At 38.0% G+C, this 135274-nt stretch overlaps 3 protein-coding genes across 25 annotated transcripts; all 3 read left to right on the top strand.

Annotated features, from left to right (window-relative positions):
- Positions 1-5355: 5355 nt before the first annotated feature.
- LOC124108976 (melanoma antigen preferentially expressed in tumors-like) lies at positions 5356-8243 on the top strand. Its single transcript, XM_046467498.1, has 3 exons — positions 5356-5654; positions 6030-6638; positions 7667-8243. The coding sequence occupies exons 1-3, from the start codon at positions 5362-5364 to the stop codon at positions 8241-8243; spliced, it is 1479 nt and encodes a 492-aa protein (XP_046323454.1). The 5' UTR covers positions 5356-5361.
- A 43578-nt stretch (positions 8244-51821) lies between these two features.
- On the top strand, positions 51822-53517 carry LOC124108956 (zinc finger protein 280A-like). The gene is given in 2 exon segments (XM_046467489.1): positions 51822-53338; positions 53340-53517. Coding segments are annotated over 2 exon segments (1695 nt in total).
- Positions 53518-58381: 4864 nt separating this feature from the next.
- Znf280b (zinc finger protein 280B) lies at positions 58382-126740 on the top strand. 23 transcript variants are annotated; one of them, XM_058586474.1, is made up of 9 exons: positions 58389-58590; positions 59369-59426; positions 62980-63026; positions 64585-64679; positions 64781-69888; positions 70267-70349; positions 73823-73921; positions 74524-74589; positions 76409-82955. In XM_058586474.1, the coding sequence occupies exon 9, from the start codon at positions 76474-76476 to the stop codon at positions 78106-78108; it is 1635 nt and encodes a 544-aa protein (XP_058442457.1). In that variant the 5' UTR covers positions 58389-58590; positions 59369-59426; positions 62980-63026; positions 64585-64679; positions 64781-69888; positions 70267-70349; positions 73823-73921; positions 74524-74589; positions 76409-76473; the 3' UTR covers positions 78109-82955. The 23 variants fall into 23 exon arrangements, 11 of the variants coding, with proteins under 11 accessions (XP_058442458.1, XP_058442459.1, XP_046323450.1 ...); XM_058586472.1 differs by having other exon boundaries at positions 64776-69888; XR_006856847.2 differs by lacking the exons at positions 62980-63026; positions 64585-64679; positions 64781-69888; ... (2 more) ...; positions 74524-74589; positions 76409-82955 and adding exons at positions 83106-83166; positions 108235-108281; positions 116223-116337; ... (1 more) ...; positions 124269-124338; positions 125256-126740 and having other exon boundaries at positions 58382-58590.
- Positions 126741-135274: the final 8534 nt, after the last annotated feature.

Here is a 135274-nt window from a genome sequence, read left to right as displayed (position 1 = left end):
GCCACTCAGATCCAGGCTAATACTCCCCAACTTCCCATAGAAGCAGAATGAAGAAAATTGACAGGAAGTATGTGTCCTGAAGAAAATGACTGTGGGGAATCTCATGTTGAAAACACAATCATTGTAATGGTTATGGAACAGTCATAATTTAGCTTCAAATTTTATTAGGGAAAAGGTATTGGTCATGACATTGGCAGTATGAAGGATAATATGCTAGAAGCTGGTCCAAACTTAATAGGGCATAAAAAAGATGATTTCTCTGTATTAAAAGTTCTGCACCAAGAAAATAAGCATTATTTATACTAATCTTGATAAGGTCTTTACAAAGAAACAAAACTTTAATTCTCAATATTTATTTATTCTCAATATTCTCATTATTTCAAATCATTGTACTTAACAAATTTGAAGTTTATATATATTGTTTTTCTATACATTTATAACTAATAGTAGCAATTCTTAATGTTTTGAAAAAATTATAATGACTATAGAAAAATCATAATTTTGCCTGAGCAAAGTGAAGATGACTGCGCAGTTTCAGTTTGTGTGGTCATTTTTATGGCCTTGCTCTGGGAGTTCCTCCCTCTCTCAGAATAACACTTAGTGTCATCTTCTAAGGACTCAATAAACCTTTTTTTAATTTTTATTTATTCTTTTATTGGTTATTTTTAATTATACATGATAGTTTATTTTGACATAATTATAAAAGTGTGGAACATAATTTGTTCTAATTCAGTTTTCATTACTTCCTCTTCCCCTCCCTTCTTTCACCCCTTATCCTTTCCTCTACTCTAAAAGATCAGTAAGTCTCCTTGAGTAAGTCAAAGAAAGGGGATCCATTGTGCCAGAGACTTTGCAGGGAACATGTGCACAGGGCCAGCCTGCCCCGGGGCTTCATTCCAGCCCTCACCATGGAATGTGGAGAATTTTTTCCAATTAAATGAGAGGCCATTGCCCTGGTATCCCAAGTACCATTGCTTCCCGCTTTTTTGAGGGGTGGGGTGTGCTGGGGATTGAACCCAGGGCCTTGTGCATGTGAGGCAAGCACTCTACCTACTGAGCTACATCCCCAGCCCATTTGCTCTCCTTGTTCGAGAGAAAATGCTACACAGCCTAGGGTACTCTGGTTTTACTCCCATCGCCATGGGGCTGAAATTTGGTAAATTTGGATGACCCATACTAGAATCCTCTCTTAAGCTTTACAGAGATGTACATTCTTCACAGTCCAGTTAGCTATGATGAGTCAGGAGGATGAAGTACAAACATCCCAAAGAGCATACTACTCTGGGCTGAATGTCAAGCCTGGGGACCCCCTGCCCTTTCTGCATATCTTCTCTCTCATCTTTGCATCCAGGATCTCTCTCTCTCTCCCCAGACTCTCTAGTTCTAGTGTCCTGACTTGGGCCCTTGGGATAAGGGTAGGCAGAGAATAACCATTAACGCTGTTACTTCAACCAGGCTAGGCCCAACAAAGCCAGACCTTAACACACTTCACCCAGGCCTATGTTGTTGCTGATTTGTCTTAAGATAAAGCTTCCAACCTTTAAGGATCCCTGCTCTTTGAGAGCCAGACCTGGCCTCCTCGTCTCCTGTAGTTTCTCCTTCCCCATCGTTCACTGACCTGTACCAACTCCTCTGCAGTCTGTGTCCCTATTCCTGTTCCAGTTCCATGAGTCATTCAGACACACCACACACAAACATTACCACCACCACACTATGCCTCTGGAAGCACATCCCTTGAAATTAACTAAATGGACCCAGGATGACCTTGCCAGCAAGCAGGTCCCTATTGACAAAAAAGAAAGGGACAATCTCTGTTTAGATGTAGATAGTATTCAGTCAGAAGTGAAACCAGATGCTATTAAGAACTGGAGGCCACCAGAAGGGCCAATGGAAACGTTTGAATTATTTGTTTTCTGAGGCAAATGTCTTATTGTATAACCTGTACCATTGTTGAAATTGCCTGGTTTGTTGTTTTGAGACCTTTGTTTTGGGTTTTTCCCCCTCAGTATTGTGGATTAAACCCAATAGTGCTTTATCATAGAGCTGCATTCCCTAATCATTTTTTATTTTGAAATGATCTTGCTGTATTACCCAAGCCAGCCTTGAATTTGTTATCCTCCTGCCTTGGCCTCCTGAGTTGCTGGGATTAAAACCATATATCACAGCATCTGGCTCCTAAATGCTTATAACAAGCAGCCCTAGTTAGAAAACCATGGATTTTGATGGTTTTCTCTTGAGCAGTGAAGAGAACATCTGGCCCTAAACAGAAAGTCTGGTAGTTTCTGAAAACGCCAATGATATGTGCATTTGGACCATGTGTATTTCTCTCCCTGACTCCAAGATCCAAAGAACATACAGTTGTCACTTCTCAGTGGCTTTCAGACTTAAAAAAAAGTTGCAGTCCCAGGTTTAGTCTTTAAGTATGTTATCCTCTATTCCCTCCCCAGACCACATTTCTAGATTCAGTTTTCTCAAGACAGTTTTCTGAGTCCTGAAACTCCTCTGGGAAGAAACACCTTTTTACCTCTAGGGAGTAAGGAAGATTGGTTCTACCTTCTGCCTCAGTGATTATCTTGAATAATTTTTTGAGACAGGGTCTTGCTATGTTGCCCAGGCTTATGTTGAACCCTGGATTCAGTGGATCCTCCTGCCTTAGCCTCCCAAATAGTTGGGATGTAGGCCACTGCACCAAGTTTATCCTTCTTTTAATCTGTCAGTTTCATCCAGGCAGAAGTCTCGAAGTTTTCATGGGTAATCAACTCCTTCCCATCTCCATCCTTCCCAGGCCCCTACCCTTACTCCTATTTGTAATTTTGATTTAACTTTCTTTGGGGTATCCTTGACCTTCAAAGTCTGGAAGACTAACCACAACTCTGTTGTACCTTTGTACAAACCTGAGTTTTGTACAAACTTGATTTGCATTGTTAGGGGTTATAAATTATAAATTACAGTGTGATACTTGGGAATTCTTAATTTGAAGCTTTTTTTTTTTCCTCCTCTTGAGCTGACATCGTTCTTCATAAAGCTTTTTAACTTGAAATTTTTATGTGGCCACAAATTCTCCCAACGATTATAGTTTCAATTGGTTTTGCTTTTCCTTTCCCTTTTGTGAATGGACATGTGATTCAGTGAGTTGATTCCACAGAAGGTGAAACACCTTATTAGGATACACAGAATGGAGAACCAATATTATAATCAGATTTCATGCATATACTTGTAAGCTTAGAGCTGAAAAGGGGAAGGTGTACCCAGAATGGCCTATGATAGCTTCTGAGGACTGAGTTAATTCTTTGGTCCTCCCTGACTTGGGATACAAGGCTTCCTGCACTGCACCTGGGCCTGATGGGTCAGGAATGTCATCCAGGGTCTTCATAGTCTGGCAGGCTAACTGCATAGAGAGTTTTCCTTTCCTTATGAAAAGATCAGGATTAGGCTTTGCTCTTTCCTCTTAATGCATTTTGCCTTAACTTGGAACATTTTGTTTTCTGCTTTGGATATACCATTTTACATATGCTTAAAATAATTAAACAGATTTTTTGTTTTGGAAATGAAAGACATGACTGGTCAGAATTTTACTTGGTAACATTTAAATAGAGTGTGACCAGTTGTTCTAGTTTTGTCTTTTATAAGTTTTGTGGTTTATTTAGATTTTTTTCTTCATAATTTTTTAAAAGCTTAGAAATATTTCATAGGTGAGGTGCAGAAACATATGCCTATAATCCCAGTTGTCTGGAGGATGAGGCAGGAGGATGGAAAGTTTGAGATCAGCCTCAACAACTGAGACTTTTTCTCAAAAAAATAAGGGATAGAGGAAGTAACCCAGTGATAGAGGGCCCCTGGATTTAATCCATAGTACCCCTATGGGTAAGGCGATTCAAAGGATGTTTTTAAGAGTGAAAGGTTTTTCTTTTTTTTTCCCCTGTTCTTTCTCCCTTTTCATTTTGGGATTGAAAGTTTATTCAAGAGACCTAGGGTATAATATACTAACTACAGTTAGGGAAAATATATACTGGAAAATTGCTAGGGGAGTAGATATTAAAGGTTTTTACCATAATTAGTAAGAGTATGATATAATGCCTGTGAGTTAGCTTGACTTAGGCATTCTATAGTTAATGCATATTTCAAAATAAATGTAAATGGTTTTTGGTACTGGGGATTGAATCCACTCTACCTCTGAGCTATATCCCCATTCTTTTTTAGTTTTCGAGACAGGATTTTGCTAAGTTGCTGAGACTGGCCTCAAATTTGCCACCATCCTGCCTTAGCCTCCAGAGTCTGGGAATACAGGCATGCACCACCACACCTAGCTAGCTATACACCATAAATACATATTTTGTCAGTTAAAGTGTTTTGAATAAAACTGAGGCATTGCTCTGTGAATGATTCATTCCTCTATAGTTCATGTTAGAGTGAAAATCCTAATATCACTGTGTAGTAGAGACACATGTTAAGATGTACCCCTTGAATTTTTTTTAATTATTTCTTCCAAATGTTACGTATTACTATTAAAGTGCTTTTATAGTTTCTTAATTAAAGGTTTTATAAAGGAAAATACAATGGCACCCATTGTGCATGTTTTCCTAATCTGTCCCACCTGGCTTATTGTTGGAGCAGAGAAGGAGTTTATTCTGGGCTATGTGGTATTCCCATTCCCATTGTCTTTGGAAAATACAGGTGAGCATTACTAATCCAAAAATCTGAAATTCAGAATGCTCCAACATCTGAAGCTTTTGAGTGCCAGTGTGATACCATGTGTGGAAAAATCTACATTGTATAACTTTGTTCCATGCACAAAATTATTACAAATGTTACATAAATTTACCTTCAGGCTATAAGGGGCATATAAAACATAATGAATTTTGTGTTAAACATTCGTCCCTTCCCCAAAATATCTTATGTGCAGATATTCCAACGTCTGAAATAATCAGACATCCCAAACACTTCTGGTCCCAAGCATTTCAATAAGGAAATCTCAATTTATAATTTTCAAATTTTATCCCATAAGAGGGCAGAGTCAATTTTCAGGCTCCATAATACTTACTTCCCAGGTGGGCTAGAATTAAATGGAGCTGTGAATGGGTGGATATGAGATGGGGTCAGTGGTCATCATGCCATCTCCTCAGCATTTGACCAAATTCTTGTTCTGGTGCTGGCAGAGACACAAATGTAACTCTATGGCCACTAAGTGCAGAATGGAATCAGAATAAACTGAGAATTTCCTGGCTATTACCAGACAGTGACTTTAGCTCTGAGCTGGTCCCTCTGAAGGGTGGAGAGAATATGGAGTTGCTCATGCTTAACCTGAGAATACTTTCTTTACATATTTCCTCAGGATTCCTTTTAGAACAGAGATTCATCAGGATGAGCATGTGGGCTCCACCAAGGCTCCTGGAACTGGCTGGGCAGAGTCTGTTGAGGAATGAGGCCTTGGCCATTGCTGCTCTGGAGGAGCTTCCCACAGAGCTCTTCCCACCTCTGTTCACGGTGGCCTATGCTGAGCGACGCAGTAAGACTCTGAAGGCAATGGTGCAGTCCTGGCCCTTTGCCTGCCTCCCTCTAGGATCCCTAATGAAGGAGTGGCAGCCTCACCAGGAGAACTTCCAAGCTGCACTCAATGGGCTTGATGTGCTGCTTGCTCAGGAAGTTCGCCCCAGGTGAGGGTAGTCCTGTAGCCTGAAAGGACCCTGGGAGTCAGCAAGACACAGCTGTATTCAAGGAGCATGGAGAGCTAAGATGGTAGGCCAGGGGCTTTTGGTGGTGCTAGTGAGGAAGTTCAGGGAGGCCTGGAGTCTGTTTTTTGGTGTCACTCTGGGAATGGGCTTCTGGATGTAGAAGGCTGATTAATTAAGATGCATTGGTACTCCCTTCAATGTACAATAAGCAGGGCTCAAGAAGGATCTTAGGAGAAGGGATTCCAGAAAAATCCAAAGGAGAAGCAGATTCTCAGTGAAAAAAGAGCAGCTTTGTTTCTTTCCAAGGTTGTATGATTTCTGCTCTTTATTCTGAGTTGATTACCTATTTTCCTACAGGAGATGGAAACTGCAAGTGCTGGATTTACGTAAGAATGCTCATCGGGACTTCTGGACCATATGGTCTGGAAGCAGAGCTAGTGTGTACTCACTGATGGAGCCAGAGGCCACCCAGCCCATGAAGAAGAAGCGAAGAGTGGACGGTTGCAGAATGAGGGGGAAGCAGCCTTTGGCTCCTGTAGAAGTGCTTATAGACCTGTGCCTCAAGGAAGGCAGCCGTGATAAATTGCTTGCTTCCCTCATTGAGAAGGTCAAGCAAAAGAAAGGTTTACTACACCTGTGCTGTAAGAAATTGAAGATTTTTTCAGTGCCCATGCAGAATATTAAGATGATCCTGAAAATGGTGCAGCTGGACTCTGTCCAGGATTTGGAAGTGAATTGTACCTGGAAATTGTCCACCTTAGGGAAGTTTGCTCCTCATCTAGGCCAGATGGGTAATCTGCGCAGGCTCCTCCTGTCCCACATCCACATGTCTTCTTACACTTCCTTGGAGCAGGAGGAGCATTGCGTTAGTCAGTTCACCTCTCAGTTCCTCAGTCTGCATCACCTCCAGGAGCTGTATTTGGACTCTATCTCCTTCCTCAAAGGCCGTCTGAACCAAGTGCTCAGGTGAGGGATAGTAAGATTGCTCTGTAGACCAGAGCAAGCCCTTCTTCATTTTGGTAACAGCAATGGACATCTGCTGTGTATATGCCACAAATAATGCAAGAGTGAACAGGTCACTAGAAGACACCATATTGTCTTATTTCCAAGTATGGTATCACACAACTACCCCAATAAAGGTTAGAGGTTATCTTAGTCTATTTTCTGTTGCTAATAATAATACAGTAGCACAGCCTGTGCTGGGGTTGTGGCTCAGCAATAGAATGCTCACCTAGCATGTGCGAGGCCCTGGGTTCGATCCTCAATACCACATACAAATGAAAAAAAATAAAGGTATTGTGACCAACTACAACTGAAAAATATTTTTAAAAATAATACAACACCACAGACTGAGTTCATTATAAAAAAGTTTATTTTAGCTCAACAGTTTAGTCCAAGTTTGAAGAGCCACATCCAGTGATGGCCTTCTTGCTGGCAGAGCTCCTGAATAGTGTAGGCATTATGGTGAGAGACAAGGAGTACTCATGAGACCTCACCAAACCAGCTTTTATAGCAGACTTACTGTTCAGATAACCCATTACCTATCAGTCACATGATTTTAAAGGTCCCACCTCTTAATATCTTATAATGGGAGTTATATTTCAACATCAGTTTTGGAAAGAAAGCAATTTCAGTTATAAAGTTGATTAGATGCAATTAACAGTGACATATTGCTGCTAGACCACTATTTAATGGATTTATGTCTGGAGAGGGTAGCTTTGGGAAATGATGTCTAAGATAACTAAAAATAGCTAAGTGAGGGGGGCATTAAAGAAGGGAAAGCCCATCAAACCTTAGATTTCAGATTATAGACTGCACTCAACAGCTTTATCAGCATGAACCTCTTTCTCCAAACTTGTCTCAAATATCCTGTCTGTAAAGGGTTGTTTGGATCTCCAATAAGGGAATGTGTGGGAAATAACATGTTTGTTATCCTCATTGTCTGATATCCACTATCACTATTCCCCAGCACTAATTATTCTGTTTTTCCCTAGGTCCCTGAAGAGTCCCTTGGAGACATTATCAATCACTAACTGCCTGCTTTCAGAGTCAGATTTGACACATCTGTCCCAATGCCCCAACATCAGTCAGCTGAAGGATCTGGATTTGAGTGGGGTCAATCTGACCTGTGTAAGTTTTGAGCCCCTCCAAGTTCTATTAGAGAGAACCTCCACCACTCTCCAGGATCTGGACTTAGATGAATGTGGGATCATGGACTCCCAGTTCACTGCTATCCTGCCTGCCTTGAGCCACTGCTCCCAGCTCACAACCTTCAGCTTCTGTGGGAATCCCATCTCCATGGCTATGTTAGAGAACCTCCTGCTCCACACCATTGGGCTGAGCAAGCTAAGTCATGTAATGTATCCTGCCCCACTGGAGAGTTATGAAGATGTTGAGGGTACCCTCCACCTGGGGAGACTTGCCTACCTGCATGCCAAGCTGAAGCAAATGCTGCGCGATTTGGGGCGGCCAGGCATGGTCTGGTTCAGTGCCAACCCCTGTCCTCACTGTGGTGACAGGACCTTCTATGACCCAGAACCCATTCTGTGTCCCTGTTACATGCCTGCTTAGATGAATGCATATATCCACAGCTTTATTTTGGGCACTTGGACACAAAAGCTCAGAAAGTAAGCACATTTAGAAAAAAAGCCAGTTTTGTTTTCAGTTAAGTGGGAAAAAGGTGATGGGAGTGGGGGCAGATGTTTACTTAGAGTTTTTTGTATCTTTGGTGAGATGCATCTTATAAAGTTAGAAGTATGGATCTGAATTTCTAGAAGAGTTTGATTCAGGCTTGAGAGATACATGTGGGAGTTATCCCTGCATGGATAACTGTAAAGAAATGGCCAGAAATAAAGAACCTCAATGCAAACCATTTGGTATACTGTGTGATATTTGAACCTGCTTTCCCTGTGGAGACCTCAAGAACAATCCAGCTACTGATGAAATGAGAAGGCACTAAGCATCCAAGATGCTTACCACACCTGGCTGAATGTTAAACCCCAAGGTCTCATGGCACCATTTATCATTCCTTCCATTTGGTTCTCTCTGGGGTGTATTTTTCCTACTTATTTCTGTGGCTATTTTAGTGAGTGTGTCAGTACACACAAGTTGCATCCTGAGGGCCTAAAACAATGTACAGTAGTGAGTACCACTGGAATAAAGTGTTATTTACATGAGCTGTCACTGCTAACTCCACTGAGATCTTGTACTGTAACTTTTCACTGTTCTCTAGAGGATCCATAAGCCTCAGTCTGACCTTTTGCTGTATACAGGGATTAAATATACACAAGTTAGGCCCTCAATACTGAAAGGGAATGTCTATCCTTCATATGAACTGGAGCTGCCCCTTGAATTTAATTAGTGGCCGGTTAAAAATGTAAATTCACTTTAATAAAATACTTATATTTAATATGTGTATCCATATTAAAAATTTATGACATTCAAGAGGCTGGAGCTGTGGCTTAGTGGTAGAGCGTTTGCCTGTCATGTGTGAGGCCCTGGGTTCAATGCTCATTACCACATATAAATAATTTAAAAGATCCATTGACAACAAAATTAAAAAAAAAAAAAAAAGAATCCATGAGTCTTTATTGTTACTCCAAAACACAGAGCAGTAGGGAAAGCTCTTATTCATTGAAGAATATCAGCTACAGAAAAATAGTATTAGGAAATCACCATTTTACAGTTACTGATGCAGTAATTGATTTAAAAAAGGTCATAAATAGATGTTAACACCTTTGAGAATGATCAAACTCAAATGATTTCAATATATCCCACACATTCTTATTACTTACCAAAGGGAAGCGGTTTCTTTGTTTCTGCAAAATTTGGCAGACTTCAATTTAACCAAAGAATCAAGTTTTTTTTTTTTTTCACATCTTCATATATGTATTTTGTATAATGATGAGAGTCTCCTTTCACTATTCATGCTATTCCCCTTCTCCCTCCCTTTCCCTCCTACCCCTATTCCCTATCTAGAGGTAATCTTCCTCCCTTGCTCTCCCTCCCAACCCCATTTTGAGCCACCCCTCTTATATCAGAGAAGACATTCGGCATTTGTTATTTTGGGATTGGCTAATTTCACTTAGCATAATCTGCTCTAATGCCATCCATTTCCCTGCAAATACCATGATATGTTTTTATTGCTGAGTAATATTCCATTATGTATAAATACCACATTTTTTTTTATCCGTTCATCCACTGAAGGACATCTAGGTTGGCTCCACAGTTTAGCTATTGTGAATTGTGCTGCTATAAACATTGATGTGGCTGTGTCCCTGCAATATGCTGTTTTTAGGTCCTTTGGGTATAGTCCAAGAAGAGGAATATCTGGGTCAAATGGTGGTTCCATTCCCAGTTTTCCAAGGAATCTCCATACTGCTTTCCAATTTGGCTGCACCAATTTGCAGTCCCACCAGCAGTGTATGAGTGTACCTTTTTCCCCCACATCCTCTCCAGCACTTGTTTGTTTTCATAATGGCTGCCACTCTTACTGGAGTGAGATGGTATCTTAGAGTAGTTTTAATTTGCATTTCTCTGATTGCTAGAAATGATGAGCATTTTTTTGTATTTTTACAATAAAATATTTTTTTAAAAAATTATGATAGCAGGGCTGGAGATTTGGCTCAATTGGTAGAGTGCTTGCCTTGTATGCACAAGGCCCTGGGTTCAATCCCCAGTACTATATATATATATATATATATATATATATATATATATATATATATATATATGACATCTTTAGGTGTTCCTATCAATGACAGAATGACTTTCCACCACATGATTCTATCTTTTCTTAAGGAGGTAATAAACCTCCTTGGAACTAGTGAGATACTTTGGATCTGGGGTCTCAGTAGTGTAAAGAAGCCCATGCTAGGTCCTGAGGAGCAGTGAGGTGGAAGCAGGTAAATGGGAGACATGGCAGTTGGGAGTAGGTTGGGCCACTCCACAGGACAATCCAAAAGTAAAGGACTGTGGGGTTGGACACTATAATAATTGGGCATTTGTTTGGCTGACTGCCCAGGGAGCAAGAGGACTGCCTGCCTCCCAGCCACTGTCCCCACCACACCACTGCATTCTGCCCCTGGACTTTGTGACATAAGCCTCCCAGGTAAGCACTTGGGGAGGAGGCCACACACCAAGAAAAAGGGCTAGGGTTCCCTTTGCATATTGCCCTGAGTATGAGCAAGCCCAATACTGTTTATTCTTCAGAAGCCTTGCTTGACCCTCAGGTGCATGCTGCTGTCATTACTGACAATCTTGTTACACAGCAGCTGGCCCTTCTTCATTCTCTTCCCATAGCAGTTACTCTTCCTTTCTTCTGTTATCCCTTCCAGCCTCCTATTCTAAATCCCATAAGAAAGAAATGGGCCCATCAGCTTGTGGAGCATACTTGGCCATGTTCTAGAGAAAACATAACCAATGGTATATCTTAAGAAGGGCTAAGAAAAGGTGCTTTCTTCTTGCTTTTCCTCAGATATACCCTGCCTCAGCATCACTTGCCATAGACCCAAGTTACAGGAAATATTTCCCAGAATGGGAAACCTACATCCAAGTACCAAATGGGTATGAAGAGCAAAGGATGAAGAGCAAAGGAAAGGCATTGAATTACTCCAGCTTTGGGATCATTTACTGAAAGAGCTGGTAATATCTGCATCCTATGATTACCATGATATCCTTTGGGGCTAATTTATGCAAAGCATGTGTCAGAGCACTCAGACATCATGGATGACCCAACACAGGCCATTGATTATTAGCTTCCTGATGCAAGTAGAGAAAGAAAAACAGATGCTGTGTGTCTTTGCTCATTCTTACTGTTATAATGAAATGCTGAAGACTGAGCCATTTATAAACAATGGAAATTTATTTCTCAAAATTTTGAAGGCTGAGAAGTCTAAGATCAAGGCATTGGTAGATTTGGTGTCTTGCAAGGGCATTCTCTCTGCTTCAAAGACAGTATCTTGTTGCTGCATCTTCTGGAGAAGATAAACACTGTCCTCACAGTGGAAGAGCAGAAGGGTGGAAGGGCCTAGGGTGCTTCCCTCAATTTCTTTTATAAAAAGCACTAATCCCATAAGAGCAGCATACTCATGACTTAATCCCTTCTTCTCAGATCCAACTCATTGTATTCAGATAACTCATTGTATTAGCCAGGCAGGGTGGTGCACACCTGTAATACCAGCAACTTGCAAGACCCTGTATCAAAATAAAAAGGCCTGGGGATGTAGCTCAGTAGTGAAGTGCCTTTGGGTTTGATTTTTCAGTATCAAAACAAAAACAAAAAACAAAATCTCATTGTATTGATGTTTCTTGGAATATTTTATTGCCAAAGTCTAAATTCTAAATAATGTCACCAGATTCAATCCTCAAATGAGGTCTCCAGACAAAAGTCCCTACTATAGTAAATCCTGTTTTAAAAGAACTTTTAACACCATCACATTGGGTATGGATAGCAATGTATCAATTTTGAAAGAACACATATATTCAAATCATAGCACTGCATCTTCTTTTTTATTTATTTTTTAGAAGTAGTTGGACGCAATATCTTTATTTTGCTTACTTATTTTTATGTGATGCTGAGAATCAAACCCAGGGCCTCGTACATGCTAGACAATTGCTCTACCACTGAGCCACAATCCCAGCCCCAGCACTGTATCTTCTAAAACAGGATTTACTACAGTAGGGACTTTTGTCTGGAGACCTCATTTGAGGATTGACTCTGGTGACATTATTTAGAATTTAGACTTTGGCAATAAAATATTCCAAGAAACACCAATACAATGAGATTTTGTTTTTTGTTTTTGTTTTGATACTGAAAAATCAAACCAGAGGCACTTCACTACTGAGCTACAACCCAGCCCTTTTTATTTTGATACAGATTCTTGCAAGTTGCTGGTATTACAGGTGTGCACCACCCTGCCTGGCTAATACAATGAGTTATTGAAAAGTCGATTTTGGCTAAAGAGAGACCTTGTCAGTAAGGACAGCCATGCAAAGGGGATGGTAGGTGGTAGCTATCCATAGCAGAAGGACTTGTATATATGAAGGCTTTGTGGGAAGGGGAATCTCCAGATTATTAGGAAGCAAGCAGAGGCAGTATGGCATACACAGTAGGTTGCTTGGTATTAACAATTCACCCTGGCGATGCGTGATCTGTTTAGCAGACAGGCAGGTTGGACTTAACCATAGTTAAGGATACACAAATTACAGGGATGGATCTAAATAGAAATGAGACAGTGGGGTTTAATGCACACTCAGGGACCTGTGTGGAGATGATGAGAAAAAAGGCCTAATGTCTAAACCGAAATAAAAGGTCAAATATCCTTAGGGAAAGGAGTCAGGGAGACCTCAACAATTTTCAAATGCCAGAAAGGACTGCTAAATTAACCCAACATTCAAATTATTTTGAGGAAACCAAATTAATCATCAACTTCTTCTATTACTATTACTGCTACTGAGGGCACATTGTCCTAGTGAGATAGCCCAGATTCTTTATCTGACATGAAGTTGTTAGAGGCAAATTTTCATCATCTGTCCAATTTTATATCTAATTGACAATCTTGTGTCTTGAACCCTGAAGCTTAAAAAGATAAATTGGATAAGCAAAGAGAGGCTTAACAGAATGAGCTGAATTTTGATTCAGATATATCCACTATATCAGAGAGAACATAAGTTTGAGGAATCAACCCAGGAGTCCTCACAAGAGATTGCTGATTCAGGCAATTAAGTGAGCTTTATTATCCCCAAAATAATTTCACCTCTTATTTATCAGTTTTTTCCTTTAGATCTCTTCAAAATAACTTGACCATTTATATATTGAACAGTGCTTCATAGCTGGATTACATTCAGGAAGAAGAGGAAAAGTTTACCTTATATTTAGATAAGTAAAATTTAATGTAAGAGTCAGAACCTTAACAGGTCAGAGAAAAAGTGATTGCTCACAGAACTTTTGTTGGAAATTTTCTTCAATGAATTTCTCCTAATCCCAAGAAATTTGAAACTGAAACCTGGTTCCTTGAAAGTGTATTAAAGGAAAATCAAGACTCTGGGAATATTGTATATTATGGTTTGGATATGAGGTGTTCCCCAAAAGCTCACGTGTCAGACAAAGCAAGAAGGTTCAGAGGAGAAATGATTGTGTTTCTAGAGTCTTAACTTTCTCAGTGGATTGATCCCTGATGGGATTAACTGAGTGGTAACTGGAGACAGTGGGGTATGGTTGGAGGAAGTGGCTAATTGGGGATGTAGCTATGTGGTATATATTTTGTATCTCGAGAGAGGAGTCACCCTCTCTCTCTGCTTTCGGATCATCATGTGAGCTGTTTCCCTCTGCCACATCCTTCTATCCTAATTCCCTGCCTCACCTGGAGCCCTGAGGAATGGAGCCAGCCTTCTGTGGACTAAGACCTCTGAAACCATGAGTCTTCAAATAAACTGTCCTTCCTCTACAATTGTGCCAGTCAGGTCTTTCAATCACAGCACCAAAAAAGCTGACTAAAACACTGTGCAAGAGCTGGTGTATTAGTCCATTTTCTGTTGCTAATAAATACTCCAGACTGGTACTCCAGAAAAGAGGTTTCTTTATTTGCCTTACTGTTCTGGCCCAAGGTTGAGAAGCCACATCTGGTGATGGCCTTCTTGGTAACAGATTCCCAAGGAAGCACAGGGCATCACATGGGAAGAGACAGGAAACATGCATGTATACCCTCTGGTCTCTCTGCCTCTTCTTATAAAGTCACCAGTATTAAATCATGAGGGCTCCACCTGTTGAACTTATATAATTATAATCACCTGCCCCCAAATTGTTGAGAGCCACAGCCAAAGGGGCCCCAACAAACTTTCAGACTGCCAGCTGATGATTGGCTCACAGTGCCCCAGCAACATCTAGCTGATTGGCTCCTCTGTGGTGATGCTCATTGGGCTGTTTCCCCGCCCTTTCAGACCACGGAGCTGCTCATTGGGGGACTTTTTTGGCTCCGCCCACATGACCCAGCCAATCGGCCTCAAGAGCAGGAGGATTGTGGGAGGTGGAGAGGCTTGTGGTGGAGAGAGAGGCTTGTGGGAAGCTGGTGGTGGCAGTTGGGCTCTGAGGGTTTTTCCTGAGGAGCGGTTTTGTTTGGTGTGTGTGGTTCTAAAAATAAAGTTCGTTTCTTTTGACAAGTGGCTCCTGAATTGTGCCCAGCCAGACTGCGGCACCAAATCTACCTCTAAACACCATAATCAGATCAGTTAGAGAGGGAACACAACAAATTCAGACCATAGCAGCCAGGTTTCATGTGAGATATGCACGGGAATCCTTATCTATCTGTCATATATCTGCATTTGCCTTCTTCTCAAGGCCCTTACAACTTTGTAGCTTTACTGTATCCCAAAGATTGTGGTAAGCCATTCTTATAGACCGTGGCCGCCATTAGAAGATGGCGCCAGCTTCCACTGTGGCCTGTGATAACTCCATTTTTGGAGAGTTGGCGCGCAATCCCTTACCACCGTATGAGAGAGATCCACGTGGCAGCTTGGGATTGGTATGCGGGAGGCTTTATTAGGCTGTGCTTGGGCGCTCGGCGGGGAGTTGCTAGAAGATGATACTTGAAACAAGGCCTGAATAAACTGCTGAAAGAAGAATCCTGTGTCGTGTTTTCCCTTGCCGGCGAGGGGTCGCGACAAAAGATATTCAGTTTTATACCTTCTCTTGAAGAGATGGGCCTAATACTTTTATCCCTTTACTCCTGGGTAAAGATTCATAAGCTATACTTGCTTCTTTCTTACTCCTAGGTCAACTCTGTTAACTTTAACTGAGGGATAGAGAAGTATTCCCACATAGGGTTTAAAGGAGCCAAAACAGATTAGGACAAAAATGAATTCTGATTTTCATATCTTTGCAATTACCTGTCAAATATGCTCACTGGATAAGGAGCCTATGCTTTGTAGCTGGCTTTCTAAATAGTTGGTAATAACCCAAAGGAAGTAGAAATATGAATCAGGATGAGAAAGTATCCTAATACAACAGATAAACAAAGACTTGTTAACCATTTTATATGTGCTAGATCCTGTGGAAGATGCTGGGGGTACCTAGAATTTAAGGTAATATGAATGCCTCCTTCCTAGTACTTACAAAGATACAAGAAACTCAGGAATGGATAATATTACACCATGGAGTGTAATTGTGATTCTTCTTAGACTACCCTCCATGCATACACATGAGGTTACCTCACACATATTTTCATTTCCTGGGACCTTCCTATGTCAACTTTTTGAAATGCAATTCATGCAGCAGGGTCTAAGGAATTAGAAGAGAACCCGAAATTATAGCTCACTCTTAGTCCATTTTTGTTGCTATAACAAAATTCCTAAGACTGGGTAATTTACAAAGAACAGAAATTTCTTTGTCATTGTTCTGGTGGTTAAGAAGTCTAAAATTGTGACAGTAGCAGATCTGGTGTCCGGTAAAGGCTTATCTCTGCTTCCAAGATAATGCCTTGTTACTATGTTCTCACATGCCAAAAAGAAATGGGAAAAAGGGCTAAAACTCTGGGCAAAGAGCATTGCTCTATCCTTGAGAACAGAGCCTTCATGGCCTAATAATGTCTAAAATGCCCAGCCTCTTAATACTATCACATTGGGTTTTAAGTTCCAACATAAATTTTGGAGAGACACATTCAAGATTAACTCATTTAATTCCAAGAGCTCACCTGCTTCACTGATGAAGAACAAGACTTAAGAGAAAAAGTATATAGAAGTTTTTTCAAGTAATCTTGGCTGTTCACATCCTATATGCCATCTGTTATGGTTTGGATATGAGGTATTTACCAAAAGCTCATGGTTGTATTATGAAAACTGTAAACTAATCAAAGGGTTAATCCTTTTGATAATTTGTCAGAACTATGGTACTGGGTGTTAACTCTAAGTAGATAGGGTGTGGATAGAGGAAGTAGATCACTGGAGGAATGCCTTTGGGTTTTATATTTTGTCCCTGGAGCCCCTGCTTTTTCTCTTTGCTTCCTGGCTATCATGAGCTGAGTAGCTTTCCTCCACCACCCCTTCTGCCATGGTGTTCTGCCTCAACCTGGGCCCAGAGCAATGAAGTCTGCCAACCAGGGACTGAACCTCTGAAATTGTAGACCCAAAATAAACTTTTCCTCCTCTAAATTCTTCTTTTCAGGTATTTTGGTTACAGTGATGAAAGCTGATGAACACACCTTTTTGAATGATCATCATATTAAATACTCTCTCAGATACCAAGGTACCATGTGTGATAGCACTGCTCAGTATTTTGAATGTTGAGTGTCTCACTTAGATGATGGTGATCCTGACTAGACAGAAATGATTTACAGTTCACTCTTTAGCAGCATTCAACACTAGAAAGTACTTTTGCTCATTCATTGCAACATGAGCCAGTTTGATTCAGTAGGAAATTGTAGTTATCTATTATTACTTTAAAAAAATATTCCAAAACATAGTGACTTAAAACAACAATAAGTCATTATTTCATAGTTTTAGATTTAACCAGATGGTTCTAACTCAAGGGTCTCCATGAGGTTATTCTCAAATGTACTCATTCATCTTTTCTTTTATTCTCTGAAAATGAATAAAATTAAGCATTGGAAGCAGGCAGACTCCTTTTTGATCAAGCTAGATGTATAAGAATTCATTCTTCTTCTTTTTTTTTAAGAGAGAGAGAGAGAGTTTTTAATATTTATTTTTCAGTTTTCAGCGGACACAACTTGTTTGTATGTGGTGCTGAGGATCGAACCTGGGCCGCACACATGCCAAGCGAGCGTGCTACCGCTTGAGCCACATCCCCAGCCCCAAGAATTCATTCTTCTTAAGGAAATGTGATTTATTATTGTAAAAGAAGTGCTTAAATCTTAAAGTAAATAATTAGGCCAGTCACACATAGCTTATATTATTGAATTTTTTCCAGCTAAATACTCTACATTCAATGCTGGTAAAGATGTGTGAAAGGCTAAACAATGCCTACCCAACATGTTCAGATGTTAAGCTGTAACCCCACAGTAGTATCAAAATGTGATTTTATTTACAGACAGGACCTTTAAAAAGGTGATTAATGTAAAATGAGGTCCTATAGGTGAGCCCTAATCCAATATGACTGTTATCCTTTGTAAGAAGAGAAAATTAGGACACAAGAAGAAAGATCATGTAAGAACACAGCAAGGAGATGCCCATACACAAGCCAAGGCCTCAGAAGAAGCCATTGCAATACGTTGACCTTAAATTCTAACCTCCAGAATTATGATAAAATCACTTTTTGTTGTTTAAGATACCCAGTCTATGGTATTATATAACAGTAGCCCTTGAAAATTAATGCATGATATTTACTGGTATCATTCATTTTGTCCCTGGAGTCCCTGCTTTTTCTCTTTGTTTCCTAGCTGTCATGAGCTGAGTAGCTTTCCTCCACCCTTCTTCTGCCTGCCTCAACCTGGGCCCAGAGCGGTGAAGTCTGCCAACCTGGGACTGAATCTCTGAAACTGTAGACCCTGCTGGGCACATTTACCCTTGAAAGCTATCTTAATTCAATAGGAAAATGTAGTTATCTATAATTACATTTAAAAAATTATTCCAAAACATAGTGGCTTAAAACAACAATAAGTCATTATTTTATAGTTTTAGATTTAACCAGGTGGTTCAAACTCAAGGGTCTCCATGAGGTTACTCTCAAAATATTGGCTTACTCATCTGAAGAATTTTAAAAGGCTAGAAGATTCTGTCAGATCAGGCGGGGGAAGCTTTATTGAGATATCACTCCTGAGCGGAACTCGATCAAACCCACAGAGGGGACAGAGGAAGGGTCTGAGGAGAAACCGCGTGGAAGCTCGACCGGACTGGACTTTTATGGGGCTTACAGCAGGAAGGGAAGGGCTTGGGACAGGAAAAGGTGTTTCTAGGGTCCCTTGCCCCCTTGAAGTTGGTCAGGGGAGTTGGCTGAACTCCAGGATTGGCCAGGGGGGTTCTGCTGATTGACAGGCGTTGGTCAGGAGATCTGGCTGATTGACAGGCGTTTCCACCAGCATCTGATTGATGTTCTTTTCCGGTGCGGGCTGCTTTGTTCTAAGTTGCCACTAAGTCACCACCAAGTCGCCGCCACCGACCTAACAGATTCTTTTGCAACTTGGCTGTTGGCAAGAGGCTTCAGTTCCATATTGCTTCTGACACAAGACCTCAAGCCTCAATACGTGGACCTTTTCCTAGGGCTATTCAAGTGTTCTTATGACATGGCAGTAGCTGGCAGAGCAAACAACTCAAGAGAGCAAGACAGAATACCATGTTTAACCTACTCTTGGAAATCACACACCATCATTCCACAATATCATACCCCCTGGCTCACTGTTGGAGGGCACTTTGCAAAAGTGTGAATACCAGGAGACAGGAATCATTACAGACACAAAAACTTTTGCATGCATTACTTAATTTACTAGTCACAACAATTCAAGGATGTAGTTACCATTTACCTCTGTGTTCCAGAACTTGGCATGCCTAATGGATAATAGGCACTTGAGATTTTCTGAAAGAGAGATGCACTTGAGGTATTAAGAATTCAAGGTCTACAGTCATATTATCTAGGTTCAAATCCTGGATACTACTTAGTAGATGACTTTAGGAAAGTTTCTTAACATCTCCATATCTTTTAAACATAGGTGACCATAATTTATCATCTAAGAACTTCCTAGAAATTTGCATGTTACTGATTCCTCTCTGTCCCACTTTTGCATTTAAGATAGGAGATCATTCTTCTCTGGTTTTTTAAACCAGGAACTTAACAGAATTGAGAGCAGAAACAGCTTGAAGTCAAAAGCTCTCCCAAGGGAAGAATACGGGAAAATAACAATTTCAAACTCAATTTTAAAACCAGATCTCCCATGGAAATAAAAGAAGTGACAGAGGCTGGTCACCTTGATTAGTGGCCTCAGAAACAAATGCATATCTCTTAAGAGTCATGTCAACAAGTCAAGTTCACTTTTCACAAAGTTTTTATCTGCATGTGAGGACACACCAGTTCCTCATTCATGTGGCCTTATCTTTTGAGTACAGAGTTTTTACAATATCATAGACAGTTACAATCATCTGCCACAGTCTGGCTTGGCACAAAATAACCAAGCTGCCACACAGCCTTGTAGGTTCAAACAGCAACCTTTATTCCTGAACTCTCACCGGCACCCTACACACACTTGCAGGGAACACACTGCCTCCACCGGGCTCCGCGCACCAATTCTCTCAGAACCCCATGAGAACTCAACAGGAACTCCAAAGTAGCGGGCCACAGAGGCAGCAGGATCCACCCTAATCCCGGAGCCACCCTAATCCCAGAGCAGGGTCACCTTTCAACCATTCCCTCTAGCAAAATGCTAGGCATCATTCTGACTAAACTGTGGCTCTCAAAAATCATCCATGTTGGTAGATAATCCAAATGACCTTTTTTGCAGCCATGGATTCCAGACACAATGTTGGGGTCAAATCAGTCTAATTTCAGTGGATTCATCTCTGATATATAGAAGTGTGTTTGATTTATAGGTGTTGATTTTATGTCCTGTTACTTTGCTGAATTCATTTATTAGTTCTAGAAGTTTTCTGGTGGAATTTTTCAGCTCTTCTAGATATAGAATCATATCATCAGCAAATAGTGATAGTTTGAGTTCTTCTTTACCTGTTTGTATCCCTTTAATTTCTTTCTTCTAATTACTCTGGCTAGAGTTGAATAAAAGTGGTGAAAGAGGGCATCCTTGTCTTGTTCCAGTTTTTAGAGGGAATGTTTTCAATTTTTCTCCATTTAGAATGATGCTGGCCTTGGGTTTAGCATACACAGCTTTTACAATGTTGAGGTATGTTCCTAATATCCCTAGTTTTTCTAGTGTTTTGAACATGAAGGGGTGTTGTATTTTCCCAAATGCTTTTTCTACATCTATTGAGATAATCATATGATGCTTGTTTTTAAATATATTGATATGATGAATCGCATTTATTGATTTCCAAGTATTGAACCAACCCTGTATCCCTGGGATGAACCCCACTTGATCATGGCGCACTATCATGGTGCACAATTTTATATGTGCTTCACTATAATTTTATTGAGAAATTTTGCATCTATGTTCATCAGGGTTTTTGGTCTGAAGTTTTCTTTTCTTGATGTGTCTTTGTCTGGTTTTGGTATGAGGGTGATATTAGCCTCACGGAATGAGTTTGAAAGGATTATCTCCTTTTCTATTGCATGGAATACTTTAAGGAGTATTGTTAATTCTTCTTTGAAGGTCTTATAGAACTTGGCTGAGAATCCCTCTGGACCTGGGCTTTTCTTGCTTGGTAGGTTTTTGATGGCATTTTCTACTTTATTACTTGAAATTGATCTGTTTAAATTGTGTATGACCTCCTCATTCAGTTTGGATAGGTCATATGTCTTTAGAAATTTGGAAATATCTTTGATATTTTTTATTTTATTGGAGTATAAATTTTCAAAATAGTTTCTAATTATCTTCTATATTTCAGAAATGTCCATTGTGATATTTTCTTCTTCATAATATATTTTACTAATTGAATTTACTCTTTATTAGCATGGTTAGGGGTTTATCTATTTTATTTATTTTTTCAAAGAACTAACTTTGCGTTTTATCAGTTTTTTGATTGTTTCTTTCATTTCAGTTTCATTGATTTCAGCTCTGATTTCATTTATTTCCTGTCTTCTACTACTTTTGGTGTTGATTTGTTCTTCTTTTTCTAGGGCTTTGAGATGTAATGTTAAGTCATTTATTTGTTGACTCTGCTTTTTTTTTTTTTTTTTTTGAGGGGGGGGCGGGAGAGGGTTACCAGGGATTGAACTCAGGAGCACTCAACCACTGAGCCACATCTCCAGGCCTATTTTGTATTTTATTTAGAGACAGGGTCTCACTGAGTTGTTTAGTGCCTCACTTTTTTCTGAGTCTGGCTTTGAATTTGGGATTCTCCTGTCTCAGCCTCCCAAGCTGCTGGGATTACAGGTTTGTACCACCATGCAGGGCATGACTCTTTATGCTTTTAATAAATGAGCTCAAAGCAGTAAACTTTCCTCTTAGTACTGCCTTCATAGTATCCCAGAGATTTTGATATGTTGTATCGGTATTCTCATTACCTCTAAGAATTTTTTTTTTATTTCATCCTTGATTTCTTCTACTATCCATTCATCATTTAATCGTATATTATTTAGTCTCCATTTGTTAGATTAGTTTCTAGTTTTTATTTTATCACTGATTTCTAATTTTATTCCATTGTGATCTGATAGAATGCAGGGTATTATCTCTGTTTTTTTGTTTGTTTGTTTTTTTTTTTTTTTTTGTATTTACTAAGAGTTGCTTTGTGGCATAAGATAAGGTCTATATTAGAGAAGGAGTCATGTGCTGCCAAGAATAAAGTATATTTGCTCATTTAGGGGTGAAAAATTTTATATATACCTGTTAAGACTCAATTATTGATTGTAAATGATGGTGGAATATGATGGACGTCACTATCCAAAGTACACATATGAAGACACAAATTGGTGTGAATATACTTTGTATACAACCAGAGATATGAAAAATCTGTGATCTATATGTGTAATATGAATTGTAATACATTCCACTGTCATATATAAATTAAAAAAACTAATTAAAAATAAATAAATTATTGATTGTATTATTTAGTTCTATAATTTATTTATTTAGTTTTTGTTTGGAAGATCTGTCCAATAGTGAGAGAGGTATGTTAAAGTCACCCATAATTATTGTGTTGTGATCTATTTGATTCTTGAAATTGAGAAGGGTTTGATTGATGTACATATATGCTCCATTATTTGGGTCATAAATATTTACAATTGTTATGTCTTGCTGATATATAATTTTCTTAAGTGGTATTAAATGTCCTTCTTTGTCCCTTCTGATTAACTTTGGCTTGAAGTCCATTTTATCTGAAATGAAGATGGAAATTCCTGCTTGTTTATGCAATTCATATGAGTGATATGTTTTTTTCTCATCCTTTCACCTTTGTCTGTGGATCTTTGCCTATGAGGTGAGTCTCTTGGAGACAGCATAGTGTTGGGTCTTGTTTTTTAATCCAATCTGCCAGTCTGTATTTTTGATAGATGAGTTTAGGTCATTAACATTCAAGGTTATTATTGAAATATTTATATTCCCTGTCATTTTGATTTATTTCTGGTTTTTAATTTGACTTATTTTCTCCTTTGGTTGACTATTCTTTTAGTGTAGTTCTTCCCTTTGCTGGTTTTCACTTTTGTTTGTTTGTTTTATTCATCTTCATGGAATATTTTGTTGAGAATGTTCTGTAGTACAGGCTTTCTAGATATGAATTCTTTTAATTTTTGTTTATCATGGAATGCTCTTATTTCATCTTCAAATTGAAACTTAATTTTGCTGGATATAAAATTCTTGGTTGACATCCATTTTCTTTCAGAGCTTGAAATGTATTATTCCAGGACCTCCTATCTTTGAGGGTCTGGGTTGAGAAATCAGTTGAGATCTGAATTGGTTCCCCCTATATGTAATTTAATTTTTTTTTCTCTCACAGCCTTTTAGATTTTATCTTTTTTCTCTGTGTTAGTTATTCTCATTATACTGTGTCTTGGTGTGGGCCTGATGTAATTTTGTACATTTGGGGGGTCCTGTAATCCTCTTGTATTTGATTTTCCATTTCATTCTTTAGGTTAGGAAATTTTCTGATATTATATCATTAAAAAGATTGTGCATTTCTTTGGTTTGTATCTTTTCTCTTTCATCTATTTCAATAACTCTTACATTTGGGCTTTTCATGTTATCCCATAACTCTTGGATGTTCCATCCATGGTTTATTATCATCGTATCTGCATAGTCAAATCTATTTTCCAAGATTATATATTTTGTCTTCATTGCCTGAGGTTCTGTCTTCTAAGTGGTCAAAAAAAAAAATAAAATAAAATAAAATACTTGAAAATCAATCTAACAAAAAAAGGTGAAACACTTCTACAAAAAAAAAAAAAAAACAAAAACAAAACTGCAGAACATTAAAGAAGTTGAAGAAGTCCTTAGAACATAAAAGGATTGCCCATGCTCCTGGATAGGCAGAATGAATATTGTCAAAATGTCCATACTGCCAAAGACATTATTCAATTTGAATGAACTTACTATTAAAATTCTGACATCATACCTCATCAAAATAGAAAAAGCAATCTTGAAATTCATTTGGAAAAATAAGAGACCAAAAATAGCCAAAGCAATCCTTAGCAAGAAAAGTAAAGCAGGAGGCATCACAATACCAGACCTTAAACTATACTACAGAGCTATAATAACAAAAATGACATGGTATTGGCACCAAAACAGACACATAGACCAATGGTACAGAATAGAAGACACAGAGACTAACCTACATAAATACATTTATCTCATACCAGACAAAGGTGCCAAAAACATTCCCAGGAGAAAAGATAGCCTATTCAACAAATGGTGCTGGGGAAAAAATGGAAAACCACATGCAACAAAATGAAGTTAAGCCTCTATTTCTCATGAAACTCGACTTAATGTGGATCAAAGACTTAGGCACTAGAACAGAGACTTTGTGCCTACTTAAAAAAAAAAAAAAGTTGGCCTAGGACATGACTTCCTTAATAAGACCTCTAAAGCACAAGAAGTAAAATCAAGAATCAATAAATGAGATGGATTCAAATTAATAAGCTTCTTCTTAGGGTTGGAGTTGTAGCCCTTGGCTTGCATGTGTGAGGCACTGGGTTCAATTCTCAGCACCACATATAAATAAGTAAATAAAATAAAGGTCCATCAACAACTAAAAAATATTATTAGAAAAAAAAGCTTCTCCTCAGCAAAAAAAACAATCAATAGTATGAATAGAGAGCCTACAGATGGGGAGAAAATCTTTATCACATGCACCTCCAATAAAGCATTAATCTCTAGGAGATATAAAGTACTCAAAAAACTTAACACCAAAAATAAATAACCCAATTAATAAATAGGCTAAGGCACTGAACAGACACTTCACAGAAGAAGAAATACAATTGATCAACAAATATATGAAAAAATGTTCAATATCTCTAGCTAATAGAGAAATATAAATCAAAATGACTCTAAGATTTCATCTGACTCCAGTCAGAATCCAGCTATTAAGAACAGAAATAACAGTAAGTGTTGACAAGGATGTGGGGGGAAACGGCACACTCACACATTGCTGGTGGGACTGCAAAATGATACAGCCAATATGGAAAGCAGTATGGAGATTCCTTGAAAAACTGGGAATAGAACCACCTTTTGACCCAGCTATCCCACTCCTCAGTCTATACCCAAAAGACTTAAAACAGCATACTACAGGGACACAGCCACATCAATGTTTATTGCAGCACAATTCACAATAGCTAAACTGTAGAACAAACCTAGAGGCTCTTCAGTAGATGAATGGATAAAGAAACTGTGGTATATATACACAATAAAATATTACTCAGCATTAAAAGAGAATAAGTGGCTGGGGATATAGCTCAGTTGTGCTTGCCTGCTTGCCTCACATGCACAAGGCCCTGGGTTTGATCCCCAGAACCATAAAGAGAGAAAGAGAGAGAGAGAGAGAGAGAGAGAGAGAGAGAGAGAGAGAGAGAGAGAAAAGAATACAATTATGGCATTTGCAGTTAAATGGATGGAGTTGGAGAATATCATGCTAAGTGAAATAAGCCAATTCCAAAAAAAAAAAGGCTGAATGTTTTCTCTGATATGTGGATGCTAATTCACATCAAGGGGTGGTGCGGGGGGATCACTAGGGAAGAATGGAGTTACCTTAGATTAGTTAGAGAAGAGTGAAGAGAGGGGAGGGAGGGGATATGGGGATAGGAAGTATAGTAAAACAGACATTATTACCTTATGTACATATACAACTACTTGACCAATGTGATTCTACAACATGTACAATCAGAAAAATGAGAAATTATACCCTATCTATGTATAATATATCAAAGTACATAAATGCATTCATTCTACTGTCATGTATAGCTAATTAAAATAAATTTAAAATTTTAACAAACAACAACAACAAAAAGACAGTATACTTGACCACTTCATGTGGCTCTTTTGGCCATAAAACTTCCAGGGTAGCAAGAGAGGGAACCCTAATTTCCTGAGCCTGGCATGTTACCTGGGAGAATCCTCATGTTGATAGGCAGATCTCTGTGGACTTTTCTTAGGGTACAATGGTCATTCGGGATCTGGAAAGGGATTACTCTAAATTATAATCTACTTGGCCTATAATAGAGTGAGCTGAACACTGATGTTTCTAAAAGCTCCTTGAGTAATTCTAATATAACAGGATAAAAGCCATGTTAAACCTCTTAGCTTAGATATGGTGAAAAAACAATACACAGTCGTCTCTCCTGGAACCTTAGGGTATTGGTTCTACAAGCACACCCACTCCACAAGGATACCAAAATCCCAAAATGCTCAAGTTCCTTATATAAAACCTAATATTTGCATATAACCCACATAAATCATCCTATATACATTAAATCATCTCTCTATATTACTTATAATACCTAATATAATGTAAATACTATAAGTAGTCATTATGCTGGGTTTTTTATTATTATTGTTGTTGTTTGTTTGCATGCTTATTTTTGAAGTGCTAGGGATTAAATTTGGGGCCTAATGAATTCTAGACAAGCACTCTACATCCTCAACCATATACTGCAGTATTTGGCGGGGGGGGAATGACAAGAAAAGACATAGGCATTTTTAAAATACAGACACAAAGGCATTTTTAAAATATTTTCAATCCACAGTTGGTGGAATCTGTGGATGCAGAACCTTCAGATCTAGGGGATAACTACATTAAAGCAGTTATGAGCATGGTGGGGAGGGATGGTATTTATAGTAACTCTTAGAGCTGCTACAATCACTAGAGATACTTCTGTATATGGTTAGAGTGTAATAGTAAAAGCAAAAGTGACTCCATTTTTTTATTTTAAAGAGAGAGACAGAGAGAGAGAGAGAGAGAGAATTTTAATATTTATTTTTTAGTTTTCAGTGGAAACAACATCTTTGTTTGTATGTGGTGCTGAGGATCGAACCCGGGCTGCACGCATGCCAGGTGAGCACGCTACCTCTTGAGCCATATCCCCCCTCCATTTTGTTTTGTGATTCCATTTTGTAAAACAACCATGCCAAGTAGAAGGTCCATGACCAGGGCAAGATGTTCTTTTTCCTTTTGCTATAGAAACCTTTTAAGAACACGAAACTACCTAATGGGGCATTGTTTCTGTAATGAAGGTAACAGGGCTGCGTTTCTGTAACTGGGGGTAACTGGGCTAATTATGATTGGCTAAGCTACCTGCTACCTGACTGCTCTCTCCCGCTTCTGTAACCTGGCTTACTTGCATTGGCTAGACCCCCAAACATCCCTTTTGCGGTTTTCAGGCTTATAAGGAGAACCCTTGCAATTGTTCAGGGCTGATCAGGGGAACAGCTTTATGTTCTGGTCAGTCACCACCAATGTGCTTCAATAAAGGCTTGATTTGATTATACGTGAGTGGCCTGGAAGTCAATTTATGAAACCCAGGGACAAAGCTCTAACTATAACAAGGGACCACTTCATTCTGCATGTGCCACTAATTAGAATTTTGGAAACTAGTTCATTATAAAATTCATCTCTGATTAAACCAAAGGTGGCTAACTGGCAACTTACAAGCCAAATAAACAGAAATGCACTTTATTTGGCTTCACTGTATTTTAAAACAGAAAATGTTTACTTTTTAGCACTTTAAAATTGAGAAACAACATGGAGATTCAAATGTTCATTGTTGCTTGGAAATAGATTGGCAACACCAGCATTGCCAGAAGGTAGAAGTCAAATCAAACTAAAAAGTATCTGATACCATTTTAAATGGCCCCTGAGCACTTCCATTTGCCAAAGGCTCCTTTCTCCTTTGACTAATCCACTCATTGCAAATGTGTCTGCTGTTTGGACTTAACAGGATTTTGAGTTTAAGAATCCTGTCCCAACCTTATCACTAACTTACAAGAAAGTTAGACTTAGGACAGATTTTGGCACTTTCTTACAAGAAGAATGATGGGATTTAAACATAAATATAAAATAAAGGAAGATAAAGAATGTCCCATCAATGACACATGACACTATCTTTGAATTGGAAATATATTTTCCAGCTCTTTTTCACTGAAGCAATAACAATTGAGCCCACTTAGGGCCTAGATCTAGTATTTTTTTATTCACTTTAAATTTAACTGAAGCTGGGCATGGTGGCACATGCTTGTAATCTCAGCAATTTGGGAAGCCTGTGGCAGGAGAATTAGAAGTTTGAGACAAGCATCATTAACTTAGCAAGGCCCAATCAACTTAGCGAAAAAGGGAAAAGGATGTAGCTGAATGGCTAAGCACCTCTGGGTTCAATTCCTGGTACATAAAAAAATAATGATAATTTTTTGAAAAATTTTTTAAATCGACAAATGTCAAATTGTACATATTTATGGTGTGCAACCTGTTTTGGTAAATGTGTACCTTGTGGAAAGAGTAAATCAAGCTAATTAACAAATCAATAAAGGTAATTATCAAATCCATCATCTTGCATACTTAACATCTTTGTAATAACATTTAAAAACTACTCTCTCAAATTATGGCATTTGCCAGAAAATAGATGGGGCCAGAGAATAACATGTTAAGTGAAATAAGCCAATCTCAAAACACCAAAGGCCAAATGTTTTCTCTGATGTGTGGATGCTAATTCACAATAAGGGGTGAGCTAGGGAAGAACAGGGTTACTTTAGGTAGAGGGGAATGAAGGGAGGGGACGAGAGGGGATGTGGAGGTAGGAAAGGTATTAGTATAAATCAAACATTATTACCCTTTATTTTTATTATTATCCTTTAAACAGCACCTATTTGTTCCCTACCTTTCTAGTCCCTAGTAACCACTATTCTACTCTCTGTTTCCATGGTTCAACTTTTTGAGATTCCACATGTGAATCTAAAAGACAGTAGGTGTCTTAAAGTGTCTGGCTTATTTCACTAAATATAATGTCCTCCATATACCTATTCTGTTCCGTAGGTATATGTATCTGTTTTGAGCCAGAACCATGCTGTTTTTCTTTTAAAAATATCTCAATTTTATTTTTTCTATTGTTTATTTTTAATTATATATAACATGAAGATTCATTTTGACATAATTTTAAAAATAGGGAATATAACTTTCTCTAATTTAGTTCTTATCACTTCCCACTTTCCCTCTCCTCCTCCCTCCCTCTGTTTTTTTCCTTCTACTTTACTAATCTTTTACTGATCTTTCTGCTATTTGCTTTCATTTGCTTATTTATTTTAGATAGTATATTGTAAATGTACATGATGTTGAGATTCACTGTGGTTTATTCATATATGTACATATGGAAGATAGGTCAGATTCATCCCTCTGTTCTTCACTTATCCCATCCCTTCTCCCTCCTCATCAGTCCTCTTCATCTAGTCCACCATTTTTCTTCTATTTTGATGAAATCTTTTTTCCCTTTTCCTTTCTCTCCCTCTCTCTTTCTCTCCTCCCCCACTTATTTTAGACTAGCTTCTGCATATCAGAGAAAACATTGGACCTTTGGCTTTCTAAGCCTGGCTTATTTCACTGAACATGATGTTCTCCAGTTCCATCTATTTACCAACAAATGCCATAATTTTATTCTTCTTTATGATTGAGTAATACTCCACTGTATGTATGTATGTATGTATTGTGTGTGTGTGTGTGTGTGTATATATATATATATATATATATATATTACATTTTCTTGATCCATTCATCTGTTGAAGGGTACCTTGGTCGGTTCCATAGCTTGTTATTGTGAATTGCGCTGCTATAAACATTGATGTGGCTATATAAATACAGTATTCTGATTTTAGACTTTTGGGTATATACCAAGGAGTGGGATATCTGGGTCATAAGATGATTCTAATTTTAGTTTTTTGAGAAATCTCCATCCTGCTTTCCAGAATGATTGCACTAATTTGCAATCCCACCAAAATGTCTGAGTGTACCTTTTCCCCCACATCCTTGTCAACACTTATTATTTTCTGTATTCTTGATAATTGCCATTCTGACTAGAATGCAATGAAATCTCAATGTGTTTATTATTTGCATCTTCCTTATTGCTAGAGATGTTAACATTTTTTCATATATTTTTTGGCCAATTGTATTTCTTCTTTTGAGAAGTTTGTGTTTAGTTCTTTATATATATATATATATATATATATATATATATATATATATATATATATATATATATATATATATTGTAGTTGTAGTTGGACACAATAACTTTATTTTATTTATTTATTTATTTTATGTGGTGCTGAGGATAGAACCCAGGGCCTTGCACGTGTGAGGGGAGTGCTCTACCGCTGAGCCACAACCCCAGCCCCTCTATTTAGTTATTTTGCCCATTTATTAATTGGCTGCCTCCTCCTCCTCCTTCTTCTTCTCTTATTTTGGTACCAAGTTTTTTGAGGTTTTTTTTTTTAATATATATATTTTGGATATTAATGCCCTATCTGAGGAGCAGGTGGCAAAGATCTTCTCCCTTTCTGTAGCCTCTCTCTTTATATCCTTAAAATTTCCTTTGCTGTGCAGAAGCTTTTTAATGAGATATCATCAGACTTATGAATTTTTTATTTTATTTCTTGTGCTTTAGGAGTTTTAGTTTTTTCATGTGCCAACATATTGGCATGTTGGGCCTACATTTTCTTCTAACAGTTGCAGAAGTTTGTTCTAATTCCTAAGTGTTTGGTCCACTTTAAGTTGACTTTTGTGTAGGGTGAGAGATAGTTTTCTTCTTCTACATATAAATTTCCAGTTTTCCACCACCCTTTGTTAAAAAAGCTATCTTTTATCCAACAAATGTTTTGGCACTTTTTTCTAGTATCAGATAACTGCACTTAAGTGGATTTTTTTCTGTGTCTTCTATTCCATTGTCTTCATGCCTGTATCAAGCTGCTTTTGTTACTATAGCTCTGTATTCTATTTTGAAATCTGATATTATTATTTCTTTAACATCACTCTTTTTCCTAAGGATTGCTTTGGCTATTCTAGTTATCTTATTTTTTCAAATGAATTTAAGAATTGCTTTTTCTAGTTCTGTGAAGAATGTCATTTGTAATTTGATGGGAGTTGCATTGAATCTGTATAATGCTTTTGGTAGTATGCCATTTTAATAATATTGATTCTGCCTCTCTGAAAACATGGGAAGTCATTCTATCTTTTTTAAGATAGAAGAAAGAGAGAGAGAATTTTTTAACGTTTATTTTTCAGTTTTCAGTAGACACAACATCTTTATTTTATTTTTATTTGGTGCTGAGGATCGAACCCAGCGCCCCGTGCATGCCAGGCGAGCGCATGCAAGGCGAGCGCGTTACTGCTTGAGCCACATCCCCAGCCCCATTCTACCTTCTAATGTTTTCAATTTCTTTCTCCAGTGTTCTACAGTCTTTCACTATAGAGGTCATTGACATGTTTTGTTATATTAATTCCCAAAGTTTTATTTCCCTCTGAGGTTTTTGTGAATGAAATAGTTTTCCTATTTTTTTTTTTCAGTAAGTTCTTTGTTGGAGTATAAGAAAGCAACTGATTTATGTGTGTTGATCTTGTATCCTGCTATTTTAATAAAATTGTTTATTAGCCCTAGAAGTCTTCTGGTAGAATTTTTTGGGACTTCTAAATATAGGTTCCTGTCATCAGCAAATAGAGATAATTTGAGCTCTTCTTTTCCTATTTGTATCCCTTTAATTTCCTTCTCTTGCTTGGTTGCTTTGGCTAGAGTTTCAAGGTCTATGTTGTATAGAGGTAGTGAGAGTGGATATAATTGTCTTATTCCTGTTTTTAGAGGAAATGTTTTCAGTTTTTCTCTTTTCAGCATGATGTTAGTCTTCAATTTGTCATATATAGTCTTTATAATGTTGAGCTAAGTTCCTTCTAATCCTAGTTTCTCTAGTATTTTAGACATGAATGGGTGTTGAATTTGTCAGCTGCTTTTTCTGCATCTATTGCAATAATCATGTGATTCTTCTCCTGTGACCTAATTTTATCATACAGATACAGAACACATAAACAATCAATATCAAGTAATGAAATTGAAGTAGCCATCAAAACCCCCTTTGCAGGGGCTGGGGATGTGGCTCAAGTGGTAGTGCGCTCGCCTGGCATGCATGCGGCCTGGGTTCGATCCTCAGCACCACATACAAACAAAGATGTTGTGTCCACCAAAAAAAAACCCTAAAAAATAAATATTAAAAAAAAATTCTCTCTCTCTCTCTCTTTTTTTTTTTTTTTTTTTTTAAAAAAAGCCCTTTGCAAAGAAAAGTCCAGGACTGAAGGGATTCTTAGCCAAGTTCTACCAGACCTTTAAAGAAGAACTTATATCAATCCTTCTCAAATTATTCCATGAAATGGATAAGGAAGGATCACTGCCAAATCCATTCTATGGAACCAGTATCACCCTGATACCAAAAATAGAAAAAGACATATCAAGAAAAGAAAACTTCAAGCCCATGCTGTTTTTGATTACTATAGCTTTGTAGTGTATTTTAAAATCAAGTAGCAAGGCTGAGCATGGGGGTACATGTCTGTAATCCCAGTGGCTCATGAAGCTGAGTTAGAAGGATCATGAGTTCAAAGCCAGCTTCAGCAACTTAGGCCCTAAGTACCTCAGTGAGACCCTGTGTCTAAATAAAATGTAATAAAGGGATGGGGATGTGGCTCAGTGGTTAAACATCCCTGGGTTCAATCCCTGGTACCCTACCACTGAACTACATCCTCAGTCCTCGATATAGTCCTTTTCAATCAAGATTGCTTCAGGGATTTTTGTGGTTCCATGAAGTTTTAGGATTTGTTTTTCTTTATGTAAAAAAAAAAAAAAATGTCATTGGAATTTTAACAAGACAATTTTGGGATGTGAAATGCCATATCACTCACTAAAAGAAACCATGACTCCTTGGTGACATGGCCAATTCCAGGTCTATAACAAGAAAAATATAAGATGTCCTAGGTTATAATGGGGGTTTTATTATTTGGTTAATTGGTTGGCTTTTTTGTTTGTTTTTAATGATACTGGGACTGAACACAAGGGTGCTCAACCACTGAGTTACATCCCTACCTCCCAGCCCCCACAACATTTTTTTGGAGACAGGGTCTCAGGAAGTTGAGGTGGATGACCTTGAACTTGCAATCTTCCTGCTTCAGTCTCCAGAGTCACTGGGATTACAGGAATAAACCACTGTACCCAGTTCATACTATGATATTATGTATCTGGAAAGTGAAGAACTCGATTTCACCTTCTTGATCAACATGATGTGAGCTTCTTCCCTCTGCCACACACTGTGCCATTATATTCAGCCTTACCTAGAGCCCAAGGAATGAAGCTGGCCATCTATGTACTAAGACCTCTGAAACCTTGAGCCCTAAAATAAAGTTTTCCCCTTAATTGTGCTGGTCAGATCCTTTAGTCACAGCAGCAAAATACCTGAGATATATATATTTCATATGTATTAATTAGGAATCGAATCCAGGGATTGTAGCTTTACCACTGAACTAAATTCCCAGTTCTTATTATTTTTTGTTTTGTGACAGGGTCTTGATAAATTGCTGAAAGTGTTACCGCTGTTGACTGGTGACGAGTCCTTGCTTTCCCAATGTTGAAGAATAACACCAGAGAGCACGCCGAGGCAAGGTCAGAGTAGAAATTAGAAGTTTATTAAAGGACAGCAGAAAGACTTCTCCCAGAGGAAGACGGGGACCCAAGAGGTGGAATCCGTGGAAGTGCAGTTGTCTCCCCTTTTTATACTTTTGGTGATGGAATGTAAGGGGGAAGGGTTGGGACACAGGTGGACCAAACAAGTAATCTGGGCAGGAAGGACTTCATTATCACTTCTTTAGGATGGGCTATCTCCAAATCTGTTGGGGGCTGTTTCCTGGGTTCCATTAATATTTCTTTGGGGTGGACTTTGGCCTAGGGCCTTTCTGGGACTTCATTAACATTCCATGAGTTGTCCTGCATTTCCCAGAATCATTATCAGCATGGCCTCCATTTTAGATTTCACTCGATATAATATTAGACCCGATTTACCTAACTACACTGACTACCTAACTTTAAATCTGGCTTCAAAAGTCCCACTAAATTGTTAAGCCTGACCTCAAACTTGTGATCCTCCTGCCTCAGTCTTCTGAGTCATTGGGATTACAGGCATGAGCTGTCATGTCTGGCAAAGCTCAATTATATTTAAATAAATATAAAAACATATAAACCCAATAATATAAAATTTATATTACCTGGCAACTAAAAAAAAAATTATAAGGCAGCTGGGCATGGTTGTGGCTAAGCATCTCTGGATTCAATCCCTGGTACCCTAGCCACCACACCCCCCCCAAAAAATAAAATTTATATATATATATATATATATATATATATATATATATATATATATATATATATATATATATATATATATCAGGCAGGCAAAGAAACAGAAATATAATCTATAATAAGGAGAAAAATCAATAAATTGAGGGGTTGGGGCTGTGGCTAAGCAGTGGTACACTTGCCTGGCATGTGTTCAGCACTGTGTTCGATTCTCAGCACTGCATATAAATAAATAAAATAAACGTTTATCAACAACTAAAAAAAAAATCAATAAATTGAAACATGCCCACATGATAGGATTAATATACAAGGACATCCAAATAATTATTATAACTCTACTTCATATGTTAATAAAAAGTTGAGAATGTGAAGTAGAGACATGAAAAATGTAAAAAAAAAGTCTCAAATCAAATTTCCTACAGATGAAAACTACAATGTTTGAGTGGAAGAACACACTGGATAGGATTAACAGAAAGTTAGATATTACAGAAGAAAAGATTACTGAACAGCAATAGAAATACTCCAAAATTCCCTGTTTGAGGATGATATCCTGAGAGCCTATTTGTCTCTGGTCTCTGCAACATCAGTTCTTAACTGGATTTCCTTGATCTCTATCATGCTGTACAGTCCTTCAAAAATTCCAATCTCCCTGCCCCCACAGTAAGCCAATTTTTAATAAATTCAAAAGTAAGATTAGCATATATTTTATAAAGGATGGGGAAAGGGGTGGCATGGGCAAAATCCTTGTCTATGCTGCTCACCCTAAACAAAGCAGAAGAAACTGGGTGGGGTAGAAAGGAAATCCTGTTTACCTTAGAGGGGATTATATCGGGTACCCTGCTATGATAACAATAATATGAATTCCTTGCCTTATTCTCTAATATTCTTAATTCCTAATGTCTACTGCTTGGACATTAATGTCCCAATTTAGGAAATTTCTTTCTTTTAGATTAGTCTAAATTTATTTTTTTATTGATTTTATTTTTTAAATACATGACAACGGAATGCATTACAATTCTTATTACACATATAAAGCACAATTTTTCATACTTCTGGTTGTATATAAAGTAAGTTCACACCAACTCATGTCTTCATACATGTACTTTGGATAATGATGTCCATCACATTCCACCATCTCTGCTAACCCCCTGCTCTCTAATTCTAGTCCCTAAGCTATAAAGGAAATTCCAGGTTTCTTGCAAACCTTAGATGTTCTCTGGTTTCCATGAGTATTCCATTACCAGTTACCACTGGGTCACCAAAGGGGACTATAGAAATTTAGAGAATAGCAAGAGGCTTAGCCACAGATGGAGATTTGCATCTGAAAATGGCCTAGTGATTCTGAGCGAGGTCTCCAAAGGAACAATTACAGGCTGCTGTCTATTCATCCAGTGGCAAAGCCTGAAAGAGGACTGAAACAGATGGGCTGGCAGCCTGCCAGCTCTCTCAAGGTATAGGTAATTATGCAATTCATTCCATCTCCTTGTAGCTGCAGTTTTTTGGGTTTTGTTTGCTTATTTGTTTTGTCATTATATCTAACTTAGGAACTTTAAGCAGTACTAGGTCGAGCTCTGTCTCTGAGTACACCCACAGCTCCTGGAGTTCACATTTCTTTAGGAACACCTTTGCAAAGTGTTGTGCCTATACATGCTTAGTATTTTGTGGTGAACTTTCCCCTCTACTCCTATGTTCATGTTCTCCCTACCCACTCCCCTTTTCTTTGTGGTATTGGGGATTGATTGAGTCCAGGGTTGTTCTAGCATTGCGCTATATCCCCAGACCTTTTATTTTATTTTGAGATAGGGTCTTGCTAAATGACCCAGACAGGTCTCAATTTCGGATTCTTTCAGTTTCCTGAGTGGTTAGGATTATGGGCATATGCCATTGCTGATAGGGTACAAGTGTTATGCTCGAATTCGGGACCCCCAAAAGACCACCAGAGACCCAAGATCGATGTAAGCAGCAAAGAGGTGTTTATTGCGAGCTAGCTCAGTCCTCCGCGCACACACACAGCAACAGGTGACGCTAAGAGGCCCCGAGCCCAGGTTTTGCAGCAGTTTTATACATTCTTTGGAGAAGGCAGGGACCCCCACATACATCATAGCATCTCCTAGCAAATCATCACACACCGCGGGAAAATCAAATAACAATTCTAAAACATGATTAGCACATTCACTGGCGGGAACAAGTTGGGTAGGAGGGATTGGTCACTACAAGAGGGGGATTCATTTAAACTGATTGGTTTAAACCGTGAGGATGTCGCAAGGGGAGTATGTGCCAAACTGCAGGACTTCTAGTTTAGATATTGGTCACCACACCTAGGTGGAAGCCATCTGGAATTTCAGATATGTGGTTATCTTGGCCTATCTGCGGCTTTTCCAAGAACTGGACGGTTTCCACAGAGCTTTTCTGTAGATTTTTTCTTGACTTTAGGATTACAATAAGTCAGAGGTTAAGTTTCAGAGCAAAATAAGATCCCAAGCAGAATGAAATTGCTTAGGTCTTTCACAGGCAGATGTAGATGATAGGAACACAAGATTAAGGGAATAATTCTATAAAATGGGCCCACTGGGCTGACCCCTGAATGCCTTCTTTTCCAAGAAGAAATTTACCTGCAACACTGCCTGGCTCGAGTGGACAGGATATGTCATATTCCTCAGCAAACTACCTGTTATCTGCAAGAGAAAAGCCCCTGAAATAATGTCAATAAGAGAAACCCAAGTTACCTGAAGAAGAAGACTTTTTGTCTTTTTCACAGACCTGCCGCAGTCTGGCTGGGCACAAAATCACAAGCCACCACACAGCTTGTAGATTCAAACAGCAACTCTTTATTCCCGAACTCACACCAGCCGTCTACAATCACGTTCTGGGGAAATCCACGTTCTCTGCCCAAATCCACCCCCACTGGGATTCTGTCTCCCAAAAAATACTGTCTGAATCCCATGAGAACTCAAGGGGAACTCAGGCAGCAGGATACGCCCTATTCCCAGCAGGAATAACCTTAAACCTGGAATGTCCTAAACCGGGAACGCCCTAAACCCGGAACACCCTAAACCAGGATCCGCCCTGGTCCTTGAGCAAGGTCACCTACATGCAATGTCACTGCAAAATGTCCTATTTCCACGAGTCCTTCCACTAAGCAACATGGGGTATACTGGCAAGGAAATTGTCATACCTACTTGGCTAATGGCTCCCAGCACAGACCAGATCCCATAAAATCTCTAAGAATTTATGGTGAAGAATCCGATTAGAACCAGTCAGAGGGGCTGGGGATGTGGCTCAAGCGGTAGCGCGCTCGCCTGGCATGCGTGCGGCCCGGGTTCGATCCTCAGCACCACATACAAACAAAGATGTTGTGTCCGCCGATGATAACTAAAAAATAAATATTAAAATTCTCTCTCTCTCTCTCTCTCTCTCTCTCTCTTTAAAAAAAAAAAAAAAAAAAAGAACCAGTCAGAATGAGTCAAACTGATCTAGGTTGCCATGGCAGTGGGAACTTGATAGTCTGATGTCATCCTGCTGTCCATCAAAAGTCAAGAGGTGGACCTGGGTGGGACTCTCTGAAAACTTCTCTAGGTTCCCCAATAAAACTGGAATGCAGGAGAGGCACACTATCTCTCTCCTTTCTGAGAAAACCCACTCTCTCTCTTTCAAGGGTGTCCTCTTTTTTCTTTTTCTATCCCTTCAATAAACACATGCCTGTTATTCTGAAAAACATGTCTGAAATCTTTGTCTTGATCAGAAGACTTGAGGGGTGGGGGTGTCTTCAGGCTGCCTCAGTTTCCTTGAAGGCCCCGGCTCTGTAACTGAACCCAGTTCTATGTCTCTGGATGGACTGTATGTGTGTGTGTGTGTGTGTGTGTGTGTGTGTGTGGTTGCTGGGGATCGAGCCCAGTGCCTCAGGCATACTAGGCAAGTGTTCTGCCACTGAGTAAGTGACACCTCAACCAGAACATTATCTTTAATAAATCATGTGGTTTTTGGGGGGGCGGGGGGACTCTTCAAAATTATTTCTTTTTTTTCACCTCTTTCTTTGTTTTTATTTGTTCAAATTAGTTATACATGACAGTAGAATGCATTTTGAAACATTATACATAAATGGAGTATAACTTCTCATTCTTCTGGTTGTACATGATGTATTTACACCTGTAGTATAATCAGATATGCACATAGGGCAATAATGTCAGATTCATTCTACTATCTCTCCTACTTGTATACCCCCCACTTTCACTCCCCTCTGTCTGATCCAAAGTACCTCTATTCTTCCCCAGGCCTTCCCCAACTGTGAATTTGCATCCCCATATCAAAGAAAACATTCAACTTGAGTCTTTGGGATTGGCTTATTTCATTTTGCATTTAGCATAATATTTACTTCATTTCATTTGCTTCACCTATTTTATATATGCTAAAACTACAAATGTGCTAAAATCTCTTATTTGTTGGTGACCCATCTCCTTTTTCTGAAGAGTGGCTTTTTAAAGTTTTCACTGGAGTCTTTGCATCTTTGACCAACTGTTTTGTTTTTGTTTTTGTTTTTTGTTTTGTTTTTTAAGAACAGGTTAATTCTGTCCTGCTAGTTCATAAACTCCAGAAGGTAGGGATTATGAATGTTTTCACTGATGTAGCCCTATAATCTATTTCTGTAACATCTAATAATTTCTGGCAATATAGTTGCTAAAGGAGATATAAGGACTTGTGAAAAATATCACAAGAAAATGCAAAAATACAAAAAATTAAAACACTACATTTTAATTCAGGTGGATTGATTTTAAGGAGAAAGATAATCTGCCTTACATAAACTAATGTAATTGATTTTATCTGAAAATCTTCCTTGGTGGCTTGTTTTTGAACAATGATGGGGCAATACCACAGCAGGTAAAAGTGACAAGGTGGCTTATTGTGGGACTTGCTGCCCTTCAGGTTTCACATTTACTGTGTGTGTGTGTGCTCTTGTGCTCAAGGAAAGTGATAAAATGCTTTACAATTTTATAACAAGTGCTATGTTCACTGTTTTTCTCTGAATCCCCTTTTCCACTAGATTTTGAACTTATTAGTCATGATTTTGCCAACTAAAGCACTTAAATAAATCACTGCTTTAAATGGTGAGGAGTAGCTGTGTATTGTCTAGATATCCTTGTTGCCATCTACCTGGCTCCCAAGTACTTTCCCCTGGTTAGTTAGGTTAACTGTTCTTGTCATTAAATCATGGATTCATTAACAACCTTTTGGGAGAAACAGTTTCCTATAGGCAGGTAACCTTTGTAAGGGTGGTGGAGGAGGGGCAAGTGCTCTGAAGGCATTAGCATTTTAATCCCTCAGAGTCAGTCTACATTTTCCCAGACCCAAATCAGCTTTTCCATCTTTTGGATCCTACCCAAGTATTTATTTAAAAAAAAAAACAAAAACAAACAAACAAAAAAACTGAAAAAAGAGCATTGGGAAGTGTTATATAACTCCAAGAAGCTCAATACTGTGTGAGATTAGAAGGAGAAGTACAGGCAGATGAGCCCTCTCAGTTTCTATAACAAAACACCATAGACTGTGTGGCTTTTTTTTTTTTTTTTTACTGGGGATTGAATACAGGGACGCTTAACCACTGAGTCATATCCCAGCCCTTTTTAGTTTCTATTTTGAGATAGGGTCTCACTAAATTACTTACAGCCTCGCTAAATTACTGAGGCTGGCCTCAACCTGCAATCCTCCTGCTTTCAGTCTCCTAAATTCCTGGGATTACACTTTTGCATCACCACTGGCTAGACTGGGTTGCTTAAGCAATAGAAATTTATTTCTCATGATTCTGATGTCTGGAAGTCCAAAATTAAGGTTTTAGATGATTTACTTTCTGGTGAGGACTGTTGGTAAAGATGGCGCCCAGAGTGCTTCTCTTCCCGGAGCTCAGGTCCGTGAAGCACTGAATGGCGTGTGAACCCTCACCTCCAATTCCTGTGAATGGCACAAACTTTGAATGGTGCACCTCCAATCCCTGAAGTGGTGCAAACTCTGAGCCAATGAAGAAGTAACAGCCCACTTGCCTTGCTCCTCCTCATCCTGTGTTAAGCCCATAAATATTAATACCCTGTTCCTTCTCTTACTCCCCCTCCCTCCCCTTCCCTCCTCTTCCCTCCTCTTCCCTCCCCTCCCTCCCCTCCCTCCCCCTCCCTCCCCCTCCCTCCCCTTCCCTCTCCCTTCCCCTCCCCCTCCCTCCCCTCTCTCCCCCCTCCCCTCTCTCTCCCCCCTCCTCTCTCTCTCTCTCTTCCCCCTCTCCTCTCTCTCTCTCCCCCTCTCTTCTCTCTCTTTACAAGGACCTTCTTCCTGGCTTCCAAACGACCACCTTGTCATTAAACCCATAGACGTGGCTTTTCCTGTGAACACAGAGAATGAGCTGTCTAATGTCAGTTCTTATAAGGATATTATTCCTACAGGACCAGTGCTCACTTATAACCTTATTTAATATTAACTTGTAAAGGTTCTTTTTTTCAGATATAGCCACACTGGATGTTAGGTCTACATCATAAGAATTTTGGAGGGACACAAACATTCAGTCTATAACAGAGGGGTTATCTTAGTCTGCTGTTATAACTGAATACCACAGTTACTTTGCAAAGAAAATTGATTTCTTAAACTTCTAGAGGCTAGTAGTCTAAGAACATGGTGCCGGCATCTGCTCAGCTTCTGGTGAGGGCCTTCTTGCTGAATCACGGCAGACAGAGTATCATAAGTTGATTAAGGAAGCCGGAAAGAGCTCACTTTTAAAACAAAGCCCCTCCCACAATAAAACATTAATTCATTATCCACTTAATCCATAAACCCGTGACTAGATTAATCTTTTCATGAGGGCAGAACCTGAACAACCCAATCATTTCCTATCTCTCAAATACCCTGAACATAATTTGCAGGATTAAGTTTCTGATATATGAAATTTTATGGTCACGTTCAAACCATAGCAAGAGATAAAAGAAACAAATTTTCAGAGCTATAATGGCAAGCCAGGCACAGTGGCACACACCTGAAATCCCAATCGCCTGGGAGGCTGAGGCAGGAGGACAGCCTCAGTAATGGTAAGATGCTAAGCAACTTAGTGAGACCCAGTCTCTAAATAAAATACAAAATAGGACTGGGGATGTGGCTCAATGATCCAGTGCCTCTGAGTTCAATCCCCCATACCCCCTACTCCTAAAAAAAAGATATAATGGCAGAAGATTTTCCAAATTTGATGACAACTAAAATAGAAAACCTATTCTGTCACTTCTTCATTCAAAGACTGTCCTGTTAGCTTCCATCTTATTCAACATAAAGCCCAGAATCTTTACCCTTGAAAAAAAAAATGGGAATTGAACCCTGGGACACTTTACCACTGAGTTACACCCTCTGCTCTTTTTAGTGTTATATCTTGAGAAAGGGTCTCATTAAGTTGTTGAGGGGCTCACAAAGTTGCTGAGGCTGGTCTTGAACTTGTGATCCTCCTGCTTCAACCTCTCTCAACCTCTTTGGGATTACAGGTGTGTCCACTGCAGCTGGCCAGAATATTCACCTTGACCAACAAATTCTGATCTGCAATGTTCCGGCCCCGTATCACTGACCTCATCTTTCCCCTTCCCCTAGTCCTTTAGTTACAGCCACACCTGGCTCCTTTCTTTGCCTCTCCTTTCTTTGTTACAGTTCAAGCAATGCCTGTGTCTCTGAGCTAGTTCTGGCTGGAAAATTCTTCCCATTTTCACCCTTCTTTTCTCTTTCCTTCCTTTTTTTTCACATAACCATCTCAAAAATAGCAATTCCAACTTGATTGGACACCTCTCAGCACATCCCTCAAAATTTATATTCAGTTTTCTATTTTTTCCAAAAACACAGTGAAGCAGTATAAACAATGTTCTATCACTAACCTGCATCCATTTCTGACTCTTGATTTATTTCTTATTCTGTTTCTTGATGAATAAATGATTCAAGCATTTAAGTATTTGATCAACATATTATAATTAAGATAAATTTTAATTTAATCATGAAAATTACTTGACTGGAAAGCAGAGCTGGTTTGAAAGAGACCTATAGAGCATTTGCCAGTGGGAGCTTCCCCAAGGCAGTGGCACCCCTAAAGAGACTTATGGAAAATTAACTATGAAGATGTTTCACCACCTTCTATAACCTTTAGATACATTATAACTAAGTGCCAGAAAAGGATACATTTTACAAGTCAAGGTAAGTATTTAATTTACTAGAAAAAATATGCCTCCTTTTGTAAATTTATGTCCACATTATCTGATTTAAATTTACTTAATGCTAATGCTTACTTAGTTGGTTAGAATATCTTGGTCAGAATAGCTAGATGAAGTGTAATTTTTGGACTTTTAAAGCTGTGAAAATGGAATTAAGATGAGGGGGAAACATTGTCCATTAATTTTACCATTTTCTTCCAAGCATGATTTGCACTACCTATTGTTTCAGAGAAAGGGCTGGATTTAATCTGAGACAGCCTCTAACTCCCACTGACACTTCTGGAATCTTCCTATGATTGGGCATTGGGGGAAGCTCTGTTTCTGAAACAAGGGAGGAGCAAAGATCAGTCCTGAAGAAAGGAATGAGGATGGCCTTAGGCCTGAGCCTAAGCAACTCCATTTTAAAAACTCCATTTTGAAACCTGCAATCTCAGCAGGCACACACTGGAGAGCAGGAGCTCTCCAGTATGGCCCTCAGACATAAACAAGTCATTTTCCCTCACCCTGATAAATAGAGTGAAGCCTCTGGAAGGTTGCCTAAAGGCTAGAAGCTCAGGGTGGATACCACTAGACCAGATGTTTCTGATCCGAGGGTAAATGATGTGATGGGGAAATCCGGTTATAAGGATTGAAAGAGTGTGTGGGGAGATCAAAAGTCCCCAAATTTAGTAAAAATAATAGAGCTAATGAATAGGGATTCAGCCAGCCAAAACAAGGATGCTGAAGGGCTTGATGAGGACCTAGACTGACATCATATCTTTTGTCTTCGTTTTCCTGATTCTCTGTGTGATCCTCACTGCTCTCAAACTCTACTGCCTCAGCTGGACCTTGGTGAGAGCCGCAACTTCTCCATACTACTCTCTCCTCAACCGGCTGTCCACTCCATGCCAGGAGAAGCCTTGGTTCTGGACCTGGTCACTGCGGTCTAAGTGAGTGTGCATCTGCTGGACTTAAAGCCTAGGCTTAAGACTTTAAAACTTAGCACACAGAGGGAATGCCTGTCATTAGCCTGTCATGATTAAGTGTGTTTTCAGTGCTTAGAATTAATCTAGAATTGTTTGCTGTGAATTAATTAATCTAGAATTGGTTGCTGTGAATTGATTATGTCTATTGCAGTGCCTAGCATTAAGGTTTGTCGTTTTCTTGATTAAGAAACTATAGAGTAAAATTGTATTGAGTAGTTTGAGTAAATAAAGCATTGAAAAGGGCAGAAGTACATGGACATTCTTTATTTCTCCCCCTCGACTGCATATGTTGCAATTTTGCCCCTCACAGCAAAAGGACAATCCTGTTTGCCAAGGAATAGCCAAGTAGGGAGTTTTGGCAGCTGAGACTCCTAACTATTGCTGTGATAACAGAAGGTATTATCACGCAAATCAGATGGGAGGCCTTTCTTTCCATTATTCAGGTTCCTGGACTTTTACAGCATATATCTCAGTGAATTGCAAATGACAGAAGGATCTGGTTGATTTCCTACTTGGAACAATCTGACCTCATCATTTTGCTTAACATCCTTTGAGAATTTATATCTTTAAAATTAAGAAAAAAAATATTTATTCTTTGTGTGTATTTGTTTCCATTTTTAAATTATTTTTTAATCGACCCATAAAAATTACACATATTATGGGGTACCATGTGCCACGTGCGTATTATATAAAGCTCAAATCAGGGTAAGCATACCTATCTCCTCAAACATTTATTATTATTATTATTGTTTTTATTGGTTGTTCAAAACATTACAAAGCTCTTGACATATCATATTTCATACATTAGATTCAAGTGGGTTATGAACTCCCATTTTTACCCCAAATACAGATTGCAGAATCACATCGGTTACACATCCACATTTTTACATAATGCCATATTAGTAACTGTTGTATTCTGCTACCTTTCCTATCCTCTACTATCCCCCCTCCCCTCCCATCTTCTCTCTCTACCCCATCTACTATAATTCGTTTCTATCCTTGTTTTTTTCCCCCATTCCCCTCATAACCTCTTATATGTAATTTTGTATAACAATGAGGGTCTCCTTCCATTTCCATGTAATTGCCCTTTCTCTACCTTTCCCTCCCACCTCAGGTCTCTGTTTAATGTTAATCTTTTCCTCCTGCTCTTCCTCCCTGCTCTGTTCTTAGTTGCTCTCATTATATCAAAGAAAACATTTGGCATTTGTTTTTTAGGGATTGGCTAGCTTCACTTAGCATAATCTGCTCTAATGCCATCCATTTCCCTGCAAATTCCATGATTTCATCATTTTTTAGTGCTGCGTAATACTTCATTGTGTATAAATGCCACATTTTTTTAATCCATTCATCTATTGAAGGGCATCTGTGTTGGTTCCACCATTTATTATTTTATAGTGGTAAAAACATTCACAATCCTTTCTCCTTGCTTTTTTTTTAATATCATACATTATCAACACCTATAATCACCTTATCATGCAATACAAAAACAGAACTTATTTCTTTCTCCTATTTAAGTATAACTTAGTACCCATTGACTAACCTTATTTCATCCCTCCATTTTTTAATCTTTTTAGTCTTTTAATTTTCTTTTGAATCTCCAACTCATTCACATTTATTTAATTTATTAAACATCCCCCCTCCCCCTTATTCAGTACTGTACTTGTTATGCTCGAATTCGGGACCCCCAAAAGATCACCAGAGACCAAGATCTATGTAAGCAGCAAAGAGGTGTTTATTTCGAGCTAGCTCCATCCTCCGAGCACACACAGCAACTGGTGACACTGAGATGCCCTAAGCCCAGGGTTTGCAGCAGTTTTATAACTCTTTGGGGAAGACAGGGACTTCACATACATCATAGCATCTCTTAGCAAATCACACACTGTGGGAAAATCATAAAACAATTCTAAAACATGATTAGCACATTCACTAGTGGGAACAAGCTGGGTAAGGGTAATTGGTTAGTACAAGAGGGGGATGGTTTAAAACATGAGGGGAGTATGTGCTGGTTTCCCAACAAGTTATCAACCACCATAAACTACTGGGAGGGTCATCTGGCATCCCAGGTATTTTCCCTGTCTCATGCTGACTGAAGGTTGATAGGGGGTTGCTATGGGTCCTCACCTAGCCTGACTTAGTCAGGGACACCTGTGCCTAGGAGCCCTCTTTGAGTCTTTCTAAGGACAAGGGTCATGCCCCCTTCCTTGGACAGGCTTTGCTCCGAGATAGAGGCTGGTTTTTCATTCTGGGGATTGAACCAAAGGGAACTTTGCTCTGGGCTATATTCCTCAATCCCCACTCCCCATTTTTTTTTCTTTTAAGACAAAGGCTCCCTAAATTTTCTAGACTGTTCTTGAACTTGTGATCCCTCTACATTGGTCTCCCTGAGTAGCAGGGATTATAGGTTGCACCACCAAGCCTGGCAACAAATATTCTTGAATGGCTCCTAAATTCTAGGTACTTAATGTCAGTGAATGAAACAGTTGATCCCTTTATGGGATTTAAATTCCAGCCAGAGAGGTAGCCAGTAAGCAAACTATTATTTAGGCACTGTGTAATTTACAGTGCCTAAATCCATCCTTAGTTTTAGCAAGGGCAGTTGTAAATCAACTGGAAGGGAAGGCCTGAGATTTAATCAATAAAGTTTTAAGGGAGGGGCTGGTGGGGGGAGGGATGATCTTCTAATCCTGTTAATGGATTCAAAAAGGGAGTAATTACCTACTTTAGTAAAGAAGGATGAGAATTGTCGAAAACACAAAAATATAGCAGGGGAAGGGGGGTAGGGGATTCTGGGGAAGGATAAATGGGCCATTTGAAATATGGTGGTTGTTAGCACAAAAAGACCAGGAAGGACCCAAACTTCATAGATCAGCCAAAGCCTTTATTCATACTGAAAAACCAGCCTCTACCTCAGAGCAAAGCCTGTCCTAGGAAGGGGGGCATAACCCTTGACCTTGGAAAAACCCACAGAGCACTCCTAGGCACATACCCACCCTGCTGAGTTCTTTATCTACAAATAACAGGAGAGATCTGCTGTGCCAAGTGTCCTTGACTCAGTCAGGCTAGGTGGGGACCCATAACAATCCCCTAGCAACCACCAATCAGCATGAGACAGGGAAAATACCTGGGATGCCAGATGACCCTCCCAGAAGTTTATGGTGGTTGATAACATGTTGGGAAACCATATAGTTCAGCACATGTACCCCTCGTGGCTTAAAACAATCAATTCAAACGAATTCCCCACTTGTACTAACCAATCACCCTTAACCAACTTGTTCACGCCAGTGAATGTACTAATTATGTTTTAGAGTTGTTTTTACTGGACAATATTTTTATTTGGAGAAGAATGGAGGGTCTAGGGTCAGCATTCAGTGATTATCTCTTCAGGGTCCCATTGAACTGTCACTGAGAAAGGATTTATTTGGGGAAGGATCAATGATTTGGCTCCCTTTCCAGGGATTGTTTTGTCACTGGAAGAGAAAGCACTGGGAAAGGATCAATGCCATTAATGTATGCTTTTCTCTTCCCAGTCCATACTACTTGGGGGTTTGTCATTTTCCAAATCCAACAGTGGTCAGGGTGGCCTTCATTGAAAAATAGCTTTGCCACAAGTACTTGAGGATTTAAGAGAAAAGCCAAAGGTATGTTTGGGTGAAGAACATTCCAGAAATAAGGAACTTTTGTAACAGTCCTTGAAAAGGGGTAAGAAGGGCATTTGGTATTTCACAGTTTAATACCAATTTGGGCTTCATTTGTCAATTTTGCCAATAAAGTTTGTGTTTTGTTTTTTTGTTTTTTATAACCAGATATTAAATTATTCACATTGCAGTAAACATTTTTTAAGGTCTCTAAGAGTTAACAAGAACAGCATGTGCAAAACTGACAGCTGTCCAGAGCAAGGACATCAGTACTATCTCTCCTTGCCAGTTTGGCCCAGACCTCCCAGAGCAGGAGGTACAGAGTATGGCTGAGCCCCAGAGGATGAGGCACAGAGACTTCTGCCCGTATCAGGGCACATGTGCTCTTTCAGAGTAGAGGACCTGGCTGCCCAGGGCCATCTGTGCCTGTAGCCCCTCCCCAGCTCCTAGCCATCAGGAAGGGCTGATACTCAGGTTAGCTCAGAGGGAGGCCAAGATGGAAAGGATGGACACTGTACTAACCATTACACTGAGTCCTAGTCCATGCTGCAGGTTTGAGGGGTGTTAATGCTGTTGTTGTTGTTTTGTTTTCTGTTTTCTGTTTTTGAGTTGAGATCTTGCCTTTTCCCAAAGTTGGTCTCTAACTCCTAGGCTCAACAGATCCTCTGGTGTCTGGTGTTAGCTAGGAATACAAATGCACACTACCTTGCCTAGCTCAGTAATGTACTTTTAAAGTTATTTCAGGTGATGGCATTTTAGAACATCTTAATTTGCAAACTGGTTTTCTGATTAAATTTGATCACTTGTTGGCATCAGAATGGGTGGAAATTTACAAATATTTCTTGCCTGTCAAGGGACTCTTGTCCTCCCTTCCCCCAGGATCTGCATAGCTAGGGCAGTTGTAAGTCAACTGGAAGGGAAGGTCTGAGATTTAATCAATAAAGTTTTAAGGGAGGGGCAGGTGGGGGGAGGGATGATCTTCTAACCCTGTTAATGGATTCAAAAAGGGAGTGAGTTGTTACCTGCAGAAAGCTGTTGAAGCACAGTGAAGATCTTGCTTGAGCACTCAGAAATCCCACTGGATCCAATCTTCCAAGGGTAGACCACCCAGAGGATGTAAAGTGAAACTTGCTCCTGTTGTTCCTTGGACAAGGACAGGTTGTAGATTTCAGCAGCTAGAGGTATTTATTTGTGAGCACATCCTGCCCCTGGGAAGACTTCGGTTCTTTTAACAACTCTACCTTGGCTTCAGTTCTGTTGGGACAATTATGTGGACTACCCACCCCTGGGAACTCCTAATAGCTCAGGGCCTGGGTAAACTTGAGAGAAGGTGGTGGTTCTTTAAACAACAGAGAGGAGGGAAGGCTCCCACTACTACTGGAGACAAACTGAGAGGCAGCCATACTTTCGAACAGCAATCTGGAGGAAAGGTTTTGGCAATCACTGAACCACAGCTGAACATCCAATCAGGATAAACCGGTCCAGTCATGTGACTGGAGCCCAGTTTAGGTGTTAGGGTTGGACTATAAAAGACTTTAAAGAGGTGAAGTTTTCCTTCCCGCCAGCCCTCAGAAAGGACTTTGAAGAGCAAGCAGTGAGTTGCGGATACACAGGGATCTCTGGACAGTTTTTTCCAGGAGGTAGAAACACCGACACTCCAGCTTCAATATTCCTTGTGGCCCAGAGCAGGAAATATTGAGCCGTACTGAAATATCTGGACGTACAACCTTAGGAACTGGTAAGCTACAAAATTTGGTATCCTTCATTTTGTTTCTCTAAAACTAAGGATGGATTTAGGCACTGTAAATTACACAGTCTCTGTTGTAACCACTGGACTTGGGCCCGGGGAAAAGCAATAATAGAAGAAGTCAGCAAATAACCATGACTGCATTTCAACAAAATAAAAAAAGCCAGCATGGTGGCACGTGCCTGTATTTCCAGTGGCTCAGGAAGTTTATACAGGAGGGTTTTGAGTTCAAAGCCAGCCTTATCAATTTAGCAAAATTCTGTCTGAAAATAAAAATAAACAATAAAAATAAAAAGGGAAGGAGATGTGGCTCAATGATTAAGCATTCTTGGGTTCAATCCTTATATGTTGCAAGGTAGGCAGTAATAAATGTTAAGTTGAAAAAAGCACTGGGGGGCTGGGGATGTGGCTCAAGCGGTAGCATGCTCGCCTGGCAGGCGTGCCGCCTGGGTTCGATCCTCAGCACCACATACAAACAAAGATGTTGTGTCTGCCGAAAACTAAATAAATATTTAAAAAAAAGAAAAGAAAAAAGCACTGGGGGGAGAACAGGGCACATGAGTTTAGGGAATTTGTGATTTTTGATAGTGATGTTAGGGAATCCTTGCTGAGGAGCCCTGGACCTGAGGCAGGCTAGAAACATAGATAAGGGTAATCTGGGGTGAAAACACCCAAGGCAGGGAGAACAACAAAAATTCTGAGAAAGTAAAGGCCTTGGCATATTTCATACTCATGTGGCTGTAGTGGAGTAAGTGAGGGGTAGAAAAGATGAGAACCAGAGTAAGCAAAGGTAGATGGTCCTGCATTCTACTGGATATTTTCAGATGATAGGTGTTTCCTATGTGTGAAATGAAAAGTCTCTGGAGACTGACAAAGAAAAGAATCAATTCCAACTGTGTGTGTGTTTGTGTGTGTATTATATATGCATGCAATATGTTATATATATGTACATCCTTTAAGATTTTTTTCTACATATAATATACTTAGCATCTTTATTTTTAATCTAAGATGTTTTAAAAAATCTTTTTTGTAGTTGTAGATGGAAAGAATGCCTTTATTTTGTTTATTTTTATGTGGCACTAAGGATCAAACCCAGTGCCTCACACATGCTAGGCAAGAGCTTTGCTACTGAGCTACATACAGCCTTAGCCCAATTCAAGAAGTTTTTAATTGACCGATAATACAGATTGAGGATCTCTTATAAAATTCCTAGGACCAGAAAAAAAAAAACAGATGCTTAGAACCAGAAGCATTTTGGATTTCTAATTTTTTTTTTATTTTGGAATATTTGCATATACATAATGAGACATCTTAGAGATGGGATGCAAGTATAAAAAAAACATTTGTTTCATTTATACCTTATAACATATAGCTGGCAGACAGTTTTATATAATACTTTTGGTGTACCTGTATACTGACTTGTTACATAAGGTAAGATGTGAAAATTTCCACTTGTGGCATCAGTTTGGTGAAAAGATTCTGATTTTGGAACATTCTGGATTTTTAGATTAACGATGTTCAACCTGTGATTTTAATGTTTATGGGGAACGAAGTAATATTTCAATACATGGTAGAACACGTACTTGTAATTTCAGCAACTCAAGAAGCTGAGGCAGGAGGATTGCAAGTTTGAGGTCAGCCTGTGAAACTTAGTGAGACCCTGTTTCAAAATAAACTGTAAAAACCTGGTGATGGTGCCCAATGACAAAGTACCCCTGGGTTTGATCCCAGTACCTCTAAAAAAAAGAGAGAGAAAAGAGGAAAAGAGAAAAAAAGTTTTGATAACATGTTCACATTAAGGAAGTAATCAGTAATTAGTAATTATGTCTATCATCTCTTTTTTTTCCTGTCATCAACCCTTTTTATTTTTTATTTGTTCTTTTTAGTTATATATGAATTTTTTTTTTTTTTTTTTTGAGACAGGGTCTTGCTAAGTTGCTGAGGCTGTCCTCAAATTTGCCATTCTTCTGCTCAGCCTCCCCAGTCACTGGGATTATAGAAGTGAGCCACTTCCTGGCTCATTTCCTGTATTTTTAACAGGAGTACTGGGATGACCATGAAGAGTTATGATAAAGGTTTTGTTTATTTGTGCTAGGAATTTTCTGTCTTAACCCTTTAGGCATGCTAGACAAGTGCTTTACCACTGAACTATATCCTCAGTCTGACAAAAAGGTTAAGACAGAAAATTCTGTAATAATCAAGGGAGAAAACATGATGTTTTCTATAGGGAAGGTGACATGGAGATGGAAGGGAATGGTCAGACTCTAGATACTTTTAGAAGACAGAGCAGAGTTTGCTAATTGATTGGTGGTTGGGTATGAGGAAAAGCCTGGCAAAGGATGACTCCAAAAGTTTGTGGTCTGAGAAACTGGCTTAACCTCAAACCTCTGTATCCACTGCTTCTGCATCTTTGGATTCAACCAACCAACAATTGAAAATATTTGAAAAAAATTCATCTACACTGAACATGTACAGACCTTTTTCTTGTTGTTACTCTCTAATCAATGCAGTACAGCAATTGTTTACATAGCATTTACATTGTATTGGGTTTTATATGTGATATAGAGATGATTTAAATTATACAGGAAAATGTGATGGGTTATATGAAAATGCTAGTTTTTTTATGTAAGGAATTTGAGGATTTTGGTATACCGGATGGGAGTATGTGATGGTGGTCCTAGAACCACTCTCCTCAGTATATCTAGGGATGACCACTGGGAAGAATGGAATATTACAGGAGTAGCAGGTGTTTGAGAGTCAATTTTGTTAAGGTTAATTATAAGCTTTATTTCACATTGAGTGTGATGATGCACTATGCAATCCCAGCTACTCAGGAGTGTAAGGCAAGAGAATGGCAAGCTTGAAGTCCACCTGGGCAATTCAGTGAGACTCTTTCTCACAAAAGGCTGGGGATGTAGTTCAGTAGTGGAGTGCTTGCCTAGCATGCAGGAGGCCGTGAGTTCGACCCCAGTTACCTTCAACTCCCCAAATAGTTCAAATTTGTTTTATTATATGTAAAATACTGTAGTGATATTAATAGTTACTTCAGTGTTTAAAGGAGAATAAAATAAGGTAAAATGATGTCTTTTAAAATAATGTTTTTACATGATTGCACTTAGGTAGCAATTTATAAAAAGACAGCTCTGAAAACTGAATGCACCACTTGCTTCAATCAAAAAGCAATTACAAAATGTCGGATCACTTCTTGCGTGAGGAACAAGAACCAAAACCACTGAAGAAACATGAGAGAGAATCCAATCAGATAGACAAAGATAATGACGCTGAGTTGATTTTTATTGGGATGGAACATGCAAATGAAGATGCTGAAATTCTCTTTGTCAGGATGATTTCAAACTCAAAACCAGTTATTTCAAACATTTTGAACAGAGTCACCCCAGGCTCATATTCAAGAAGAAAGAAAGGCCATCTCAGTCAAGATCCTGCACAAATGTTTCAATCTGCAATGCATGTGACCCCTATGGCCACAGCAATCACACCAGTTGCTCAGTCTGAACAGAGTTCAATAGATATTCCTATTACTGTTGAGTGTTCCTCTAAACCTGATTATAGAATGAGCTCACCACAAGTTGTTCCTCCCCATTCATCAGATTTGTTCCATTCAAGAACTCAGTGTCTAGAGAAAGTTGCACTTTCTATAGGAGGCAAGGTTGAAAGTTCTTGTGATTCAAAGAGAACTTCTACTTCAGATATAGACAGCAGAAATCCAAAAAGGTCTAAACTCAGGAATAAAATCCCAAGTACACATTCATCAACTATGTCCTCTTCTGATATCTCTCCTACAAAAGACATAAGTACACCCTCAAAAAGTACTCACTTCTTATCAAGTCACGTTCAGAATAGAACATCCTCTCCTTGGCCTCCTGCTAATGAAAAGGTACCTTTTGTTCTTAGAGATCCAGGCCCAGGAAATAACTCTGAAGGACTGATAAAAACAGGCTTTTCCAGCCTTGCAAGTCAAAACAAGACCTTTGATCCCAAGAAAGGAAATTTAATCATGTTACTTAGTGACTTTTACTATGGACAACATCAAGGGGATGGGCAGCCAGAACAGAAAACTCACACAACCTTTCAATGTTTTAGCTGCTTGAAAGTTCTAAAAAATGTTAAGTTTATGAATCACGTGAAGCATCATTTGGAACTTGAGAAGCAGAGGGGTGACAGCTGGGAAACCCACACTACCTGCCAGCATTGCCACCGGCAGTTTCCCACTCCCTTCCAACTACAACATCATATTAACAGTGTACACACTTTTCAGGAGCCCTCTGCTGTCTGTAAAATTTGTGAGTTGTCATTTGAAACAGATCAGATTCTCTTAGAACACATGAAGGACAATCATAAGCCTGGGGAAATGCCCTATGTGTGCCAGATTTGCAGTTACAGATCATCAGTCTTTGCTGATGTGGAAACACATTTTAGAACATACCATGAAAACACTAAGAATTTGCTTTGTCTATTTTGTCTCAAAGTTTTTAAAATGGCAAATCCATACATGAATCATTGTTGGAAGCACTGGAACAAGAAGAACCTCTTTTCATGTTCCAAGTGTCGGCTACAGTTTTTGACTTCGAAGGAGGAAATAAAGCACAAAACCAAGAATCATCAAACATTTAAAAAGCCAGTACCACTGGAGGGATTGCCTCCTGGAACAAAGGTTATTATTCAGACTTCAACTCACCCATGAAGAAGTACAAACATTCATTATTGTGAGCAACACTGATCCTTGCCTGTCATCTTTGAAAACTAAAAAGAGGAAGTCAGTAAACACTAGATATTCTGTACCTACAGCCAGGATTCTGGCTAAAAACATATTCTACCCACTTTCAGGAATTGTGAAAGGTAGATCTGAGGCTGTACATTGTGGCTGATGCTAACCAGTAATGTGATCGACTGTCAGGTTTTACCGTGACATCTTTACCTTCTTACTGTCAAGAAGTATCTCAGAAATCTTCATGCCCTTTCCCACTCAAACCTCTCTACAAAAGTAACCACCACTCTGACCTCTACCATTATAGTTTTTTCTACTTATGAATTTTAAATAAATGGATTCATACAATAAATTCTTGCCTTTGGGTTATTTTTGAAAAGTGAAATGCATGCTTGCTATATATAATAGTAGCATGCTGTTTTTCATTTCTGGGTAGAATTCCATTAAATAAAATTGACACAGTCTTATATATCCACTTTATAGTCAAAGGACTTTGTGGTTGATTCTTCAACTATTTTGAATAAAGCTTCTATGAGCTTGTGTATATTTTCTGGAAGACATGGGTAGTTATTTGTTTTCGATATAGTGCTGGAATTGCACATATTCAGCTTTTTTTAGTGTAAATATGGTCAAATACTTTAAAAAGTGAATGAAACAATTTGTATTGCCATCATCAATACTGATAATTCCATTGGTACAGATACAACATTTGGTCCTTTCAGTCTTTTTAACTATTGCCCATTTCTTGAAGTTGTAGTATCACATTGTAGCTTCAATTTGCATCTTGATGAGTAATGATCTTGAAAATATATTTTTCATGTGGTTTATAACTTAGATATTCTTCAAGAATTATTCTCTCACCTTTTAAAAACTGTTCTGTTTTTCAGTTGGGAAGGTATAAGTAAACTGCTAGAACACTAGACATGTTCCATATCTTTATCTGTATGTTGGTTTCAAAGATATAATATGTATATCAGGATTTGCCCTTCCTGTATATTAAGGAAATTACTATCTAGCAAGGACATAAAGATATTCCTCCTAGGTTTTCTTTTAGAAATTTATCTCTTTAGCCTTTAACATGTAGTTATGAGCAATCTCAAATGAATTATTATGATGTGATAAAACATAGGATCAAGGTTAATATTTTTCAGAAGCATATCTAAATCAACAAAAGCATTTACTCAAAACCACTTCTTCCCCACTTTGTTGCAGTGGAATATTTTGTGTAAATCAGGTGACTGCATGTATGTTTCTGGACTGTCCTATTCCATTTGTTCAGTTTTCTCTCTGTGCTAATGCTACCCTGTCTTAATTATTGTAACTTTGCATAAGTCTGTGTATCTGTGTTTACTTCTTCAGCTTTAGAGTTCTAAATTGTCTTACTATTCCAGGGTCTTTGTGTACTGAAGTGGTTATCATGGACATCCTTGCCCTGTTCTCAAATTCAGATACAATACTTTCCCATTAATTATGATATTAGTTGTAGGGCTTTTTGTAGCTACCACGGACTGTAGAGAGATTGAGCTAAAAATTAATGACAGAAAGATCATTATAAAACTCCTAAAATCTGGAAATTTGACAATACAGCTAAATTGAACTAGGACTAGGTTGAAGCAAACAAGGAGCCTAATGGGCAAAAGTGACAGGTTCTAGGAACCTGTGAGTGAGTGACTCCTTAATGTTGTGCTCTGGGATCCTTGCTTATTTTACCTTGGTCCTGGTCCTCAATATAAATAGCCCAGAGCTCCTCTAAGAAATCTCAGTGGAAAAGGGAAAATGTTGAACTCAATAATGTTGAATACAATCACAAAATTTATGAGATGGAACTAAAGCAATTCATAGACATTTATCTCTAAATACATGTACAGTTGGCCCTCTGTACATGTGGATTCTGAACCCATGGATCCAATCAACCTTGGATTGAAAATATTGGAAAAAAATTGCATCTGTATGGGGCTGGGGTTGTGGTTCAGTGGTAGAGAGCACTCGCCTAGAGCGTGCGAGGCCCTGAGTTCGATCCTTAGCACCACATAAAAATAAATAAATAAAAACAAAGGTATTGTGTACAACTAAAAGAAATAAATATTAAAAAAAATTGCATCTGTATTTAACACATAGAGACTTTCTTCTTCACCATCATTCCCTAAACAATATAGTATTTACATAGCAATATGTATTATAAAAAATTTAGAGATAATATGAAGTATTCAGGAGCTTTTTTTTTTTTTTTAGGTTATAAGCACATATTACATCATTTTATATAAGTGACTTGAGCATCCACAGATTTTGGCATCTGCGTGGAGTTCTGGAAACAATTTCCCATGAACACTGAAGAATGGTTATATTTAGAAAGAAGAAAGTTTGAGAAATGAATGATTTAAGTCTGCTGTCTGTAGAACTTTCTGTAATGATGGAAATGTTCTGCATCTGCTCTTGCCAATATGCTACATGTGGCTACTGAGCTATAGAATTGTGGCAACTATGACTGAGGCATTGAATTTAAAAAATATTTATTTTTGATTAATTTAAAATTAAAAGAATCATTTTTACAATAGAACTTCAAGTAATTTATGTACTCTTCCCTCAAGGAGACCTCATGCCCTGTTCTGGGCATAGGCAGGATTTAATGGCTTAGTTCACTGTAAGCTATATCAACACAGTTGGCAGGCTAGCTCCAGATGCAACTTCAAAAGCATGAGGTTCAAGGTTCAGTTGCTTGGTCAAGTTTCTTATGCCTGGGACAGTTAGCCAGAATTTCCAAAGAATAGTGTATGAAGGGGAAAGAAAGCAACTTTACCAAGGAGAAACCAACAAGTCCCATTGATGGCATGTATCCCTAAGATTTGGTGAGAAGGGCACATCATGTCTTTCATATTCTTCTAAAAACCCAGTGTAACCACAAGAAAAGCATCAAACCCAAACTGAGATACATTCTGAAAAGTATCTCACCTTTACTCCTTAAAGTTGTCAAGATCTTCAAAAATAAGGAAAGTTTGAGAAACTGTCTCAGACCTGGAAAAGATAAAGAAACAGGATGACTAAGTGCAATTCATTGTCCTGGATGGGAATCAGAAAGAGAAAAAGGGTATTAGTAAAAAAAAAAAAAAAAAAAAAAAAACAAAAACAAAAATTAGTGAAATGTGAAGCCCAGAGTTTAGATAATAGTTTTTATTGATCAATACTGGCATTATTGTGCAGTCAAAAGATAATTTCACATTCATACATCTTAGACATTGTAAATATCTCTTCTACATCTATGATCTCTTCATTTTGACTATGGTATACTCTACTGAACAGATAAAGGAATAGTATTTTAAAATCCTGTAGATTTTTAAAATAATTAACACTTTACTCTATAACCTCCTAGGTTAAAAAAGTGAGAATCACTAAGGAAATTAGGATTTCCTTGGAATTGAAGGAAAATTAATATATTATGATACCAAAATTGTGGGACACAGTTAAATTAGTAAAGGTAAATTTACAGCACTACATACTAGGAAAATAAAAGAGATTTTGCAAACAAATGAGTTAGGCATTTACCTAAAAAAAAAAATTATAAAGAGGAGCAACACATCCTTGTAGAGACAGGATGGAAGGAAATAATAAGAGTGGAAGAAATAAATGGAGAAGGTAACATATAAATAAAACCAAAACCTTTAAAAAAAGATTACTGAGAGGCTAGCCTCAGCAACTTAGATCCTGTCTCAAAATAAAAACTAAGAAGGGCTGAGGATGTAGCTCAGTGGTAGAGTATCCCTGGGTTCACTCCCCAATTAAACAACAACAACAACAACAACAACAACAGCAAATCAAAAACAAGGCTGGGATTGTGGCTCAGTGATAGAGCACTCGCCTAGCATGGGCGGGGCCGGGTTCGATTCTCAGCACCACATAAAAATAAAGGCATTGTGTTGTGCCCATCAACAAAAAAATAAAATATTCTCTCTCTCTCTCAAAAAAAAAAATCAAAAACATACATACACACCCAAAAATTACTGAAATAAATAAACTTGTAGCAGAACTGATAAAAACCTGCAAAAAAGATTGGGCAAACTACTCCACCCCCACTTAATACTGGGGATTGAATCCAAAAGTACAGCTTCCACTGTACTACATCTCCAGCCCTTTTTATTTTTTTGAAACAGGGGAGGGAGGTGTCTCATTAAGTTGCCTAGGCTGGCCTTGAACTTTCCATCCTCCTGCCTCAGCCCCCTGGGTTGCTGGGATTACAAGGTGTGCACCATCCACTGTATCCAGCATCAAACTTGTTTTGCTAAAGGATCAGATAGTAAATATTTGATATAGTCTCTGACAATTAATAAATTTTTCTGTCTTATTAGGAAACAGACAATACCTGGAGGATATAGGTGTGTTGTATTCCTATAAAACTTGAAATTTTGATTTTATATAATTTTCTTTTTTTTTTTCTAAATTTATTATTATTATTATTATTTTTAGTTTTCTGCGGACACAACATCTTTGTTTGTATGTGGTGCTGAGGATTGAACCCGGGCCACACGCATGCCAGGCGAGCGCGCTACCGCTTGAGCCACCTCCCCAGCCCCAATTTTATATAATTTTCACATGCCACAAAATGATATTGTTTGTTGTTTTTCATTCAGTTAGAAAAAAATAGTAAAATCTCTTTTTAGGTCACTGTAAGCTATATCAACACAGTTGGCAGGTTAGCTCCGAATACAACTTCAAGAGCATGAGGTTCGAGATTCAGTTGCTTGGTCAAGTTTCTTATGCATGGGACAGTTAGCCAGTGCTTTTATAGAAAGGGCACCACACCTGAAATAATGACAACGAGGGCAAACGATCTCTGAGTGCACCGTGAGCCCAACCCCAGCGCTGAGCTTTGGCTGGCTTTAGAACCTCGATGTTCCAAGATCCCCGAACTTCAGGGATACAGCCATAACCTTGGCCTGATACTCCTCAGCCCGACCTTACGTGCCCATTAGCCACCAGGGGCACCAGAGTGCGCGCATGCGCAGAACCCGCACTTCGTGACCAATCACATTGTAGCGCCTGGAGCCGAGCCGACCGAGCTCGCCGCACCTGGCAGCCAATCACAGGTCGCCCTGGGCGCGCGTGTGAAGACGTCTGTGGCGTTGGCGGCGGTGGCGGCCCCTGGGGCCTGAGTAGGTGGTGTGGCTGCGGGTTTTGCCCAGGGAGCGTGTTCGGGGCTGTTTCTTGGCCGGCTTCGCGGGGACGCCACTGATCAGCGCTGGTAAGGATGGTGGAGTAGCGCGGCTCGAGCGTTCCCTGAGGGGAGACGGGAGGGAGAATCCACCACTGCAGCCCCCCCAGGTTCGGATACCGCGTCCGGTGGCCTTGCGCCGCCCAAGAGGCCTTTTCAATGCCGACGTCTTCCAAAAGGCGTGAGGGGCTGGGGACCCAGTGGGCCCCACGCCGCCTCACACATTCCATTCCTTAACTTGACTAGGCGCCTCTTTCAGTCGGTCTCCCCTTACCCCGCGGAACTCCCCCACCCTGGTGCCGGGCCCAGCGAGGCCTCCTGAGGAAGGGGCCTGTACACCCTCCTCCTGCCTTGCCTTTTCTCCCCTGCCCCGCAGTTGTCTCTTGTGGCGCCTAATTTTGGTGTTTAAAAACCATAAACCAGTTTGTAATTCCAGCCCCACCCCCATTCTGTATATCTGCAGGCCCTGAACCCTTAGAGTGTCTAAACCTTTTTAAAATTCCGTTTATTGTACTCGTTGCTATATCGCAGTGCCTCTTTATTTTTCTTGTTTGTTTACTGTGGGCCTTCTGGACACTAATGCAGCCCACTGAATCCCAGTGAGCCATTATTAATTTGGGCAGTTTACAGGTGGGGTGTTAAGATAGACAGGAGGAGTAGATTTGGGGGAAAGTAATTGAATTCTCTTTTCCGATTGGATATGAGATGGTTAATAAACATCTAAATGGCAATCTTAGGTAGGCAACAGGATATTAAATATCCTTGAAACATGCAAGTAACCCTAATCCTTCTCTCTGGTTGCCTTAAGGATGTGACCTTCTCCTTGGACGATTCAAGTTCTTAAAAAGTTTCAGTGTACATTTGAGGTAAGAGAGAAGTCTGTATCATAAGGACCAAGGTTGTTTCTTTTCTCAATTAAATTTTCCTTTTCATTCTCTCCTGTGCTAAAACTTACTGTTTAGAGTTTCTTGAGGGAATCTGAATGTATATGATAAATTCAGGCGATTGTTAATTTAAATATTCTGGAGCCCTCTAAATTGCTTTCTTAAACAAAGGAGAATGTGGTGGCTGCAGCATTCTTTCACTTCATTTCTTGAAAAAGTAAGCACCATAGAGAGTTAGAGCTATGTAAGGCTGACTTAAGTTGTGAGGCTAACATGGATTGGTACACATACCCTAAGATTTCAGCTAATGCATTAAAATGGGTCATTTAGGGAAAATTTTTTGTTAAAGTGGAGTTAACTTGTTCATTACTATACTTTTTAATTTTTTTAAAAATTGTACTGGGGATTGAATAGGGTTGTTCTATCCCTGAGCTACATTGCCCATTCTTTTTATTTTTATATTGAGTTAGGGTTTAACTCTGGCCAGGAACTTGTGATTCTCCTACCTCAACTTCCCAACTAGCTGGGATTATAGGCATGTGCCACCAAACTCACTTATACTCTTTTTCTTGAAGACTGTATTTCATTAGGTAAATTGTATGTGACTTGACAGGGGAGGTTAACAGAATTTTTTCCATGTCAGTAGGCAAGATAATAGGTAAATTCTGTGTCCGCAGATTTGTGAATACAACTCAGAACCATTGTATTAGCTAGTTATCTATTTTAACAAACCATCTCAAAACCTAGTTGCTTAAAATAACACATTTTTATTACATCATAATTTCTGAATGTTTGGAATCCGAAAGTGGCTTAGCTGGCAGCTGACAATTCTGGCTTAGGCTCTCATGAGGCTACAGTCAAACTTTTGACTAGATTGGCAGTCTCTGAAGGCTTGACTAGAATTGGATGAACTGCTTCAAATCTCTTACTTGGCAAGAGGCCTCAGTTACTCATTGGACCTGTCCATGGGGCTGCTTATGTCATACCAGTTGGCTTCCCTTAGAGTGAGTTAATTTGGGAGAGCTTGTACCTAAGATGAAGCAGTGTCTTTTTTATAACTTAATATCTGAAGAGACATATCATCATTTCTTCTTTTTTTTTTTTAGAGAATTTTTTTAATATTTATTTTTTAGTTTTCAGCGGACACAACATCTTTGTTTGTATGTGGTGCTGAGGATCGAACCTGGGCTGCACGCTTGCGCCACATCCCCAGCTCCATCATTTCTTCTTTGAGTGTTTTCTGCACAGGCCAACCTTTTACATTGTGGGAAAGGGCTGCAGAACAGTGTGAATACTAGGAGGTGGGATTCACCTGGGGCCATGAGAGAGGCTGGCTCTTGTACCTGTTTATCCACCATTCCAGTTGTTCTCCATATGGTTTCTGGCATTTTGTTACAATGGGTGAAACAAAGACTTGTGCACTTATTTATTCAGCATATTGTTCCAACAAGTCTCCTCTTTATCTTGGGTTAAGTTTTCTGTTGCTTTGGATAATTTTAGTAGCAAACATACTGATTTTTCTGTCACTTCTCCTTGGGAATCTGTTGTTTGATGCTGTGTTCCCCTTTATTTTATATTTGCTTGTCCATAAGAAAGTAAATTTTCCTTTTTAGGAAAATTTCAGGTTGTCTGTATTTTCTATTCTCCCAATCTTTTTTTGGCAGGGGGGCGGTGGTACCGCAAGGGGATTGAATTAAGGGGTGCTTGACACCAGCCATATCCCCAATGTTATTTTGTATTTTAGAGACAGGGTCTCACTGAGTTGCTTACTGACTCGCTTTTGCAGAGGCTAGCTTTGAACTGTCAGCCTTCAGAGCAGCTGGGATTACAGGCGTGTCACAGAATCTGGCCCTCCAGTTCTCTCTTTAACCCACTCTTGTGTAGGTCATCAATGAATTCCACATTGCTTAATCCAGTGGTTAGTTTTAGTTGATTTATTTGATCTACCTGCAGCATTTATCAGAGAGATTCATTTCCTCCTTCCTAAAAAATTTTTTTATTTGAATTCTGGATGCTTCACATTTTTGATTCATCTCCTATCCAGTTGGTTATTAACTGCTTCTTGATCTCCTTTGCTGTTCTTTCTTTATGACCTCTAAAAATGGAATACTTCAGGATTTGGATTTTAGACTCTTCCCCTGGGTTATGTCATCAGACTTGTGTTTTAGATAATGCTACAGATTGAAGATTCCAAAATTTGGATGTCTTCTCCATATCTCTCTGAATTCTGCTCATAGATTTGCTGGCACAACATCATCACTTATACGTCCTGTCTTTCATGTCTCATGTGCAGTCTATCAGACAAATCTGTGACCCTTCAAGATTTTATCTAGAATCTTGACTCCTTAGTATCTTTATTTCTCCATCCTGTTACTATTATTATCTTTTGTCTGTTTTATTTCAGCAGCTTCTTGTGTTCTGCTTCCACTGTTATTCTCTAAAGTCTTTTCTCCATATATCGGCCAGAACAATCCTGTTGAAATGAAAGTCACACCATTAAAAATCTCAGCAGTCTCTCATCACACTCAGTAAAAGCCAGAGAACTTAGAATGGCCCATATGATCTGAGTTCCTATAATTGTCATTGACCACAAATGCACATTTAAAAAGCCTCTTCTCTTAACTTGTCTCCCTTATCATTGGCTTGCCTGTTATCTTCTTGACCAGTTCTTAACATGTGTTAAGTATGCTCCTTCTTGGCCTTTGTGTTGTTTTCCTTTTCTAGAATACTGTTTCTCAAATACTCATAACCATGTCCTATAAATATCAACCTGCCTTCATTTCCTACTTTTTCTCACTAGCATATAGATAACCATCTTTTTTTAAAAATTATTATTTACTGATTAATTCTAACAGAAAATTAGCTCCCTGAAGAGAGGGTTTTTGTTTGGATCACTGATATATTTTTATACTAGCTCTTGACTGTTAATCAGCTCACCAAATTTTAGTTGAATGAATGATGTACTTCGATTCCTCTTAAACACCACCTTGATTCTTCCCTCCACCTTTTCTCTTTGGTCAAGAGACTTATCAAAACTACAAATGCTTTATATCATTCTTTGTATTATTTCTGTTTCTCAGTCTTTTAGACAGGAATATGTTTTAATTCTACTGATTCAATACATTTTATAATGATGTTTCACCATAAAGCAATGAACATCAAACATTACCAAACTTATGTTGTGGGAGGCCAACCTTACCGGTGACTGAGATACACTCCCCAGCTGGGTGCTGAGGCGCTCAGTCACAGAAATGGGTGTGTCTTGCTACAGCCCCATGGGTGAAGCTATGCTCACCTGTTCCTTTGTAATATAACCCCTTGCCCTGTTTAGGATAGAATCTTCCATGGAAGTGCCTTGTGTGTGTCCCCTCCTCTTACTGTGCCCTTGGGTGTGGCCTACCCAGGTGTCAGTCAACCTGCTGACAGTGGACATCATAAAGATAAACTCAGCCCCCTGAAACCTGACCCCTTGCCTCATTTAAATAGCTTCTCAATAAAAGGGGTCAGCGTGTGCTCTCTCTCTCTCTGTTTCTAGGGACCCTTAAGGTCAGAGGAGCCGTCACAGCGACCCCAAAGAAAAAGGTATTTGTGTCTCTTGTGTGGTTATTTCGTACAGCCCAGTTAGCCCAGTTTAACTAGAGTGACCCCTGAGCCTTTTAGTCGCGAGAACAGAAACCTGACATTATGTCAGTTTTTTTTTTCTCAGTACTAAAGATTGAACCCAGAGCGTTACACATGATAGGAAAGCCATCTACCACAGAGCTGCGTCTCCAGTCCCTGACTTTATGTGCTTAACCACACACAGAATCCATTATTATCTCCTTCCATAGAGTAACAATTTCTTCCTAAATTCTTTAAGAAAAAAATAAAAAAATTCCCCATCTCTCCCTCCTTTCTGTGTTTTGATCTGGGAATTCTAAAGCAGGAGTATTGCCTTAAGATCAGTTCAGTATGTCAAAAAATAATAACTTTCAACTTTTGACTTCCTAATGGTATTATGTAAGTTTGGGGGGAAAAAATATGGATACTCCCAAGAAGTCTTACTAGTTTTTTTTCCGCATGGGGGCTTCCCAGTAGTAGAGAGCTAAAAGATACATAGGGATTCATGACAGGGCCCATCTGGCATCTGTGTGGAATGTGCTTTCATGAATTTTACAATCTCCAGAATCTCTATAACTAAGTTGAATTTATTATCTAAACTGATGTACTTTTTAAAAATGAATGAAAAATGGGATTATTAAAATATGTACAAAAAAGGTTAAACCAAGATATATGGTAACCCTACTTATAACTAATTTGGTCCTCCAAGTCCTTTATAATAGGTTGTTTACTCTGCGAAATATAACTATTCCAGGTGGAATACAGATTTATGAATTGACACTACTTGATACTAGCTTAAGTATATTTGTTGGCTAGATTGGCTTGCATCATTACTATAATCTTAATTACCTGTGTTATGAATGGGGTCTTCGTGGGAGCTTTGAAAATTTACTATCAGTTGTTGGGTGGTGGGGTCACACCAGTTTATTGCTAGACATGTTCTCCTTTAATCAAGGGATAATGTCCTGTAAGATTCACTGTATAGAGGTCAGCCATCAACAGTATCTAATTCTAAAACATTTTTTCAATCTAAAAGACCATTATTAAGTAGTCACTTCTTTTATTACTTTCTTTTGTATGTTATAAGAAAATTATTAACAAAAATTTATTCTTCTTTAGTTCTGGAGACAAGAAGTCCAAAACCAGTTTCACTGCACCTTAGTCAAGATGGGTCAGGTGTGGTGGCTCATTCCTATAATCCCAGCAGTTTGGGAGGCCGAGGCAGGAGGGCTGTGAGCTTAGGCCAGCCTCAACAACATAGTGAGACCCTGTCTCAAAAAATAAAAAAGACTGGAGATATAGCTCAGTGGTAAAATGCCCCTGGTTTCAATCTTCAGTAACCTCTTCCCCTGCCACACCACCCACTCAAAGATGGATATTGGCAAGGCTGTCCTCACCTTGGACACTCTGACAGAGAAGTCATTCTTTGCCTCTTCTAGTTTGTGAACATGACGTTTTTTTGCTTGAAATGATGTTACTTCAGTTTCTGCCTCCATCCTCATATCGCCTAGTGAAATCTCTCTCTGCTTCTCTTATAAAGAAACATGGCATTTAGGGGCCACTTGTACAATCCAGATGAATTCCTTCATCTCAAGATCATTGGTCTTATCTTGAAAGACCCTTTTTGCAAATAAGGTAATATAGTTTTCTGGGATTAGAATTTGATATTTTGGGGACTGTTTTCAACCTACTGTAATCTTCATTCTTTTTTTTTTTTTTTTTTTTGCTCAGTATAGAGTAAGCACGAGTTTATTTCTCTCCGTGGGTTTGCCTGCTCTAGACATTTTATGTGAGTGGAATCATATAGTATTATGTATTTGTGTCTTGTCATCTTTGGAAATATTCATTTAGCATATTTTCAGGTTATATCCATGTTATACCTGTATCATTTGTTTTTATGGCTGAATAATATTCATTGTATGGTTATATCACAATTTGTTTATCCACTGATGAGTGTACATTTGAATTGTTTGCACTTTGTGGCTCTTATGAATAAAGCTGCTCTGAACATTTGTGTACAAAGTTTTAGTGTGAACTGAATGTTTTTGTTCTTCTAGGTATACCTAGGAATAAAATTGGTGACTCATGTGGTAACTATATTTTTTGAACAACTGCTAAATTGTTTTGCAAAGTAGTTAACCATTTTATATTGCTACCAACAACATATGATTCTTCCAGTTTGATGTTCTTTGCAATACTTGTTAGTTCCTCTTCTTGATTATAGCCAACCTAGTGAAGTAATATTTCATTGTGATTTTCATTTGCATTTTCATAATGATTAATAATGTTAAGAAATAGTTCATGATGTTTTAATTGGCTGTTTATTTGTCTTTGTTAACATATCTATTCATACCTTTGCCTGTTTTTTTTTTTTTAAAACACGGTAAAAAACACATAGAAATTTATCCTCCTAATCATTTTTAAGTGTACAATTCATTGTATTTACATTGGTGTGTAATAGATCTTTAGGACTTTTTCATCTTGCAAGACTGAAAACTATACCCATTAACAAACAGACTTCTCTTTTTCCTGTCTTCTCCAGCCCTTGCTAACCACCATCTTACTTTTTGTTTATATGAATTTGACTATTTTAATTGTCTCATATAAGTAGAATCATACAGTATTTGTGTTTTTTGACTTGCTTATTTTATTTAGCATAACATCTTCAAGATTCATCCATGTTGTAGTATGCAACCAGATTTCCTTCCTTTTTATGGTTGAGTAATATTCCACTGTACCTGTATAACACATTTTGTTCATTTGTTTGTTGATGGGCATTGGGCTTGCTTTTGCCTCTTGGCTATTGTGCATAGTCCTGCTATGTATATGTATGTGTTAATATCTCTTTAAGACCCTTCTTTCAGTTCTTTTGGATATTTGCCTAGAAGTTGGATTGCCAGATAATGTGGTAGTTCTTTTTTTAAATTTTTTAGGAGGTTGTATGTTTTCCATAAAATTGTACCATTTTATCATCCAACGATCCTGCCTGAGGAACCAGATTCTCCACTTCCTTGTTATTTTCTGATTTTTAAATTTTTATTGTTAGTAGCCATCCTAATAGATGTGAGGTGATAATTTGTATTTCTCTGATTAGTGATGTTTAATACTTTTTCATATATGCTTTGGGCATTTTTATATCATCTTTGGAGAAATATCTTTTAATTTCTTTGCCCATTTTTATTTTGGGTTTCCTTTTTCTTTTTGGTACTGGGGATTGAATGCAGGGATGCTTTATCACCGAGCTACATCCCCAGTCCTTTCTTTGTTTTTATTTTCAGATGGGTGTGCTAAGTTGCTGAGTCAGGCTTTGAACTTGCTTGCTATCCTTATGCTTCAGTATCCCCAGTCTCTGGGATTACAGGTGTGTGCCACAGTGCCCAACTGGGGTTTCTTTTTAGTCTTCCATTATCAGAGGACTTTATATATGTAAATACAAGTCTCTTATCACATATGTGAGTCACAAATGCATTTTCTATAGATTGTCTTTTTACTTTCATGGTGTTATCTTTTGAAACATAGAAGTTTAAAGTTTTAAAATTTGGTGGTCTGTCTTTTGTCAATTGTATTTTTAATGTCATGTCTAAGAACCTGTTTGATATTATTTATTTATTTAAAAGATTATGTAGTTATAGCTCTTCCATTTAGGTCTGTGATTCTTTTTTTTTTTTAAATAGTGCGAAGCAGGGGTCTGGCTTCATTCTTTTGCATGTGGCTCTTTCACCAGTTTTTTGAAAAAACTATTCTGTTCCCCCAATCAAATTGTTTTGGAATTCTAATTCAAAATCGGTGATTTTTTTTTTTTTTTTTTTTTTGTGGTGGTGCTAGGGATTGAACCCAGAGATCCTCTACCATTGAGCACCTCCCCAGCTCTTTTTATTTTATTTTATTTTTGAAACAGAGTCTTGCTAAGTTGTCAAGGCTAGTCTTGAATTTATTACCTCCTTCCTCAGCCTCTTCTCGAGTAGCTGGGATTACAGGTATGCACCACCACACCTGTCTTCAGGGACTATTTAGGTTTTATGCTGAACTCTGAATTCTATAACATTTATTTAGGTTTCTGCCCTCATGCCGTTTCCATGCTGTTGATTGCAGATATTTGTTGTGTTTAAATTTATGAAGTGTGAGTCTTCCACCTTCATCATTTTACAAGATTGTTTTGTATATTCTGGATCCCTTGCATTTCCAAATGATTTTCAGTTTCTGAGAAAAAGTGAGCTGGGATTTTCATCAATTTTGTGTTCAATTCATGAACACAGAATGTCTTTCCATTTATTTAGGTATTCTTTATTTTTCAACAATGTACTCAGAAGATTTCAGTGCTTTTTTCTATAAAAATCTTGCATTTCTTTTGCTAAATTTATCCCTATTTTATTCTTTTTGATGCTAGTTCAAATGGAATTACTTAATTTCAATTTCAGTGTTTGTTACTAGAATCCAGAAATTTATTTTTTATATTGATCTTGTGTTCTACAACCTTGATTAACCTCTTTATTAGTTTGAAAACTTGTTTTGTAGATTTAGGTCTTCCTAACCAATCTTATTGTTATGTCACTTTTTTTTTTTTCTTGATTGCCATTGAATGTAGAACCTCCAATACAATGTTGAATTGAAGTTGTGAAAGTGAATACTCTTGTCTTCTTCTTGGGAGGCTTCAGTCTTTTTGCCATTAAATGTAATGCCAGGCTTCTCCTGGGAGGCTTCAGTCTTTTTACCGTTAAATATAATGCCAGCTGTAGGAATTTTTTTTCCCCCAGAAAAAAAAAAAAATTCACCTTAGTCTGGTTGAGAAAGTTCTTTTCTGAAAAAAAATTTCACCTTAGTCTGGTTGAGAACATTCTTTTCTGTCATAATTAAATGTTTTTCTTGTTAAAAATCATGAAAAAGTGTTAGATTTTCTCAAAGTTTTTTTTTTTTCCTTTCTGCAGATAGGTGTGATTTTTTGTTCTTTATTAGTAGTTTATTTTTATTTTTCTGTTATTGTTACTGGGGATTGAACTCATGAGTGCTCCCCAATAGAGCTACATACCCAGACCTTTTTTTTTTGTTTGTTTTTTGTTTTTTAGATTTTCAACCGTCTTGCTAAGTTGTCCCAGCTGACCTCAGACTTTTGATTGGGAGGCCTTAGCTTTCCAAGTTGCTAAGATTAATGCCACTGTGCCTGGCATTTTATTCTTTTCCTTTTGTTTTTTTTGGTACTGGGAGTTGAACCCAGAATGGCTTTGCCGCTAAGCTAAATCTCCAGCCCTTTTTATTTTTTATTTTATTTTCAGGCATGGTCTTAGTAAATTGCTTAGGGCCTTGTTAAGTTGTTTAGGTTGTCCTTGAACTTTTGATCCTCCTACCTCAGCCTCCAGAATCACTGGAATTACAGACATACACCATCGTGCCTGGACATTTTCTTTTTATTATTATTAAAATGATATTTGTTTTATTTTCATAGTATGGACCATACTTGCATTCTTTAACTTATACTTGATCGTGGTGTATAATGCTTATTATATAGTGTTGGACTTTGGTAGGATTTTGTTAAGTATTTTTGCTTCTGTATTTATAAAAGGGTATATAGTCTATAGAATTTTTTTGTGGTGTGATTTCTTTTTCTCATTTAGGTATCAGAGTAGTACTGCTTCATTGAATGAAATGGAAAGCTTTTTAATTCTGGAAAAGTTTATGAGTAATTGATGTTAATCTTTTTTAAACATTTGATAGAGAATGGGGTTGTAGCTCAGAGGTGGAGTGCCTGCCAAGCTGAGCTCAGTCCCCTGCACTGGAAACAAAATATTTGGTAGAATTCACCTTTGCTATTTCATCTTGGCCTTTTATTTGGGTTTTTTTTTTTTTTTTATTACTAACTTGATCTCTTGTTTTAGGTATGTTATATTTTCTGTTTTTTTGGAGTCCATTATATAGGTTATATTGTGTAGAATTTATCTATTTGTTGGCATAGAATTATTCAAAGTATTCCTTTATGATTATTTTAATATGGTTGCTAATAGTATACTATTTTTAAATAGTATTTTTTAAAATAATTCATTGAAGTGATAGCCACAGAATAATTTTACCTTGAAAAATTTAGTGGCATTTAGAGTATTTATGATGTGGAACATCTGCTGTCTCTATTTCTAGCACAGTTCTTTCATTCCAAACTAAAATCACTCATTCATTAAGCAATTTCTTCTCATTTCCCCTCTATTCCCTGGTAGTCACCAATTTCTGTTTAGTCTTCATGGATTTATCTAGTCTGGACATTTCCTATAAATGAGATCAGATGTAACCTTGGTGTCTAACTTTTTTCACTTCGAATGTTTTTATGGTTTATTCAGTTTAATAACATGTATTAGTATTTTGTTTCCTTTATGGCCAAATAATTTTCTGTTGTGTGCTGTATGTCATTTGCTTATGCATTCATCCATTAATGGATATTTGCATTGTTTTCACCTATTGGTTCTTATGAATAGCTGCTTTACATATGAGTTTACATACACTTATCTGAATACATGTTTTCTGTTCTTTTGTATATGTAGCTTGCTTACATGGTCATATGATAATTCTGTGTTTGTAACATTTTTAAAATTTTTTTTCTTTCTTTTCCTCTTCTTCCTTTGTTTTTTCTCGCCTCGCCCCCCCATTTTTTTTTTTTTTTTCAATTCTTCAGCTTTCTGAAGAAATGAAACACCAACTTTTGGAGGAAACATTTTCCACATTTCCGGAGTCCTCTGATTTTTGCAAGCTTTTTCTTTTCTTTTTTTTTTTTTTAATATTTAGTTTTTAGTTGTAATTGGACCCAGTGCCTTTATTTTATACGTGATGCTGAAGATCGAACCCAGAGCCTCGCACGTGCTAGGTGAGCACTCTACTGTTGAGCCACAATGCAGCCCCTTTGCAAGCCTTTTCTTTGTTTCCAGGAACTGTCCAGGATCTGAAAAACTTGATTTTGATAAAGGAGCAACTACTTGTAGATCCTTATTCTGCCATTTCTACTGACCTCATCCTATTGCTGTGCATTGAGCAAATAGACCTTGTCTTTTTTTTTTTAGTTCACTTTTTTTTTGTTGTTGTTGTTCATCAACATTTATGTAAGTATTCTCACCTGATAATTCCAGACCCTTTCCAAATACTCAGTTTAATAAAAAAAAAAAAAAAAAAAAAAAAAACTTACCTTTGAACTAACAGGTCACTTTTTAGGTTGAATTGCCAACCTTCTCATTATCTTCTTTTGTAGTTTCTTCTGACCAGGGTTCTGTTCTCGGAAGGAGAAAGTCTAATTCGCTCCACTGCTTCAGAGGAGATCCCATGAAGGACTCTGTAAGAATACTGTTCTGGGAGAAGGCTTCCTGAAACTATTAATTTCATGACGAGATGTGGCTATAGGCATTCTTCTAAATCCCCAGATTACAGAGCTCATATTTCTTGTCACAGTGCGTGTCTGTGGTGCCCTGACTTGAAGAAAATTAACTGCCTTCCAATTTTGAACATTTCTTATTCTTTCCCTCAGTCCATCTTTCTTGGCTGAGTTTTTTTTTCTAACTTCTAGATAATCTTTTCTTTAATGAATGTTTGAATACTTATTACATGCCAGATACTACTCTAGGTATTGGAGAGAGATTTGTGAACAAAAACAGGCCAAAACCGGAAAAAAAATCCCAAACCAGAAACTACTGCAACAGAAAACTGATAATTCAGTGGTGAATGAAAGATAGTAAAATGCATAAATTCTCTGGTGAGAAGGTGATATTATGGGATTAGGAGAAAAATAGTTGAGTAGGATTACAGGACTGGAAGTAGAAGGAGGAAGTTAATTGTATTGTAATTTTAGGTAGGGTGGTCAGGTAAGTCTTAATGGAGAAGGTAAATTTGAACATGGACTTGAAGGAGATAGAATGTCTATCCATTCAAGCCATGGGGCAAGAGTGTCTGAAGGAGCAGTAAGGAAACTACTGTGATTGGATTGGAGTGGATTAAAGGCAGAAGAATGGAAGAGGTAGCAAGAATAGCAATAGTGGCATGGACCTATGAATTTTTAATTTTTCTCTCTAGTCCAGTGTATAAAAATTGTCTTATCCTTTAACAAGGAGCAACCTTGGTTTAATAGTTACACACTTCATAGTTTCCAGGCTAGTATTGACCCTGTTTTATACAACTTTAGCTTATTTATGTAAAGTATTTATTATAAATATTTATGAAAACTTATTTTTATTATTTTTGGGGCTGTTGGGAATCAAAACTAGGGCCTTGTTAGCTCTACCACTGGGCAGGCTACATCCCCAACCTGAAAAAAATTTTTTTTTTTTTTTTATTTAGTTCTTCTAGGATGAAATGTAAATATTTCATGCAGTCTTTAAGAATCTGATGAAGCACTCAGTTTCCTCCATGGGTTTGTGTTTGATGGGTATTATATTCTAAGGCAGCAAATATGTGAAGTTATTGGGTGTTAGGGACAAGAGTGTTGTGGATTTATGTAGAGAGAATTTGAGGAGGAGTTTAGAGGAACAGTGATGGTTGAAGAGAGTGATAGGCAAGGAAAGATAGTAGGGCAGGTGCTAGAGGAGTCCTAATGACCTAAGATCTAATCTCAGAAATTACTCAAGAAGGACTGTTAGGCCAAAATCCCACTAGAAAAGACCATTGTTTGGATGCACAAAAATAACCTTGAGGGTGGATCGTTATCCGCTGACCCTTAGCTGTCTGAAAGAAACTTTCCTTTATTCCTATTATGGCCTTTAATGACTTTGTTGGTGGAGATGGGAGTTGATTTTTGAGACAGACCCTCAGGTCTAGTAGTTCTTGGCTTGTCCAACCTCCTACCCTATTATGTCAAGATTCTGGTCAATTTGAAAATAAGGGTTTATACATTCATCCATTTTGGGGTATTTGTGAAGAAGGGGCTCTAGATACCTAGAGGAGAAGAAATAATGAGTTTTCTAAGAATAGCATCGTCTGATACTGTTCTTGTTGTGCACTCAGTCATATACTTAACTAGCTTTATTCCTGATTTTTGTTCTACTTTTCATTTTTCATCTTTGGGTTGACAGTATGGACAATAGCCAAAAACCTAACTGGGATCAGCTGAGTGAAAGTCAGTATTATTGGAATCCAGTTTAATTTCTTTCTTTTTTTTTTAATATTTATTTTTTAGTTTTCGGTGGACACGATATCTTTATTTTATTTTTATGTGGTACTGAGTATCGAACCCAGCACTCCGAGCATGCCAGGCGAGCACGCTACTGCTTGAGCCACATCCCCAGCCCCAGTTTAATTTATTTTTATTTTTAAATTTTTTTTAGAGAGAGAGAGAATTTTAAATATTTATTTTTTAGTTTTTCGGCGGACACAACATCTTTGTTTGTATGTGGTGCTGAGGATCGAACCCGGGCCGTACGCATGCCAGGCGAGCGCGCTACCGCTTGAGTCATATCCCCAGCCCTTAATTTCTTTTTAAACAACAGGAATTTATTTTTCAGTTTTGGAGGCTGAGGCATCTTAGAGCAAGTGCTCTTCCTGGCTGGTAGATAACTGACTTCTTCTTATATAGGTGGGGATGGGGAATAGGGGAAACAAAACTATGGTGTCACTTCTCATAAAGGCATTAATTCCATTATGGGGATCCCACCCTCATGACCTCATCTAAACCTAATTACCTTGAAAAGGCAATATCTTCAAGAGCCATCATCTTGGAGGTTATGGTTTCAACCTAAAAATTCTGAGGGACACAATTTAATCCATAGCATAATCTAAAATATAGTCTCTAGAATTGAAAGACTCATTTAACAATTAGGAGGAGAGAAACAGTATAATTACATTGATGTTTAAGATCCATCCAGTGGTGGCAAGTATATATAATTTGAAGTACAAAGAGAAGATGATGGTAAGGCATACCATCTCATGGTAGAAGTTTGTGAGGTCTGAAACAGGTGTACAAATATGTAGTAATCTGTGGATCCTAAACTTAGAAGTCAGGCTAGAGCATGGATGGAGACATTAATAAGTATGGAAATAATGTGGTTATAGTGAGCAATGATCTAATCACTTATAAGATATTATTACTAATTTGATGGAGATGGGGAAGGTTTGAACAGGTGTTTTATTATTATTATTTTTCAGTGAAAAAGTGAATCCAGTGAAACACTTTTTAATGAATTTTGAGGATGTAAGTAATATTACCATCAGAAATAGGCATGCTTTAAATCATTTCTTTTGGAGAGAACACAGAACTAGAATTCAGGAATCATGCATTTAGGGCTCTCTGCATATCCTCCATATAACATAAGTTTTTTTGGCTTTAAATTCCATCTTCAGATAATCTGATAAAAATATTAGTTGTCAAATTATTAGAATATTAATAATTTTGACTTGAAGGTTTTTTTGTTGTTTTGTTTGTGGATGTTAAGGCATAACATCTCATGGTAGAAGTCAATTCTAGAAACGTAGAAGTGACACGAGAAAAAGACTGGATTTGGGTAGGAGTTCTCTCCCAGGACATTTAGTAATGTCTAGGGCCAGTTTTGATTGCCACACTGGGGAATTAGTACCGATATCTAGTGGGTAGAGGCCAAAAATGCTGCCAACATCTTGCTATGCACCCAGAATTCCTCTATATAAAGAATTATCTGGTCCAAAATCTTAAGTGCATAGGTTGAAAAACTCTGGGCTAAGTGGCACCATCCTGGAGTTAGGTAATTGAAAGTAGTATAGACAAACCTATTTTAGCTGATTCCAAAGAGCAGTGTTCAAATCTGCCATATATATATGTGACATTATATATAGACTTAATTTTTCAGGTTGTAAATTATACTATTCATGACACACCGGATAATAAGCTTCATGCATTCACCACTGTCTGCCACAGTATCTTACCAGTGTTGGGCAAATAAATTAAAGTAAGTGGAATAAGTGAGGGAAAAAAAAATGAATAATTTTTGTTATGCTTAATTGTATTCTTTAGTTGACTTGCAAGGTGATGTATGTGTTTATAGGAATAGATAATATATGTTCCAAAGTTAGGTACTGGTATTCTCATTAAAATTAACGTATCATGTGTCTCATATTTTAGATGCCAGTTTAATTTTTATAGATTGGGTTATGCTGATTTGAAGAGGCCACAATGCATCTTGAAATGTTTTCAGAATCAGTGAGCTATGCAGTAGTAGATCACTTGCCTAGAATATGCAAGGCCTGGCTTCAATTCTAGTACTGCAAAATAACAACAACACCGAGTCTTAAAGTCCAGTGAGCTGCGAACCATGCCTATGTTTTGCTTGCTTTAGATCAATGTTTTTCAGACCACTTAGTTGTGACCCATTGATGAATCTTAATTGATTTTGTGAGTCATGATCTATAAAAGAAAAATGAAATAGAAGATATTTAAGTATATCTCAGGTAATATAGAGACAGTTATTATTTATATATGTCAGTATATAGTGGGACTCCATATAATTTTTTTTTAAGAGAGATAATTTTTTAATATTTATTTTTTTTTTAGTTTTTGGCAGACACAACATCTTTGTATGTGGTGCTGAGGATCGAACCCGGGCCACACGCATGCCAGGCGAGTGCGCTATTGCTTGAGCCACATCCCCAGCCCTGACTCCATATAATTTTACTTTTTTATTTTTTTTTAAACTTGGTTTTGATTTTAAAAAAATCTATATCTATTTGAAAAAGCTAGCTGCTTTCAGTTGTTTATTAGCCTACAGAATTTCTGAATTGAAGTTTCTCAGTAAATTCTTAGAAAATGTGGAATTATTGGAGCACAGTCTTTTTATAAGAGATTTTTTTATATCAATTTTAAGATCTTATAAATAGAAGATCTTATGAGAGTTACTATTTGTTGGTTCATTTAACAAACCAAGCATTTGTGCTGGGTATTCCACAGTCAACAAAAGATCCAGTCTCTATCCTTTGTGGTTTTGCTACTGGGCAAAAAGAAGGAATCAAGATAAAGAAGTTAAGTTTGTATTATGTTAAGTGAAGGTAGGACTTGATGGTGAAAGAGAAGGGAAGTGAGCCAGGTGCTGTGGTTCACAGTTGTAATCCCAGTGACTTGGGAGGCTGAGGCCAGCTTCAGTGATTTAATGAGAACCTATCTCAAAAGGCAAATAAAAAAGGACTGGGGGTGTAGCTCAGTGGTAGAATGTCCCTGAGTTCAATCCCAGTAAAAGAGGGGAGTGGAGGAGGGAAGTAATTTGAGTATGAGTTAAGAGGTTATAGTTTGAAATATTTGAAACCTCTCTGAGAATGGTGCTTGGAACAGAGAGCCCTGAAGTTGATGAGTAGCCATCCGTGCCGGTATCTTGATGAATGAACATCATATTAGAAATACAAATGTTGTAAGCAAGGTTTAGTGTGTTCATGAGGTAGTGAGGAAATTAGTATGGTAGAGTGCAGTGGGTGAGGGAAAAGGAGTATGAAAATATATCTGGGGTTGGAAGCATGATCTTCTAGACATTGGAAGTACTTGACCTTTTAACTCTTTGTGGATCAGAAAGCCCTTGGAAGGTTTTGAGCTGAGCAGTGATGAAAAAAATTTCATGTGGTTTAACAGAATCATTCTTCCTTCCATATGGAAAACAAACTGAGGTGGATTTGAAGGAGCAGTGTTGTACTTAAGTTCAGTGGGGAAGTCAGAACTGGAGAGAGAAATTTAGTAGATATCAGTGAATGGATTAGGCCATTAACTGAGATGAGATTATCAAGAGAATTTATTCCTGATTTGCCTGTCTGACACATGCTAAGTATTGACATTACATTATGTTATTTGTTGGCTATGTGTAGATACTCTTACTCTCTAAATTTGATACCTCTTGTCTATATAATGATTTAGGAATTAGTCTAGATGAATCAATTGATATATATTTAATATGTTTTCCTTTAATTCTACTGTGAAACAAACTATCTTGGAATAGTTGGTGCTTTTAAAAATAGCTATTATCTTAAGTCTAAGGAATAAAAATTTTTGTATTCAAGATACTGAAAAAACACTTGTGAAAGTAAAAATACATTTTATTATATTATTTTTATTAGTTATTGATGGACATTTATTTATTTATTTGTTTAAATGTGGTGCTGAGAATCAAACCCAGTGCCTCACACATGCAAGGCAGTTGCTCTACCACTGAGCCACTACCCCAGCCCCTATTTTATTATATTATTTTTAATGATTTTGATTGGAAGAGGTTACTGTTAGCGTGGGGCAAAGCTATGAAACTGTGATACTCTAGACTTTATCGTACATCAGTTTTAAGTTGCCATTTTTCTTCCTTGAGTGTCAGTGTTCTTGTCTGTAAAATGAGGATGGCTAATAACTACCTCAGAATTTTAGAGAATTAAATAATGCATTTTTCTGAACTTACTGTGTTTGTACTTAGGTGGCTGTTTATACAAAGGAAGCACTGGGACTTGGGGCTACCTTCAAGAATAAAAAAAATAGAAAATGGAACAACCATGTGTGTTATGTGAGGAAGAACAGGATCCAGAACCACAGAACATAAAAGAAACCAAACAAATAGATGATGAAGATGCGGAGCTGATCTTTGTTGGGGTGGAACATGTAAATGAAGATGCTGAACTGATCTTTGTTGGGGTGTCTTCAAATTCAAAACCAGTTGTTTCAAATATTTTGAACAGAGTTACCCCAGGTTCATGTTCATGGAGAAAAAAGTATGGTCGCCGAAGAAAAGATACTGCTCGTAGATTGCAGCCTATAAGTCATGTGACCCCTTCATCAGAAACAGTGACTATGTTGCCAGTATCTCAATCTGAATCAAGATCAACAGATAGTCCTATTATTATTGAGCCTTTGTCTAAGCCTGATGATAAAAGTAATTCACCAAAAGTTGTGCCTAGTAGCTCTTCAGAATCATGTTCTCCTGTGGTTACCCTCACAAGTTCATTGCATCATCCAGTGAAAGCAGCACTTTCCGAAGGAGGTATGAATGAAAGTACTTGTATATCAAAGCGGTGTTCCAATTCTGAAGTAATTAGCATAAATCCCAAAAATCCTAAACTCAGTGATGGAATCACAGGAGGATATTCTTTAACTTTGTCCCCTCCAGGTGTTTTTAATAATAATAATCCTCAGCAGAGTACACCCAATGATGTCCATACCTCAGTAAGCCATGTTCAGAATGTATTATCTTTTCCCACAGCTTTTCCAAAGGACAGTCTCCATTTAAAGCCTATAACTATAAATCCTGATAGGGAAAATGGGTTGGCAAAAACAGAATTTTCAGATCTAGCAAGTCAAAATAAGACCTTTGATCCCAAGAAAGGGAATTTGATTCTATTACTTAGTGACTTTTACTATGGACAACATCAAGGAGATGGGCAGCCAGAACAGAAAACTCACACAACCTTTAAATGCCCCAGCTGCTTGAAAGTTCTAAAAAATGTTAAGTTTATGAATCATATGAAGCACCATTTGGAACTTGAGAAGCAGAGGGGTGACAGCTGGGAAACCCACACTACCTGCCAGCATTGCCACCGGCAGTTTCCCACTCCCTTCCAACTACAACGTCACATCGAAAGTGTACACACTCCACAGGAGCCCTCTGCTGTCTGTAAAATTTGTGAGTTGTCATTTAAAACAGATCAGATTCTTTTAGAACACATGAAGGACAATCATAAGCCTGGGGAAATGCCCTATGTGTGCCAGATTTGCAGTTACAGATCATCAGCCTTTGCTGATGTGGAAACACATTTTAGAACATACCATGAAAACACTAAGAATCTACTTTGTCCTTTTTGTCTCAAAATTTTCAAAACTGCAACGCCATATATGTGTCATTATAGGAGGCACTGGGAAAGGGGTGTTCACCAGTGTTCTAAATGTCGGCTACAGTTTTTAACTTTCAAGGAGAAAATGGAGCACAAGACCCAATGTCATCAAATGTTTAAGAAGCCTAAGCAACTAGAAGGATTGCCTCCTGAAACAAAAATTGTTATTCAAGTGTCACTGGAACCTGGTCAACCAGAATCAGTGAATGTAGCGTCTATTATTCTGAGTACAACTGATTCTGAACCATCTCCTCCCAAATCTAAAAATAGAATTTCCAAAAAACCTCATTGATTCTATTTTGGGAAACCAAAAGCAAATATTTCAGTTTAAATAGAAGAAAAAAACCCCATGAAAACAAAAAATATAAACCATACATTATTCAGTAGCACCAAAAATAGTGAAACTAATGAATTGAGATTTAAGTTCATGCATAGGGTTTTAAAATTTTTTTCTTTCGTTCTTTTTGTGGTGATGGGGATGAACCAGGACCTAGTACATGCTGAGCAATTGCTCTACCACTGAGCCATGCACCACATTCCCACTCCCTGAATTTTGAGCTGTTATATAATATATTACCTGGTTTTTATGTTAACTATCTGGTTCAACACATGAAAGGTGCTTGTATATGATGTTTGAGTGGGGAAAAAAAAAGTGGAAGCCTATTTATTTTGTCAGTATTTTATGTAACTCCTAAGCTGGAGAGATCTTTCTTCTATATACAGAATTTGTAGAGGTTTTGAAGTATTTAATTTTATTTTTAAACTTTTTCTGTATATTACTTACACATTTCACTGTTAACTCTAATCAGACTGGAATGACTTTGTTATGGCTTGGTCCCTTTATTCATGAACTCTTAGAAGTGCCTGTACAGTGTGAGTGTAAAATAACCTGGTTTTGAAAGCCTTAGTGTGATGTTGAAGGAGAAGCTGTAGCATGGATGGAGGTGAAGACTTAGGTATAGGTTAGGCAAAAGAAAGTATTTGACCCCTTATCCCAGTTGAGGGATAGGCACATTCTAGTCTTGGAGCCAAGACAGAAGGAACACAGCCTGAGAATGTCTTTGCCTAATAGAAGAACATCCAAGGAAGCAAAATCATTCTTGAAAAATGTCTGCATTTGGTGAAGGACTCCTGCATATATTAAACAGCTGCTCAGTATCTTTAGCTTCATATGAAGCCACAACAGTAATTAGAATGGGAACTGGCCCCAGTTAATTTCCTGTTGAGTGATCCAAAGGAGAATTTTTCATTCTGGCTAGAGGTTAGTGAAGAATGAATTCTCCTTGTCCTAATAAGCCACAGCAATAAAGCATGTTACAATTCCCGAGGAAAAGAAGCACTGGTATCTGAAGTTTGAACTGTACTGGACCCATAGTTTCTGCTGAAAGGGGCCATACAAATGATGACTGTCCAGTTAATGGGCTGAGCTAAATTTAGTTCTTCCACTGTTAAGCTGGAATGGGGCTTGTCCAAGAACACTAGGTACAGTGCACCAAAATAGCCCAGGGTGACTGATTAAAATTAAACCCATATGGGACCTTATATTTTTCAGCACATGTGTAGCTTACCATAATTGAGTATATTAAGCTTGCAGTTTTGTGTCTTGTCTTGGAAGTGAGTATATTACAGTTAGTAGGGTTTTTTTTGTGTGTGTGTATTTATAATTTCCTAACTGATTACACTAATGAATCTCTTTTTTATCATTTTTAAATTTGTTCTAGTTAGTTAAAATGGCCCAAATGTATTGTCTGTCCTTATCTGATAGATCCTCCTATTTAATCTCTAACTATACTAGGGAGGAACTTTTTCCATTTGCCCTCCCCAAAGGCTGTTTCATAAAACTGTGAAGTACTTTCTGAGCATTGGTTCCTAAACATCAGCAGCCTGAGCTGCTGTGAGTTCCCAGGGTTGTCTGTCTCCCAGGGCTTGTTCTAGGGTCATCTCTCTCTTATTCACTACCCTCATCGCATGTACCCAGCAGCCTCTGTTCATCAATCAAGGAATCTACTAGCATCCTGGCTGTAGACATAGGTCTGGAAAAGTCTTTTTCATTCCTCCCCTACTCCTTTAGTCTCTCCTCAATCTAATTAAATGTTCTAACTTTCACAGAAAGCTGGGAAGAGGTAATCTTCAGGTCATAGTATTAGAATTGGGGGGAAAAGGACTAAAAATAATTAAAAGAGGTTGTTAGTAGATTTTGTTGTGTTTAATTGCTCCATGCTTGCTTATTTGATTAATTCATTCACACCTTGAACGGTTTGCTAGGTCTTTTCAGTTAGTTTGCTTGGGCCAAGGCATGTTACGAAAATTTTACCCTGAACCCTTTCTTTAGATATAAGAAAATATGTGTGTATGTGTATGTGTATGACTGTCCCACTTGTTCTGGTGGAAATTCTTACTGTTTAAATCTGCAGACTTTTGTGTATTGTGTTTCTATGGTAAAAGTAAAAAATGTTTTAGTTGTAAATTTTAGTGATTGCTTACTGTTAGTGGCACTGTGAACTGTTGTTTGCTGTTTCACTAAAGCATGCTCCTAAGGAGTACAAATTGTCAGTTATTGCCAACTTCAGGTTCCAGTGGTGTGGCCCCTGCCTACCTCCTCCCTCTTTCGTTCTGTGATACAGCTCTACCATTTCCCTAATTGATATGCTATTTTGATATAATGGCCTTGTTATTCCTTAAGCAAATCATATTTTTTCCTGATTTACAGGCTGCACATGCTATTCTCTTAGAACACTTTCCCCTAGGCCTGCATGGCTTGCTACCTCACTGAACTGTTCAACACTTCCTTTGGTTCTTAGAACAACTAGAAATTTCCCCCACATTTTTTTTAACCTTATTCTTTCTCCTTAAAGGCACTTTACCTCCCTCCCCCCACTTCTTTCTTCCCTTTCTAATACAGTTAAATTTCCTAGATTTTCACAAAAAAGCTGGGAAGGAATCATTAAGGGCTTTGCTTCTCTTTTAGAGTTGAGCTAGCTTGAGTCAATTTCTGTGCCTGCAACCAAAAGAAAGTTAATATAGTGAATTGAGTCAAAGGGAGCTTTCTTTGTTTTTCTATTGATAGCTTTATATTTTTTAAGGCAATGTCACTTTGTTTTGTTTACAAATATATTTAATATCTGTCCAGATTACTATTTTATTATTATTCTTGTATGAATTTCCTTGTCTATTTTGCTTGCTTGTTCTTGCAGATGGAATTTATTATTTTATTAGTGTTGCCAAATATTGTAAGTAAAATAGCAATTATAATAATAAAATGATTTGTGAAAGAATGTTTTTTGCTATATTGTCTTTTCACCAATAACATGTTTTTAGCTTTGTTTGATTTTTATTTGGTACTTCCTGCCAGTTGTGGTGTTGTCATATTTCTTGAGTCAGCACTTCTAAATAATGTGTATGATGGAGTTAATGGGTTTCTTGATCTTGGTTTTAATGAAAAATTTTATACTATTAAAAGTAATGAGTATATTTTAAAATCTTGTTTTCATTTTTAGACTCTTTAAAGACTTGTTTTATTGGGTAGTTTTCAACATCTATCAAGACAGTCATTTACTTTCTCAACTTCCCTTATAGAAAACATTTTGTTTTTAAAGCAGAAGTAGCCTACTTGGTAGAGTATTATTTCTATTACTTACAGCCCTATTTCTATTTTCATTTATATTAAATTAAGTACATTTCCTCTTCCTCTCAGATTGTCACAGTTTTTTGTTTTTATTTTTTTCCTGGTACTAGTGATTGAACGCAGGGGCTCTTAACCTCTGAGCCATATCCAGCCATTTTTATTTTGAGACAGGGTCTCACTAAGTTGCTCAGAACCTTGCTAAGTTGCTGAGGCTGGCTTTAAATTTATGATCCTTATTTGTCAGCCTCCCGAGATGCTGGGGTTACAGGTGTGCCACCACTATGCCCAGCTTGTAGTTTTATCAGTGTTTCTTATTTACTTTTTCCCAAGAAGCAACCTTCAATTTGCCTTACTATCCCAACTAGTTTTATTTTTGTTATTCTCCAGTTTTGTCCTTATTATTTATATCCTTTCTGCTTACTTTTGGATTATTCTTTTTTTTTAATATTTATTTTTTAGTTTTAGGTGGACACAATATTTTATTTTTATGTGGTGCTGAGAATTGAACCCACTGCCTCATGCATGCTAGGCGAGTGTGCTACCACTTGAGCCACATCTCTAGCCCCTGGATTGTTGTTTTCTATGACATTATTTTAAAACTTTTATTTTTACTTAAATAAGGAAAGAATTTAAGACTTCTTTCTCTGTTTATGGTTTTTCCTAAATCTCAAATATTTTGATGCATATTTAAAGATTTTCATTCTTAATATATTTGGTGGGTAAGTTAATTAAAAATTTTCAAAATTTGCAGATAAGCAGTTTTATTCATTTTTATTTTAATTTTTGTGGTGCTAGGAATGACCTAGGGCCTGTGCTTGCTGAATAAGCAGTCTACCACAGAGCTACATAAGTGGTTTAATTTTTATTTTTACCAATAATTCAATTTTTCTTGGAGTGTTGGGGTATGTGTGTGTTTATGTGTACACACTGGCGTGCATACTTATTACCATTGTTTTCAAATTACATAGATTATTAAATATTTTTTATTTCTTTGGTAAAATTAGTTTTATTATAGAAACCTTTTCCCCCAAGTGATATTGCTAAATTTTATTGTTATATTGTGTACATAAATGAATATATAACAACAAATCCCATTAATATGTACAACTATAATGCACCAATTTTAAAAATGTGGAAAAAGAAAAACGAAAGCCTTTTTCCCCAAATGAATGCGTATAAGAGGTAAAAATATGAAAATATTCATTTGAGACTAAATCCAAGTTATAGAACTTAAAAACCAAGCCAAAGATCAAAGTAAGTTAAATATATACTCACCATAAACAGTATTACTCAGTTATCAAAAGTAATGGCAGTAGGAGTTGTGGCAACACAAAATTTTTACTAGAGAATGAGAAAGCAACGTTATAAATTTATGTGTATATTTTATAATTAAATTTATGTTATAAATTTATATGTATATTTTAGAATTTATGTGTATACTTTAGAATGGCAAAGTATCTATTGTACTCTTATAATATCTCTGAAAAAGGATGATAAATACTAAATGCAATTGAGTTATTTAATCTGATAGTGATTATTTCTTTGGTCTTCCAGATGTTATATAATTTAGTTCTTTTGCTTTAGAAAAAACAAAAAAACATTTAATTAGAGTGGATTTTATTTCAGTGGGTAGCCCTGTTAGACTCTTTTCTTTCTGCTTATAGGATTGAAATGAACATTTGCCAGTGTTGATAGGATTGCTACCAAGACACAGAGACTCTTAGGGTAAGTATTAGCAAAGTATGGCCTTTTAGAATATAGATTTTTTAAAGCATTGTTAGGACACTGGGTGGAAAATGAGAGCGCTAGAGAAACCATATGCACCCTGCAAAGCCTAAAATAATTACTACTTGCTGTTTTACAGGGAGAAGTTTGTTGACCTCTGCTCTAGATTATGAGTTAAAATTTATCCTTTATTCCTGCAAGCAGGCTAGTACATTAGAAGGGCTTTTGGTATCAGTGTGATAGGGCTATAATTCTTTGATTATATCAATTATATATAGTGATAAGTAGTCCAAAGCAGTGGAAAGAGACTGATGTCCAGAAAATGACAAAATGTCTTAGGGACATGTGAGAGAGAGCAAGTGTAGCAGGAACACACTTACACATGCCTATGTGGTCACATATATCAAAGCCTTGATACAATTTATTTCCTTTCTTCCTTCCTTTTTTTGAGACAAGGTCTTGCTATGTTGCCTGCGCTGATGTTGAACTCCTGTGTTCCAGTAATCCTCTTGCTTCTGTCTCCCAAGTTGGTGAGATAAAGTGTGTGCCACCTCTCCCAGTTCTATTTTTCCATATCTTTTTGATGAGTAATATTGTGTGCTACTTGAAAACATCAGGAAAGGAAACATACTGTCTGTTCAGGTTTGATTTCAAGATGGCTATTGACAGGTGATTCTAGTTTCTTCCTGGATGTTAGTAGAAGGTCTTAATTCCTCCATGAGGGCCTCTCTACTGGGTTTACCTGAGTGTTCTTAAAATATTGTTAGTTGGCTTCTAGAGTAAGTGATTTAAGAGAGGGAGCAAAGAGGCTACAAAGTTTTTTTATGACCTAGCTTCAGAAACAACACTGTCACTTCTAGAGTATTCTATTCATTAAAAGTGAATCACTAGGGCTGGGGTTTTGGCTCACCTAGCATGTGTGAGGCACTGCGATCGATCCTCAGCACCACATAAAAGTAAAATAAAGGTTATTGTGCCCACCTACAACTTAAAAAAAATATTTTAAAAAAGTGAAGCACTAAGTCAGGTAAGGCAGGTAATTAAGTTCTGCTTTTGAAGGGAAAAGTATTAAAAGAATTTGTGTACATAATTTAGAGCCATCAAGGGTAAATCCTCTGGTCCTAGATTATATATCTCCTATGTGCAAAATATACTCACTTTCTAAGACCTCTAAAAGTTTTATCCACTATAGCGTTAACTTGAAGTCCAGAATCTCATTATCAAAATCAGGTGTGGATGTGGATCTGGCTTTCTGGGTAGTATTCCTTTTGTGCAGTACCTCAAGTACAATTTGAGGTTCTGTGAACTGAAGAGACAAAAAGAGAGTCACATAAGAGTTACCAGTGCCTGAGGCTGGGGTTGTGGCTCAGCGATAGAGCACTTGCCTAGCATGTGCGAGGTTCTAGGTTTGATCCTCAGCACCACATAAAAATAAATAAATAAATAAAATATAGGTATTGTGTCCAACTACAACTAAAAATATATTTAAAAAAGAGTTACCAGTCTGTAGCAATTCTGGAATCTTGACAAGGCACATGTTAGAAGGTCATTAAAAAACATTTAGTGCCTGAAAATTCTCTTAGCTCTTGGCTTAGACCTCTCAATTCTTTGTTCTACAAGTGCTAGTTTTTTTTTTAAATTAATTTTTTTTATTGGTTGTTCAAAACATTACAAAGCTCTTGACATATCATATTTCATACATTAGATTCAAGTGGGTTATGAACTCCCATTTTTACCCCAAATACAGATTGCAGAATCACATCGGTTACACATCCACATTTTTACATAATGCCATATTAGTAACTGTTGTATTCTGCTACCTTTCCTATCCTCTACTATCCCCCCTCCCCTCCCATCTTCTCTCTCTACCCCATCTACTGTAATTAATTTCTCTCCTTGTTTATTTTCCCATTCCCCTCACAACCTCTTATATGTAATTTTGTATAACAATGAGGGTCTCCTTCCATTTCCATGCAATTTCCCTTTTCTCTCCCTTTCCCTCCCACCTCATGTCTCTGTTTAATGTTAATCTTTTCCTCCTGCTCTTCTTCCCTGCTCTGTTCTTAGTTGCTCTCATTATATCAAAGAAGACATTTGGCATTTGTTTTTTAGGGATTGGCTAGCTTCACTTAGCATAATCTGCTCTAGTGCCATCCATTTCCCTACAAATTCCATGATTTTGTCATTTTTTAGTGCTGCGTAATACTCCATGGTGTATAAATGCCACATTTTTTTAATCCATTCATCTATTGAAGGGCATCTGGGTTGGTTCCACAAGTGCTAGTTTTTTTAATGAACGGTTGCACATGTTATAGCTGAATAGTTTTCCCAGCCTGTTTCCTGCTCATAAAAGGAGGTTAAGGTTCAAACACCTTTTTCATTTTGTATTGTCTGATTTTTTCAGTATAAATTGGTGACATTTCACTAAATATATTCTCTCTCAACAGTACCATCTTTTTTTTTTTAATAGATGGATGGATGAAAGTTTGAGCCCAAGATAGTTATTTTTTTAAAAATGAAGATTTTAGATTAGATTAAATGATTGTTAATATTTCTCAAATATTTTGTGGTAAAAAAAGATAGGTACTCCTTGGGTGATATAAGACAAACTGGAAAGCAAAAGAAAATGAAACAAAAAGCAAAACATTTATGCAGTACTTGATGGTTTTAAATATTCGTTTCTTTCCTTTTTTCTTAAAATATTTTTATATTGTTGCTTAATATTTATTATTTAAATATGTATTCATTTTGAAGCCCACGTGAAGGGCCAGAAACTACTCTGTGGACAAGGTTTTACTTAGTATTAGAAATAGCAAAAGAGGGCAAACCAAAGGGTGCCAGAATGTTTCAGGCTTCAGCTTCAGGCCCTCTTAATATCCCATTATCCAAACATGGTCAAGCACAAAGTAAAGTGGGATGGTGAATATATTCCTATAGGAGGAACTACAAAGTTATATGGATACAGGTAGTTATGTTTGGAGCTGATAATTCAATCTAGAGAACCAGTTATTATGCTATGCCATACTCAGGATATATAGTCATGTCTTAATAGGAAAATAGGCAATTAAAATACATGGATAGGGCTGAGGATGTAGATCTGTTGTAGAGCTTTTGCCTAGCATGTGTGAGCCACTGTGTTCAAACCTCAGAACTAAAAACAAAACAACAAAACCCCTCAAACAACCCTACTGTGATAGCTACTAAGTTGGTTGAGTATATCATGATGTGTGCATAATATTTTCCCTCTAGGTCTGAGTCAGAGGTTGCTTGATGTTTTTAGTCTCAGGATGTGGCTATACCTAGGAAAAGTATGATTTCACCAGATCAATAGCTATGTACTGTATAACTCTCATATGTTGGACTCCTCAGAAAATAGTGTCAGAGTTGGAGATTTCCCTGAAGGAGTTTTATTGGGAATGCTCTATAAGGAAAGGAAGGAAGAAGATTACAAAGAGGGAGAAAGTGATTGACAATGGCATCAGGGTGGCAATCTCAGCTGGCCCCATGTGGAGCTGGGATGGAAGGGTTCTTTAGACTTATTGCAAGTTGTGGCAAGGTGTCTGTTGTACTCCTGCAGTAAGCATATCTTTCATGTAAAGGGTCTACTTTTGGGCAGTTCATTTCATTTCATTCTGGGGGAATTCCTGGAGAAAGAGAGAAAGAGAGTCTGCTATGAGCCACCAGCAGCTAACACTCCTGGAAAGTGGAAGGAGGAAAGGCTTGATCTTGAAGGAGAGAAGTAGATATCACACTAATACATTTGTGCCTGGTACCTGGAGGAGAAAACAGCTCAGTGATCTTTTCCATCTGAGTATGAGGAGAGCTTAGGATAGGCAGGGTAAATCAGAGAATGTAGGGACTCCTGTTAAAGTCCTGTGTATGTTGATTTATGGACATTCCTCCAAGAGGAGTTTGTACCAGACTGGTAGATCATTTTGTTCCCATGGAATGGGAGGAACTGGCATAAGTGGAGCCCTTTCTTCCCTTGAAGCTTTTTGCATCAGAGGTGTCCAGGTTGTTCAGCGGCTTCCACTTCTGCTAGCTCATTCATTGCTGATCCCCAGGGTCAGGACTCCTGAGCCTCTTACTTTGGTAAAAAAGACCACTTCTTGGAGGCCCAAGTATGTAAAGTGAGTTATAAGTGGACAGAGAAGACAGCAACACATCTCAGGAGACCTTAAGCCAGTGGTAGAAGGAACATTATAATATCTAGAAGAGATAGGGCAGAGTGTCAGAATTGTCAGAGGAGACAGACTGTAATTAAAGTAGGGGAATATAGGAAATTTCTACTATGGCATGAAAAGTCCTGTTACAGTTAAGGAACATTATTGTTAGGAAAATATAAGAAGCATGTATTTACTGAAACCTGAATAATCAAGGAAACATTTAAAAACACAGAAATGTAGATAGAGTTTTGATAAAGATGAAAAGAGACTTGGCAACTATATCCAGGTGTCCTTATAAGAGAATGAAAATTTGAAAACCAAAAAGTAACGTATGTATTTTAAGGGAAGTTAATTAAGAAACAGTAAATGTTGAGTTGAAATGGATTTGAATCTGTAGGTTGAAAAGGACCTGTTATTCAGCTGGGTCCATCAAAAGGCTTTGCTGGAATTAGGGGGTCCTGGAGAGACAGAAATTCTCACTCCTTTAGGTCTATTGCTATGTCAGTTTGGTGCTATAAGAAGTCATGTTTTAAAAATGAATTTTTAATTAATATGTAGTAATTGCATATGCTTATAGGATAAGTGTGACATTTCAATACCTGTATACAGTGTGCAATGATCAGGTTAAGGTGATTGGCATATCTATCACCCCAGACACTTCTCTGTGTTAGAAACATTCAAAATCCTCTCTATTGGCCAGGCATGGTGGTATACATCTATATTTCCAGTGGCTCAGGAGACCGAGGCAGAGGATTGCAAGTTCAAAGCCAGCCTCAACAATTTAGCAAGGTCCTGAGCAACTTAGACCCTGTCTCAAAAATTAAAAAGGGCTGGAGATGGGACTCAGTGGTTAGGGGCTTCTGGATTCAATCCCTGGTATGTATGTATGTATGTATGTATGAATCAATCAATCCTCTAGCTGTTTTAAAATATTCAGTTAATTTTTGTCAACTGTAGCCATCCAGTTGGGTATAAATGTTGGAAGTTATCCCTCATGTACAACTGCATTTTGCACTGGTTAATCATACTCTTCCCATCCTGCTCTCTCCCTCTCCATTTCCAGCCTCTGGTCACTTTTTAGCTCCCGAATGTAACTGAGAACATACTGTTTTTGCCTGACTTACTACACTTATTAACCTGATTTTCTCCAGTTCCATCCATGTTGCTGGGAATGACAGAAATTCTTTTTTATGGTGGTTTAATATTTCATTTGTATATATGCCACATTTTCTTTATCCATTCATCTGTAGATGAATGGTTCATTCCTTATGTTAGCTATTGTGAATAGTGGTATAATAAACATGTGAATGCAGGTAATTTTTTGACCTATGTACTTTATTTCCATTGAATATATACTCAGTAGAGGAATTGCTGGGTCCTAATAGCAGTTCTATTTCTAATTATCTTGAAGAATTTCTATTATTTTTCAAAAGTATACCAACTCTCAGTGTATTAGAGTTCCTTTTTTCCACATTCTTTTCAATATTGACTCTTTTTTGTCTTTTTGATAATAGCTACTCTAACTGGTGTGAGGTGTTTTAAGCTTAGGGACTTTTTTTGTTCCATTCTGCGTGACTCCTGAAAGGTATTACACATTTACTTTTATTGAACCTTATTTTCTCCCTAGACATTTCTGCCCTTTGAAACTAATTGGGGTGTACTATTTGAAAATTGAGGTGGCTCTTGGACTAAGTATATTATACTTTAATGGGTAATGACAGAGTAACCTAGGTAGGAACTGAGAAGAACCCAAGATGGGGAAATAAGGAGAGTGTGTTGAGGACTCTCAATAGCTGGACTGTGTTGTGATGGGAAGAGTTCACCCTGAGACAAGAGTTAGGCTTATTCTGATGCCACCTCCCATCACACAGAGGAAAAGGGTGACTGAAACAGCATCTCTGTGATCAGGACCCAGTGAGATGGAGAATCTCAGCAGTGCCCCAGAGGTGGCCTGGAAAGCAGTTCTGTTGGTATGGGAACAGGAGGCCTCCCCAGCCTGGAATGTGTGGCTAAAGGAGAGGAGGTGCTTGTACTCAGCCTCTGAGTTTGGTTCTCATCTGAGGAAGAACAGGTGAAGAAAGGGCACCAGGTGATTGTGGAAAGTGGTGCCATTGATTTCACTTTTTGAACCTTCTCTATTATGTTACTCACTATGGGAAGAGAAGACTACAATGAGCTTTTTTTTTCCCCTTTTTTCTCTGCTTTCTACTATCCAGAGACAACTGAGTTTCAGATTACTATCTCCCAGAGGAGCATGGCCTAGGTTGACCAGTTGCAGGGACATTAGAAAGGTGATATTCTCAGAGTTGGAGCTTTGTAAAATGTGAAACACTTGACCTGTGTCTTCTTGTCTAGCTCCTAACGTCCATAGGACATGAACCAATATGAACTCAGGGTGAAAGGCAGAGGAATATACATGGTGGGACCACATGGGCAAAACTGTCCCTTTCTTTTCCTTTCTAGGTACCACATCTTACAGGCATGTGATTAGTCTGTGAATTACCTCTGCACTAACTCCAGGACATGCCCTGAGTTGCATAAAGGAATTAATCCCTTTCTAGGTCACCATGATGGTATATAATGTGAGGGGGATCATGTAGAGGAGAATCTAATATGGAGATGGGGCAAGATGAGGCATGAAGTTCAAGATAAGTTTTTTATTGGTGTTTGCTTTCATTTTTCTTTTGCTTTTCTTTTTTATTTTTTAAATTCTAATTTGTTATATATGACAGCAGAATGCATTATAATTCATATTACATATATAAAGCACAGTTTTTCATATCTCTGATTATATACAGAATATATTCATACCATTCGTGACTTCATACATGTACTTAGGGTAATGAAGTCCATCTCATTCCTCCCTTATTTCTACCCCATACCCCACTTCTTTTACCTTCCTACCCTTTGCCCTATTTAGAGTTTGTCTAATCTTCCCATGCTCCCTCTCCCAACCCTACTATGAATCAACTTCCTTATAATAGAGAAAATATTTTGCATTTGGATTTTTGGGATTGGATAACTTAGCATTATATTCTCCAACTCCATCCATTTACCTGCAAATGCCATGATTTTATTCTGTTTTAATGCTGAGTAATATTCCATTGTGTATATATACCATTTCTTTATTCATTCATCTATAAAAGGGCATCTAGGTTGGTTCTACAGTTTAGGTACTGTGAATTATGCTGCAATAAACACTGATGTAGCTGTGTCCCTGTAGTATACTGTTTTTAAGTACTTTACGTATGCACTGAGGAGTGGGATAGCTGGGTCAAAAGGTGGTTCCATTCCCAGTATTTCAAGGAATCTCCATACTGCTTTCCACATTGGCTGCAATAGTTTGTAGTCCCACCAGCAATGTGCGAGTGTGCCTTTTCCCCCAACATCCTCACCAACACTTACTGTTCTCTGTGTTCTTAATAGCTGACATTCTGAGAGGAGTGAGATGAAATCTTAGAGTCGTTTTGATGTGCATTTCTCTAATTGCTAGAGATGTTGAACATTTTTCATATATTTGTTGATTCATTGCATATTCTTTTTTGCAAAGTGTCTGTTCAGGTCCTTGGCCCATTTATTGATTGACTTATTTGTTTTTTTGGTGTTTAGCTCTTTGAGTTCTTTATATATTCTAGAGATTAGTGCTCTGATATGTGAAGGGTAAAGATTTGCTCCCAAGATGTATGCTCTCTGTTCACCTCACTGATTGTTTCATTTGCTGAGAAGAAGCTTATTAGTTTGAATCTATCCCATTTATTAATTCTTGATTTTAATTTTTGTGCTATTAAGAGTCTTATTAAGGAAGTAGGGGCCTGATCTGATATGATGAAGATTTGTGCCTACTTTTCTTCTATTAATTCCTAGGTACTTGAGCCACTGTAAGTTGAGTTTTGTGCATGGTGAGAGATAGGGGTTTAATTTCATTTTGTTGCATATGGATTTCCAGTTTTCCCAGCACCATTTGATGAAAAGGCTATCTTTTCTCCAATGTATGTTTTTGGCGCCTTTGTATAATTAATTATAAGATAACTGTAATTAAGTGGGTTAGTCTCTGTATCCTCTATTCTGTATCATTGGTCTAGCAGTCTGTTTTGGTGCTAATACCATGCTGTTTTTGTTACTGTTGCTCTGTAGTATAGTTTAAGGTCTGGTATAGTGATGCCACCCACTTCACTGTTCTTGCTAAGGATTGCTTTAGCAATTCTGGGTCTCTTATTTTTCCAGATGAATTTCATGACTGCTTTTTTTATTTCTATGAGTAATGTCATTGGGATTTTGATTGGAATTGCATTAAATCTATATAATATTTTGAGAATATTAATTCTGCCTATCCAAGAACAAGGTAGATCTTTCCATCTTCTAAGGTTTTCTTTAATTTCTTTCTTTAATGTTGTATAGTTTTTGTTGTAGAGGTCTTTCACCTATTTTGTTAGGTTGATTCCCAAGTTTATTTATTTATTTATTTATTGCTATTGTAAACTATTGGTAGTTTTCCTAGTTTCCCTTTCAGAAGATTTGTCACTGATATACAGGATTTATGGGTGTTGATTTTATACTCGGCTACTTTGCTGAATTCATTTACTAGTTCTAGAAGTTTTCTGGTGGAATGTTTTGGGTCTTCTAGGTGTAGAATCATATAGTTGGCAAATAGTACTAATTTGTGTTCTTCTATCCTATCTGTATCCCTTTAATTTCTGTGGTCTGTCTAATTGGTCTGGCCAGTGTTTCAAAAACTATGTTAAATGGAATTGGTGAAAGAGGCCATCCCTGTCTTGTTCCAGTTTTTAAAGGGAATACTTTCAACTTTTCACCAGTTAAAATGATATTGTCCTGGAGCTTAGCATAGCTTTTATGATACTGAGATAGTTCCTGTTATCCCTAGTTTTTCTAGTGTTTGAACATGAAGGGGTGCTGTATTTTTTCAAATGCTTTTTTCTGCATCTATTGAGATGATTGTATGGTTCTTTAAGTCTATTGATGTGATGAATTACATTTATTGATTTCCATATGTTGAACCAACCTTGCATCCCTGAGATGAACCCCACTTGATCATGTGCATTATCTTTTTGATATGGTTTTGTATTCGGTTTGTCAGAATTTTATTGAGATTTTTTGCATTTTGTTCATTAGAGATATTGGTCTGAAGTTTTCTTTCTTTGATGTGTCTTTGCCTGGTTTTGGAATCAGGTGATATTGGCCTCATAGAATAAGTTTGGAAGTGCTGCCTCTTTTTCTATTTCCTGAAAGAAATTAAAGAGTATTGGTATTAGTTCTTCTTTAACGGTCTTGTGGAACTCGGCTGTGTATCCATTTGGTCCTGGGCTTTTCTTGATTGGTAGGCTTCTGATGGCATCTTCTATTTTGTCGCTTGAAACTGGTCTGTTTAAATTGTGTATATTATCCTGATTCAATTTGGGCAAATCATATCACTCTAGAAATTTGTCAATGCCTTTGATATTTACTGTTTTATTGGAGTACAAATTTTCAAAACAATTTCTAATTATATTTCGTATTTCTGTAGTATCTGTTGTGATATTTCCTTTTTCATCATGTATGTTAATAATTTGAGTTTTCTGTGTTCTTCTCTTCATTAATATGGCTAAGGATTTGTCAATTTTATTTATTTTTTCAAAGAACCAACTTTCTGTTTTGTCAGTTTTTTCAGTTCTTTCTTTTGTTTCAATTTTATTGATTCCAGCTCTGATTTTAATTATTTCCTGTCTTCTACTGCTCTTGGTGTTGATTTATTCTTCTTTTTCTAGGGCTTTGAGATGTAAGGTTAAGTCATTTATTTGTTGACTTTTATGCTTTTAAGGAATGAACTCTGTGCTATAAACTTTGCTCTTAGTACTGCCTTCATAGTATCCTAGAGATTTCGAACATTGTATCTGTGTTCTCATTTGCCTCTAAACTTTTTTAAATCTCTTCCTTGATGTCTTTTACAACCCATTGTTCATTTAGTAGCATGTTATTTAGTTTCCAGATGTTGGAACAGCATTTATTTTTTATTTTATTATTGATTTCTAATTTTGTTCTATCAGAAATTTCTGATCATGCAGGGTAAAAGATCTGATAGAATGCAGGGTAATAGCTCTACTTTTTCATATTTGCTAAGAGATGCTTTGTGGCATAATATATAATCTGTTTTAGAAAAGGATCCATATGCTGCTGAGAAGAATGTGTATTCCTTCATTGAAGGATGAAATATTCTATATATGTCAGTTATGTCTAAGTTATTGATTGTATCATTGAGTTCTGTAGTTTCTTCGTTTAGATTTTGTTTGGAAGATATATTCAATGGTGAAAGAGGTGTGTTAAAGTCACCCAGAATTATTATGTTGTGATCTATCTGACTGAGAAGAATTTTTTTGATGAACATAGATGCTCCATTGTTTGGGGCATATATATTTATGGTTGTTATGTCTTGTTATTGTATGGTTCCCTTGAGCAGTATATAATGTCCATCTTTATCCCTTTTGATTAATTTTGGCTTGAAGTCTACTTTATTTGATATGAGGATGGGAACCCCTCCTTGCTTCTGCAGTCCATGTGAATGGTATGATTTTTCTCAATCTTTCATCTTCAGTATGTGAATGTCTTTTCCTGATATGAGTCTCTTGGAGCCAGCATATTGTTGGGTCTTTTTTTAATCCAGTCTGCCAGTCTATGACTTTTGATTGGTGAGTTTAGGCCACTATCATTCAGGGTTATTATTGAGACTTGATTTGTATTCCCAGCCATTTTTATTTTTGTTATTTAACTTGACTTGGTTTCTCCTTTGATTAGCTTTTTCTTTAGTGTAATACCTCTCTTTGCTGATTCTCATTGTTGTTTTTCAATTCCCGTTCATGGAATATTTTGCCAAGGATGTTCTATAGTGCAGGCTTTCGAGTTGTAAATTCTTTTAACTTTTTTGTTTATCATGGAAAGTTTTTATTTCATCATCAAATCTAAAGGTTAGTTTTGCTGGATATAAGATTCTTGGTTGGCATCCATTTTCTTTCAGAGCTTGGTATATGTTGCTCCAGAATCTTCTAGCTTTCTTCTAGGTCTGGGTTGAAAAATCTGCACATAATCTAATTGGTTTCCCCCTATATGTAATCTGACTTCTTTCTCTCATGACTTTTAATATTCTCTCCTTATTTTGTATATTAGGCATTTTCATTATAATGTGCCTTGGTGTTGCTCTGTTGTGATTTTGTACATTTGGCATCCTGTAAGCCTTTTGACTTTGGTTTTCCAATTTATTCTTCACGTTTCGAAATTTTTCTGATATTATTTAATTGAATAGATTGTTCATTCCTTTGGTTTAGAACTCTATGCCTTCCTGTTCTATTCCAATAATCCTTAAATTTGGTCTTTTTATGCTATCCCATATTTCTTGAATGTTCTGCTCATGGTTTATTATCATTTTCATTATGTGGTCTACTTTCTTTTCAAGATTATATATTTTGTCTTCATTTTCTGAGGTCCTATCTTCCAAGTGACCTAATCTGTTTGTGTGATGCTTTCAATTGAACTTTTAATTTGGTTTATTATTTCTTTCATTTCAAGGATTTCTTTTTTTTTTTTTTTAAGAACCTCTATCTCCCTATTGAAGTAATCTTTTGCTTCCTGTATATATATTGCTTCCTGTATTCGTTTATGTAGCTCCTTGTCAAAATGATCTTTTGCTGCCTGTATTTGCTCTCTCACATCATCCTTTAGTTTGCAGAACATTTCAATTACGAACATCCTGAACTCCTTCTCTGTCATTTCTTCTGTTGTACTGGCAATGGAGTCTAATAATGTGGAATCTTGATTTGTTTGGGGTACTTTCTTTTTTTGTCTTTTTATATTGCTTGAGTGTCTTCTCTTCTAGCACTGTGGATCTGAGGCATTTACTGTTTTTACCCTATAGGCTTATATTGCCCCAGTAGGAATCTAGTACCTCTCTTTTGAGGTGAAGGACAATGTTAACAGATCCCAATATAAATAATATACTCCCTAAAAACAAATGTTTGCTATTAAGACATTTTGGTCACAATGTACAGAAATGGTGAATGCAATTATTATCTACAATATACTCAGTAGGTTTGTAAAAGTGTTTATAGTTTCTGATGGTAGACAAAGAACTGGGATGACGAGTAGGATGATATGCTGAGGAGAGGTAGGAGGTGAGTATATAGAGTGATTTTATCTTAGGAAGTGTGAAAGAGAAATCTAAAGAAGGAAGATTTAGTAGCAAGAGAAGAGAGAGGAAGTAATTTTGGGTAGATAAGTAAGTAGGAAGACAGGGTACATAAAACAAACACACATATATATTAAGAAAAATAAAGGTTAAAAACTAGAAACTGGGGGGAAAGGGAAAACAAACAAACAAACAAAAAGAATATACAACACAACTGTAGTATACTTTTCAGATGTCCCAGTCCTCAAAGACCTAATTCATGCAAAGTGTTTGGTTTCACATATGTTGGGAATGTGAAGGAAGGAGAATATAGAGTGAAAGGAAAAAGAAAATATTGAAGGAAGAAAAAGGGATTGTTTTGGTTGGAGATCTTGCTTCCCTTCTCATCCAATAGGTGAGGTCATCTGTTGTTAGCTGGTATCTGCCCTCAGGATGGTGAAGGTAACCAGGGTGTCACTGTGCCAGGCTAGTGGCTGCTGGGGAGAGGGGTAGTTAGAAACTGGGTACCTGGCCAGCCAGAGTTCTGACCTGGGAGTTGCCCTCACTGAAGATGGTTGGTGAATGTGACCCAAGATGGAGATGCCTGCTTTCAGCGATGGGGTGTCAGGTTGGGTACCTGGGCAATGGCAGGATGATGATTTCAGAGATGAGCTCTGTGGCGTGCGGTGTATGGCTATTGGCTGACTTCAGAGCTTGTATAAAGTTCTCGGGTGGAGACATGCTGCTGTGCCTAGGGGACTATATCCCATACTGCAAGGTCCCAAGATGGCAGCGACTGGGGGAGTCCCACGTTGGTAGATGGGGGTCCACATGGCAGTGGCAGCCGGAGTTCCTGTATGTGGGACTACTGAGTGTCTTGTGTGGGAGTGGCGTCCATGATTTCTGCTTGGATGGGTGGCTGAGAGTTCTCTACATGGGTGCTGATGCTGCTGGTCCTGCACAGATACCCATTGGACCTGCATGGGTATTCGGTAGTCCTACATGGGTGAGTAGTTGGGATACCTATTCTAACACTAAGGCCTGGAGCCCTGGACAGGCATGGTGACCGTGATTCCTGTTTGGGAGCAGGAATATCACTTTCAGAAAAGCAGTATTCTTACTACTTGACTCCCTGGTCACAGAGCGACACAGAATGCTGCCTCCCTGTGGCCATCATCTTGGATCCCCTTCTTTTGTTTCTTAAAGTGGATCTTCTCCCATTATCATCTGTCCCACTATCAGACTCAGTTGTCATCTCTGAGAGTGTCCCTGTATGGGCTGGTAGATTCTATACTCAAAAATCTTTAATTCTAAGTGTGATTTCTTTTTGGTTACTATGTACAAATGACTTCCCTCATATTTTACATCATTCTTAAGAATTTCATGATGATAAAGCATATACATTGATTTTTTTTTTTAAATGGGGGGACACCTTTCAGAAACGCAGAATTTCAGGCCCCACTCCAGACTCTGATTCAGAATCTACATTTTACAAGATCCCCAGAAGATCCATGTGTACATAAAATTCGGAGAAACGCTCTTCTAACACAGACTTGATACACTGGTGTGGGTTTGGTTATGAATTATTTCTCATGCCTCAATTTATTCTGCTCTCTACAAACATGTCTAGCAAACTAACTTCCTATTCTTCATTTTGTGAATTAACTATCAGGCCTAACATACTCACATTTTCCATTGAAATTTCCATGTATCTCCTTCAAAACTGACAAAATCTACAAAAGTGTCCAGAAGTGTTTTATTGATAACAAGATGATCTTCATATGTTCACATCTTTATATAGCTTAGTACCAGTGAACAACCATAGTTAGCTGAAAGCTGGAATTTTGTATTACTACTTATAATTTTAACCAATATGTTAAGATTATATATTTATATAGTTTTGAATATATATTTATATAGTTTTGAATCAGTAATACATTCTGTTAATTTTAAGTGACAATAGCAGTTTATAAAAGGCTGAAATAAGGGCACAAATATGATTATAATTGTGGATTATTGAGGGCCAAACTGAAAAAAATGCACACAAATTCAGAAATATAATTGTGTTGATTTTTTTGGTGTATTAGTTTCTTAGAGCTTTGCTATATGTTCCCCAAAGTCTCATGTTTTGAAGGTTTTGTACCCCACTGGTGGCACAGTTGGGAAGTAATGGAAACTTTAGAAGAAGGTGGGACTTAGTTGGAAGAGGTGGGTCACTGGGGGCATACCTTTTAAGGGTATATCTTGTCCTTGAACCTTCTTTTTCTTTATGCTTCTTGGTTATCATGAAGTGAGCTTCTTTGCTCTACTATGTGCTTTGCAAAATGATATTCTTCCACACCAATGATATCCTGAAACAATGGAGTCAAGTGAGCATAGACTAAAATCTCTGAAATGGTAAACCAAAATAAGTTTTTTTGTCTTCTAAGTTGAATTTCCCAGGTATTTTCTCACAGTGAAGAAAAGCTTAAATACAAAATTGGTACCAAGAGTGAAATTGTTACTGTGACTATATCTGACATTGTGGTTCAAAAACCTTTGGAATTGGTTTATTGGAAGAGTTTGGAAAAAAATTGGAGTATCAGGATAGAGAAAGCTTAGAATGTTGTTAACAGAGCACAATTGTCAATTCTGGTGGGAGCTTAGAATACCATAATGCTATTAGGAATGCCAAGAGTAAAAGCTATGTTCCTGAAGTTTCAGGGGGAAATGAGGACTCTAGGGAATTAGACTAGAAGCCATTTATGTTACATTCTTGTCTACATTTTGTCTATGCCACGAGACTTTGTGAGGATGAATTTAACGGTGATGGACTAATAAATCTGGTGGAGGAAATATCAAGGCAGTTCAGCATTCAGGCAATGGCATGGGTATTGCTGTCAGCTCTTACCTAGATTTACAATGAGAATTGTAAACAGAAAGAAGAGATTGGAAAAATTTGCAGTCTGGCCAGAAGAGAAGCCCGCATAAAGTTGGGGCCATCAGAGGTGTGGTTGCTGAAAAGATTAGCCCCTTAAAATGCCTTATATTTCTCTTAAGTGATAATAGCAGTTTATGAAAGGTAGAAATATGAACTCAAATATGATCATAATTGTGAAAAAAGAAGCCAAGGACTTTGTATCAGGACAATAGGAAAGATGCTTTGAAGATGCCTCAGGAATTGGCCAGACTTCACCCATCACAGGCTCAAGGGTGTGAAAGTATAAATTTATTTGAAAGACTTATAGGGAAGAGTGCTGGGTTACCCTGTTTACCCAGGGCAGCCTAGGAAGTTGCTTCCCCAGGATTTGTTTCATCATGTTCCTTTATTCAAGCACTTGGAGGTTGGTGCAGCTTTGGGTCCCAGTGGGCCTGGATATTGCTCCCTCTGGCAGCAGACCTTGGTGTCACACATGGTACTGGTTTTACAGGCAGGAAAAAAGCAAGAGTTATAGAGTCACTGAGACTTCCAACTAGGTTTCAAAGGAAGACATCAGAGGCCAGGCAATGTGTGAAAGGTTCAAGATCCCATCAGACCCTGAGGGAGATACTTGAAGTAGTGAAAGTGAAGCTGAAACTGAAAGCAAAGCTGAAGCTGCAATGGTGACCCTGGGAAGTTAGAGAAGCCAGGACAGTGGCTTATCTCATCTTTTGAGGAAGCTACTGGCAGTGAGCAGAGCCAGTTCAAAAGAGTGGCCATGTGGGCTGCAACAAGCAGAGCTGTGTGGTTAGGGCTGTCTATGCCCTTTGGCGCTCACATCACAGTGCTGGAAATCAGACAGAACCTACAGGATTTATGTTTGCACTGCTGGGTCTTGCTTTGGTCTGATTCTTCCTTGTTATTTTCCCCATTCTTCTTCTTTAGAATAGGAATATTTTCCTTGTTCTACTGAAGGTTGGAAATTTATATTCATTTTTTAATTTTTACAAGGGCTCACAGCTAAGAGTTTGCCTTGAATCTCAGAGGAGACTTTTGAATTAGACTTTTGCAAATTGCCAGATCTGTTAAAAGATATGGGGATATGGGGACTGAATACAGTTTGGATTGTGAGATGGACATAAGCCTTTGAGAGCCAGAGGTGGCATGTTATAGTTTAGATGTGGGATGTCCTTCTAAGGCTCATGTGTTTAATGCTTGGTCCCCAGCTAGTGGCACAATTGGGAGGTTATGGAAACTTTTGAAGATGAAGCCTAGTTGGAAGAGGTGGGTCACTTGGGGCATACCCTCCTCCTTCTCTTCTGCTATGTTTTCTCTGAAACCTATCAGGAAATCCTTTCTTGCCTCCTCTTCCTGACCTCTGGTTGTTTGTGGACAATTTTGTGTGCTAATTGGCCTGCAGCTGCAGAAGTCCAATCTCCATTTTCATGTGACATTCCTTTTGTGTCTGTCTTCTCATGGCTGTCATGTTAATTAGCTTTGCGTTGCTCTGACCAAAATACCTGGAAGAACAACTTTAAAGGAGGAAAAGATAATTTAGGGCTGTTTTAGAGATACTGGGGCTCCATTGCTCTGGGCCTGAGGTGATGCAGAACATCATATTGAAAGGGCATGGTGGCTGGTCATCGCATGGCATCTTGGAGGTAGGGTGGGGGAGAATGTGTGTGCCTGAGCAGATAAGGAGCCAGAGAAAAGCAGGTCCCCATAGGCACATCCCCAGTGATCTACTTCCTCCAGCCGTGCCCTACCTGCCAATAGTTACCACTCAGTAGTCCATTCAAATTATGAATGGATTCATCCATTCAACAAAGGAATTAATCCACCAATGGGATTACGGTTCCCATGATCTATTTATTTCCTAAAATCTCCATCTCTGAACCTTGCTGCACTGGGTACCATGCTTTCATGAGCTTTGGGGGAGGGGCGGGCATTTCAGATTCAAACCATAGCATCTACCTTCTTACAAGGACACAGGGCATATGGGATCAGGAAGTCAGCCTACCCCAGTATGGCCTCACCTCTACTAATTACATTTGCAATGTCACTGTTTTTAAGTACGGTCACATTCTGAGGTACTGAAGATTAGACTTCAATATACATACCTTCTTTCAGGGACACTTTAAATAAAACACAAGGCATTAGAGAAGATTCATTCCCAAATATTCTATAATTTTTAAAATGCTATGTTATATGTTTACATTACTTTAAAATAAGACCTAAGAAAATAAGCTCTAGTATTATTGAAAAAAAAAAAAAGGAATGTTTCTTCCCTTACTTTTATGTGACAACAATCATTGGAGATGCTTTTTTTAATTTTTGTTTTTTCTGAATGAAATGTGTTTGACATCAGTTCTTAAATATGACCCAACTGTTACTATTCTTTTTGGAACATAAAATAATTGAATTCTGCTTTTTGTGTACCATTTGTTCCCAGGTCATACACAGATGACCTCTACTTTAGGATTCAAAGTAGAGCCAATTCAGATCCTTCCCTTCACCTTTCTCTCTATGGATAATAGACATGTGGCTGCCTGAGAACACAGTGTCTTGGTCATGTGATCCCCATATCACAAGATTATGTTTGTAGCCAAGCTTAGTCAGATGCATATTTATATCATTGATTCTTCATCTTTGTCTCTCACTGTGCTTGGTGCCTCTGTGATATAGCATGTAATAATATTCAACCTTGTTATTAGGCTGGACCTTCAAGAGAGTCTTGGCAGCTTTGCAGCAAGGAGGTAGCCTGGGAACTGGGCAGGCATTCAGAAATGTTTGTTGTTTGTATTATCAATTATTGTCCTGGTGGCTTGACCAAACTTTCATTGAATCATTGATGACCATTTCAGTTCTAGAGTCACAGGTGAAAATGACTGTTCTTCCTGGAAACATGGACATTGAGGGATTCTGAGTCACCAAAGCCAGAGAACTGAATCCTAAAACCAAACCAAACCACATGTTATGAATAAGATTAGCAGAAGGGTTGTTCCCAAGGCTGATAACTAAAATCTTCATGAACCTGGGCAGAAAGTGAGGAGGGAGAGTAGTAGAGAGATTGAGGCCATGGTATGGACTTTCCAGAAATTTCCAGGCATAGCTGCTGGATTCTGGGCTGGTCCTTTTATGTCTTCCTTATCTCTCTGGGTAAAGGGTGTATGGTTATTTGGTACTATATGAATATGAGATGTGTAACACCACCAGCACCATCATATAATAAATAGGTCCTTAACCCAAGGAACAGCTCCATCATCAGGGGGGCTGGGGTGTTAGGATCTTTGAGTTTGCCCCGTGGGAAGAAGTACCTTCTGTAACTTCTAACTCAGACCAATGAGAAAAGCATTAAATGTGAACCATGGGAGTTGGTTTCAGGTGTTAAATATCTTCTCTTAATTGCCTGGGTTTCAGTTTCAGTGTTACCATTTCTTGAGTCCTTCTGGAGATTTTGATAAATTTATTTATTGTATTTTTCAATTCTATAATTTACTTTTTTATTATATCTCAATATTGTATATATTATGAGAGTATGGCTCCTATTTAATCTTCTTTTTATCAAGGGACCCTTCTATTAGGTGTATCATAGGACATGGGGTTCAGCTTCCCATTGGTTCCGGCAGAATGGTGTCCTGACTCACTGCTTTGGTCTACTGACATCTTGGGGAAAGCTGTATATAGTGTTTCACATGATTTGTTGGCTTAGGTATAAGATAAGCTTTCTGATGGATCCAACTGACAGTAAGGAGAGGGCATTCTAGAGCTGAATGGAACTACTTTGTTTCTGTATGACAGTAGCTCAGCTCCTTCCTGAACTTAATTGGACTGCCTTGACATCAGGGTGGGGAGGAGGGACAACTACCAACTATCTTGCCTTTCAGTCCCTATCTAGTACTGTTAATACCAAGTGGGAACCAAGGCCCTATAGTCACCAGTGAGTTTAGGAGATAATAAAGAGGTCCAAGGATCTCCCCTGAGCCACGTCCCCCATCCCTTTTTATATTTTATTTAGAGATAGGGTCTCACTGAGTTGCTTAGGGCCTTGCTAAGTTGCTGAGGCTGGCTTTAAACACATGATCCTCCAGCCTCTGCTTCTGAAGCCACTGGTATTACAGGTGTCCACCATCATACCTGGCTATTAAATGCATTTTTGACTTAAAAAGTATTTTCTACTTATGATGGGTTTACTGGGACATAAACCCATCATAAGGTGAGGAGTATCTGTACTCTGAAGTTAAGCTTTTAGTCATTTTTACACTAAGTTGGGTTGTATTTCACCATATAAGGGCTCAGTATTGATGCCTCCTCAGGGTAAATTATTTTAATTTAACTATTTCTGCCTTGTATCATTCAACCCCCATTGTTAAGGGTGGGGATTGAAGTTAAACTCCCCCTGGCTCCTGCCAAAAACCTGGAAAAGGGGGACTAGGAATACTGGTTTCTCCCCTCTGGCACATATTGTTTATGCTTGCTTAGTCTTGTTGACACTGGGTGGGTATGGAGACTCAGCTTGTCACTGAACCCAGTGTCACTATCCCAGCTGGGCAATTTGAACTATGCCTGCTTCCACCTGGCAGGGAATGAAAGATCACAGCTGAAACCCTTAGAGAGGAGTGGAATTTGGGGGATTATCAGTGTTTGACTGGTGTTGGGTGGGTGTTTTCTAAGAGAACTCAGTTTCCCTAAGGTTTAAGAGCTCAAGGAATGATCCACAAAGCCTGGGCCAGATGTAGGGAATGTTGAGGCAGCTGGGCAGAGAGAACCGGAGTCTCCTGTGTCACATGTGTTGAACCTCTCCTCTCCTGTCTTCTCCCAGTCTCTAGCTGTTGTTACAGTTTCTGCAGCCTAGTGTTCTGTTTGCATTGAAATGGTTTTATTTTCACCAACCCCATAAAGGTTGACCCAGTTAAGAGAATCAGAACTTGTAGGAGCACAAATGACAGCAGAAGCCAAAGCCTGAGCACATGTTGGTCATGGGCAAAAACAGGGAAGAGATGGGTCAGATGGGGAAGTGGAAAGTGACCAAAAGAAAAAAGTTGTTTTCTTTCTTCCAGAAAGACAACCAGCTCTTTAGCCTCGGATTATAAAAGCATCTCACTGCTTAATATGGATCCCCAGGCAGTTTCTTTGGCATGAGTTTTCTTTGTTTGCTTTTAGTTTGTGTGAGACTTTAGAAACCTTGAAGAACATTGGAATCATTGTTGGAAAATTGGGAGGGCATTCTTTGTGACCCAGAAACTTCTACTATATATAGGTAGTGTATATGAAAGTTAATTTAAAATTTGAAAAATCATACTCTAGGATCCTGAACAGTCAGGATAAGGGTTTTGTCCAATCTCTGGTACTATGAGGAGCACTACTGGACCAGATTACACAGTGATAATTAGCCTCTTCCCCATGTTGGAACCCAGAGATGAGCAAAAGTCCTGTATTGGCCAGTGCATCCTTCAGTCCAGAGGAACAGCTTGGGATCCTGGAGCTCTGGTGCTTACTTGAGTTTGCAGTTCAGGGGATAATTAGGAGGGCTCTTTCACTTCTGCTGGCACCAGCTTGTCATGAAGTAACCAACCATGAGTTCACTGCTCAGGGTGCAAGTGAGTCTACCAGATGTTCTGGGAGATAGAAAGAGGAAAGGCAGCTGAGTCAGGATCAGATGGTGATAACACTGGTTGATGGTTACCTTGATGAAGTCCTGCTTCCCTGAATGTTGAAGTATAATACCACAGAAGCTCACTGAGGCAAACATGGAGTAGAAAGTAAGCTTTATTTAAAGGATAGTAAGTAGAACCCAAAAGGTGGAGTCTGTGGGATGAGAAAGTCACATCACTTTTATACATCTAGGTTCTCTTTGTTCTTTTGCATTCTTCTTCCTTGTTCATTTCCCCTCATTTTGTATATGTGATTGGGATCGGCGGTGGGGGGTGGGGGAATAGGAAACAGGTGGGCTGGAGGGGCCAGAGTGGAATGATGGGGAGGAAAGGGGGCCTAGGGCGAATTAATTAGCAGTTCCCTCTCTGCTCAGGAGTTGTTTTATTAAAATTCTTTAGGAGGCTCAGTGTAGGCTGGCTCTGGGAACATTATCATTTCTGTCTCCCATAGCTCAGTCTTCAACCTTCCAGACCCAAAACTGATTTCTTTAATCTGGCCTAATTTATCTATCTACGCTGACTGCCTATTTTAAATCTGGCTTCAGTGGGAGAAGGAACCTGCAGACAAAGATACCAGAGGTAAGTGAGTATGAACCAGAATGAAATTTCTTATGATTCTGAACCAGAAAAGACAGAATCAGGCAGCAGGCTACCCCATTTTTTTTGAGGCTTTTTCTTACCTGTATAGTGAGAAAGGAGCAGGAAGAGGATAAGGGTCCATCCAGGCTATGGTGGACACAGTGGGGCTGGGCTGCTCCTGACTTCCCTTTTTATTTCCTACCCTCTGAATCTTGGTGCTGGAGCTCAGCTCACACTAGACTGAGATTAAGGTTTGCTTTATTCCTTGGAGGAACCCTGAGAAAAATCACAGACAATGGTCCCAGCTCAGGCCAGAAGGAACAGAGCTAATTAGTTCCCATCAGTGAGCAAAGGGCCTAGCCTCCAGGCCAGGACTTCTTTGAATTTTTCTTACTGAGCATCTTGTGCAAGTACCACCAGGCAGTCCTACAGGTCCCCTCTTGGAAGAATGGTACACAGCTCTCATGGTCCAGAGACCTCAGAGTCCAGCTATTTTCTGCCACTGACCAAGTCACTGTCTCTATTAGTGCATGAATGATCCAATTCTCAGATTCTGGGATTCTATGATATTGTGTATGTTAATTATGTAGCTTTTTAGTGCCACAAAGAATCCTGGTCTATGGGCAGTACAAACATGTCAGAACCTTCATAGTACATTCTAAAAAAAACTAATGACCCACATATACCATTAGGTCCACAGTCACAAGGAGACAATTCAGTAGGTTCAAAGGGTGTAAAGGGGGTGTTTGTAAGAATCGAATGGAACAGTAAATTTTCAGGAATTTGCTTGTTAGTCTGTTCCAAAGAGATTAATTCAGGAAGCATTTCAAAATACTTTTAGAATTTTGATATTGATTAGATGATTTGTAAAAGAATAATGGTATTGTAGACATCTTTATTTTATGAAGTCTACTTTATATTCCTAAGCTTATAGATTTCCACATACTTGTATCGTGTACTTTTTGTCAGGATGGTGCCTTCATTGACTTATAATTTGTTTATATTATAAGTATAATATTTGTTACCTGTGAGCCTGAGGTACAGGATACCAGGCAGCATTAGGCAACTGACCCCAGGGCTGATAATCCCAAGAGTCCTCAGGAACATAGCCAAACTGTCCTCTGGTATCTATTCCAAAATATACTATTATGTAATGTGGTAACCACTGAAGTTTAATATCCTTTTGGATGTAACATTTAACAATTAATGAATATAAACCAAATCCCATAGTTTAAATTTTTTTTAATATTGTATAGATGAATACCAATACCATTTAGCAGTTGAAATGGGGGAAAATTTGTACTTTTTAATTTAGTGCTTGATAAATTCTCAAATTAAATAAATCCCAAACACATAGAATCCCAGGACTCACTTAGATACCCTGAGACCTGTCTTGGGATCACTAGTCACTATACAAGGGACATATGTCATCTGTGTGTCTGAAATTATCCTCACCTGTAGAAATCCTCTACATAACCCCACATTATAAGGCAGTGTCAGAGGTCACATACTCCAGGGCAAGTATACTGTATCATAGACTTTATCATAGTCATGTGGAAAGCATTTTGAAGCCCTGATGCTTTTAAGTCATTTCATAGATTGTCAGAGTTGGGACGCACCTTTGGGGTCAACCAGTCAAACTCTTAGTGCTGGGTCACTCCTCAGTACCAGTCCAAAAGTTGATAACAGGTAGTGGGAGCCTTTGAGAATATTTGATGCCAGTATAATTATAAACCCTAGAAGTGCTGAAATCCTATGAGCTCCATAACCTGTGGACAGTGCCAGGTTATCCTGGAGTATCAATATTTTTGCAACTCTCATACAGAGCTGAGTTATAGAGATTCAGCGCTCCATTGGGCCAGATATCCATTATGCCTTATCCCACTGTTGGGTTGGCTGGTATGAAAATACACAGCCTCTTCACACAATGCATACAAACACATGGAATAGATAAGGAAGACTAGAAGGTACAATACATGATTTGTAGTGGTTATTTTTTAAAAGTAATAATGTCAGTACTTTCCACTCATGAATAATTTATTATTTTTACAACAAGGGATCAGTAATGAAATACATTTTTATCTTGTGGCTGATATTAAATCCATTCCCCTAATAAAATGTGTATATCATCTAGAGGAAAATTCTATATAATGAATTACAAATGCAGAATCAGCAAGTGGCTCTATGGAGGTTGAAATAGGCTTGGTAGATGTTAAAAAAAGTAGTGGCAAAAAATGACAAATCATGGCATTTGCAGGGAAATGGATGGCACTAGAGCAGATTATGCTAAGTGAAGCTAGCCAATCCCTGAAAAACAAATGCCAAATGTCTTCTTTGATATAAGGAGAGCAACTAAGAACAGAGTAGTGGGGAAAAGCATGAGAAGAAGATTAACATTGAACAGGGACGAGAGGTGGGAGGGAAAGGGAGAGAGAAGGGAAATTGCATGGAAATGGAAGGAAACCCTCATCGTTATACAAAATTACATATAAGAGGAAGTGAGGGGAAAGGGAAAAAAAAAAACAAGGGAGAGAAATGAATTACAGTAGATGGGGTAGAGAGAGAAGATGGGAGGGGAAGGGAGCGGAGGGGGAATAGTGGAGGATAGGAAAGGCAGCAGAATATAACAGACACTAGTATGGCAGTATGTAAAAACGTGGATGTATAACCGATGTGATTCTGCAATCTGTATACGGGGTAAAAATGGGAGTTCATAACCCACTTGAATCAAATGTATGAAATATGATATGTCAAGAGCTATGTTTTGAACAACTAATAATAATAAAAAAATAACCTAGATGCCCTTCAGTAGATGAATGGATAAAGAAAATGTGATATATATACACATGGAATATTACTGAGCAATAAAAGAGAATAAAATCATGGCATTTGCAGGTAAATGGATGGAGTTGGAGAATATAATGCTAAGTGAAGTTAGCCAATCCCCCAAAACCAAATGCCAAATGTTTTCTCTGATATAAGGAGGCTGATTCATAGTAGAGTTGGGAAGGGGAGCATGGGAAGATTAGACAAACTCTAGATAGGGTAAAGGGGAGGGAGGAGAGGGGAAGGGGCAAGGGGGTAAAAAAGATGGTGGAATGAGATGGACATCATTACCCTAAACACTTGTATAAAAACAGGAATGGTGTGAACATACTTTGTATACAACCAGAGATATGAAAAAATGTGCTTTATATGTGTAATATGAATTATAATACATTCTGCTGTCATTTAACAAATTCGAATAAAAAATAAAAATAAATAAATAAAAATAAAAAAGTAGTGGCAATTCTACATATAAATGGTCTGAAGAAGTGATGGGACTCTGTCATTTAATCATAAGATTTTAGTTTATATCCAGTTAGAGATGAATTATTTCATGTTGCTTTAGGCAATTACCTGAAAAGCCAAAGACTGTTTTGTCATTTCCCTCCTGCTATTCTCTTTGCCTTTCTTTTTCCATTAAGGAGAATGGTCCAGCAGCAGCTCAGTCCATACTTATTGATCACCAACATCATTTAGTCTAGTCCTTTGTCCGTATCAAGCAAAGTTCCTGGAGTAGTTAATGAGCAGCACCACAAATGAGCTTACAATTATTCTGTGTTCTTCTAATTTTCCCAGATGAAGAGGAACTTCTTAAGGAGGAGGCAAAGACCTGGCCCAGTAAGGTAAAATCACCTTTCTTTGTCTAAAATAGAAATGTTGCTTTTGTGAATTCTTTTCCCAGTTGATATCAAATATGAAAAATAAAATGAATCATGTACATTATAGGTTTTAGAGTGTTTACTTAGTAGAAGGAGATAGAGTCTTACCAATTGAATTCCTTATTCAAAAAGGCATAGAAAATTGGCAGTGTCAGGTTGTACATTGTATATTAGGGGGACTATCTTCTGAAGTAAAATTTCCTCTTTAGATTAAGAGTTTTAAATTTTTTCACTCAGAAGTTGACTCGACAGATATATCATCCACGAAGAGCTTTATGTTTTCTATAGGTGCCTGTTATGGTTTGAATCTGGAATATCCCCTGAAAACTCATGTGTTGAAAACATGATCCCCAATGCCTGAATGTCCAGGGGTGGGGCTTTTAGTAAGTGATTGGATCATAAGGGATATAACCTCATCAGCGGATTAATCCATTTGATAAAGTTCCTCTACCTTAAAAATTCTAGTTCTGCCTTACCTCTGGGTGCAACCAGTATGATTCATCTGAAGGTACTATAGAAATTCAATAATTAGTTTGAGTCAAGAATAATAATTGTAGGTTATTCAGTAAAAGAAAACTATGAAGAGGTTTAGCAGGTTTTTTTTAATGTGAAATTTTTAGTTTACCTAGTCAATTGATAGTGCTACAACCACAGAATTTTAGAAAGTGCATTAAAAATCAAGTGTGTTTCATTTAATGGTAGACGACATTTCCAACTAGTATTCTAAAATTACCTGATTTCTGAACATTAGTGCTTTAGATCTTTTCTCTGAAACTATGATGCCAGATTATTGCCATTAAGTTAGTAAATTTTTTAATCTAGAAGAGGTTTCAATTGATATAAAAATTGGATCAATAATACACCTCGTTCCCATGTTCCTTCCTTACACCATGGTCACAAGGTTACCTCCTTTACTAGCATCTTTCATTAATTAGGTACACTTGCTAAATTTTTTTCTGGTACTGGGGATTAAACTGAGGGCTTCATACGTGCTAGACAAGAGCTCTACCATTAAGCTGTATCTTCAGTCCTTTTTATTTTTTTTATTTTGAGAGAGCGTCTTGTAAAGTTACCCAGGCTGACCTTGAACTTGTACCCTTTTGCCACAGCCTGCCAATTCACTGGGATTACAGGCTTGCAACACCATGCCTGGCCTTTTGCTGTAATTAGTGAACACAAATTGATACATTATTTTTATCTTAAATCCATAGTTACATTAAGTTTCCCATCTGTATGTATATATTTCTGATTTCAAAATATTCATATTGTCATGTTCACTAAAAATTTCTCATTCTTTACTAATTAATTGCTTTCTCTTTGCCTAAAAGCCGTACCTACAGTTTTGTCTTTTCCAGAATGTCATCTAATTGGAATCATAGATCATGTAGCTTTTTCACATTAACTTGTTTCACTAATCAGTATTTATTTAAGGTTTCTTTGTGTCTTTGTCATCACATGAGAACTCACTTTTTTAAATATTCTACTGTACAAATGAACTAAAAGATGCCTATCCATTCATCTCTTGAGGGGCATCATGTTTGCTTCCAGTTTGGGTGACTAGGTAAGGCTGCTGTGCCTATTCTTGAAAAAAGTTTTGTGTGGATATAATTTTTCATCTCAATTGGATAAATGCTTAAGAGCATAGATATTGCATGATATGGTTAACAGATATTTTGATTAATAAGAATTTGGAAGGTTTCACCAATGAAACCATATGGCCTTGGAATGTTATTAATATTGATTCAGTTTATTTAATAAATATAAGTAATTCAGATTATTTCCTCTGTGAGCTTTAGAATATTAAGCCCTTTAAGGAATTACACATTTCATCTGTTTATCAAACTGTGGAATAAAGTAGTTTGTATTATGTCTTTTCTTAAACTTATTAAAGGCTAGGTGACATATAACCTAAGTATGGGCATGGATTGGCCATGTAAGAGCTGGAACAATAATTTCAAGGATTAGTAGCATAGAGGAAAAGAATCATATCCTTTTTTATGCTTTCAATATCCATGGGGTCAGTAATTCTGGCCTCTCTTTCATTTATTTGAGTAATTTAAATTTGTTCTCTCTTTTTTAGCTTGGAAAGCCTGGGTAAAGTTTCTCAATTGTATTGATCCTCTCAAAGAATCAGATTTTAGTTTCATTGCTTTTCTAATAATTTTTTTAATTTCATAGTCTTTTAAAAATTGTATTTCATTTTTATTGATTTATTTTAATTGGCGCATTATACTTACACATAAAAGTGGAAATCGTTGTGATATATTCATACATGCACATGCCATAGTTTGGTTAATTTTATCAGTATTACTTCCCTTTCCTGTCCCCCCCTCATTCCCTTTTCACTACTACATTGTTCTTTCTCTTATTTATGAGATCCCAACTTATTTTAATTCCTTATTTCTCTCTAGCTTCCATATATAAGAGAAAACATGCAACCCTTAACTTTCTGAGTATGGTTTATTTCACTCAGCAAGATGTTCTCCAGCTCTATTCATTTACCAGCAAATGACATGATTTTATTTTTCTTTATGACCACAATAAAACTCCATTGTGTATATTACCACATTTTCTTTATCCAATTATCTATTGGGGGACAACTAGGATGATTTTATATCTTGGCTGTTGTGAATTGTGCTTATATAAACATTGACATGCATGTATAATTATAATGTGATGATTTTGTATTTTTAGATAAATACCAAAGAGTTTAAGATAGTTTGGTCATATTGTTGATTCATTAGTAGTCTTTTGAGGAATATCCATTTCGATTTCCAAAGTGATTGTACTAATGTGCAGCCACGCCAACATTGTGTAAGTATACTTTTTTCTTCACATCCTCACCAGGATTTATTATTACTTATATTTTTGATGATTTCCATTTTAACTGAAGTGAGAGGAAATCTCTAGTTTTGAGTTGCATTTCCCTGACTGATTAGGATTTTGAACATTTTTTTAGTATATTTTTTTGGCTGCTTGAATTTCTTCTTTTGAAAAACGTCTGTTTAGTTCTTTTTTCCATTTATTGCTTGGGTTTTTTATTTTTATTTAATTCAATTTATTTATTTATTTTTTGTTAAACTTTTTGAGTTCTTTATATATTCTGGCTTTCAATCTACTGTTGGAAAAATAGCTGGCAAAGCCTGTGGCTGTGGCTCAGTGTTGGAGCACTTGCCTGGCATGTGTGAAACACTGTTTGATCCTCAGCACTGCATAAGAACAACAACAACAAAAAAGTAGCTGGCAAGATTTTCTCCCATTCTGTGGGTGGTCTCTACATGCTCTTGTTTCCTTTGCTGTGCAGAAGCCTTTTAATTCGAAAGAATCCCTTATTAAGGGAGTCATTGCCTGTATATTGGAGGATTGACCCTATCTTCTAGCAGTTGCAGTGTTTCTGCTCTAATGTCTAGGTTTTTGTTCCACTTTGAGTTGATTTTTGTTCAGGGTAAGAGTAGGAATCTAGTTTCATTTTTCTGCACATGGATATTCAGTTGTCTCAGCATCATTTGTTAAAAATTCTATCTTTCTTCCAACTCATGTTCTTGGCACTTTTGTCAAGGATCAGCTAACTGTGTCCGTATGTTTGTCTCTGAGTTTTCTGTTCTGTTCTACTGGTCTTCACATCTGTTTTTATGTCAATACCATGCTAGTTTTGTAACTATAGCTCTATAGTATAATTTGACATTTGGTCTTGTAATGCTTCCTGCATCTTTCTTTTTTTTTCAGTACCAGGGATTGAACTCAGGGGCACTCGACCACTGAACCACATCCCCAGCCCTATTTTGTATTTTCATTTAAAGACAGGGTCTCACTGAGCTGCTTAGCACCTTGCTTTTGTTGAAACTAGCTTTGAACTCATGATCCTCTTGCCTCAGCCTAAAAGCCACTGGGATTACAATCATACACCACTGCACCCGGTTCCTGTATCATTTATTTTTTTAGTTGTAGGCGAATACAATACCTTTATTTTATTTATTTATTTATTTATGTTTATGTTGTGCTGAGAATCAAACCTAGTACCTCACACATGCTAATGAGTGCTTTACCACTGAGCCACAACCCCAACCCTCATGTTTCATATGGCTCAATATTATTTTTGGTATTCTGGGTCTTTTCTTCCACAGGAATTTTAGGGCTGATTTTTGTTTGTTTGTTTGTTTAGTTCTGTGAAGAATGTCATTGGAATTTCTTAAATATCTTTATTTTATTTATTTATTTTTATGTGGTGTTGAGGATCAACCCAGTTCTTTACACATACTAGGCTGAGCCACAACCCCAGCCTCTCTCATTGGAATGTTGATGGGGATTGCATTAAATCTGTATATTGATTTTGGTACTATGGCCATTTTGACAATATTAAGTCTACCTATTCAGGAACATGGGAAGTCTTTCCATCTTTTAAGGTTATCTTTAACTTCTTTTTTCAGTTGTCTATAATTTTCACTGTAGTGGTCTTTCACCTGAATTCCTTTGTTAGATTTATTCTTAAGGTGTTTTTTTTTTAAGCTGCTGTAACTGGATGTTTTCCTGATTTGTTTCTCAGTAAATTCATTATTGGAATATAGGAAAGCTTTTTATTTTCCTTTATTGATCATGTATCCTGCTAGTTTGCTGAGTTTATCAGCTCTGGAAGATTTTGATGGAGAATTTTGGGTCTTCTAAGTATAGAATCATGTCAGCAAACAGATTATTTGATTTCTTCTTTTACTATTTTTATCCTTTTAATTTTTTTCTCTTGCCTGATTTCTCTGACTAGACTTTCAATGACTATATTGAATAGGAGTAGTGATAGTGGACAATCTTGTCTTATTCCTGATTTTAGAGAAATTCTTTCTTTCTTTTTTCTCCATTCAGTATGATATTGGCTGGAGTTTGTCACATATAGCCTTTATGACAGGGTAAGCGTCTATCCCTGTTTTTTTTTTTTTCCCTAGGGTTTTTAACATGAATGGCTGCTGAATGTTGTCAAAGTTTTTTTTTTTTTTTTTCCTGCAACTATTAAGATGATCATGTGATTTTTGTCATGGATTCTGTTTGCGTGATGAATTACATTTATTGATTTATGTATGTTGAACCAACCATGATCACTAGGATGAATACAACTTGATCATGATGTAAGTCTTCTTAATGGGTTATTGAATGCATATTGCTAATATTTAATTAAGGATTTTTGTATCAAGGTTCATCAGAGATATTGATCTATAGGTTTTCTTCCTTGATGTACCTTTAAAAAGCTTTAATACCAAGATGATACTGGTTTCATAGACTGAGTTTGGGAATCTTCCCTTCCTTTCTATTTCATGGAGTAGTTTCAGGAGGATTGGTGTTAGTTCTTCATTAAAGGTCTGGTATAACTCAGCTAAGAATTCATCTAGTCCTTGGCTTTTCTTTGTTGAGAGGCTTTTTATCACTGCTTCAATCTTGTTGATTGATATTGGTCTTATTAGGTTCTCTATATCCTCTTGGTTCAATTTGGGTAGGTTATATGAGTCTAGAAATTTGTCAGTGTGTTCTATATTTTCTGATTTATGGAAATGTAAGTTTTCAAAATATGCCCTAATTATACTCTGAATTTCAGAAATGTCTGTGGTGATATACCCTTTCTCATCTCTAATTTTGTTGATTTTTGTTCTGGTTGTTTTTTATTTTTATTTTTTAATTTTTTATAATGGGGATCTAACCAGGGGCACTTTAACACTGAGCCACATCCCCAAACCTTTTTAAATTTTTATTTTCAGACTGGTCTCATAAAGTTGCTAGAGTGGCTTTGAATTCAACAATCCTCCTGTCTCAGCCTTCTGAGTTGCTAGCACTACAGGTATGCACAACTTTGCCCAGTGGGTAGTTTGGCTAGGAATTTATCAATCATGTTTATCTTTTCAAAGAACCAACTCTTCTTTGTATTGACCCTTCTATTTTTTTTCTCGATTTCATTAATTTCTATTCTACTCCACAATTATTTCCCATCTTCTACTAGTTTTGGAATTAGTTTGTTCTTACTTTTCTAGGGCTTGAGATGAAGCATAAGATGGTATATTTATGATCTTTAGTGATCTTTCTGTTTTTCTTTTCTTTTTTTTTTAATGTGAATACTTAATGCCATAGGGGAGGGGGGATAGTAGAGGATAGGAAAGGTAGCAAAACACGACAGTCACTAGTATGGCAATATGTAAATCAATGGATGTGTAATTGATGTGATTCTGCAATCTGTATATGGGCTAAAAATGGGAGTTCATAACCCACTTGAAGCAAAGTGTGAAAGATGATATATCAAGAACTATGTAATGTTTTGAACAACCAACAATAAAAAAAAAAATAAAAATAAAAAAAATACGTAATGCCATAAACTTTCCTCTTAGTACCACTTCTATAATGTTCCAGAGATTTTGGTATGTAGTATTGCTGTTCTTGTTTAGTTGTAGGGATTTTTTTCTCCATTCATTTTCTTCTATGATCCAGCCCTCCTAAATTTAAAAGAGTATAGTTTGCTTTCCATGTGTTTATGTGGTTTCTGGAAGTATTCTTGTTGTTGATTTTAATTTTAATCCATTATGATATGATAAGATGCATAGGATAGTATCAGTTTTACTGTATTTGCTAAGACTTGCTTCATGTCCTAAAACGTGGTCTATTTTTGAAAGTGTTCCATTAATTGCTGAGAAGAGAGTGTACAGCTGTTGTTGGGCGACATATTATGCAGATGTTTGTTAGGTCCATTTGATTTATGGTATCATTTAGATCAAAATTGCCTTTATTGATTTTATGTCTGGGTGATCTTTCTCTTATTGAAAAGGTACATTGAAATCGCCCAATATTTTTATATTGAGACTGAAAGTCAAGAAGTGTTTTATATAATAAGGTGTACTAACATTTGGGGCATAAATATTGATAATTGTATCTTCTTTTATTGTTTTTTAACATCATATGGTGAACTTCCTTGTCTCTTCTGATTAATTTTTGCTTATATGACAAATCTTCTTTGTCATACATGAGAATAGCTATTCCTGCTAGTTTTCAGACTCAATTTTCATAGAATATCTCTTTGTATCCTTTTACTTTCACTCCATAGACATCTTTGTCTTGAAGATGACTCTCTTGCAAACAGCCGGTGATTGGGTTTTCTTCTTTAATCCATTCTAATATATATATTGATTTAAAAAAAAATAAATGACAGCAGAATGCATTATAATTCTTATTACACATATACAGCGCAATTTTTCATATCTCTGGTTGTATATAAAGTATGTTGACACCACCAATTCATGTCTTCATACATGTACTTTGGAGCCAGTCTATATTTTTTAAGTGGAGGTTGAGACCACTTATATTCAAAGTTATTATGGACAGATGTTTATTATTTCCAGTTATTTTGATTTGTTTCATAGATTTAATTTGTTTTAATTTTCATTTACTTAATTGGGAGCTTCAAGTTTTAATTTTTCTTAACTTCTAGACTGTTAACCCTTTGTTGTTAAAAATATTGTTTAGGGGCTGGGGCTGTGCCTCAGTGTTAAGGGCACCTGCATAGCATATGGAGGTATTAGGTTTGATCCTCAGCACCACATAAAAATAAATAAACCAAATGAAGGTATAAAAAAAAAAATATTGTTTTAGGATAAAGACCTTATCCCTTCCCTCAGCCCAGGCTGAGCACTGTATTCCATAAGACCCCAGCGTGCACAGTAGTGTGCTCTGCCAGTGCCACAAACCAAATATATAAAAACACTAATGTCTTTTTCCAATGAATCCCAATAATTTCTACTTCAAGTTTCCATTTCTAAAGAAAAATAATCCATTCAAACACTGGGATTTCTCTGACCTCTCTGGTATGAAAGTTACATTGTGCAGTTTACCATCTCTTCCCCCTGCTTTCCATCTATACCTCTGGGGCTACCATGGAGATAGATCATTCACTTGGACAGGAAGTTTTCCTCACTGCTGAATGGAGCCTTCCCTGGATGGCCCTTGTTCATGGGTTCATGCTGTCCTTGGAGGAAATATCCTACGTTTTATCCCTCAGGTAAGACAGGTTCTAACGATTTAGGGCCCATTAACAGGTAGAACCAACCTGTGGCATTATGTAGTATTATACATGAGACCCCTCTGCTGAGTGCACTTGCAGGTGTGCTCACTAGAGTTGTTAAGACAGTAAGGCTGAGAAATTGTGACCTCACTGCAGGACTTGATACACTTTGAGTGGCTGCAATGGTTTGAATGTGCCCTCCAAGTTTCCTGTGTTGGAATTGTAATCCTCATTGTAAGGGAGTTAATAAGTGGTATCTTTGAGAGGTAATTCAGTCATGAGGTCTGTCTTCTTTTTTGTGGGAGTGGGTTTTTAATTTTGAGAAATTTTTTTTTTTTTTTTTTAATAAAGGCAAATTCAGCCCTTTGTTGGTTTCTCTTGCCCTCTCACTTTTTGCCATGGGATAATACAGCAAAAAGTCTAATCAATTGCCAGCACCTCCCCAGACTCTAGAAAAGAAAAATAAATGCCTTTTCTTTATGAGTAATCCAGTTTTTGCTATTTTGTTACAGAAACACAGAACAGACTGAAAGGCAAAATGAAAATTTGAACAGCCCTATGAAAAAAAGCACAGAAAAAGGACAGTTACATATAATGAATCATGATCTTTTTTTTTTTATTATTTATACAGCACAATGTAATTGATAAAGATGCACGAGGAACAACACAGATTTCACCTTACAAATAATTTTTTTTGGTGTCATCCATTTATAGTACAACACTTCATCAATAGCTTGATAAATCCTATGGTGTTTCTAGCTAACTTTTGCAGAAATTTACTGGTTGTATCATGATAGCATGTATTTTTAGCAAGTAGATATTCAACTAATATACTTGAAAACAGTTTCTGTCACTGTGGGCACATGTATGATGTGACATAATGTTAATAATTTATTACTCTGAGGACAATGTTTTTGCGTTTCAAGCATAAGTGGAACTATGTAGGGTATTTCCCAGAATGCAGATTCCATTTCCAGAACTTCCTCATCTTGCATCACTGAAACTTTGTACCCTTTTGCCGGCAGCTCCCCATTTTTCCAAGGCCCACACCCATGGTAACCACTATCTGCCTCTGGGAGTTCAGCTGGTTTAGATTTCTGATGAAAATTAGATCATGTAGCATTTCTTTCTATGTCCCCTTATTTCCTTTGGCATACTGTCCTATATGTTCATAAACCTTGTTGTAAATGATAGCATTGTATTCTTTTTATGATGCATGTTATTCTCAGCATCAGATGACATAAATCTTTCTTTTTAATGTTTTTAGTTGTAGGTGGACATAGTAACTTTATTTTATTTGTTTATTTTTTTTAATGCAGTACTGAGGATCAAAACCAGTGCCTCACACATGCTAGGCAAGTGCTATACCACTGAGCCACAACCCCAGCCCTGGCTGACATCTTTTTATATGTGGGCCCAATATATAAAAATCTGTTATGAAAACTGAAGATTACTTTTTCAGAATTTATTTCCAAAATATGTAAAATTAACATGAGTAACAATTTAAGAACAAGCTTTGGGGATCCTGTGACATACACAAGGCATCATACATCATGCCTGAAAAGAGCAAAACCCATTTGCCAACAGAGTTGTAGGCCTGGTTTCACATGAACATGCACATGCATATTTGTGGATATAAGGATTTAAGAGACACAAACACACACACACTAACTAAATATTAGCTCTCACAGCTTAAAAAAAATCACTTCAAAAATAGTCCCAGAAGTAAAGTAAAAATTAATAACTCAAAATCAGATAACTCAAAAGATAAGGATCAAAGGACAAAAATATTTGGTGAGAGAAATAAGCCAGTAGAAACTACTAGTTGATTATTTTACAATGGAACAGATCAATATAAAGAAGAAATATAGGTCTGGGGCTGTGGCTCAGTGGTAGTGCATTTGCCTGGCATGTGCAAGGCACTGGGTTTGATATTAAAAAAAAAAAAAAAGAAGTAGTAATATAAATAATTCAAGAAGAAAATAACTGTACATAGTAGGAAAGAAACCACTACAGGGTTCTGAAAATGGAAGCCGTTTGAAGGAAATAACTATGGATTTCGGGAACATGGAAGCAGTTGTACCTTTCTAAGACAAGCCTGCTATGGAGGAGCAATAAACAGGTGCAGGATCACAATAAAGAAGGACAGCTACAAAGTAGGTGGTGAAACAGAAGAGTCACTGAAGATTGGGGGAAGTACAAAGCCAGGAATTGGCAGGAAGCGAGATGTCTTTCTTTTGAGCATTGATTGCACAGACCCGATAGAAAAAAGCTCTGTTAAAAAGAAAAGTTTTACTGAATCCTGTTGCTCTTAAAAATTCATAGAAACAAATTTCATATAAAGTTGGGTGACAGAAAAATATTGATGCCAATTCTATGCACAGGTATCTTAGGAGAAGAGGGTTTACATGAGTAAGGTCACTATGAAAGTTCTCAGTCTTAATGAGACTAGGTATAAAGTCCTCAATATCCCAGTGATCATGGAAGATCTTGGCTAAATTTGTTTCCAAGGTCCCTCTTACAGGAACAAACTTCTGTCAACAAAATTCCTAGAGAAAAGTTGAAATAAGGAGATGTGAAAAGTGATGAATTGAAAGTTAACATGAAAAATGTTGATACCACTGTTTTTAATTAAGACAAAATGAGGGATATAGGAGTGAAAGAGTGAGAGTAATGGTAGTAAATAAGGTGACAGCTTTATAATAAATACATCAAATTTTACCTTTGTTTTCCTATGATTTTTTTAGACAGAAAGTGACTATCATTTAATACTAAAATATCCAACATTGAAAACAAACTTATTTACAAAAAATAACCATTATGCATACAAAAACATAAACTCTATCTAATTGAAACTATGGAGAGGAAGAGTAGGATGTAGCTTCTGTCCTTGTGCCTCTTCCCTGATTGGAGCTTCTCATTCTAGGAAAGCCCCAGCTCCTCTGATCCCCAAGATTGCAGGTCACTCTCCTCTAATGAGTCGGAATAGAAAGCTGCAACACAAACAGGTGTGGCTCACTGGGGAGATACAAGGGAGTAGGCACAGGCTGTGAAGTGTGTTCAGAGCACAGGGTTCCTTAGGCCCTGAATGGTGACTTTGGACCATAACCACCCAGGTCCTATGTATCCACATCCAAAGTGTACATAGCTTGTCTTCTACCTTCTGCTGTGGGTGTTATCTGTAGGTACAAGTTGTCTGTGAATATCCTCTAGGAACTAATTCACCTAGATATTCACTTGGGCACCTTCAGGAGCCAGTCATCTAAACAGTGAACCTGATGCAAAGGAAAGAAAGGGGAGTTTCTGACTCTGACTTTGTAAGATCCAGTCCCACACACTTGGGACCCCTGAGGCACAGAAGTTCTGGTGACATCGGGGAATGGTTCTGAGAATGAAACGGCCCTGCCCCTGTATCCCTGAACTCCCTAGAATCCATCATGTAAACCAACATATTAAATATAGACAATTTGTTGGTTGCTCTTTTGATTTTCCTGGTGTACATTCCCATTAAATTTGTCTCTGTTCATTTTAATTGAAATAATCCATTGACTGTGAGTCCATATGGATTTCATCATTTTAGAATAGATTGTATTTTTTAAAGTGTTATGAAATCAGGTATGTATATGTTATCCAAAATCAGAAAACAAATGTAAGAAACTTGCAATCTAGCTCCTTTATCCCATGTATGTGCATTCCCTAGTAGTATTGGTTTTGTTTGAATTTGAAATGTGTATTCAAAAAAAAAAAAAAAAAATCACAGAAAAAAAACTCTTCCCGAGAATCTCCATTTAAAAGAGAAATATTGGCATTAGGTGACCCCAGTCCCCAACAGGGATCTACATGGTTTGAGGGTTCCCAGGACTTGACCAAATCCCAGCTGATCTTGAAGATTCTAGTGTTAGCCCACCACGCCCCAATTTGCTTTCCTGCTGACACTTAGTAAGACTATCTTCTTGTACAAGAGGCATCCTGGCTCCCTCTCTCCACCTCACGTTCTTCCCAGGATGCCTGAAAAGGATGGAAGTCATGGTCACCTTGCAATATCTCCCCACAACTAGTTATTCACTAGCTATTATCCCTGTTGATTTGAGCAAGAGTAGGTATTTCCTGAAGAATGAGAGTTTGAACAATACTTGTAGCATCTTCACAAAGGACAAATGGAGTAGCACCCTCTGTATTCATGGGCATGTTGGACCTACCACCTGCTATAGCCTCTCCTAGTTGAAGCAGCAATATGAGCCTCAGCCTGGCAGGAATAGAAGCAGGTCATACAATGGTGTCCATTCCCTCGGAGCATATCCTGGTACCTCCTTCACTTGCACACAGGGATTTTTACCACTCTCCTTCTCCACTTGCATGCTTACACACACATCAGCTACCAGTGCAGTGTTCTCCTTGGTTTTCTCGATGTACCAAACAGAAAATGTAGGCAAGGAGCAGAGAAGATGTGTACTTATCTGATTCACCCTCCATATACTCCCTCCATACTCTCATTGTTTCTTTTCCTCTTCAAAACCCCAAAGTCCTGGCTGCTTTCAGTTACTCCAGAAAAAGAGATGTTTGTGACATTTGGAAGGAAGACAAAACTGGTGTCTGGAGCTACCCAGAATAAGAACATGTTTGTGTTACACAGAGAAGACCAGACTTCTTCCCATTTCATTCCAGGAGCATGGGTTCCAGCTCTTCTGTCTCCAGCCCAGCTGCTGGTTCGCTATACAGGGTTGCTCAGTATAATTCATTATTGTAGCCTGTGGGTGGGAAACTAGGACGATGGTAATAAAGGAGAGGGAAAGCAGTGAAATTTTATAGACATTAAGGGGTTGACTGTAGTCGTGTGCCCCCAGATGTTGTGTGGCTCAATGAAGCACTGCATAGGCAACAGTGAACCCTCACAGGGTGAAGTGATCACACAAGGACAGATTTCTCAGAACCTATCCATAGGAAAGTGACTGAATGAACTGCCTAGGTGAAATCAGCTTGTTCATTAACTACCAAAAGTGGGAAAAAAGAAGATCTAAAAACAGGAGCTCATGAATAAAATGACAGAGGACAGAGAAGAGTTGTGAGAGAAAGTGAATTACATGCACTTTGTATCTGTGTTCTCTAAATCTTCTGGAAAACTGAAGAGAATCTTCTGAGTGCATAGGAATGGTGGTAGTGGTAAGGTGGCCATGGGAAAGGAAAGGAGAGAGTTAAAGCTGAAGTAGGGACTGGCTACTGCTGAGTACTCTGTCACCCAATCTCAGGACTCTCATCTCTCTACTCCTCTCCAAGGCCTGGATTGTAACTCTGCAATGAGGAAGTGGGTTCCTGATCTTCTGCATTTCCCAGCCCTCAGATTCTGTAACTGCAGCCAGGTGCCTCTGTCATCCTCTTCTTCCTAGAGGCAATCAGTATTCCCATGATGTTCTGAATACAACACTGACTCCTTTCCCTCTTCCCTTCCTTTGTTGCCTGCTCTTATTCTCTTCTGTCATGCCATTTACTTTTGCTTTCTCAATCTCTACCCATCATAGTGTTCTCCAGTGTAAAAACATAAGCACAAATATAAAGATGGACTCCATCCACTCCCAAGAAATCAATGAATCCTTTCCTACATTGGGAGTGAGTTCCATGGGTTTGAGACTGTCTTGGATTCTGTGGTAGATAAGGACAACCAACTCCACATATACATGACTGTTTTATACCTGTGATAGCCTTAGGTATTTGGGAAATATTCTTTGTGCTAACCCCATATATTTCCTAAAACATTAGAGATGGCAAACACAAATTTAGAAGTACCATGACCTGTCTAAATCCCATTAGTCTATAAGAGATGCAACGAGTGAGACAAGGAGTGAAAGTCACATAAGTAAATGGCATCTACTGGAGTTTTCACAGACAATTGGATGGACTGGCCAGAATACTGACCAGAGAGGCCTGCTGGTAGGTCTGAATAAAGGGAACAGTACACAGGCACTGGAGTGCAGAAATAGATCAGCACTGTTTGGTTGGAATAGCCCCTTCCCACATATCATCTAGCATTCCTTTCTGGACATGGAAGGGCTCATGGGGCAGCTGGATACAGGCCTCACAAATAGCACATTGAAATAATCAGCCTTGGGTGAGATGTGGAAGCTGACATGAGTTCAGATTAAACTTCTGCCTCCCTTCTGTAGGATGCTTGAGCACACATTAATCCCAGAGGCAGTATTCTTGAACTACCCCATCCCAGCTTGCCAATGCACTATAATCCAGGAATTTGAGAATAAGGACAACAAAAAAAAAGTCCTAAAAGTAAAGAGGGTGTGTGTCAACCTGTCAACACCCACAACCAGACACAGGTTCAAAGTTGTTCCTATGATAGAGTACTATCTTGGGCTGGGGCTGTAGCTCCTTGTGCTTGCCTCACACATGTGAGGCACAGGGTTCGATCCTCAGCACCACATAAAAATAAATAAAGATATTGTGTCCATCTACAACTAAAATATTAGGGAGAAAAAAGTATTATCCCATCTTATATCCCTTCTGCTTTGTGCAAACTCGGCCTGATGCCCTCACCATACCAAATGTTGGTGCCTTGATCTTAGATACTCCAGCCTGATGATCTGTGAAAAATAAATTCCTATTTCTTATTGAGGGTATGATCAATCAAATCCCAGACCTTTGATATGTACTTTGGCAAAGGCAGGAAAAACAATCTTCTGAGACTGGTTTCCTTTATCAAAGAATAAAAGATAGTTACAAATAAAGGACATTGAAATCCTGTAGACACAAACCCTCTTATTGCCATGTTATTAAAACATGAACAAATAAGATTTTTTTTTTCATATATTAATTTAGTTGATGTAGAAAAAAAAAAACAAGAAGGCAGCACTTCTATCTCAGATGAAGTCAAATGACCTTACCAGGACATTCAGTGGGTTCTCCCTGTCATTGCTGTTACTTGCAAGTGACTACAATAAGTCCTCAGAAGAAACTAGGAGGACACAGAGTAACTGTTAGTATATTGATGGTGCTTCTTTTTTTTTTAATATTTTTTTATTTGTTGATGGACCTTTATTTTATTTATTCATATGTGGTGCTGAGAATTGAACCCAGTGCCTCACACATGCTAGGTAAGTGTGCTACCACTGAGCCCCAATGCTGCTGCTTTTGAACTGTTCAAAAGCATTTACTTGATGTAGAATATATTGTTAACTGATCATTTTTATAATTTATGAAGAAAGATTTGAAATTATTAAAATCCCACTATTTATAAATACTACTAATTATATTTTTCCTCCTATTGTCTTTTTCTGTACAATACATGTATATCCATTGTGTTAGTAGCTGACCATACTCACACTAGCCACCTGACAGTGGAACAGTTCATAGTATGTGGTGAGTGCTAGCACTTTAACCCAGCTGAGCAAGAGTCATGGACACAATGCAAGAGTCATAGACACCGGGCTAACAGCTAAGATATACTTTGAGTTCTTATTTGTCAGTGTCCCTTGTATGTGTGTTGTGTGGTGAGCATATTATTAAATATAATAGATATATCCCTGATTCTTTTCTGTTACAAGTAAGAGACTGAGGAGGGACTCCAGCCCTGGCAGATGTTGCCCTTAACTGTCCCACTAGTTCCCTCTCAACTCTCAGTATCTGGGAGGTATGTGGGGCTCAGAACCATGTGGGCTATGTGTGCTTCACACTTAGCGCTATAGCAATGTCTGCTGTTAAATGTATCCATCTCCACCCAGTGTTTTGTGAATACTGAAGCCACTTTATGATGATAGACTGTGTTTGGAATATCTGAAAGCTGTAACTCCCCCCAGGGGTATACACATGTGCTAGGGCTCCCTGGCCTCTATGGCTGAGTGATGGATAAAAGTTCGGTAGCCCAGAGTATTAGCACTGGCTCCAGTGACTGGCTTTAAATTTTCCTCTTTCTCTTACAATGTCAGGAACCTGGGTCATTCATCACTGCATCATCTCTATTTAAGGATGTAAACCTAAACCTCAGATTCTGCTATGGTGAGTACTGAATGAGTATATCGATTCATGTAATGTGTGCAGTGGTATGGTTTTTGTTTGTTTGTTTTGTGGGGTTTTTTTGTTAATTTTTTTCTATGCCTGTAGGAACATATTGTCTGGGGAAATACACACACACACACACACACACACACACAAATTGAGAATCACTACACAAGGATTTACTCATAGATATCTCCCAATCCTCCTGCACACAAACCCACACCACCAAAATGATATAGCTCCTTGTGCAGTCTGTAGATGATTATCATAATTCTTCTCTGGGTTGAGTTTCCTTCACAAAACCCCTAATCCTCTTTCCAGCATATTCTGGCATCAGGATGGCTTGAGAAAACAGGCAAGAAAGTCTTGCCTTTCTCAGCACTTAGATATTTGTTTAGTAATGCAATAAGTTGAGAATATGTAGTTTTTATTTGCTCCTGAGTCCATCTGCATTTAGGAATGTAAACACTTTTAAGGATCACGTCATGCCACTTCCTATTTACACAGAGCTTTTATTCACCATGGTGATGTGAGAAAGCTGAATATGAAACAGTGATCTAGGAAATGGCCACAAAATAAAGCCCAGATGGCACTTGCACAAAAGACATGATCTTTGCATGGAAGGATTCTCAAGTTTCTTCTGGTTGGCATGTACAAAATTTCTTATCAACCAGAAAAGCATTTACTGAGGGAAATTCTCACTACCATACAGTCTATAACTGATGCCATCTTACATAAATGCCATCTGGAGTCAGGTAATAGTTGCTAATATACTGGTCATTGACATTCCTTAGCAAAGAAAATTGTTTAGGTCATCTGTATTGTATTTAATCAGATTTTTGTGTCTGAAGTTGACTGAAAAAAAAAAAAATGTCTATAAGGAAACCTTACCTTACCTTTACCTTGGAACTTACTAGATCCTCCACCAGGACCTCCACAGGAGCTAGAAGAACACAGAATGGACTGAGTACATTGGAGTGTGTTAAGGATGACTCTCAAGGAACTTTCTTGGTATGGAGTGATGGTTGATTAACAACAGAGACTGAGTTTCTGCTGGAATGTGATCCTTACTGGGTGAAGGGAGAAAATAGAGTGGAATGGGAATGAATAGAGCCTTGGCTTTGTAGTGTACTATGACTAATCAATCCAAAATAGTTCACTTACAAATAGGTTCATGCTGAAATGCACTATATAATTAAATGTTGATGTCTTGTCATTCTTCCTGTCTATTCTGAAAGCCAAGTAATTCCTTACTTATCTCTAAATTTTGTGAAAATATTTGGCCTCTGTGCATCTACATCTGCTGGACTGCATTGATCTTATATTTGATATGACTTAAAAGTTTTTTTCTGGTTAAATATACACAATTTAATCTTTTTTTAAAAAAAATTGTCAATGAAACTTTATTTATCTATTTATATGTGATGCTGAGAATCAAACCCAGTGTATTTTAATCACTTGAAAGTATGAATATATTTTTAGTGGCATTGAGTCCTGAAAACTTTCTACATAATCAGCAGTAAAACAAAGATATCTGCTTTCCTTATTGCTATTAATCACTGGAATGAAAATTCTAGTTGGAGCAATTAGAAAAGAACCATTTTAAAAAGCATTCAATTCTGATGGGAGACAATGAGATTATTTCTATTCACAAAGGACATGATACCATGCATTATTTCTATTCACAAAGGACATGATACCATGCATCAAAATTCCCAGAGACTCCATTAGACATCTCAGAACAAGTGACTAAATTTGACAAAGTTGCAGTGTAGAAGATCAAGGCAAAATCACTTTGTCAATATATATCAGCAAAAAATGACTTTAAGATAGGAACTTTGTTTATGATAACATCTAAAATAATAACAGATGTAGGAATAAATTTAATTAGGAAAAGAAAACTATGTATATTTCCTGAAATTATTACTGAAAGAAAAGACAACGTTAGTAAATGTTAGTGAATGTGTGTTCGTAAATGGAAATATGTAATACAATTACAATGTCAATATCACAGAAAATTATTCTACAGAGATAGAAAATGTTTCTTAATATTTCAACATACTCTTTATATAAAGAGAAGTCTAGAAATTAACATGGAATCCAGGCTGGGCATGGTGGCATGTGCTTGTAATACCAGAAACTCAGGAGGCTGAGGCAGGAGGATTTCGAGTTCAAAGCCAGCCTCAGCAGAAAGTGAGGCACTAAGCAACTCAGTGAGACCCTGTCTCTAAATAAAACACAAAAAAGAGCTGGGGATGTTGCTCAGTGGTTGAGTGCTCCTCAGTTCAATCCTGAGTACCAAAAAAAGAAAAAGAAAAGAAAAAAAGAAAGAAAGAGAGAGAGAGAGAAAGAAAGAGAGAGAGAGAGAGAGAGAGAGAGAGAGAGAGAGAGAGAGAGAGAAAGAAATTAACATGGAATCCAAAGGGACTATTAATAGCCATAGTAATCTTGAAAAAAAATTTGGAGGACACAAAATTTCTAATTTCAACATTTACTATAGAGCTACATTAATTCAAATAGTTGGTACTAACATAAGGATAGACACAGAAAGCAATGAGATAAATTTGAGAGTTGAGTACTAAATGGCCACATCTGCAGATAGCTACTTTTTTAATATTTATTTTTTAGTTGTAATTGTCAAAATATTTTAAATATTTTATTTTTATGTGGTGCTGAGGATTGAACCCAGGGCCTCGCACGTGCCAGACGAGTGCTCTACCACTGAGCCACAATCCTAGCCCCCAGACAACTAATTTTTAACAAGCCATTGAAATAGGGAAAGAACACTCTCTTCAACAAATAATATAACAACTGGATTCCCACATGCAAAAAAATAAAGTTAGATCTTTACTTTATACTGTGTATGAAACTTAACTGCAAGTGGATCAAAAGCCTGAGTAGCGAAACTAAAACAGAAGATTCTGAAAAAAGGATTAATAGGGGTAAGACATTGAGACCTTGAATTGTTTGATATGACACTAAATGCTTGAGCAGAAAAATAAAAAGAGTGGGATAAATTGGATTTCATTAAAATTAAAAACATTTTTGTCATTAGTAACAGAAAAGAAAGTGAAAAATTACCCATGTACAGCTCCAGTAAGGGGTAAAAACAGGGCTAAATACACTTCCCAAGCCCATACACTAGCAAAAGAGGTGCACTAAAAAATACAAGATTTTATCATAAGATTATGTGGAACCCTTCACTCCTCCTTCCTCTTACCACCACATTAACAGGGATTCAATATAACAATGTGAATCATAACTGAGAGACAGAAATATACAAACTCTGCTTAGAAAAGAGTGCTTGAGGAAAACCTAAAACTTTGGGAGAAGTAAAGTAAAGAAACAAAGCAACTAGAGAAAATGAATCCTTAGTCACCTACAGTAACAGCAAAACAAACTTCCAGGCTTCTGGACAGATTTATTTAAAATCTCACACTTAAAGCTGAATCAACTCCGTTCTATAACCTGTTTCTTCATATATGGATTTCAACCCCAAATTTTAAGGCATGGTAAAGACAAGGAAAAAAAAAAAAGTAGGTTGAGAGTAAGCAAGTGTCAGAACCAGAGTCACAAATAACACCGGTTTGGGAATTTTCAAACAGAAAATTGAAAATAATGATGTTAAGTTCTCTCTAGAAGATTACCAATGTAAGCTGTGAGAGGGAAGTTCTAAAAAAAAAATCAAAAGGAGGAGGTAGAAATCAAATACACTGTTAAGTAAATGAGGAATGACTCAAAGGGACGCATCTGTACCCTAAACATAGATGAGCTTAAAATATGATAAGTGAGCTTAAAATATGTCAATGGAAAATTTTCAAATGACAAAGGAAAATAAAGTACAGAATATCCAAGAATAGTGGGGCAATCACAAAATATATACACAGTACACAAAATGTATGTATATTGGGAATAAGAGAAAAAAAAATAGTAGAAGGGGCAGGAGGAAAAAGGCAAATAAGAAATATTTCAGGTAATCACAGTTAAGGATTGTCCTACATCAGGGACAGACAACAACAACAGCAACAACAAAAAACAGTTACAGGAAGTTTGGGGAGTTAAGTAGGATAAATGCTAAAATCAATCCAAAAAATCTTCACATAGGTATGTCATATTCAACTGCTGAAAACCAGAAAAGAGAAAATTTGAAATAAGAAAATATGCTTTCATGGGGCTGAAGTTGTGGCAGCGGTAAAGTGCTTGCCTAACATGCAAGAGACACTGGGTTCGATCCTCAGCACCACATAAATATAAAATAAAGATATTGTGTCCACCTAAAACTTAAAAATAAATATTAAAAAAAGAAAATATGCTTTCATGTATAGAAGAAGCGATAAGAGTTATATCAGACTTATCATAAATGATGCAAGCAAGAAGAGAGTATGGATTAAAGTTTTTACAATATTAAAAGAAAAATACCTCTACACACCTAGAATTCGGTGTCCCATGAAATTGTGTTTCAGAAGGGAAGGAAAAGTGAAGATCTTCTTAGACCAAAACTAAAGAAATCTGCCACTGGTAGACCTGCTTTATAAGAAAGTCTTTGGAGAGAAGGAAAATGTCATATTCAGTTAAGAACTACATTGGAAAAGGAATATCATCAGAGAAGGAATAAAAGCTTTTAAAAATACACTGTCTTTACTTTTCATCAAGTAAGAATACTTGATGTAAAGATATCAGTGTGTTCAAACAAATAACAACAATAAATTGGGCAATTATAGAGCATGGGAAGATGAAATGAATGATAGCATTGTTGCAAAAGATAGGAAGGAGGAAATTTTAGTTCCCCATTAGTCCTTGAACCATGTGTGTCAATGAAAGACTCAAAGGTGGTCAGTTTACCAAAGCAAAACAAAAAACAAACAAATAAACAAAAAACCAGAAAGAATTGTAATTGTTATTTTAAAATAAGAAACTGAAGTAGTATGCTCAAATAAATCAGAGAAGGCAATAAAAGAGGAATGGAATTTTTAAAGAAAGCTGTAAAGGATATATTGTTTATAAATACCAATTATAAGCATGTAGATATTCATTCAACTATATTGAAAATTACCTTAAATGGGAACGATTTATCTACACTAATTAAAAGACAGGGCTGGAAGAATGCATAAAAATAATACTCAACGAGGTGTTGTCTCTAAAAATCTCACTCATATTATAATAGATTGAAATTAAAATATGGAAGGAGATCCAGCGTGCTGATGCAGATTACACAAAGAGTAGAGGTAACTAAATTGATTCTAGTCTAAGCAGTCCTGAAGACAAGGTGATGATTAGGGAAAAAGTGAAGCATTTTATAATGATACAGGGACAGATTCTCAAAGAACCCATCAGGACCCTTTGTGTGTACATGCCTAACAGCAAAGCATCAATTTTTTTGAGACAAAAATGGATGAACCTCAATGAGAACTAAATTAAAAGACTATTACAATGGAAGTGTTCAACACCCCTTTATGTATATTTGACCAATCTAGCTGGAATAATATAAGTAAGGAATTGTAGAGTTGTGGTGTTGGTCAAATTATGTTCCCCAATCCCCAATATATGTTAACACAGAGATCTAACTCCAGTATATCAGAATGCAAATTTGAAAACTTATTTGAAATTGGAGTCATGGTAGATGTCATGAGTGAGGGTGAGTTCATATTGAAGTAGGGTGGACCCCTTATCCAATCTGACTGGTGCTTTTACAGAGGAGACAGATCTACAATGGGATAATGCCATGTACTAAGAGAGGCAGAGAGTGAAATGCTGAAGTTATAAGCCATGTGCTGCGTCCGGCCAAGGGAGCCGAGGGCGGCGAGGTTAAAAGACACACAGGACACCAAGGTTCTTCATCCAGGAGTCAATAATCTTTATTGCTAACACACCCTTTTTTATACCCCAAGCAGCAGAAGTGGAAAACTACCCAAAAGCAGGAGGGAGGGGGGAGAAATTTAGTTTCAACATCTATTATTGTCAGGTACTGAAACCTCCCTTAACAATAAGTCCATCAGACCAGAAAAGGTCAAGGCATTCCCGTGGGACACATATGTCTCAGATGGACAAGCAGGAACAGAAAAACCGCAAGTTCGCCATGGCCTTGTGAGCTGGCCACACTGGCATGCAGAACAAACTAGTGGAGGTAGGGCTCCAGGGGCCAGGGTGGACCTGCTGCCAACAAGTCCCCCTCTTTTGTTTTTTGCATGCCAGTGGGAATCAAGTAGCCCCTGTCTTAGGTCGTTCACAGCCCTTGCGATGCTTACCCGTCTCTGGGAAGGCCCCGATTCCCTGTCTTAGGTTGCACAGCAAGCGAGAAAGTTGCCCGTCACTGGGTACTACAAGATCAGCTCAAGGTGTTATGACCTATGAAGACATTATTGCGGTGAATGCTTAACCGTCTCCACCTACGGGACCCATGACCATCACCGCCGAATGGCAGATGTGATTGGACCGAGAGATTAGACAGCAAAGATCCTAGTACAGGAAAGCAAGAGGGAGAGGTATGCATAGAGAAAAGATATGGCAGGAGTTCTTCTTTTAAGGAGGACACTCATCTTCGGATCGGTCTGAAGTATATCTCAGAGGGGCGATCATCCATCTTCAAGCGTTGATAGTGAACCTGTATTGGCTTAGAGGCTAAGATATTAATTTGATTCTTAATGAATTGTACTATCTTATTTACAATGCAGGGTCCTATTGCCACTACTAGAAGGAGGCCTAACAATGGTCCCAATAAGGGAAGAAGATAAGGCAAAAATCCATTAAGTCCAGTCCAGAGAGGGTTCCCAAATAATTCCCTCCTCCTTTTTTCTAGGTCTTCTTGGAGTTGTTTAATTTTTGTGCGAACTATGTCAGATTTGTTAGCATAAAAACAGCACCTCTCCCCAAGGGCTAAACAAATTCCCCCTTGATTGGCAGTAAGCAAGTCTAAACCCCGCCTGTTCTGAAGAACTACTTCTGCTAGGGAGTCTATCTGGTCTTGTAAGTCTTTAATGGTTCCCGACAGGGTTTGCACATCATCTATAAGCTGTTGAGATAGGCGGCGGTAAGAATGTATAGCCGTACCCAATCCTGCCGTGCCTGTACCCACAGCAGCTGTTATTCCAAGGCCAACAAGGAGTGGTAAGGCCTGCACAGCTCTCTTGTGTCTTCTAACTAAGATGTCTAGGCTAGGAATGGGTAGGGGTTCATCTCCTGAGATAATCGTGATATCAGGAAGCAGTAATGCCAGAACGCAACCACCAGTCCAATTTGCTGGGAGCCTGGGAAAAGCTAAATTTCCACCACACATAAAAACTGTACCATTAGGGGGACAAATGGGCGGAGTAGGTGAGGAGTAATTCTTTACTAATGAGCAGTTTCCAAAGGAAGAGATTCCAACATCAACATCATAGGTATTATTTTGCATCATGCCCAGAAGGCATGACATAAAACCACCTAGAGGCTGCACCTTAAAGGGTAGCCCAGATTGACATGTGTTGTCATCATCAATGGTATAATTGATGGGAACCGCCAATGGCATGACTGCACCTGCCGTCATGCAGAACCAGCAATCACCAGCAAGGGTAGGGTTGGAACTGTTAAGTAAAGAAAAGGTAGTTTCTAGGATATCTAATGTATTGGCATCTAAATCAGGAAGCTGGGATTTGGGCAATATCAAGGGGTGGTATGTAGGCTTAGGGATCTCCGGCTTTAAAAGCTTAATCACCTGAAGGTGTTTGATAGCATCAGTGGGTCCCCCTCCGTCAGAGATTCCGAAGGGGGCCTGCATGGGCCAGCAGGAAGGTTTACCCACGACGCTCTCACATCCCGCCTCCGTTAACCGAGTCGTGATGCCTTCCCTTCCCCGGTCACCAAGAAAAGGAATATAATTATAAGTGGTCCCCCATTCTCCATGGGTGTTAGGATGGCCTCAAAATACTGTTTTCCTTGATTATTAACACAAATTGAGGCCAATGTATAACAGGAGATGTGCATTGCCGGGGTGTAATGACAAGTGGCGGAACAGCTTCCAAGAGTCTCGGTCGGATTAGGGACAACAAGTCCGGGCTTATTAACACATACCCATTTTGGTTGCTTAAATCTTTCAATGTTTTCATTGAGTTCAGCCGCCATGTAGGCTACTTTAGTCCCACAATCAATGCTCTGGATATAACCAGAGGGGGCCGAGTGCTGGGGCCCTCCCTTACACTCACAAGGGGCTCCAAAAAGATATTCATGAATATTCCCAGGTGGGGGGGTCAAGCCCTCCTTCAGCAAACCTGTCCAGAATGAATGTCACAAGCGGGGTCCAGCTCATGAGGTGTGTCTCGGCACTCACTTGAAGGGGTGAGAACAACAGCGGCAGGATCAGCCATCTTGGGAACTTCATTTTGTCTTGAATTTTCATTCACCGGTCTGGTGCAGCGCTCCGGGATCCAAATGGGCTTCTCAGTTCCTGGGGGAAAAACACATACAGCTCCCCTTACTCTAGCTAAGAGTGGAGCCGGGGGTTGCCACTTTCCGGTGGATAAATCTTTCCACCTTATTTGAGCATCTTGTACAGTGGGAGGGGAAAAGTGGCGTTGTGCAGCCGTGCGCCCTCCAGTGTCAGTGAGTAAAAAATTTAAAGTAAATAAGGTTATGCTTAGAAGTGCTTGTGGTCCCTGACAATTCCGGTATATCTCCCCCTCTTCTGTTTTTTGTAAATAAGTTTTTAAATGTTGATGGGCTCGTTCCACGATAGCTTGTCCCTGTGGATTATAAGGGATTCCAGTCTTATGATTAATTTCCCATTGGGTGCAAAACCGTTGAACCGCCTGGCTTACATATGCGGGACCATTATCGGTTTTGAGGCATCGTGGGGTGCCCATGGAAGAAAAGGCTTTTAGAAGATGACTGATTACATCCTTAGCCTTCTCTCCAGTATGTAAGGTGGCAAAAATGAAGCCAGAATATGTGTCAGTGGAAACATGTATAAAGGAGAGCTTACCAAAGCTAGGGAAGTGTGTAACATCAGTTTGCCAGACATCATTAGGTTGTAGTCCTCTTGGATTAACCCCAAGGGAAGGAGAATGAATAAATGGTGCACAGGTTGGACATAATGAGACAATCTGTAAAGCTTGGTCTCGTGAACATCCTGTGTGGAAGCGTAAAGACTGTGCATTTAAATGAAATTTGTTATGGAATTGTAAGGCCTTATCATATTTGGTCGTCACACAGGAAAGGCCAACAGCATGAGTAGCAGCGTCTGCTTTTGCGTTGCCCTCTGACAAAGGTCCAGGGAGCCCTGAATGGCTTCGGATGTGGCCAATGTATAGAGGATCTCGTCTAGCCCAAATGAGAAGCTGGACTACCTGTAGTTGTTCTGTGATGGTGGATTGCTTTCCAATATATGATGCTGTTTCTATGACTAGAGCCAGATTGGCTACATACAAGCTGTCAGTATGTACATTAAGAGGAATAGAACTATAGACTTTGAGAGCTATGATTAAAGCTTCAACTTCTGCCTTTTGGGCCGACTGACCTGACACAGGTTGTCGGAGAATTTGAGATCCATCAAAAACGACGGCAAATCCATTTTTGGCCCCATCTGTATATACAGTTTGGGCCTTTGGAATAGGTTCCCTTTTTATAATCTTTGGGAAGATAATGGGACACCTTTTAAAGCCCTCCAAAAGTCTATGTTTAGGGAAGTGATTATCAATCTGACCCTTGAAGCTGCACAGGAAAAGACACCAAAGGTCATGTTCTTGTTGTAACTTGTGTATCATATCTTGAGTGTAAGGTTGAATAAGTATGTCAAAGGTTTTTCCAAACAATGCATCACCCAAATATTTAGCCTTCCAAATTAAGTTAATAACTAGCTCATAAAAGGGAGTCAATACCCGGGGTTTAGAAGCCGGCAAGTGGACCCAATAAATGGGACCCGTTTGCCAGAACACTCCTGTGGGAGTAATTTTAGAAGGTAGAACTATAAATGACAAGGGCAGAGAATAATCTATCTGCGTAATCTGCATGTCCTGCAGAGCCTCTTCTATTAGCCTCAGTGCTCGTAAGGCTTCTGGTGTAGGTACTCTACACGACGTAGGAGAAGGATCTCCTCGCAAGAGGTCATACAGGGGTTTGAGCTCTCCAGTTGGAATATGAAAGGACGGGCGCAGCCACTGTATTTCTCCGAGGAATGTCTGCCACTGATGTAAAGTTTTGAGCTGATTAATCTGGAACTGGGGTCTCTGGGGAAAGATTCCTATGTTATTAATGATGTATCCCAAATAATTGTAAGGGTGTTGAAACTGCACCTTTTCGGGTGCTATGACCAGCCCTGCCCCTTTTAGAAGGGATTGGAGGACTTCATAAGATTGAAGAAGCCTTTCTTTCTTGGGCCCTGCCAGTAAGATGTCATCCATATAATGAATGAGGTAGAGCTGTGGGAACTGCTGTCGAAAGGGTCGTAAAACCTCAGCTACAAAATATTGGCACATTGTAGGACTATTAGTCATCCCTTGAGGTAGGACGGTCCATTCATACCGTTGGTAAGGTTCCCTAAAGTTTGTGGAAGGCAAGGAAAAAGCAAAACGCTTTCGGTCTCGTGGGTCTAAGGGGATAGAGAAGAAACAATCTTTTAAATCTATGACAATAAGATGCCAATCCTTTGGGATCGCAGTAGGAAAGGGTAGCCCTGGTTGTAAGGGTCCCATGGGTTGCATAGTTTTATTAATAGCTCGTAGGTCCTGAAGAAGTCTCCACTTCCCAGACCCCTTTTGTATAACAAAAATAGGGGTATTCCAAGGGGAGGTAGAGGGCACCACGTGTCCTAACTCAAGCTGGTCTTGAACTAATAGGGAAGCGGCCTGTAATTTGTCCTTAGTTAGGGGCCACTGTTCTACCCACACAGGGTCATCTGATAACCAAGTAATGGACAGTGGAGGTGGCCGCACTTCAGTGGCCCCTAGGATAAATTTCCCAGTCCTCT

The sequence above is a fragment of the Marmota monax genome, unplaced genomic scaffold (genome assembly GCF_021218885.2).
Source record: "Marmota monax isolate L192 unplaced genomic scaffold, Marmota_monax_Labrador192_F-V1.1 WCK01_AAM20220418_F8-fsc00414, whole genome shotgun sequence".
In the NCBI taxonomy this organism is placed as follows: domain Eukaryota; kingdom Metazoa; phylum Chordata; class Mammalia; order Rodentia; family Sciuridae; genus Marmota; species Marmota monax.
Note: the sequence above shows the minus strand (reverse complement) of the source record. Positions and strands in the feature narration are given on the sequence as shown.

Bases quoted from the DNA above. Each gene is read 5' to 3' on its own strand.
- LOC124108976 (XM_046467498.1), top strand. From the start codon at position 5,362: ATGAGCATGTGGGCTCCACCAAGGCTCCTGGAACTGGCTGGGCAGAGT. The intron at 5,655-6,029 runs GTGAGGGTAGTC...ATTTTCCTACAG, and splicing joins GCTCAGGAAGTTCGCCCCAG to GAGATGGAAACTGCAAGTGC. The intron at 6,639-7,666 runs GTGAGGGATAGT...GTTTTTCCCTAG, and splicing joins CGTCTGAACCAAGTGCTCAG to GTCCCTGAAGAGTCCCTTGG.
- Znf280b (XM_046467494.2), top strand. From the start codon at position 76,474: ATGGAACAACCATGTGTGTTATGTGAGGAAGAACAGGATCCAGAACCA.